The sequence below is a fragment of the Poecile atricapillus genome, chromosome 3, assembly GCF_030490865.1.
Source record: "Poecile atricapillus isolate bPoeAtr1 chromosome 3, bPoeAtr1.hap1, whole genome shotgun sequence".
In the NCBI taxonomy this organism is placed as follows: Eukaryota; Metazoa; Chordata; class Aves; order Passeriformes; family Paridae; genus Poecile; species Poecile atricapillus.
In genome coordinates, this window is record NC_081251.1 from 45,285,320 (window position 1) to 45,423,684 (window position 138,365).

Here is a 138,365-nt window from a genome sequence, read left to right on the forward strand (position 1 = left end):
CAAGAGACCAAGGCACAATGCTGAGAAATGTCACCATGTAACAGTAATCAAAGTCCAGAGTCCTGAAGGAGATACACTCAAAAGGGAGCATATGTGATTTCCTGTCGCAGGGTTGACAGCTATTTGTACTTCCCAGGCAGTACAAGGAGACAGTAAATTTCACTGCTGCATTAATATCTTCTGTATATGTAGGCCTGCTTAATAAACAAAATCTGTTTAACCCAACAGACAGCTAAACACCATACAGCTGTTCATTCACTGCCAGCACAGTGGGGTGAGGGAGAGAATCAAAATAAAAGGTAAAGCTTGTGGGCTGAGTTTAAGGCAGCTTTGAGGAGCAGAAAAGGAAGGGAAAGGATATACAGTGAAAGTGATGGACAATTGCTCACTACCGAGTGCTGCCCAGCCAATCCTCTCGCCATCTCCTCCCCAGCTTTTTGTTCAGCATGATGTCATATGATATGGGATATACCTATGGCCAGTTTGGGTCAGTTGTCCCAGCAGCACCCCCTCCCATCTTCTTGCATACCCCCAGCCTTCTGTCTGGCAGGGCAGTATGAGAAGCTGAAAAATCCTTGACTTAGTATAAGCACTGCTCAGCAACAACTACAACATCAGTGTGTTATCAACATTATTCTCACCCTAAATCCCAAACACAGCAGCATGCCAGCTACTATGAAGAAAATTAACTACTACTCCATCAAAAACCGGGACAATAATGTTAAATGGCAATAATGGTAATCATTGCAAATGCTAAATGTTAACTATAATTTCTCACCTTTTGGAAGCTGAAGTACTTTTCCACCAAATGACCCTGGAAATAGCTTTGATAGCACCGGCAGTGAAAAGCTGGAGGCAGGAGAGACCTCTTCCCTGTACTCTTGGAAGATGCACCCTGCCTTCACTTTCAGGGCTGAGAAATCTCTGTCCACCACAGAAACCACAGGAAAGGCTCTGAAGAGACAAGGGGCAAACCTCAGCCAGTACAGGTTTACAAAACAATTCCAGGCACAGCCTGGGGAACAGGGAAGGACGGATGGATTGCTCTCTCCATAGCAACTGCAGCCCCAGCCCTCATGCAGAGCCAGCTTTGGGTGTCTGGGTTATGATAGTGGAGTTTTGGGTGGAGAGGTGGGGTGTTTGAGACCGCCTTCTTTTTCTCTTGGCAGAGCCTGATGCTGTGCATGGGAGGGAAAGCCCTATCTTCACCCACAGCAGCCTCTCTCCCGTGCACCTGAAACCTGTGGACATGGTCTGATCAGCCTTCGCAGTGTTTTTGAGGTGGTTTGAGTTTCCAACACAAACAACTGTGGCTGCTATAAGGCCAGAGATCTGCCTCTCTAGAGCAGGGGATGCCCAGGGCCAGATTTGGGTCCCGCTGCCATTTAATCCTCTTTTTTTTGGCCTTCAGACCTTGCTAATGTAGCATCTCCTTCCCTGTTGCTTTCCAAGTTGCTCAAGGAGGTGAACTTTTCCCTGCCTCCCTGGAAGCAGATTTGGAGTGAATTTGTCTGCATTCCCTGATCCACCAGTTTCTTTGCTTTCTGAAATCTCCCTGAGCAACTTCCCAGTCCTCTGGGCAGTGTCCCTCAGTGTTAGGCAGGACCAGGCTTGTCCTGGTTCAAGGCTTCCTTCTGTGTTGTGGATGAACTGCTCTCGTGGGAAGCAAAGAGCAGAAAGCCACAGGGATTCCAGTGCTGCCCAGAGCCACGCAGCCCTGCCACACAGTTAAGCTATCAGCACAAGAGAAATCACCCATAATCTGAGATAGAGAGATACAAGGATGAAATATGAACTGCAGGAGGACGGGGACTCTGTTTGGGACTGGGCTGAACACCACATTCCCCCAGGACCACAACCAGCAGGGGTGAAGTCAGTTGTGGTGCATCAACACCTCAGACGAGTGCCAGGGACGAGAAAGCAGAGAGTGAGGGACAGTACCTGCCGCCCCTGCTCTCTGGTGCCCTTGCCCGCCCCAGCTTGCAGCAGAGACGGTCTTTCCTTCCCCCCCAGATGCGCACCTCTCACCATCCTTCGGCTGCTCTAGCAGCTCTCAGTTCCCAGCTGGAGCGGGGGAGCTCGGCAGCCTCTCGGTGAAACCGCAGCTGAGAAAGGGTCCCAGCTCTGGTGCCTCGCCGCCCCCCTGCCCCGCGGCTCTGGCAGCGCTCCTGGCACTCTCGGGGGTGGCGAGCTGCTGAGGGGCAGCGAGGGCGGCGGTGCACGGGGGTCGGAGCAGCTCCACCGGGCAAGGGCTGGCTCCTCGCACCGCCGCCGTGCAACAAGTCCCGGCGCCGGGGAGCGGGAGCACAGCCCGCCGTGCGCCTCCAGGAGCCGGCCTGCCCTGCTCCCCCCGAGCCAGCCTCCGGCTCCCCGGCTGGAGATGCCGGAGGCTCGGCCCGGCTCGGCCCGGCCCGGCTCGCAGCCCAGGCCCGCTCCCCGCCCGGCACCGCCGGCTGCCAGCACAGCCGCTGCCCGGGACGGGGCAAGGGCAAGGGCAGGGGTGAACCGCAGGCGGGCTTCACCTCAGCACGGGAAAATGCAAAAGAAACGGGATCTAGAACCGTTCTTTCTGTTTTCCTTTTGTCTTCTGTTTTTTTTTTCTTTTTTTCTTTTTTTTTTCTTTTTTTTTCTTCTTTTTTTTTTTTTTTTTTTATTTTGCGGGGGGGTGGTGGGAGCTGTCCCTTTTTATGACAGCGAGGGCACAAGGCGAGCGAGGAGGCGGAATCGTCTCGGCAGCCGCTGCATTTTGTGTGGAAGCCGCTCGGGGGTTCATTAATATCATTAGCATTTAACCCCCTCCCTGCCCCCTCCCCTTGGCAGCGCGGGCTGACGTCACGCGGCTGCAGGAGTTGGGGGGAAAGCGAGGGAAGCTCAGTGGGCAAGGGGCGTCCCTCTCCCCTCCCCGCCGCTGCCTGTCACTGCCTCTCTGCCGATATTATAGGGGCCGAAGCCTTGAGCTCAACGCGCGAAGTCAGCCAGTGTAATGAACTTCTGGAAACCTTTCCCTTTTTATACCATTCAGTTTCTGAGAGGCAGAGACTGCCTCCTCTGACGCCTTTTCCCCCCTTCCATTATTTTTCCAGGCTCTGATCTCCCTGCTTGCTGCACCGAGGCTCTCGGCGCAGAGCCCCGCTCCCTATCCTACCTTCTCCTTCGCTTCATTGTTGTCCTGGCTGCTGTGGCTCTCGCTTGCCTTCCAGGAGCGCGGTGGCGAGCACAGTCGCACCCCCAGAACCCTCCCAGGGTCCCGAGAGCATCTACTCGCAGAGGGGCAGCCGGCGGCCGCCGACTTTGGGTCACTTCGTTGTTTTTTATTCTTTTTCTTTGTTTTTTTTTTTTTTTTAAATTTTGCTCCACTTTTCTTTCTTTTTTTTTTTAATTTCCCCCCCCCCCGCCCCCCTTTCCTCGTCCCCGCAGCGTGTCCCCGTCCCTCGGGAGGACATCGCTGGGGGAGCGGGGCTGCGGCGAGGATGTGCCGGCCCCCGCGGCGGAGCCAGCAGTGAGCACCCAAGGGAGGCACCTGCCCCGCGGAGCAGGGGGGCCCCGGGGGGGCCGCACCGCCTCGCCCCGGAGCCGACACTTCGCCCCGAGTTTAACCACTCACGGGGGCTTCGAGCATGAGCAAGCCGGCGGGATCAACAAGTGGGTAATAACGCGGTGGAGGCTTCGAGCAGCCTTTCCGAGGCCGGCTGCAGCCTGGCCTGGGGGGCGGGAGGTGGAGGGGAGGGAGAGGAAGGGGAGGGGGGGTTGTGGCTTGGGTTTGCACCCCCCCACACCCCGCGCCCAATTGAAAAAGAAGTGTATATTTCCAACCGGAGTGGCAACGAATATATAGGCTCGGAGTTGCCCCGATGCAGTTTGGGCCTGGGGCTTACGGAAAGCCGCTTTCCAGCTGCGTGCCCCGGCTTTCCGCGCTGGGAACCGGGGCAGAAGCCCGTGGGCAGCGAGCTCCCGGGAAGGCGGCTCCGCCGGCGGCGGGGAGGGGGCTGGTCCCGCCGGGACGCCGTCGGCTGCTTGCGGGTCTCCGATGCTGGGGCGGAGGGGAGAAGGTTTGGTTTTAAAAGGCATTTCGGCGTTGAAACGTGCTGGTTTTCTCACGGACTTTATGCAATCTTCTGCGACATAATAATTTCTTTTTAAGAGTTTGAAACTCCGGTCGCTCAATTACACGGAATCGCGTAAGCAACTCAGTCGAAGGAGGATTTAAATGCAATACTTTGCACACCATTCCCAGTTACAACAAATAATCCTGCAACGAGGAAAGCAGAAACAACTTAAAAGTCACATTTTCCTTAATCCTAAATCCATGCACCTCATAACTGGGGAATTTAAAGCATGACTAACCGCTCTTACAGAATGGCTCAATTCGTATAATCCCAACGGGACTTTCGGAGTTTGTAATATGGACGGAGTCAGTAACAAAGGGGGAAAAAATACCCAATCCAATTTAATGTCTGACAAGTGATGGATAGGACAGCTATTTCCTCTGCGCTCCGACAGGCTCCCGGGGTTGCGGAGCGGCGGCCAAGGGAGGCAAAGCCGGGAGGGACCGCAGCGGTACCTGCCACCGGCCACCCCCCGCCAGCCCCGCGGCCTTCTCCTCGCCGCTGCCTTCCATTATTTTGACCCGAGTCCGCCCTTTGTCCGCGGGGGCCGGGAAGCCTGGGAGGAGGGAGGGAGGGCCGGGGGGCAGTCGGGGGCCGAGGCGCGGAGGGCACGCGTGGAGGAGGCGGGCGGCGCGGAGCCCCGGAGCTGCGGCCGAGCTGCGGCCGCCTCGGCGCCGCTGGTTTGTCCCCTTCCTCCGTGGGGCTGAGTGCGGCGTCTTTTTGCCCCGGCCCCGCGAGGGAGAAAATAAAAATGTAGTGGAGGTACTAAGGTAGTAACCGGCGAAGGGGATGGGGGCTAAAAAGCCAGCGGCGGCCGGGGCTGCTCCGGCCGGCTGTGCTCCCTAGGTTGCCCGGGAAGTGTGAGGCAGCCGGAGCGGGATCGGGCCCGTGGGCAGCTGCTCCGGGACGTTGTCGGGGCTCCTGGAAGGTTTCTGAGTGATCAGGAAAGGTCGGGAAGGACCGGGGAGTGTCGTCCCCAAAGGGCGGCGGAGCTTCTGCCGGAGACATTTCGCGGAGGTGAAAACCCGCCAGGCTGGATCGCGCCTCCGGCCCCAGGGCGCTGAGCGACCCCCGGCCACCGCCGCTGCTTTCACTGATGACCCCCTGACCCCTGGGGACCTCCCGAAAGGGACCCCCACGCCCGACTCAGTCAAACCCACGGGGATGGGGACAGGCTGGGTCTGCTCAGCGCCGGGGCCCGAGCCCAGCCGGCCTCTGCAGCGCATGCAAAAGCCCGACCAGCTGTCCCGGGCCCTGGGCGCTCGTCCCGGGGGTCCTGAGGGGCTCCCGGGCAAGGGGGCTGCGTCTTGGCTTTTCTGCCCGCCGGTGGGCGCCCGGCGATGTCAGCTGCCATGTCTGCCTGGGTGGTAACAAGACCCCATCCCGCCGTCCCCTGAGCCCAGACTAACTTCTTTCAACAGCCTCTGATGGTAATTACAGTAATCGGGGCTGCCATATATCCTTTAAGCAATTATGGCACACAAAAAAAGCCCCCAAGGACCCCCTGTCGTGGGATGTTCAAAACGGTTTCCCTGCTGAACAGAAATCCCATTTTCTTAGCGCTAAAACTTCTGAGACGAAGCGGTACCTCGGGGAACCGGAGCGCTTTTAAACAGAGTTAATCAGTTATCGCATGACCCCGTGTCAAGCTTACATTTTTCCCTTCCCACCCCCCGCCCTGCCTCTTACCCGTCTACTTATTTCATATTTTGTCCTGCACGAAAGTTTTCTCATAACAGCCCCCGCGGGGCAGGGCTGGGAGTTTGGGGGGATGGAGGGGGGTGGGCAGAGCGCGGCGGGACGGGGCGGCCCCGCAAAGGCGCGACGCGGGGGGCTCCAGCCGCTCCCTCCGCCGTGCCCCCATCCCGGTCCTCCGCCTCGCCGGGGGCCACGGAGCTGAGCAGAGCGGCCACGCTGCTCCGGCCACTGGAAACGTGGTTATGTGCGTTTGGTGAGGTGCTCCAGGTGCTCGCGATTTACAGCAGGAATACGGGGACGTGTAAGGAATATATGGGCCATATGTTTACATGCATGGTGTGGATATGTACATACATAGTCCATAGGATTTTTTTTTCTTTTTTTTTTTTTTTCTTTTTTTTTTTTAAAGCGGGTCCCAAGCTTAAAATCTGTGTGGGGAAAACTAGCACAAGTTTTTTCCGTCTCCACTGGCCGGCTTCAGCGCCGGCAGAGCAGAGCCGGCCGCCCCGCAGCTAAGGCCGGCCGGGGAAGCGGGGACCCGGTGGCTGCGGTGTCCCGGGAAGGTGGCGGTCACACTGCGGGCCCGGCTGCACCAGCGAAGGGAAGGGGAGCGGACGGGGCCTTTGGCGCCGGGAGCGGCGGTGGGACAGGGTGCGCGGGGGCAGCAGTGCCGGGCCCGGCACCGGGATGCACCACCGCTGCACGTACCGCTCCAGTGTCTCTCCCCCCACCCCCAGCCTGCCCCTCCTCCTCCTCCTCCTTTGTGTGCGTGTGTGTGGATCCTCTCTCTCCCCGTGGATGCTAAGGACTGGAGAGGGAAGTCGGGCGCTTTCCCCCGTTTGCATTGTGCGATATCCGAATTCCCATGCTACACTTTTTGACGGGTCACTGGTGCCCCAATAGGCAGGTGGCAAGGAGGGCTTGTAATTACACACTCCCAGAAACCGTGCCTTGGCCTCAGCCCTCCTCACGGGCGCCTACCTGCAGCTCCAAAGCCGAGGTTTGCTCGCAGGCAGTGGTGCGGGGGGGGCATACTTCAGCTGCGCTCCTTATTAATTGCGCAAAAGTTTTCTATTCTTTAACCTCTCTCCCCCCCTCCCACCTTCCCTCCCTCCGCCACCCCTCCCTCTCGCAGTCCCTAACCTAATCCCCGTCCCTCTCGCCGTGTTGTGTATAGCAGCTGTCGGGTTTCATTTAGGGGAGAAGCTGGCAGCTTGTGCTCATTGGAGGCAGTCAAACGAGTTTCAATGGGCAAAATCATTAAGTTAACACTTTATCTAATGTCCCTATTGTCTGCCAGCAGGCATTGTCTTAGAGCCTTAGCGCAGACATGTCTGAAAGTATCTCGGACTCCTAAATTCTCTAGGGAGCGAGAGGAGCCCCTGCGGCCTGTTTCCATTGCCCCCCTCCCGCCCCCCAGCACCGCTCCGCACGCCGCCGCTTTTCCCTCTCCAGCCTTCATCCTCACCCACCCGTAGCCGGGGCTCTCCCTGAACAACTTCTAAACAAATATAGTAGCCCCGAGAGCCCTCCATTAGAGTTTGGAGATCAAGGTTTGGTGAGAGGGACTGAATTTCTAACTTAAGTTATGGTAGGAGGGAATAAGGCTGCTTGAGGTAGAGGGAAAAAAAGAAGAGAGGAGAGGAGAGGAGAGGAGAGGAGAGGAGAGGAGAGGAGAGGAGAGGAGAGGAGAGGAGAGGAGAGGAGAGGAGAGGAGAGGAGAGGAGAGGAGAGGAGAGGAGAGGAGAGGAGAGGAGAGGAGAGGAGAGGAGAGGAGAGGAGAGGAGAGGAGAGGAGAGGAGAGGAGAGGAGAGGAGAGGAGAGGAGAGGAGAGGAGAGGAGAGGAGAGGAGAGGAGAGGAGAGGAGAGGAGAGGAGAGGAGAGGAGAGGAGAGGAGAAGAGAAGAGAAGAGAAGAGAAGAGAAGAGAAGAGAAGAGAAGAGAAGAGAAGAGAAGAGAAGAGAAGAGAAGAGAAGAGAAGAGAAGAGAAGAGAAGAGAAGAGAAGAGAAGAGAAGAGAAGAGAAGAGAAGAGAAGAGAAGAGAAGAGAAGAGAAGAGAAGAGAAGAGAAGAGAAGAGAAGAGAAGAGAAGAGAAGAGAAGAGAAGAGAAGAAAAAGAAAAACTAAGAGGAGAAAAAAAGAAAAAATAAAAAGAAAATAAGGAAAGGAAAGAAAATAAGAAAAAAACAAACAAGGAAAAGAAAAACTAAAAGAAAAAGAAAAGAAAAATAAAAGGAAAAAGAGAAAGTAAACAAAGAAAAGGAAGAGAAAAATGACAATAAGAAGAAAGTAAACTAAAAAAGGAAAAAGAAAAAGAAAAAGAAAAAGAAAAAGAAAAAGAAAAAGAAAAAGAAAAAGAAAAAGAAAAAGAAAAAGAAAAAGAAAAAGAAAAAGAAAAAGAAAAAGAAAAAGAAAAAGAAAAAAGGAAAAAAAGGAAAAAAAGGAAAAAACCGGAGAAAAGGCAGAAGCTGAGCGGGATTTTGGCGGGTTTCTTGAACCGGGCTGCAGTAGTCTGTGTACGAGTTTTTACATCTCCCTGAGAGCATTTGCAATTCTAGTCAAAGCCGGTGCGAAAGCAGCGCCCGGCGGAGCGGGGGCTGCGGGCGAGGCGGAGCGGAGCGGGACGGAGCAGCACTGCCCGCCCGCCAGGCTCACAGGTCCACTGACTCCTCCGTGTACAAAACGGAGACGGAAAGTTTTGCTGCAGGTTTTGGGGTGAAGAAAATAGCACGCCTTCTCTGCGGCGGAAATCAACCCCCTTTCGCAAGGGTAGCTAGTGGGGAGAGGAGGTTACTTAGCTTCCCAGTCATTTTATTTTGTTTTGGTTTGGTTTATTATGTGCATCGGTCTCCTGAATGCTCTCCTGCCCAGGGAAAGTGCTATCCTCTGTTTGCCGAGCGCCAGAAAGCGAGGGAAACACATATCCCCCCCTCACCAAACCCCCCGAATTCCCTCCCCTCCCCCCTCATCCTCACATCTAGCAGGCAAGACTGCCGCTCCCGCTGCTGTAATCTTCCCTTCCAAAATGGGTCTTGGCGATTATAGAAGATCCAAATAAACTTAGCGGGGCATGAATAATGCTCATTGTAGAAAACTGACACTTGCTCAAGGAAAAGAAAGTTGGCTATAAAATCACTTCATTATTTGCTTGTACTGCGGCTCTGGGGCTAATCCCTCCGGAGGTCAGATTGCTGAGCGCTCTCTCTCTCTCCCTCTTTCGCTTCTCTGCTTTCAGGTCGCATTTTAGACATCCCTTGCAAAGTGTGTGGGGACCGCAGCTCCGGGAAGCACTATGGGGTTTACGCCTGCGATGGGTGCTCGGGATTTTTCAAGCGGAGCATCAGGAGGAATAGGACCTATGTTTGCAAATCAGGAAATCAGGTACCAGCCGCAGCCTAGCCCCCTCGCCGCCTGCACTCCCTACCCTGCATTTCCCCAGGGGCCCGCATTGCCCTCTCCCCAGCATCAGAGACACCCGCAGCGAGATGCAGCAGCCACGCAGCCTCACCCTCCCTTTCCCAGGGGGTGCCGGCCCGAGGCCGGGCCCTGGGTGCCCCAGCCCGCCTCCCCCTGGCACTTCCCCCAGCCGCAGCCCACCGGAGAGAATGGGGGAGATGCGCAGGGAGAAGGAGGGATGCGGACGTGGGGAGGGCACAGCCAGCACACCGCCTGGCTATGGGAGGACAGAGAGGGGCGGCCTCCCGGGAAGCCTCAGCACAGCCAGGGGATGGACAACCGTGGGTTTACACGCCGGCGTGTCGTGCCCTCGCCCAGGCGGAGGCAGCCCCGCTTTTCCCCTTCCTGCTCCGGCCGCTCTCCTTCCCACTGCCGGAGCGTCCCCGCGGGGATGCGAGCCTGGGAACGCGGAGGGATGCGCGGTGTACCGGGGAGCCCCGAGGGGGCGGCGCCGCCGTCGCTGTCTCGGGTGCTGAAGGCGGCCCCGGCCCGCCCCGCCCGGCCCGCCCTGTCCCGGGGCCGAGCACCTGGCCCGGTCCGGCCCGGCCCGGCACACGCAGGGGCCGCCCCTCCGAGGGGCCAGAGGCCGGGGCCGGCGGGGTGGGCGCGCTGCTGCCCCCGGCCCGACGGCTGGCTGTGTTGCAGGGAGGTTGCCCGGTGGACAAGACGCACAGGAACCAGTGCCGAGCCTGCCGGCTGAAGAAGTGCTTGGAGGTCAACATGAACAAAGATGGTACCTGCTCCCCCCTCTCCCGGGGCTGGGGTGGCCGGGAGGCAGGAGGGAGCTGCTCTGAACCGAGGAGCGCAGTGTCACTCCGGTGTCTCCTTGGCTCGGCCACTAATGACCCTCCCATCCTGCGGCAGCCCTCAGACACTTCTCCCCAAACCTCTCGGGCGGGGTGGGGCACAGGGCTGGCCTCAGAAAATTGCAGCGAGGGAGGAAAGCCCGGTCGAGCAGTGCGGGACACCCAGTGCGGATGCCCGAGGTGACCCCCTCGCCTCTCTTTGATGCCCCGCAGCCGTGCAACACGAGCGGGGCCCCCGGACGTCGACGATACGGAAACAGGTGGCTCTCTATTTCCGCGGGCACAAGGAGGAGAGCGGCGGAGCCCCGCACTTTCCTGCTGCCGCCCTGCCGGCACCCGCCTTCTTCACCGCCGTCTCCCAGCTGGAGCCCCATGGCCTGGAGCTGGCCGCTGTCACCGGCACCCCGGAGAGACAGGCTCTGGTGGGCCTGGCACAGCCCACCCCTAAGGTCAGCCACTGCCCTGGCCCCCAGCGGGCTGCAAACCTTGCTGCTGAGGCGCCTGCAACCTGTCGGCTCCTTCCTTCCTCTGGGGTAGACATGGCAAACAGCAAGGTTTGAAACTTTGTGGGTTGTGGTGGGGACTTTTGTTACATCCCTAAAAGCTGTGAGGATACGAGGTGCAATGCCTTCTGGAGAAGGTGTGTGCAGCAGGACCAGAGGGTAACCTGCTCCATACAAACCCTGTCTCTCATACATTCTTATACCTTCATGGATGCAGAAATGGGATGGAGCCCATCCACAAGTCAGTTTTAAACCTTGTTTCACAAGGAATGCAGTCCCTGTGAATGAGTTTTCTTCAGAGAAATGCCAATCTCCACAGTGGTATAGTTCAGAAAGTACTTTATGTACTGACCAAAGCCTGCAGCTTGTCCCCACAGACACAAACCCCACACTTGGCTAAGCTGGCTCTCTGCACTTCTTGGTTGTGACATTTCCTAAGCAGCCCTGTGCAAGCACTGCTGTGGCCTCAACTGCACAGAATTAGCTGCAAGGCTGTGTTTTTCACTAGCCCATTTGCAAAACGTTGTTTAGCATTTATGATGGGTTCTGCCAAGCTACTTACGAGTTCTGAAAATGCAGAACTATTTAAGAAAGTGCTTAAATAGTTGTGCATTTTCAGAGTTGGCAGGTAGCTTGGCAGAACCCTTCGTAAACATGGTCACAACATACAGTTTTAAGTGGTAATTTTGAAAAATGTTGAATCAGAAATTATTTGACAAGAATATGTAGCACACGCATGAAAACAACTCCATTCAAACCCTACACAGCCTCTAGATAGTTATGCCTAGTTCTATGAATCTATTAACAACCTGTTGCAGTCAGGGAACAAGATGAAGGTTTAGGCTAAATTAATATTTACTGCTTTGCTGAGCAGTGCTGGAATGCCAAATCAGCTTCTGAAGAAAGGTTACAAACTACATGTTGTTAATCAAATTTTTATTCTTCTAACTCTGCTATCAAGCGGTGTGCTATTGTGTAACAGAGTAAAGCATGACACAAAATTTTGGTACACTTTTTCCCCCCTGATGTAATAATTTCATTCTCCTTTCAACTTCCTGCTCTGAACTAGTACAGTTCATCCACATGGATGAGCAGCAAGGAGCAGTCTGGAGTGAACCCACTGCAAGCAATGCCCTCTGCTTGCAGAACACGAGAGTGCACATTCTGTATTGGGCATGAGCAGGAACGCTGAATGTAGGGGGGAGGAAGACCAGGCTGCCTTGGTGACATGGCATGAAATGGCTTTATTTTCTCTTTGACATTAGTATCCACATGAAGTCAATGGTACCCCTATGTATCTCTACGAAGTGGCCACTGAATCCGTCTGTGAGTCAGCAGCCAGACTTCTGTTCATGAGCATCAAGTGGGCCAAAAGTGTCCCAGCCTTCTCCACCTTGTCATTACAAGACCAGGTAAGGCACTGGCAGCAGGAGTGGCATCGGCCTGGCCTGCCTGTTAAAGAAGGCTCAGACTTCACATTGGGTCCCGAACTTCCAGCCCTAGACCATGAAATCCGTAATGGACTTCAGCAGCCCTGAAGTTCAGTGCAGAGCTTCAGTCTGTCCCTGAAAACCAGGCAGTGATCTAGAAACAGCTTTCCTCCAACTTTTATCTCATGAAACAAGTGAAAATCAAGCCAGGAAAAAGAAATATAACATAAAACAAATTTATAGAAGGACAAGTGCTAGAGGAGAAATCACTACACTGCAGACCAAATGTAGCATGCCCAAACTGCTTTTCTACTTGTAGGACAATTTTTCCTTCCATAAAATGGGGAATACTATCTTATTTTGCTATTTTGGGATGAGAAATGCTTAGCTCAGTTTATGGTCTCAGGATATGACTGAGAAACTGTTGTTTCTGAAGACCAGTTCTCCTCCTTCTCATTCTTTACCAGTTCTTCCTCCTCCTCCTCCCAGTCCCCTCATTCTCCTCTTCCTTTCTCCTACTCCTCCTCTTCTTTTCTCCTCTCAACTGTTTAAACAGCCAACATTTTTCCTTATTCACCTTGGCTTACAATTACGTCAATATGGTGGAAGCAGTATTTGGCCACCCCCCAATATTTTTTACCATTAATTAAAATCTTCCCTAATATGTTTTGTTTTCCTCTATGATAATTTGCCTTTGCCTCAAGTCAATCATAGGTGAACCATACAAGATGAAACAATTTCTTAATGACTTGATTCTTGATGAGAACTCAGTGTGCTCTGTATAATGCACCAATTTTTAAAAAAGTAATCAGATAATTGTAAAATGGCAGGGTGGAAATCTACACGAAGCTCCAATCAAAAAAGACATCTAATACTTTGATATGATTGAGCTAATTTACCAAAATGGTAACTAGAAAAACTGTGCCATAGATAGATGTTACATAGCAGTTGTCAGAGAAACTAGTTCCTCTCCCCAGAAGCACATTACAAGTGTTACAGCTGATATGCAAATATGTATTTTGAACTAAAAGAAAAGAGCTTACTAGGAAACTAATAGTGATTTCAATCTAAAGGTAAATAATGATGGTCACAATATGTTATAAAGCTAAGGTATAAAATTGCTCATTTTCTAGCACCAAACCTATGTTTTGAAATCCTTGTTGTGAAATTAGACAAAGAGGAATGCTGCTCAGCTCCACCTGCAGTCCTGCTACACAGTGAGGGTGAGAGGAGTGATGGGACAGGGCCAGGAAGGTCACACATGCCAGTAGGAAGGCAACAATCCCAGTGTGGCATCCTGCTGCTCTCTAATCCTGTCTTCTGCTGCCACTAGTCCTGCAGAGCACTGGGTCTGTCACAGTGAGCAACCAAAGAAACAGGCTCAAGTGCCAGGGGCGAGAAGCAGGTGCGCTGCTCCAGCAGCAGCCCCAGCACACAGGAGGAGACTGAGTCCATCTCTAGACCAGTGATGTCCACAGGAGGCTCCCTAGGCAAAGGGTTTAGCTGACATAATAGGGAGGCATTTCCCACACCATCATCTCTGCTAGTGTGCGGAGGAGGAGGAGGCAGCCGGATGTGGGAGCAGGGGAAATCCCCATGGCATGTGACCAAGTATGCCTCAAACAGCAGGGCCTGTTTATCTACCATAGACACTACAGTGCTCCCATTAAATGACCCACTACCTCTTTCACTTTCATAGCAGGGACTAATCTTAGAGAATAACTTTAGGAACTCAGCCTTAATATCACTCTCACTTGCTGTACCTCATTGCAAGTCAGCTTCCTCAAAACTCAGAGCTGCTCAGCTCAAAAGCTTTGATTTGTGTCGTTCTGCATGATTCCTCTGTCATACTTAGGAGAGCTGGAGAAGAAATAATTCTGATTTTAATCACCTTATTTCATGAATAATCATACAGTTGATTTTTATAACATTGCTATTGCTTTATTTAATTTGACAATGGCCCAGCTGTAAATGTCTGCATTTCTCTTTTGGTATCCCTGACATCTGGCTGAGGAGAGACTAAAATCTCTTCCTGGATTTTGCTTTTTTTTTTGTGTTCTTCTGAAAAGGCAAGTGCACTGTAATTTCAGGACTCTGAGGCGGTTTTATCTTGAAGGCAGGGAAATAAATAGAAACCAATTTGCTGATAAAACACAAGTCTGAGCATTGCTGCACTGCGTACCTCTGGTAAAACAGAGGTTGTGTCCCTTCCCTACATTCATACAGATAAGTCCATCATAACCAGAAACCACACAACAAAAAATGTCATGCTTCTAGTTCTGCTGGCCTGCACCTGCCCACGTTATCTGTGAGACAGGTTGGCCCAATGCAGGTCACCAACAAAAGATCACACTAAGGATGGGGTTGGTTAAGAAGCAAAACCAGTTATTCAGAAAGCCTGGTGTTCGTTGATTCTTTGAAGAAGGAGGGCTGAGTATGACTTCAGCATGAATTATTTTAATTGGTGGTTTTACAGACTTATGCATAGGCATGAAGAAAGGGTTAGCTATTGGAATAGTCTCTTATTTCTAAAGTCTTCTAACTTTAAAGACTCAGTGGGAAAGAAAATATGAAATTTATATCTTCCAGGAACCAGCATTCATTACCATTGTATCTGCATGAATGAATGACAAAAAAAGTTTTACAAAAGCAAATGAAAGGCTGGCAAATCATTTCCTATGTCACACAGACACCTGTGCATCCATCAGGTGGGATTATCCAGAGGAGGGACTGGGTTTGCAGACTGCAGTGGTTAGGAAACTTAAGAGTAGATTCATCTGCTCTCAGAAGAAAGTTGAGATGGGCACCACACTCTAGACACAGCAACCCCTCCCCATCTCCATTTCAGGCAATAATCTGGGCAGGTTTTGGTACTGTAAAATCCAATGTAAATGTTCCAAACAGCAACTGCATGCAGAGACACGAGTACCTTCCTGTCACGATTTCCTTAGATTATGGAGAAATTCTGCAAAGCACACAGGGCAGAAAGGCATAAAATGGACATAACCCTGCAGTGAAAAGTTGAGAGCAGAGACTGAGAATTCTTCCTTCCATTCAGATTGGAACAGGGTGGTTTAAAACTTGCAATCATGGAATCACAGGAGGGGTCAGGTTGGAAGGGATTACATCTGGTCCGACCTCCCTGCTCAAGCAGGGTCATCCCAGAGCACATGGCACAGGACTATGTCCAGGCAGTTCTTGAATATCTCCAGTGAAGGAGACTCCACACAATCACTTTGGGTAACCTGTTCCAGTGCTTGGTGCACAGTAAAGTTTATCCTCATATTCAGGTGGAATTTCCTGTGCAGTTTCTGTCCATTGGTTCATGTCCCAGTGGCTGGCAACTGGTAGCACTGTCCTGAACAGCAATATTGTTAAGAGTTTGCACATAGATGAAGGATTTTCTTTTACTGATGCTTTCTGTAACACCTACCGTTTTCACATATCTGATTCCAAGGATATCATTATTAACTTCGTACAGCATCTTTTTTTACTTTGTTCTTCTTTACTGACTCTTTACATACTTAAAATACCCTCCTTCCTCTTTTCCTAAGAAGCTAAGCTGCTGATAGTTTCAGGGACCATAGCAATATTAATGATTGCAGGTTCTGGGGTTTGGTTTGGTGGCTTCATTTTTTTTTTGCTTGAGTTTTGGGCAATCTGCTTTTACTGCATGGAGCTGCAGCTGGAAGATACCTTCTGAGCCCACTACAGCTCTCACCCCTTCAAACCTCTCCCACCCTATTGTGTGACACAAGGTCCCAGCAACATGTACGCACCACCACATCCCTTTTGGCTATGAACTTCAGCTGAACCAGAGGTCCTCCAAACCTCTCTTCAGAGTTGGTCTGGGCTAACAATCTAGATGTATAGATGTCTGTTCTGGCTTTGACAGTCTGCATTTCCAGAAGCCTTGTCTCCTCTTCAGATGCACCACTGCCTCTTCAGGGAAATCACAAGCATTGCCTCAGAGAAAACAGAGAAAAACACATCCTCCATACAGCCATGCAATGTGCAAAAGCTGCAGAGAACTAGCAATGTTGTCAGTGTAGGTGCCTGGATATTTGCATCTCTGAAAGGAAACAGCTCTTAGTGCCTGGAATTTCTGTGTGATTTTAAGCAAAAAAGCAGAAAAACATGTATGTGACACTGAGAAATTGTTCGTGTGTCCAGATGCTGTGCTTGACATATCTAGAGACTGGCTTAGTAAGAAAGGGGTTATAAGATGTGTGCTCTAAAGCACTGCTCCCTACACCGATGCAGGATGTTATCCAGGCTTTTCTTCACAAAATTCTCCCTTCCTGATGGAAAGGAGTGTAATCCCCAGAGAGCAAGCAGAAAGCACTCATCCAACCTGTCCTAGAACAGCTGCATAAGTGCTGAGGGGGAGGAGAAGAGAACCCATACCATGCTGAGAAAGCAAGTGTGTTCATGTTGTGAGCAAATGCTCTGGGAAAAAGAGTTCTCACTCTCTTTCTCTTCCCTTTCGGTCCACAACACGGTGCACAGCGAGCCAACCCTCAGTGTTTTTCTACAATGCATAGACTTATTTCTAGACACCTTCTCAAAAGGCTAAGAGAAGAGTTAATGAATGCTGTGGGGGAAATACCATGACAGGCATTTAAAGTAGTTTTTAAAATAACAGAAATTTACATATTTAAATTGTTTATAAATCTATAAATTATACACTATGTTATATTGTACATCTATTGTATGACAGCTGATGCTTTTGGAAGATGCTTGGAGAGAACTGTTTGTTCTAGGAATAGCACAATGGGCCATTCCAGTTGATGCTAACACTCTACTGGCTGTATCTGGTAAGAATTGCACAATTTAATGACTTTGTTACAAAAATTACCATAAAAATACATTACTGAAAAAAGAACAACATGTAAAGAATAACAAATTCCTACTGAACAATAGAGCATACCTGTCATTTATAAATCTATATTTAAATGCAAATAATGTTGTTTTGTTGTATTCATGACTGCTTGAATTGTCATTTAAATGCAAATTACTGTGTTTGTTATCATCCAAGAGAAGATTTTATATTAACTTTCATACAATATAGTCAGTTTACATGGAACCAGATAGACAAGTGTGACAATAGAGAGGACATTGATACAGAGGATTTTGTCAGAAATCAATATAAAATAAAGCAAATGCCTTTAATATTATTTATTTCATCTGTTTCTGTTTCAGGCATGAACGGTGACAATACAGATTCTCAGAAGCTGAATAAAATTATTTCAGAAATACAGGCTTTACAGGAGGTTGTGGCTAGATTTAGACAACTTCGGCTAGATGCTACTGAATTTGCCTGTCTCAAATGCATTGTCACTTTTAAAGCTGGTAAGCAGAAAGGATCTCTCATTTGTCTGGGCTGATAACTATGAGGTTGCTGCTTTAAAGTGAAAATGATGTTTTAAACCAGGCATAGCTTTGTATCACTCAGTAGGTTTTCCAACATTGAATTCCAATAGTCATTGCTGCATTTTGAAAGGGCTGACAGTGGAGTGCTGGGGAACTAATAGGAACATTTAATTTCCATTGATAGCACTAGCTGAACTGTTTTGATCCACCCAAGAGTCAAGCTGAACTAGTAACTGATCTGCTTTCCAGTGCCCACACACAGTGGTTCTGAACTGAGGAGTTTCCGAAATGCTGCTGCCATAGCAGCCCTTCAAGACGAAGCCCAGCTCACCCTGAACAGCTACATTCATACCAGGTCAGTGGTGTCTCCTGTCAATGCTTCTGGCAGGTGTAGGGGTAACATCCTCCTCTCGTTGCACGGAAGGCGGCATTTGCACAGACTGAAGTGGGGACCAGGCTGCTATGGAGATTATAGATTGGCTGTCAGCCTGCTGGGATTTGGCATTTCCTGATGAAATAGAACCACAGAAAATGTTGGAAAGGATCCTCAAAATCATCCAGTTCACCCATTAACTCTGTCAAGTCCATCATTAAATCATGTTCCCAAGTGCTACATCTACATGTGTTTTAAATACATCCAGGGATACATCTACATGTGTTTTAAATACATCCACCACTTCCCTGTGCAGCTTGTTCCAATGCTTGACAACCTTTTTGGGAAAGATATTTTTCCTAATATTCAAACTAAATCTCCGTTGGTGCAACTTGAGGCCATTTCCTCTTGTCTTATTGCTTGTGACTGGGAGCAGCGACCAAAACCCACATCACTACGATTTCATTTCAGGTAGAGAGTGATAAAGCCTCCCCCTGCCCTCTTTTTCTTCAGATGGAATAACCCCAACTCCCTTAGCTGTTGCTCTAGACCCTTACCAGCTTTGTTGCTCCTCTTTGGGTGTGCTCCAGCACCTCAGTGTTTTTAAACAAATAGAAAAGTGTTAAAAGGAAAGGTCCTCCTCTGGGAAGTGATACCAGCTATGCAATACTTTTCAGCTCAGAGGCCTAAATTTTCCTCTACATTTTACTCAATCAAATACCACTAAAAGTGATGCTCAAAAAATTATGTCTCAGAGCAGTATGAGCGCCTTTCACCCACTATGGGAATCTCCAGTTCCCATATAATCTCCTCCATTTCGCAGATACAGAAATCAGGACATAAGGAACTTAAGTGGCTCTTCCAAGATGCTGCCTACAGTCTGTGCTCAAATGAATTTGTGAATCACATTGTGGTGCCAGAGCAAAGTCCTTTAGTTGCAGTGGAGGTCCATGAGACTAAAACAGAGATGGAGCAGTGGAAGAGGAACTTTTATACCATTTTTTTCCCTCTGAAGCTTTGATTGCCTGTCAGGCAGAAGTCCTATCAGTATCAGAGATTAGATGGCAGCAGTCTATGAAGCACTTCTATTAGTCTACAGGGAATAGCCAGCACTGGGGATGGAAGTAAAAATGCAAATTCCATCCAGTTATGGCTGCTTCAGAGCAAAAAGAGTAACTGCTGCATAGCAGTCTCTTCCTGTTCTTAAGGAAGGCCTTTTCCGTGAAGATTGCTCTCTGGAGTCCTTAAGTGAGATAGGGCCTGTTGCAGAGAGAAGCCAGGGAAGAATACATAGCCACAGCGTCCCTTCCAAGAGAACAACATTTCCACAGCATTTCTGTGTTGCTGGAAGTATTTAGATACTGTGCTAGCCGTTGTATACTGTAAACAATACCCTTTGTAAACAATTCCTTACAAAGGAAAAGTGCAGTCCACTGACTCAGACTCCATTGTGAGAGGGCTTTCAGCTTGTGTGTTTCATCCTTAGGCTTGAATTTACCCTCCTGCCAATGTCACTGCAGTATCAGCCCTTTGATCCCAGCGGAGTCACTCTCAACATGATGCAAGGGAGGGCAATCTGGAGAAGCAGCATGTTTCTCCAAACACTACACTTCTCTTTAGGGATAAAAGATTTAGGGAGAAAACTTCTGTAACCAGAAGTTTGAGAATCACTGTTATAAAGACAGCATAAACACAGTTAGAAATACACATCTTATGCTGTTCTGGCTCCGAAAGCTGGGAGAAAGGATGGAAAACATCCTATACACAAACACATTACCTGGGGAAAAACATAGTTCTTTAACAAAAACTTTCCTTACAAATGTCAATTGGTATTCAATATATCTGCTAATCAAAAGGGGGTAAAGTGATTACCATGACAATCCAGCTAGTCTTAAGGTGTACTTCAAAAAACAGGGTAGTTACTGCAAGTCAAGCTCTTCCCTGAACTGCACTGAGAACATTGCTGTGTGAGGGGCACATCAGAGCAGGTCCAGTTTTTGTATTGCTACTGCTGTAGGGGAATGAACAAAGGAGCTAAACAAAACTCAGAAACCTTGTCCTATATTCTGCTGACTGTCCCAGAGAGTTTTCCTTGGAGTCAACCTTCTTGCTCACACTAGTACAGAACACAGGGTTTTGGCACAGTGTCCTGGGGGGACACAAGTATCCAGATTCTGAGTCATTATAGACCTTGCAGACTGCACTTAGGTAGAGGTTATGGGGTTTCCTCTGAAATTTGTCTCAAACAGGGACACACAGGTAGCACCACCTGTGCAATTCAGTAAATATTGGTCTTTTTCTATAAAATAAAGTTCTTCCTTTGAAAAAATACTTTAAAATTTCAATGAAATTCTTTTTCTCTCTGTCTCCAGGTACCCCACGCAACCCTGTCGTTTTGGAAAACTTCTATTGCTTTTACCAGCTTTACGTTCAATTAGTCCATCTACAATAGAAGAAGTGTTTTTCAAAAAGACCATTGGGAATGTACCAATCACAAGACTGCTTTCAGATATGTACAAATCCAGTGACATATAAATTACCTTAAAATAAACAATCAGGATGGACAGTCTGAGAAGAACTTCTATCTATGGAGAATAAGCCTCAACTAACAAAATCTACAGGAAGCATAAGCCTGGGAATGTTTAGTCCTTAAACTCATTGACAAAAAAATACCCCAGTAGATATGATTCTGCTGCTCTGAACAGAGTGATTTAGATCATGGAGAGAATGCTTTGTTCTATAGAAAAAGTGAAAGTGGTTGGAATTTGGCTGCTATTCCTGTTACTACAGGATGGAGGCAATTCATATGCCAGTCATAGTTAACAAAGACTCTGCTATTCTCTCATTTAACTGGCAGATCTGAGACAAAATGTGAAAGAAGGTACTTTAGGTTGTTCAGTATTTGGAACCGGGTGACCAAACTTGGCTTCTGTTGTAACACAAGATGTGGTGGCCTTCAGAATTGTTTTAAAAGTAGCCTATGTTGGGAAAGTGTTTTTAATATGATAGGCAACATTTGAGATCAAGTTACCAAAACATTGCTTCTGCTATAATACATCATGAAGTGGCCTTCAGAACTGATTAAAAGGTAGCTTATGACGGCAGCTCCATTCTTCCTACAAAATGAACTGGTGATCTTTGACGCGGATGTCACCACAATTTGTTCAGTTAACATCTCAAAGACAGAAGAGCTTTATACATTTCCTCCCCGACCTTCCCTCCTTCTTCTTCCACACACACAGACATATATTCACACACACACACCTGAAAAGAGACAACACAAGAAAGGAAGACTAAAACAGCAAAACCAAATACAATGGAGATGACCGCTTCAGTGATCTGCTGGCTGTCCCGTTGGCACAGTGCTGAAACCAAAGGCAACGGTGGCCAAACTCTTTGTCGATTAAATGTGCAGAGAAATGAAATGACTATAAAAAAATCCATGGAAGAAATTTTATTTCAAAGAAATAAAGGCTGTTGACTGATACAATGCTAACTATTTCCAAAAGTCTCCAATGCCTTTTTAGAAATCTCCAGGTTCTAATTTTGAAGCCTTGTTCGCCTACACCCTCTCACACACAAGAACGTTATAAGCTGCTTATTTGATGTACGAAAAATGTAGAAAAAAAACCATTTAAAGATAGCTGCTGTACTTTTCAAAATTTGATTTGTTATTAGAAACTAGCACTGAGAAAGATCAGCACTTGAACTATCATAGAATGAGTAAAACTTTTCCTGTACAAAGTGGATTAACCGATTTGTGAAGTTAAAAAGTTGTACTCATTGTATTTACAAAGAATAAAAATATATTGAATTTAAATTACTTTCTACTGTTCTTTTAACCGTTGTCCTTAATCAGCTTCTTCCACTGTCCCCTACTTAACAGGGAATAGAAATATTCTTTACTAAAATGGATTGCCCTAGATCCTGTGGAGTTTCCATCACCAGAGGTTCTTAAAAACAGGTTAGACAAACATTAAAGGAGTAGCTTAGGTGATCCTGCCTTGTGAGATCCTGCATACAGCTATTTTCTGTAAGCCAAATAAATACCAGCTGCAAGGTTTCTTTCTCAAGAAGGCGACATGTAGCTTTTGCTAGGATGCAACACCAAGTGCATCAGAGGTCTACCCCAGTATGTGCCTTCTGTTGCATGCTATTACAATTTTTAATATCAGTGAACTGTGCAGCTAACAAAAGGTGATGAGCATAAAAGCACTGCTTCAATTAAAAAAGACTGAGGTTTTATTAATGTGTCTAACTGCATAATCACACCAAAGAAAGAGGGAAACAACTCCAAATCAACAGAACAACTTGGCAATAGTAGGAGGGAAATGTATTGCTCACATGGCAATGAGTAACTGAAGAACCATGCATGCTAAAATGACAGGTGGAAATATACTGTGTGTATTGGTGGCTCACTGGTTTGCAGTGTCAAGGAATACAGGCCACAAGTGAAATCCTAGCTCTGTTGACTTCCTAGCTCAAAAATCTCATATGTTTCAGAGGTCAACATTTTAACCCCAGCTCTCCTCCATTTGCAGTCTGCTGGGTCTCACATTCTATCTTTTCCAAGACAGACAGACCCTAAATACACAAGATGAGTCACAGGCTATGAGACCTCAAAGTATCTTCCATACAAACTAGCTTGGAGCACTTAAAAAGGCACTTACTACAGGGCACAGCACACTCCTAGAAAGAAAGCAACATTCTTCCTGCACCTGTAATAATTTTCTGCTCTTTACACTAAAAAGAGCCTGATAGGACAGAAAAATCAATTGTGGTTCTCCACTTCGTGGCAATTCAGTTTATGAGCTAGAGAAGTAGAACCCAGTGCTGCACAGAATCCATCACAGAACATTCATTTCAGTAAGATTCATGCTGCTGTCCCAGAGCAGCAATAAACACAAACTGCATCCACCCTGCTAGGCAACAGGGCAATCACACCCTGCAGTTTGCTGTAGTCCCAGTCCCTACATCACCCAGGCTAGAGGACAAAACAGAGCGTACTGGCAAAGCAGGCAGGGCAATGGGACAACACCCATACCTCATCCTGTTACCTGCAAGACCTGGCCCAGCTGCAGAGCACACTCACTGGGAACAGTGCCCAGATCCCTATGGTTTAGGCACAGCTAATCTCAGACTATGTCTTGCTCCCACTACTGCACATTGCACTGAAGCACAGCCAGGTACACCACACCAGAATTAGGGTCTCTAGCTAGCCTTGAAGGACTGAAGGCCAGGTGAGATCCCAGAGTGCTATACAAACACCCTGTCATTCTAAGAGACTAATGCTCCAAAGTCCTCACTTTGGAAACAGGAATACTTTGACATCAAGCATGCAGCTTTTCCCTCTTCAGCTTAAATATTTTGGTTTTTTTCATAGCAAATGATATTGATTGTGTCATCATCTTTCAAGTTTAAGATGTGGCATTTACTTTGATTTCTGAAAGAAGCTTCTCTCAGAAAATAACATTTGAAAAAAGAAAAATAACAACTTACTCTCTATGTAAACCTACATAATAAAACTTCAACACACTTAATCTTTCCCCCCTTTCAAGAATAACTCAACTTTTAGGGGTGATTCAACAAGGAGAGGGAAATCTGGAAATTATTTACATTATCAAAAAAATCTTGAAAAGTGAGAGCCCTGGGCTGCAAATGGACTGTCAGTTTTGGCCCTTGGTTTAGTGAATAGAATGGTTGGAGAGAATCAGCACGGTCTCAGTTAAGTATGAGCCTTCCACCTAAATTTAAATTATTCAGAGCAATTATTCAAACACTTACCTCTTCAGTGTAGCTAACCACTAGTACTATGTGTAATCCAGCCAGTCACCACTGCCTTGTCAGTTCAGTCTTTTACATTCAGATCTCCATAAATGAGGTTAATGGTCTTAATTAAAAGAAGCTACTAATTTTGTCAGCAACTTTGTAGGATGCTCTTTACAGAGGCATTGTAAGAAGGAAAAAAGCAACAGAGCTGAGTCTAAGCCAACACATAGCTACCAAATAGAAAGAACACTAGAGCAAGCTGCTACTAGAGTTCTGGAATCTGCTGTCAAGAGCATCTGGATAGGCAGTTTCCATGTCACATTTGGACGACTAAGGAAGCTTCTCTAGCTCACTTCCTTCTCATATATAAGACAACTTCAGCAGTACTGCCTGTGAACTACAGTTCAGCCATCCAGCCCCTGCATTGCACCAGTGGTCAAAACAGCACAATGTTACAGCTCACCCTTCCTTTAGTGTTCAAGGAAGTGGTCTATGATCACATCTTACAACAGACTTGTACTACTTCATGTTCCTAATTCTATCTGTAGAGCAGAGCTATTTTAATCTAGGAATGATGTTATAAGTTATGTAAATATTCCTTTCTCTATAGGATTTCATAGTTTTCACTAGCTAGTTGAAGCTAGATTGATGCTTCTTATGCCAGGTAGATAGGTATCCTTTTCCCAATTAAAGTCACAGACCTGTTGACTGCCTACCATGAGTGGTATTCCAACTTTGGCTCCACAAGACATAAACAGCCTTTAATAGCTTTATATGCTCTTTAACACTTGCAGAGTGTGAGGGTATCAAAGGGTACTTAGTGCTGGCTGTTAGTGATACACAACTACATTGTGGAAGAGCATCATAGTGAGGTTGTAACACCAGTTCACTTAGCATAGTCAAACCCCTCCTCCTCAGAAAGCATGAGACACTCCACACTCAAGGTCAAGAGTGACAAAACATTTGAAGTGAATTTTCACTTTTATTTCAAAACTTTAGACAAGTTACTTTAGTATATAAATTCAATTTTTTCCTCTTACAGAATATAAAGATAATTCCCTCATTACTTCAGTATAAAGTGTTTTACAAGCTTGAAGACAATTGCATAAGTGTTTCTCATACAGGATATCAGATATAAAGCAGTCTTTCTACAGACATTCAGACAGGTGACTACCTCAGAAACAGCATAGCAGTTTAGTCAAATACAAGTGAACACGTGACACTACAGTTGTGAAAGTTCAAGTAAGGCCAAGTCAGTAAACATTGTTAAGTCATTGCAAATAATAGTGGAAAGGTTTGTGAGACATTGCAAGGGGTGGATGGTTTCATAGTGTAATACTCTCAAATCAAGGATTCAGAGGGATTTAGCTAGAAGACAAGTGAGTTCTTAAATGCTATAAAGCATATGCAAAGACCAAGCAGTGTACTGGTATTAGTGGAGACTTCGTGCCTGTTCATCCTCAGCATGCTAAGACAAACTACAACCCCTTAAAACCAAGCATAAGAACCACTAATATGTGAGGAGATGCTGTTAAAATTCAAGTATGTCTTATTTTGGATGGTGTGTAGTTTTTATCTATTACTTCATCTTGTAAGAACATGTGAAGACAACGCTCATTCTGTGCCAGTGGGTGGCCTGCAACCCTGGAGAGAAAAAAAAAACCAAGCATTAGTGTGGACCAATTGAGCCTAAATGTAGCTATCCTGCAGGTCAAGATTTTGTACCAATAACCTATTGCTCTGCATAGATCCCACTTTCACTTCACTGCTGGCAACTAGAATGCTGTCTAGCATTCTAGCATGTCTAGCAGCAAGACTTATCACACTTCTTCAGGTGAAGTTAATCCATAGAAACCTTGAGCTACCTCTGATCCCTTGGAAGCATGTTAAATCATTTTTTACCTGCAACTGATGGGACTATTCATGTAAGTGCTCATTCTAGTATTAGGAAATCTAGAGCTAAGAAAGGAAAGAGGACCTTTTTTTTAAAAAAGATCTTAATGTATTTGCCATGGGGCACCCTTCTAAAGCCCATTTATCCCCTCAGTTGTGTCACTGAGCAGCAGCTCGTCTCAGCAGAGCTGAAGCCTGGCTCCAGCAGGGGGTGTGAAGGCTTTCTGAAGGCTCAGACACTGCTCCAGACACAGACTCCCTGGGGTCAGTGTCCTGGCTTGTATGGGCACCACTGCACACAGCCAAGGGGTACTGGCCCTTCTGCTCATTGCACACGTGGTAGCTTGCAAACACAGGAGATAGAGTTTGCCTGTTCTAGGGGACACCAGCATCTCTACTGTAGATTTAATTTAAGCTGAAAAACCATCCTTTTAACAGTAAAGGAGCTGAAATTGAATTAGGAGACACTCATAAACTTGGAAGAAAATCACAAAGTATTGCACTTGAACCTTTAAAATACCATGCATATTCCTGCATAGGTAAAAATCCAAAAGAATCAGATACCTGGAAGTTCATAATTTATGGACACTAATACCTAATGCAGTTTGATTTGAAAAAAACTACATCCAGTTTGGTCAATCAAGACAGACTTCATCCTTTAGGAGAGAAAGTCTCCCATTGTCCCAAGGCAGCTTGTGTAAGCCTTGTGGACTCTGTATCTGTCAGAACATTTCTACCCATAATGGAAGGCATCTGGTTGAACAGATGCAATACATATTCAACTCCAATGGCTCAGCACCACTGCCAAGCACTTCTGTGCATCTTCTCCAAATTTATCTATTAGTGTTTATTTCACCACAGAACATACTCACTTGTCACTACTGACATCATTGAGGGTGACCTCCACTGAGGAAGCTGAGCTCTCCTATTTAGTATTGATTGATTACTTCAAGTGCAGTTATAGAACACACCCATCTTGCCAGGTTCTAGTAAAAGGCCAGCAGTCTCAAGTACTAGTTCACAAGGATGACAGCCTACAGTAACTACTTTGAGTTTCTTACCCCATCAGAATGATGTTACTGGTGTTAACTTCAAGGAAAAGATAAACAGGAGGGAATGAGGAAGCAGCAAACTTCTTCCTTTCAGGAAGGCTTGAAAATTGGTGGCTGAATTGCAAGACTAGATCTGATCTGAGTCAGCTCTTGGTTTCACAGGGATACCTCACTCTGCATTGGCTTTCCCCCTATATTTTTCACCAAGGTGATCCTTACACATAGCAGCTGCTACTTCAAGAATTTTCATGTATCTCAAAGTCAGGTTGAAGCAGACAAGAATGTTGAGACCTAACACCCTTGTGAATGTCACTGTATGTAGTATTGATGGTGGTGCCAACAAACTGGCCCAAGACAGCTGACTCAAGCAGCACTGTGATTCAGATTTTACATCTAGAGGGACAAAGCTTCTCAACAACATCCATCTCACACTCACAAAATATTAAGAACTAGCATCAGTGCACCAAGATTTTTTTTTGTTCCAGTGGTATCAGTTATCCGAGGGACTCTTAAATTCCAGAAGCAAAGTTCAGCTTTGATTATGCAATAATGTGAATGTACTGTGCAAAGGACCTTCAGGTCTAAGTTCTCTAGTGCCCAGAGTACTTGGCAGAAGCTTTAAAGCTTCTACATGGTTCAAAACTTTAGTAATATTTACTTAATGAGTTGGTCATGTCATTAGAATTCACTGATGAATTAAATTGCTATGATTTGTGCCTGGAAAGCCTTATTCCAGATATACTCAACTCTGCCACTACATCAATATCTACATTAATCTCCTTTTATGTTTCAAAGGAGGAAAAATTAACCAAGTAGTTTAACACTTCCACAAAATCAATTTATTACTTTCAGTAGGACTTAAAAATGGGTACTGATAAATTTGCCATTCCATTTCTCTCAGCTATACGGAGTTTCTCAGAGAGTCAGGTGACTGTTTCACATCAGCTGTTTCAGAACACCAACAGCCCTCTTCCATGCATATTTCTAGACTCAGCAAACAAAACTTCGAGTAGGTGCACTTTTTCTCCATTTAAGATAGAGTTCAAAATGAGCATGGATAAAGCTTGGATGCCTTGGAAGTTTATTCCACTTGTCTTTGAACAGCAAAAAGAGCAGCCTGAAGCATTTAACCTGTTCAGAACCATCAGCAATACTTCTAAAATGAGTTAAGAAGCAACTATGTGAAGAAAAATTTTAAAGATTTCTTATGGTCACACTTACTTGTACAGGACAGACAGTTATAGTGAACTTGTCAATTGCAACTCCAAGACACATGTCTGAACTAACAGTAACTAACAAGTACATTTTCCTAAGTTCTGGCATAACTCACAGGCATCATCCTCTGTTCCTGTTAAACAGCATTACTATTGAACAAGATTAGAATGCCAGAGATACTAACAGGCTTGAACTCCCTGATGGAGCAGTCCCAAATCCAGTTGGTCTGAACAGCATTGACTCTAGGGACCAGAAGAGCTGGTTAACTGATAGCACTCCTTACCCACTGTTTGGATCCACACTGTTAAAGAGATTAAACCAGCTATTCAGGTCAGTCAGTGTACAGACAGTGGTTAGCAGTGTCAGATAGTGGAAAAAGAATCATAAGACTTTGTTACTATAATTTCTGTTCATCCTTTGAAAGGCAGGGACAAAATCCAAAGTGTCTATTTCAAATTGTGTGTGCATACCTCAAGTAGCACTTTTACTTCAGAATCTTCAGAAAGATTCTCAGGATGATTAGCGAAAATATGCATCACTACACAAACTGGTAATACCTCACATCTTCAATCAAAGTCAACTGCTGTAAGCTCTACTGTTCACCCAGTTAGAAGATACCTTTCCAGAAATAATAAAGTAGAATTATTTTCACCACTACCATTTTAGTAGCAATTTGCATAAATTAACAACACTAACAGTCATTTCAGCTGTTCAGGTAAGCACTAAAATATCCAAATTAAATATGGGATGAGTAATGTTAGTACATCCTACTGCAACATTACATGAAAGTTCTGAACCTACTGCAGTTACCATCCTTAGGAGGACTAATAGCTTCAACTCAATTTTCCAGGGCTGAGCTCCAGGTTTGCCTCTAAATAACCAGATACAACACTTACTTGTTTATGAATTGTTCAAGAGCCTGCTTCCTTTCCTCTATAAAGGAATCATCAAATATACCATCATCTCCTCGGAAGGGGAGCTGACGGAGAAGAGCTTTTCCTGGTAGAGGTGGTACCACAACCTGAAAGATTTACAGAAATGTCATTAAGTGCAGCCTGTAAGCGAGTTCATCTGCCTCTTCCTCCTAGAAGACCCAACTCACCAGTCACATTCCCAGTGAAGTAATAAAACATGAGGAGAGAAGAACAGTACCCGCCCAAACAGGTAAGCTGAAATCAAGTAGTTTATCTCTGAATTAACTCAAAACTATTAAAACAAAAAGCCTCTATCATTGCAGCACTGAGGCCTGATAAAGAGACTGACACACTGGTTTATTGCTGGGCATTTTCAACCACAGTATTTGCTTTATATGATACATGCTTTATAACATAATGAAAACATTTCAGCATCATGACTCTTTGTATATCTACGAAGACTTGTATTCACTTTTCACTTTACTCACCTTGCTTTCTCTTTCTAGTTCATTCCTTAGCCATTCAAAGTCACTATATCTTCTTCTGACTGTAGATTCTTTCAGTTTGAAGATAGGTAGATTTGTCTGAAAACAAGAACACAAGCTATTGATTAGACAGATTAGAAGTTTTGACAAGCAGAAGCAAGAACCAAGCTGTTAAGTTACACATTAGTTTCATTTAAGCAACAACAGCAGAACTGAGAACCACTCAAGGTAGAGAAATAGAGATAAGGCTCTAAGCCTTATCTACTACTTATCTACTCTTACATGAGTAAGCTGTGCCTCGAACTGCATAGCTATGAGCCTCATTTGTATGGTAACCCAATTATTGGTATTTTGTCATCGTATCACCAAGCAGAATATCTGATTTCCGGGCCACTTGAGATGTTTCTAAGGTTGCAGAAGCATTTGCTATTCTTACTGTCTCAGATGCCAGATTTCCAATATATACAAAATTGGAGGTGGGAAAGGAAGTGGGAAGAAAGTCTTATTCCACACAAGTTTCTCTTACTGCTTTCAAGGAATGTTTCAAGTATCAGCATAGGACATTAACTAAATTTCCTGTATTTTCCTACTCCCTGATACAACATGGCCTCCAACATCTTCAGAAGCAAAACCTATATGTCTTACAGTGAATCCATCCAGGACTAATGAAGATTTGACAGCACAAGCTGCCAAATCTTGGTAGCTCCAAAGAAGCCAACAAGGCTGAGATTCATTACAACATTCAGTGCTGAGGAGATCAGACTGTTTGACTACAGAGTTAAATCAAGCAGAGCATGATTATGGAGAGCTTTACTGAACAAGGCTAGGAGGCAGCAACCGAACTTAACACCCTTGAGAGGGCCATCACATGGCAGTAAGGTTATACTGCTGCACAAGACCATGCTAAATACACAGGCATCCTTCTACAAGTCCTTATACTAACTGTGTGACAGCCTGCATTACCTCTGTTCATTCTTGGGGTGCAGTGTTATCCCACTTTTGCAATCCAACTTGAACATTATTTTAAAAGCAGACGCTTAGAGAGTCCTCTCCTAATGACATCCTGGCTAGAGCATTACAAAATTGTTTCTAGGAGTTATGACATCCTAAAAGTAACAACATGAGCCTACTTTTTACCATATACAACCAGAAGTCACAGAATAATGCCTACTGCTGTCAGACTGCAAATTCACTAACAGTCTTTCTATACTTTTAAAGAAGACTCTCGAGAAGCACCCTAGGAAGCTGATGTTCACTTGGGACTACAGGTACCTTCAGCTCTCCTGATGGCAGATGCACAGTAGTCATTCTCAGCTACTGCCTTTTATTTTTTGTTTTGGTTTTTATCCTGTAGGCCACCTAACTCAGGATTTCGTCACTGTTTGAGTGGATACCCCTGTACAATATAATCTGTAGCACGTTATGCTTAAGTGCCACTAGGGAATACTTTTGGCTGCTCAAAACAAGTTTAATTGCAGAAATATTTTCCTGCACTAGGCAGGTCCATGACTATAGGTCATTGTACTGCTGCCAGCCAGTACTGGCTGTCACACAAAAGTACTTGATAAGTTAGTTGTGTACTTTCACATTATTCAAGTTAGTTCATAATTTACAAGAGATAAAATATAGAACAATATTTTTTGCTATGATATCTTATAGCTAAATGTTTAAAAGCATTCAAGTTCTCTTTCCCAGGTAAAATATTGTTGATTGTGCTAGCGACTGATAATAAAATTGCATTTAAGGCTTATGTCAGAAGTCAGGCTTTATAAATAAACACTCTTGTCTTGATGGTAAGAATACTCTACTCAAGAGTGAATATAGCCAGGTTCTCCTGAGTGCATGAAGGAGATTCCCAGAAGTTAAGCACTGGATTATTTTCCTCTGATTTCAGCTATTATTTTTTTAATCAAGTGCACCATTACACATTATAATGTCAACTCTTTGCCAGTGTCTCAGGTAGAAAGTCCTTAAAAGTATTTAACATAGGTTCTCACCTGCAGAAAATATTTATTTCTCCTCTCAGGTGACTAAAAGAGGGATTAGAACTGGATAAAAGCAGCTAAAAAAACATAAATTCCCAGGTCTTCAGGAACTCTTTTCATGCTTCTAGGCATGAAGTCTGTAAAGTTAATCTCTAAACAACGTATCAGGCTTACAAGTACAATGTGGGAGTAGAAGTGCCAATTGAGCTCACTTTACCTTCTACATTCCCTTTTGAACTTTTGACATCCTAGCCCAGCAAGCAAGTTGGAGAAAAGGACCGAGTTCTTTGCTCTCCTTGTGAGTTGAAAAACCTTCTCAAATTTTGATCATAAGTACTGTAAATATTCAAATTGAAAAGTATGCCAAAAGGCATTGACTAAATCAAGTGTCTTGCAAGTCACAACGTGACAACTATATTCTAAAACAAAGCACATGTTCACTGTCCTTTGGTCTGGATATGAGCTAGAGCTATCTACTGAGATCAATTTCTAAACCTCATGTTTCTTTAAACCCAGAAACTGCAGCAATTCTCCTTACTCTGTAAGTACTGATAGAACAGTGTTCCTAAGGTAAGCACCTGTTAGGAAGGATCCACTTAAAAATGCAATTTGAGAGTACCGTTTTATACTGCTTAACCTATTTACATCTCAGGTCCCTATTTTTAATTCAGGCTATATTCACATCTGAAGTTACTGTATGGGCCTTTGTCACTAAGGATTATTGCCCTGTTTAACCAGACCACCCTTTCCTTCAGTAGGATGTGCTTCTGCACGCCCTACTGCCTCCATCTCCCATGGACAGCCAGTTTTCATTAGGCAAGTCAGACACCTCCTGAAGCATGGGCTTTCATTGGACAAGAATTTGGTAGAATGAGACAATCCTGAAGAGTCAACAGAAACTTTTAATTTTCTATTAAATTGTCATTTATCAAATTCTATTAAATTTTCATTTCAAGACCATGCAGGCTATCAAAAATATTATTCAATATTATATAAAAAATATTATTCTCTCCTTGACATTTTATGTTGAGTTATCCTTGTTCAGTCACTAAGGTGCCACCAGTGCTGCCAGTGCTTTGGTTGTCTGCTAGAACAGAGATAAGAGTACAAAAGAGTACAAAACTTGAAGTCAGGCTAGTTTCATTTTTACAAGCATTTCTGCCCATGCTCATTCAGCATTATGATGTCAACTTTCTGGCCTGCTGAGTCTACTATCACAAAACTCATGACCCAGTTTGGAACAGCCCTTGGAGCACAGCTCATTCTTGTGATAATTTCAGCATAATTTCTGCAGCAAATCTTTCTTCAGCGGTGTAATAATTATACCATTTATTGGGAAAAAAAAATTCAACATCTTCCTAGTCCAAAATCATGCTGCTTAGCAGTTTGAATTCAAGCCCTCAGCCTGAAAGGATTATGCATCACCAAGACATTAGACAACTGAAAGTCACTAGTCAGAATTGCAGATAAAGCATTGTTGCAGAAGGACAAACAAACCAGTTCTGCAGAAGTCTCACACAGCTCAAAATCCTAAGCCATAGAAAGATACTAAGTCAAGACAGATTTTGTGTAGCGCTGTCTCTTTCTTAAACTGTATGTAGACACCATTAGGCTTTCTCTGACAACTATCAAACAGCCTGTATTCTGCTGGGGCAGTTAATGGCCAGCCAGTACACCAGAATAAATATTGCCAAAACTGATGCCAAGTTACATTACATAATTAAACAACAGGTGACAAACTCAGATCCTTAAGTCACTCCCGCATTTCTCCACTCAGATGCCAAACAAGTTTCTACAGTTATTTGGCTAGTGCTCAACAAACTAGAAACGGGAAGCAGTGGTTCCTTGCTAGCAGAATTTGTGCAAAATCTGTGTTCACAGTAAGCATTTTTCTTCAGCTTCATTTAAGTCACCACACCATATTCAACTTTGAGTTGGACTCTAATTTCAGGAGATTCCTGGTTCACCTCAGAAGCAAATGAGAGTCCTAAGACAGTAGCTTAGATAACCAGGTAACAGTCTTCCAGCTCTTAACACAGTCACTCCCCAAGCTACGCCCAGTTAGAAGCTGTAAAACTGTTTCTGTATGCAAGTGAAGAGAATTTCTCAAGCAGAATGCAAATAGTTTGAGTACTAGTCCATTCAGATTCAGATACAGTCATCCAATCCAGCCATTCCAGTAAACAAATTACCTTAAATGCAGGTGGGAAACTGCAGTAATTTATTAGTTTGTAACTAGTTTAAACAAATATAATAATTCTAAGTATTTTTAAGTCTTAGCTTTTAGACTAGCTTATCCACTGAGTGGAAAACGTCTTGCAAATAGTCAGACTTGCTTCTAAATATTTATTTCCAGACATAAATCAAATGCAAATAGCATTTGCGTTCCTTCAAAGAACATGCTGACACTCCACAAGATTGTACGACACTGCAGCCCAGTCCATCCCTACAATAGCAAACTCCCCAGATGTTGCTGTTCAGCATAGTTTGAGTTTGGATTTGTAAAATTTCTTCATCTGCCACCATAACACTCACCTGTGTCTCCCACTCCTAAAAGACTAAGAATAAAGCTGCACTGTTTCCACAGCACCTACTTTGATGTCATCTTTGCTAGTAGGTTATGGTAGCCTTGACAAAACTCTATTTCCATTAAAATAGAGTGCAAGAAAGCACACAGCTCCCTTTTGATAAAAGTTCGAGGCTTTGACTCTCAGAAGCTAAATACAACCATCTTGACTGTCTCATGCAAGGTGTAATCTTTGTCAAGAACCTACACCCTTCGACTGCATTTACAGTCAAAGGGAGCTCTGGGGCATCACAGTAAGTAGCATTCAGGGTAGATAAAAAATAGTATTATGATTTTCTTAACATAAGAGCCTGCTGTCCTTTAGTACAAGAAACTGGCTCCAGCAGTCTGCTGTTATTGCAGAAACCTTGCCAGTGGCTTGTTTCCTTCCCGACTCAACATACGCAGCTCCCTCTCAATTTCCTACAATTATAAAAAGAAAGAAAGAAAGAAAACATCCTTTAAGCTTCAGTTTCTAGAAGTTTAGATTTTTGCTGGATATATTACTGAAGGAAAGCTTCTTTCCCCACTTCAAAATGTCACACTAGAAATTGTTATTTTTCTAAATTTCAGTCCTTTTCATTAAAACAGGGTTCTATCTCTCCTTCCCACCACTTGGTGTTCAGATCTACTGAAGGTATGTCATATTAAAAAAAAATATAAAGTTAAGAGAACACTGAAGAATCTGACCATGAAAGTTTTAAACAGTGCTGACTTAAATTATACCAAGAACTTTTGAGTCCCACTCTGCAGTTCTGGAGCTATGGAGCCAGAATGTTTTCTACCTTAAAGACTAAGGTGAAATCTTAACAGAACTGAGACTATCATAACCTTTGCCAAATCCAGTGCTTTGAGTCCAGAGGTGCTCTCTGAAAAATGTGCACAGGGATGCCTGTATTTTTGCCAAAAAAGTATCTATCATCACCTGAACAAGTTCAGCAACATCATAAACAGCTGAATTATGGTGTGCCACGGTCAAAATACTCTACACGGGGTGAGTCAAGAAAAAGAGATTGTTTTGTGGCTCTTTATTCTTCAAGCTCCATGCTCAGAAGCAAAAGATAAAACTGGAGCCTGCTTTGAGGACACATTTGGACAAAGACTTTTACAACATCCAGACAGAACTAGTAACTAGATCAGGATTAGCAAGTCAAAGCCTCCTGTGAAATAACAAATATTCATTTGAAAGAGAAGGGACTGCTACTTTTACACAATTCAAGGTATAACAGTCATATGGCTCTGATTTGACCTACTGTAATGTTCTTACTCATTTCTCGTTAGGAATGACTGAAAAGGGATCACATTAAGTTAATGCTTTAGCACCATTACTGACATCCATCAGCTACAGTCAAATGGTGATAAAAAATTTCAGTGAATTGCTGCAGCTGCTAATTTTTTATCAAAAACTAAATTTTTGATATGCTTTGTGAGCTAGAGACTGCCTAGCATCCCTATACTTCAAATATGCAAGGAAAAAAGCAGTAAGTTAACTAGTTTAAAAGTGGGCCTACTAAGTAGCAAAAATTTCTCTTCATATTTCCAGTTTTACTGGAGCAGTAATGCAACACTCTTAAGTAGCCACTAAAAGCTATAGAAAGGCTTCCAACTCCTGTTCATTAATCTGCAGCATGTACTTATCACTTAGAGGGTACTACATCATAAGCCCATAGAAAAAATCTCTAAAGCTTTATTTCCAGGTTTAGAGGTGGCTTTATATAATTTAATATGTAGCTTAATTTTCTTCTGGCTCTTAGAGTAAAGCTTCTATACACTAGCTTATAGTTATTCTTTCAAATAGGCTTTGTGGCAAACACAAACTATGTTGTCATATGGGAGAACCTTCTGGGGCATAACACAGATTTTGATTTGGATTCTCAAGAAATAACTACAGAAGGAACATTTCATGAACCTGTGTTCAGCTGGTAAAACACCTGTTTTTATACCTTGACTAGAAGGTTAGGGCTTCTCTATCCTTTTTATGTTAGAAGTTACAGCAACAATAGCAACTTCAGACCCTTCATTCAGTGCTACAGCTTCACAGGGTGTTTGGATTATGTACTTGTTAAAACAGCCTCCAGTAGTGCAACTGGCATTGCCTTAACAAGTGAAAAAACTTTAAATAAAATACTTCCCTTACTGTTAGAAAACCTCTGCTGCATCATTTATTTCCCCAGATGAAAAGCAGCAGAGACTGAACTGCTCTAAAGTTCAAGCTGACACTTTTTCAGCAAGCCATCTAAAAATAAGCACATATCAAAACTCCCTGGCATCACATGCCTACCTGGATCACAGCCATCTGTCCTACAAAGATTAGTCATTGTTCCATTTGATTTGGTCTGTTTTGCACTGTAGAGTAGAGTGCAATCTTAAAACATGACAATCAAGGCCTGCACTGTATGCACTAAAATGAGTGCAAGTCACCAGTTAAACTAACATACTAGTAAGAAGCACTATTCAGAGACTTGATGCCTTTATTTACACAGTAATAAATATCAATGCCAAACTAGTTCAGTACCTTTGGACCAGCCTCCTGAACCTAGTTTAATTACAAACTTTTACAGAAAAAAACAGCTTCTCAAGAAAAAAAACGCTTTCCTTGCTTTGGAAGTTTCTTTCATCCAAGCCATTCTACTTCTCTGTCTCCATAGTCAGTGGCCTTGGAAATTCTTAGCCTTCCAGTTATCCTTTCCTGAATTACTGCTTGAAGGAACAGTTAATGTTTGTGAGGGTGCAGTACCCAGGCTGTAGAACAGAAAAATGGTCACCTGAATCATTGCATTTTTATTCTTTGCAGAGGGGTCTGAAAATACCTAACTGGTAGCAGTTAGTATGGTGTCTAGAATGGGTTTTAAAAGCATAATTTACTACAGTTAGAGCAGTTATTGCAGTGTTATGCAAGATTTGTAGTAGTAGAGAAATAGAGAATTACTGCTGATTATGCATTCATAAACACATCCCCACTGAGTCACTGTTTAGTCATGACTCCACCACTGCTTCAGCTTCAACTTCAACTTCAAGCTTCAACTATTAAACAGTACAATGCTGAAGTCAACTACAGGAAGGGTAGATTTGATTCTTTTTGTGGTGGGGGAAGAATCTGCAGCTTCAAACCCTGCCAGACATGAAGGACAGGACATTTGGAACTGTTCAAGGACAAAACATTTCAAAAACATGTTCAAGAGCACCACTTTCCAAAACATGGCACAAGACAAGTGCATTCTGAGGAAGTTTCACTTTCAGTTAATTTTCTGTCTGATCACAGCAGTCAGACTTCGATCAGTTAATCACAAGTCAGACCACTATAAACACACTGAAATGTAAATATTGTATCCAAACTAGGTTTGGAAAAAATTGGTTAAGGGGAGAACAGGAATTCCAAAAGCAACTCGAGTTCAGCAGTACTCAGATAAACTTCACCAATCCCTTGAAACCAACACTATTCTTAATACTGTAGGCACTTCACAGCCTGTGTATTCATTTCCTTCCCCTCACTGACCTACACAGTTGAGCACTTCTGCAGGTCTACAGAAATCTTTCTGCAGAAGATAAAGGAAACCTGACTGGTGCCCCAAAGAGCACTGGTACCACCAAACCATCACAATTCACAATGGAAGCACAGCAAGACATTCTCTTTCCACACTTCAAGACAAGTAACTGCACTATGGAATACCAAAAAGCTAAGGTATACCTTAGTGTCAAATTTAATAATACTGATTAGAGGCAAGAGGCCATTGAGCATTAAAGAGGAGTGCTAAGATGACAAAGGTTTTTAGTTTTGCTTTGGTTTGACAAAAACAGAATTCTTTAACTACTTGGACTAATAGCTCCGGTCACAGGTATTTTATTATACTTCTAACTGTCAGTCTGAGTATCAATGACTTCTCTGCAAGTTCTCACTAACCATAAACAGATGATTTAATCTTTCAGTCTAGGTGACAAGTCCAACCAAAACAGGTAGCACAGAAGTCACTTTTACTTCTACAGAAACAAAAAAAAAGATGAAATAGTGTTAACAGTTTATTTCCAGGTCACTGAATATTCTGATATTCAATGGATATCAAGGAATTCAGAGGGATCCACAAGGATCACAAAGTCCAACTGTTAAGTGAACAGCCCATACGGGGATCGAATCCACAAGCCTGGTGTTATTTAGCACCATGCTCTAACTGAGCTGTTCTCAGGGTTGCCAAAGGGATATTTCCCAAAATGTAGCAAGCTCCTGGATACCCATATGCTTTGTTGACAGTATTCTAACCAAAGTGCTTATCTCCTATGGCACTGCCTTTACAATGGGTGTATGGCTGTGACGTGTGACACTAGTCACTGGATCAGAGTCAGCTTGTAAAGCTTAAGTCTTGTCTCCTTAAAGGATTTAACAACTGAAGCTATTGCACAGTATCTGCTTGAGCAAAGACCTTCCTTTTGACCCACTTATCAAGAAAACTATGTCTCAACTACAGTAGAAGACAAATGATACCTGGAACTGGACTCAGAACTAAATTCATGCTGTAGGACGCTAATATGATAATTCTAATTTGTTCTGTTTGCTTCCTGGAATTCAGAGAGAGAACTGCCTTTTAGTCCATAAATAGTAACAGATATTCCCATGCTCTCATTCAAGAGTGTTGACTTGAACAAGCCCACCCTGAAAAGGTTTAACAATAAGAAGAGAAGAGCCAATAAAGATTTATGAGAAACAGCATGCAGGGGTATTTACACTGAGAACTTGACTTTTGGTTCACATTTTTCCTCAAGAGGTAAGGAATGCAACTAAGTAGTTTACTGTATTCCTTTAGCAGGCAGTCTAGTTGACTATGATAGTTTTAAATGCTGTACAATCACCATACTGTGATCATCTAGATACCTTCAGAAAAGATAAGTACTTTATCAAGTTTTATTTCACTAGATGAAGCACTTACAGCTTTATACCCTACTGCATTATTCCCAGTCTAGCTCACTCTAAGCCTTCACACACAAAGGACATCTCAGAATGGTACAAATACACTGCCTGATGCTGCTGATGGAAAGCAAATTCTCAAGTACCCTGTCAAAAACATGACCCACGCAAATTTGCTATTTTAGCACAGCAGGGTGGCATTTTCTATCACTTATTTTTGAATAAGTTATTTGACTTTCATTGCTAGGCTGCACTGTGGTGGCACACAGCCACATTGTGTGCCTTACAGTGGTTGCTACCAGTGGAAAGCTTTCTATCATCACCTTGTCCAGCTTGCCAAGAACAGACTCTTATTTAATGCACAGACTCAGGCTCAGAAAGTCAATACTTTGGCCGATGGTCCATCTGTGAGGTAAGCTGTCTGGCTAGAAGTGCTGCACAGGGTCTACTTGCAGCACTCCCCTCAAGACTCCTTAAATGCTTGTCAAAGCACCAACACACAGCCACCCTGCACAGAGACACTCGCTTTCCTTCCTAAACCTTCCTAAGTTCCAGAACACTATTGCCTTGCTTATACAGTAGTGTACTGCTGAGCAGCCTACCCAAAACTTTAGAGTTCCCCATCAGGCTTCCCGACTTCCACCAGAACTTGATGAGTACAGCATTACAAGAACTGAAGAATGAAGTTTTTCCACTTGCTGCTTTCCAGACAACAGATATGCTTCGACTGCAGTACCAGTAGAAAGCTTGCCAATAAAAGCTTTGGGTAAACTCTGCAGTATTTCAGACACATTTTTATTGGATATCAGTTCAAGAGTCTGCTAGCAAGCTCAGTTTTCCCAAAAAATCCCAAAAGTGAAGCTTTGAGATTCAGACAAAGATAGAATCACAGAGTCTGTAAACACCATGACAATGGTACAAGTGTAATTGTCTCAACACAAACTTGAATTTCAGCATCCTCTCTGATGTTTCTGGCTTAGAATGATCTCCAGCTGTAACATGAGGCTACTGTCCTTTAGCTTTCACCAGAATTTGGCAGCAGTTAAGCCATCCATTTCTGCACACTTAACATTTTACTGTTGGTGTTACTTGAAGACATGGCTCTCCAGATATGATACAGGTAACTCACACCATCTTCTCAGGTTTGCTCTGCCGCTACCACCAGCACTGCTGGGGGAAACTGCAATTTCAGCTGCTACTTTCTTATTTTCTGTGACCATAGGCAGTTGTCAAACCACAGAGGCCTGCTGGTGACCACTGTCAGCCACACTCCAACATGCAGCTTATGGGACTAGGCCTACCTTTCACGAATACAATACCACAGCAATTCATGCTTGAATTATTTCTCTGTGCTGAAATTTGTGTATTAGCAACATGGTCCGTGTTCTGCTGAGAAGCAGTTAATTGATACAAGTTTAGACAGTAAACATAATTCTGCATGACTTGTATTACCTGCTCTGTAACCTTCCAGCACACAGAGACATAAAACTCAGTTTTACAGTTGATGGTGTCTATGAACCATGTGTAGAGCAGTGCACAACTGGAAATGGAATGATCGAAGAGACAGTCCTGTATACCAGAATGTACAGATGCAAGCAAGGAGGGTGGAGGATGCAACGTTTACATAGTAGTCAGTCTGGGAGGAAGAACAGAGGAAGGTCACAGTACTATCACAGCATACATTTGTTCAAATCATTCTTGGTCTTCATTACAACAGGAATCCAAAATTTTCTACCCCAAACAGCAGGTGGGCTAAGACTAACCTGTCTCAAAACCTATTTTTCTGCTTCCCTTTCTGAAGAAGAACTTCAGCTGAGTATTTAAAAAAAGCGTTATTTTTTAATCACAGGAAATTTGACCTAATTCCCAAGGCCATATCATGGCCAAGTCCTTTTTGGATCATCTTCCCTGTATCCAGCCATTCCAAATGCTTAGTCTCATGGAAAGAAACGTCATCAGGAACTTAAGGTGCAAATACTTTCCAGCAAGGTAGAATTACATCTTTCTTCCTAAGTGGATTGCTAGGGTTCTGATAAGGGCAGTGCAATGCACCACAAATCTGCAAGTTCTAGTTTGACCTCACACAGATGCCAAACATGGGCTACGGGCATGTTGGCTTATTCTTCCTGCCCTACTGACACAACCTGAAACACAGAAATAGCTACCGAACACGATTTAGAAGCATTAGAAATAAAGAAGTATCTTCCCTAGTAGCTTTAGATTTCAGCTGATTTTGTTTTTTTAAGTAAGGTTACACTAAGCTGGGGACCTAGACCTTTAAAACCAGAAAATTCACACAAGGTTAAGTCTTGTTTAGTGAATTTTAGTGATCAAGGCAGCAGCCCTCAGCTGTATCCTTCCCTGCTGTGAAGAACTCATACTGCAGAAAATGCGTGCAGGGTGTCAGTGAAGCTTCACCCTTCATTACTGACTGTAACAACTGACCAGGTTCAATCAGCTGTAACAGAGTAAAGCTACACAAGGTAGCAGACTCAACTGCAAACTGTAGTACAAACCATCTGTAAGTATTCATCTTTCTCAACCCAGCCTCTTTTTTTCTGGCAATGGAGACCAAAAAGGGTTCCCTGCCCCAAGGCCATACCAGCCACAGGCAAGACACTGCATTTTTTGTCCTCTGGGCCCTGTTTATGAAACTAGAAAGGCCAGGGAACACAGTAGTGACTTCACATAGCTTTTCTCAAGCTCAAGACTACTAGCCTTTGGGGCAAGTGACTGAACACAACCCTTCCAGCTAGGAAGGATTCTAGTGTTACAAAGTATTTGACAGCAGCATATTGCGAGAAACAGCCCTATTTATTAGGCACTACAATTTTATCTCAGGTACAAAAGAAAACAGGAAGCCCCCCCCATACACACGCACCTCATCACTTCATCTGGCTCTGATCTAGCGAGTGTGCCCATTAGACTTACTTACACCTTCTCTACCTCACTTTTTGAGGATGCTGGAATCCTGACCTCCTGATCTCCCCCTCAGGGCAGATCCACCCGTATTACTCCATCTCAGAGAGCGGAGCGGAGAGTTTGCTCTCTATTTACCTGGAGACACACATGCAATTGTTCACAGTACAGCGACATTTCAGTCTGAGGACAAGCTGTACACCGCAGAGCCGAAAGAGCACTTGTCTGAACCGAGCTGCATCCCCTTAGCTACCAGGAGCCCGTCACACGGTTATCAACCCCAGGCCGAGGATGGAGAACCTTTTAAAACCACTGCGGCTCTGCCACCACCCCCCAGCGCCCCGCACCGCAGCAGCCGTGACACGGGTCCTGAAGGACACGGCGGCGGGAGCCCGTCACCGTCCCCCGGCCAGCCCCGGGCGACACGAGAGCCCGACACCGCCACCGCGGCTGCCGAGCCGGGCCGGCGCTGCCTCACCTTGACGCGGATCTCGTAGGTGGTGAAGCGGCCGCGGCCCACCCCCACTGTCTGCGGGTTGCCCACGTCGATCTCCAGGAAGTTGCTGGGCGGCCCGTAGGCGTCGTTGAGGTTCTGCGGCTTGCTGATCAGCCGCCGGGTGTCCGCGATCGTCTCGGCCATGGCGGAGCGGGCGCCTTCTCCCCTAAGCCAGCGACCGAGCCCCGAACGCCGCTGCCTTTACCACCCGCGCCTCCCGAGCGCCCGCTCCGCGCCCAGCTGACTGCCCGGCAACGCGCACCCGCGCCCGCCGCCCGCCCGCGCCTGCAAGGCACGCTGGGTAATGTAGTTATCGGGGGTCGCCCCGTTTGCTCACGTCTGGCGCGGCCGCCCGCCTCCTGAACTACAAATCCCGGCGGGCGCTGGGGGCGCGGCGCGCTGGCCAGAAGCGCTGGTTTGTCGGGCCCGCCCACCCCTTCGGGCGGGTGCGGGTGGTGGAGGCGGTGGAGTACAGGGGGTGGCTCGGCTCTTCTCGCGGATCCTCATCCTTCGGGGAATGAAAAGACTGGGTCGGAAATGCTGTATATACAAAGTGTTATGCAAAAGGAATCAGCCCCCTGCAGACGTAGGCTGGTGGAGATGCCCACCAAAAGCTTTGTGTTGAAAACAAAATCTTAAGTCACTGATCCAAGCTGCAATCGAGGTGACGATGTTTTTTGTAGTAGCCTTAAACCTTTTAAAACTTACTGCGATTTTAACAAATGATACACATTTAATAATAATATTACCAACGGGACCAGAGTCTATGTCCTCATAGCTTGCAGAGCTAAAGAATAGGAAAGGAAAATCGTGTTGATGGAGTAAGTTATTAAAATTACTTGAAAGAGCAAGAAGAGAATGAGAGAAAGGGAGAAGCAGAACTGACAGGATTGTCCCCTTCTAAGACATATGGTCTTTATTTCTCTTTTATCTGATTAAGTAGGTGGTGTGTAATGATAAAAGAAGTATTTCCCAAAGTAGTGCAATGTTTACCTAGAACATCAGTGAATTGAAATTATATCAATCTGCTATTATTTCTAATTTTTTCTATCATCTTGGAGGACTTCAGACTTTTAAAATATCTGTTAAAAGTACCCCTCCAATAATTAAATGCATATATAATTTCCCTTCCATCTTGTGAAAGAGTTCTAGTGATGTTCCCTTACTATCCAGGTTGAATGAGGCTGTATGAAAACTAGTGATATCTTTTCCAGAATTCTGTGTAGGCAGTAGGTAAAAGGGCAGGCTGCCCACGAATCACATCTGAGAGACACAAAGTTAACAAGTATCCAGCAAGTTTAGTTAGCTGTTGTCTGTGTTAATAAAAAGATAAACAGAAAACAGAGTTGATCCCAAAGTTAAAAAATAGTTCATCCCCATAATCAGTATACCATGGGCAATTTGCTTGGTAACTTTTCTGTGAATTTCCTTGTCATCATTCCTTAAATGTTACTTCTCCCACTTAGTAGTGCACCTCCCTTTCTTTCCACTAATAGCTGCCAACTATTCACTTTATAATTATAAACAGAAAAAAGGCTGACAGGAGTTTTACAAAGCAGGAATGAAGGGGAGCCTTACCTCACTTATACTAGTTATTAGACTGGTCATGCAGCAAGGCAAGAGAAAACTCAGTAATTCTACTGAGATTACATATGCATCTGGAAAAGCTTTTCTTTGTTATACTACCTATGCTGCCACATCTAACTGCAAATGTGAAAAAGAAACAGAGCACTGGTATTGTTACTTAACTATAATAAGTTGTCTGTCTCCTGCCTGAGCCTGGTTTAATTATTTGTTCAAAACAAAAAATGTGTCCAGTACTGTACATTTGGGAAATTCCTGAGTCTGTGATGAATAAAGAATTTGTTCTTATGCTGGGTAGACACTAAGAGTGAGGCTTAAGTTGAATGCTTTTCTCACAGCATACCATCTCAGCACTACTATTCTGTCTGCTTTTCCTATCAGGGATGACTGGTGATGGAGAGCCTTGTGAAAGCTACAGGGAATGATTGTTTTAGAGCCCACTTGTCAACAGCATGGGTATATAAAGGGGTTGAAGTGATTTGATGAGGTGTCCCGTCTCTGCTTTTCCCACTGAAGTCAAATACTACTCCTCTGACCTGGGAGACAAAGGGGAAGACACCCAGCTTCATGACTAGTGCCCCACTTACATCACGTGAAAGCATAAATGCCACACTGGCTGATGAGGCAAGAAGAAGAAATGAAGGTAGGGGGAAACTGGAGTCCTGCGACCCTCTTTGATTCTTTCCAATCCTCAGAAAATGCATTTGTTTACTTTGAACTGCGTTCCAGATTTTTTCTGTGATCATGAGACTAGAGTTAAGCTATATGTAGTTGTTTCTTCATACTAGAAAGGTTCTCTTCTCAGTATGAAGGTGAGCATAAACTCAGAAAATAAAGTTTTAATTCTGTTTCTGACATGAATTTTGGGCCAAATTCCAAATCTGGAGGGAGAGAGGTCAGCTGTGTTTGTAGGTTCAAAGATTAGATCAAACATTTAGAGTTGGACTCAATGCTCCTTCTGGGTCCCTTCCAAGTCAGCATATTCTGTGGTATCAGTGAGAATCCTAGTGAACCTAAATTCTTTAACAGTCAGATTCTCACTGTTTTGTTATTACACCTTATTTATTCAACTATAAACACAGAGATTTTCTGGCATAATTCAAGTGGCAAATGGATACCAGAGTCTCACAGCACGGACCCATACAAGCACTATTAATGGATGATTACTTCTGGAATTTTGTATAGTAATACTTCTCCAGTGTTTTTGTTTTTTTTTTTTTTTCCCTTTGTTTCTTTCTTTGTTTTTTAAAAGAAAGAGTCCCATTTAAGAGGAAAGGAAACCAAATCTCTCCATTATCCAGTTAGGACTCTGCAGCCTTTCTGACAAGCGTCCAGGTTAGCACATTTTAGACAGCACGGGCATATTTTGTCAGAACTTGTGGGGAATGCTGACTCAGGATAAGGCAGAACCCACAAGGCATTGAACTAATTGTGAAATGCCTTGTGTGGAAAAATTACTTCCTCATCCTTGCAGTAGCTGCCAGTGCTTTGAAACATGGTGTTTGAATGTCCTGCATTGTGCTCCTGCTTGCAAGATAATTAATATTAAGCTTCTAAACATAATTTGTAGTATCTACATTTATATATGCATTCATATACTGTGAACTCCTGAGAAATACTGTGTAGCTGAAATACTGCAGTAAATTTCTAACACATTGAGTTATTTGAGCTGACTGAGATGCAAAGTGTAAACAGAGAGTGAAAAGAGATGTAAGTCCATAATTTTGGGAACATTGTTTTGGTTTTGTTAACCTGAGGCTTTATAAGCAATGTAGACTTTTAACAGCACAGTTGACTGTCTCAAAATAGATGAGGTTAATATCAAGCCTACCCCAGAGTGTTTTGATATAATCCCAGGAAAATGACTTTTCATGGAAGCTGTGTTGATGAAAACTACCTGCAAAATCCATTTTCAAAGAGTAGGCTGAATGGTCAGTTCTATATCAAAAGTACCTTTGTGTTTGGGAACCAAAGGTGTTTCCCATGGTGGGAATATATTGGAGCCTTGCAGTCAGGTAAACCCAGCCCTCCTGCAGAAACTCAGAATGGTTCTGGCAGAGACCCAAAGACTCTTGGACTCATCCATCCCCAAAGGGTTCAGCACATCCAAATTTCTAAAAGCAATGCAGTTATACCACTAGAAGCCAGAGGAGACATCTGGAGTGGTTTGATTTTACCCTTCATTCTTAATCCTGTTTTATTCCTGTTAGAGGCCACTTTTGGCTAGCTGGCAGAGTAATAATGCAGCAGGGTTGAACAAGTGCCAATTTAATTTCTAAACAGTTTCAATGCCACATTTTTGAAGGTGGGCAAAGGCAGAGGTGCAGGAAATGAAGGGTACAAATGTACCACAGAATGGATCTGTACCTGTTACAGGACAGAAACCATGGTAACCTACAGAAATCTACTTGAAAGTTCTGTTTGTTTAGGTTAACACCAACACTTGCTTTTTTGAGGTGCTTACGGCCAAAGGACAGTGAGTTCCTGTGCATGTTGGCCTGTGTACAAAAGGTTCATAGCATTGCAGAGGGTTTATTAATTTAGGTAGAAGATGTCCAAATAGATCCAAATGAGAAGTTATTCTATGTTGCCTTGCATAGGAAGGTTAAGAAAAAAACAGTAACAATTTAAATAAATCAGATGTTTTTGCTGAAGATTATACTGTCATTTTCTCCAATTATTCTTGACATTTCACCCATTCATATTGTGATCTGAGTTAATAATGGAAGAAAACTCAGCTCTTGTTGCCTTGTTTATTCTTTGTTCTCAAGGAGATAAGCTGTTTATAAAGATAACTTATTTGTTATTTAAATCACTTTTACAGAATTTGTTTGTTTCCTTGTTTGAGTTTCTAAATATATTGCAACAATTGAGATGCATCTTTGAGATGTCTATTCAATTCACTATGATTTGTACTGGAATTCATTCTAAATGGGCACAGGTGTTGATAGCTATAATATGCTGGAATGAGTCAAAACCAATAAATGCCCAATAGAGGAAAGATGAAAGAAAATGCACTGAAAACAGCTCTTTTAGGATGTGATAAATAGGCACTTTAATTCAGTACTTAATTAGGTATATCGCGCTGAAGATGTGTCTGGAGCGACTACGTATTTTAAACAGCTGAACATGTTGGAGTGTAACTTCAATCACTGCTAATATTTTCAAGATAATAAACATTATTTTTATAATTAGCAATACTATTCAGGATATAATCAACTTTTGTTTGCAAGCTGTTCTATAGTTCTCTAAAGCAACATTTTCCAATACTTTTGTAAAAAAAGAGTTCATTGATAGTCTATGAAAACTACTTGCTCATTTTCTCATGTTGCTAAATGCTAATGCTAAAATGAGATATAGGAATTCTGATGTTGCAAAATCAAAAGTCAGTTTAAGCACTTCCTTCGTGCTTTACCAGGAACAGACCCTTTGTAAACGCTTTATTGTACAATGAACTCTGCAGGCAACATCTCCTGAAGCCCCATCCTGACATTTGGGTGCATTTCTGTCAGGAATGACAAGCCAGCCAATGAGCAAGTGTTATGATTAGTGATTCCTGAGTGCCAGTGCCCTTCCCTTGGAGTGCAGTCTTTTTGCATTGTGCCTTTCTGTCAAAAGAACTGTGTAGTTGCAATGGAGGTGCTTGGATAAGGCAGTAAGGTACCTATCAAAGGAGGAAGGAGGTCAGCATTCTCCCGAGGAGTCCTCAGAAATCCTGTGTGGGTATTTGAACTGATACCAAAGATAAGATTTACTATATGCTAAGCAGACACTGAGACTAAATTAGCCTCTAGGGTTTAAATTATCTCCAGAGAATTCTGCTTTTATGTTAACATATCTTGTTGTTGCATTTTAAATACATGTTCATAGGCATAAAAATGATACCGATAGACATAAAACTGATACTGCTGATGTGCAGATAGGTTGTAACTCTGGCCAGTGATATTTGTTCTTAATATTTTACGAATATCTATCCTTAGTATTTTACGGTCCATGTTTTTAGAGATAAAAGCAAATAGCACAAGATAGAAATGATCAACAAAGGCAAATTCAGTTGCCAAAACTCCCTGATGACAGCTGTGGCACCCAACACAGTCATGGTGTAGCGCAATACAAATTACAGACTCATAGAATAGTTAGGGTTGGATGGCACCTCTGGAGAACATCTAGTCCATGGCAAGGTCATCTAGAGCAGGTGACACAGGACACGTCCAGCTGGGTTTTGAATGTCTGCAGAGAGGGAGAGCCCATGACCTTGCTGGGGAGCCTGTTCCAATGCTCTGGCACCCTCAGCATAAAGAAGGTCTTGTGTTGAGGTGGATGAGGAAGTTGGAAACTGGAGTGCGTGGGTAGGGCAGTAAGGTGGTGTGTGCAGCTCCAGGTGGGTCTGGAAAGTGGATCTGTACTGAGTGGCTGAAGTGGCTGTGTAGGGAGTGCAGCCCTGGGACAGGTAGGTGGGCTCCTCAGGGGCTCCCTTGCTGCCTGCAGCACAGTTTGGGGGGAAAATAGAGGGGGAAGGAGCCAGGGATCAGCAAAGGATGTGGGAGTGCTGGTTGACAGTGGCTCAACATGAGCCAGCTGTGCCAGGTGGCCAAGAAGAACACTGCATCCTGGCCTGTATCAGCAACAGTGAGGCCAGCAGGACCAGGGCAGAGATTGTCTCCCTGTGCTCAGCACTGGTGATGCTGCACCTCAAATCCTGTGTTCAGCTCTGGGGTTCTCACCGTATGAAGGACAAGGGCTGGAATGAGTGCCGTGGTTTAATTGAGGTATTAGGGCATCGGTTGGACTCAATGATCTTGAAGGTCTCTTCCAACCTAGTGATTCTGTGATTCTGTGAGTCCAGAGAAGGACAATGAAGCTGGTGAAGGGCCTGGAGCACAAGTCCTGTGAGGAGCAGCTGAGTGATCTGGGGTTGTTTAGCCTGGAGAAAGGAGGCTCAGGGCTGCCCTTATTGCTCTCTGTAAGTGTCTGAATAGAGGTTTTGGCCAGGTGGGGGTTGGCCTCTTCTCCCATGCAGCCAGTTATAGGATGAGAAGACAGCCTCAAGCTGCACATGGAGAAGTTTAGGTTGGACTCGAAGAGGAATTTATCCACAGAAATGGTGATTAGATATTGAAATGTGCTGCCCAGGGAGGTTGTGGAGTCACTGTCCCTGGAGGTTTTTAAGAAAGACTGGATGTGGCACTTAGTGTCATGGTCTAGTCGACACTGTGGTTTTATGTCATAGGTTGGACTCGATGATCTCAGAGGGTTTTTCCAATCTAATCGATCCTGTGATTCCGTGACCCAGGCAAGAGCCGTTCTTCCAGCACCGGCCGCGCACGGTCTTCCCTACATCCCCGCGGGACTCCATTTCCCAGCGCGCCCCGCGCCCTCGCCGCTGCCGTGCCGGGAAGATGGCAGCCCTTGTGTCGCCCTTGGCTACTGCGCGCTGCCTGCTGCGGGCTCTGGGGTGCCGCGCCCGCCTGCTCCCGCCGCACAGAGGTCAGTGCCGCCGCCGCCGCGGCTCTCCGGGGCTCCCTAGGCCCGGGCGGGCGACAGGCTGCCTGGGCACCGCGCAGGAAGGGCACCGAGGAGCGGTCGCAGGAGCCGGTGCGTGCCTCCCCTCCCCGTCGTGCCGCGGGTCTGTCCCCGGCGGAGGGGAGCTGGGTGGCGATGCCGGGCGGGCCACGCCGCAGCCGCCGGGACACGCACAGGCCCCGCCGCTCTGCCATGACCGGCCGGTGTCCTCGCATTCCCCGGCCTGGGCTCGTCCCGGCCCCGGAGGGGACCCGCCTGCTGGGGTGGCACCAGGAGTCGGCCCCGGTCCCCGTGGGGACCCGCGAAGGGGGCCCGCGGCTTCCCGAGTCGGTGATGCCGCTTTTCCCCTGGGCAGTAGGGCCTCGGTACGCTCCCTGGTTAAAGCCTTGCGGTTGCAGCGGGCGCTCGGCGGGTGCGCCGGTGGCTGCCAGCGCTTCGGCCGCGCTTTGGCGTGTCTCAGGGACTGTTCTCCCTCAAGCACCCTCCGGTGTATAACGAAAGACACCTGTGCTGTCTTCACAGCCTTGTTTCGAAAGTCTCTTCAGTACAAAAATTTATGGGGTTTTGTTAACTTGAGGCTTAGGTTAGGAGCAGAGGTCTTTTTTCTTTGGTAAGGACTCTTCGCCCTCTGCCAGTCTGGTCAAAGTGTGATAAATCAGCTGGTGACTGGTGGGTCCCAGGTTTGATAAATGTTCACATCCACACATTATGTTGTGATTGTAGAATATTTATCCATCCTAAGAAAAATAGACAAGCGCTGCAGGTAGTACTGTAGTTGCATTTTATTTGATACTGGTCTAACACTTGGACTCTTACGTAGGTTGTTCTTTATAACCAGCATAGTGGCATTTAGAATAAGTTGTCAGACCAAATTCAGTGGCTTTAGGCAGTTTGTCACCTTCCATGTTAAAGGGAAGGTAGTCCTTACATATGTTGTTTGAGGACATCAGACTGCAGAGATGGGCTGCCATCATGGGATTGATTTGTAATCTTGGTTTTATGATCGTTGGTTTATAGTCTTTGCTTTCTTTTTGTGATTTGCTTTCCACAGTTTTGTACCTTTTCCTTATTTAAGGAAAGACATGACAAGTATTATCTGTGTAAAGTTCAGTTTCACTGATAACGCTTCTCTTGTCCTTCCCTACTTTCATCTACCAGTCAGGTTGTTAAACGGGGTGTTCATGGAAAAAATACAAGTAATCTTCTAGCAGAATAATGTATGAGGCATGTATGCAAAAAATAAAAAAAATAATAAAAAAGTAGAATTCTAGTTCCAACTCATGTTTCTCTAGAAGATCAAATACTATAGCCCAAATGAATGGCCTCCAGTTATTCATCTAAGGTCATATGAGACAAAAATGTGAATCCTTGTCCTTATGTCTTAGCTGCAAGCTGCTTCTGTTTGAGCTGCTAATATCAGCAAGTGTGGGGCTTTTATGAATTTTGCATTATATTGGCCTAAAATCTTCATGCAGACAACTTAGTGTGTGCATGCTCCCCCCCTCCTAATATGGTTGGTTGGATTTTGATTTTTTTTAAGCTTTCTGTTAAGCAATGGAAAGTAAATAATTTTTTTTCAGATCACCTCGTCTTGCATTTTTGTCATTAATCATAGTGCAATTTTGAAGGGAGCATCTGTTTATTAGACTATAAATGTATTTTTAGCTTTATGCCTAGCACATGTTCTCTTTCCCAGGAAGCTTACATGACAAGCCTTTGTTCTTCTGCAGGTTTATTCATATGCTTAGCTTTAATAAATGTGTTTAATTTATCCAAATCCTTGTACATCATGGGGCAAATTACCTGTTTGAAACTGATTCTGCAAAACTTGCATATATATCTAATAAAAGATGAGACAAGAGGACATTATTATTGTTTACAGGTACTAGCATGAAAAAAATAGTTTCTGATCTTTTGCTACCTTTGCTCATATTTTCATGCAGGAAAATAACCTTTGGAGCTACAAGACTGTACCATTGCCCTTCCTCCTCACTGTCGTGTCATCTAAGAAGGAAAGATTTTGCAGCAGTTCTGTTAGCAGATAATTTTGATTTTAGGAAGGTCTCTCATACTGCCATCTGCATGTTGATGGAAGTGCCCTCTGACTTCCAAGTCCTCTTTTTCTGTTGTGGCAGTTGTGTTTCATAGGCAGTTTTAACAGCTTTACACTGAAAGTCCCAAGGTTTGAAGCAGTTTGGATTCACTGTGACCCAAACTAATATTCTGAACTTCAGATTGGATTATTGAAAACATGACCGTTTTTAAAAGTTGGTTTCAATTGTTTTTTTTTCTTTTTCCTCTCTCCACACAAATTCCAGGGTTTGTGGAAAGCTCTCAAGGCAGATTGTGCTGACAGAGCAGTAATGAAACAGATGTGATCCTTGTACCTTGCATTAACACTGATTTAGTAGAAGCTATTCCAGCTTGTTGATCATGACTGTCAGCAAAGGTGGCACTTGGGTGATTTTGAGGTACTTAATTTTGGTGCAGTTGTAACCTACATGAGTTTGGTTTAGATGCAGTTCTCACACAACTATTGGTTGGAAATATTCTTTAAGACAAACAGTAATTAACCATTACAGCAAAGAAGGAAGGGGAAGGTGTTAATTCTCTACCTCATGCCTTGGTTACCCTTTTGTGCTCTCAACCTCTTGGCTGCTGTCAGGATCTGTTTTGGTATGGCACAACTCAGCTTCCATATCGGTTTATCTCCTTGCATGAATAATTCTAGTGCTTGCATCAGAAATGGCTGTTGCTTTCATAAGCTGTGTCTTTGAAACCCACATGCCTTTTCCTGTGTCATCTCAGACATCACTTCTAATTAGCAGTAGAAAAATTCAACAACACACTGATCCATTTTCCAATTTGCTGCTTTTTTTCCAGAGCAGAAAGTCCCTGGAGTTAAGAATACTTTTTTATTTTTATGTAGGCATAATTATCTTTGCACTAGTAAATTAATGTCAGTTTACCTAATGTGTCTTAAGTCCCCCACTTGAAAGAAATTTTTTTATAATTCCAGATTGGCATTTTTCAAAATAAGTTTTATTTGCCTTGGTGAGATTTTCCCCTCCAATTTCTTTCTTATTTTGGGGAGTATCACAGTAGGTCTTCACTGAAACTGTGTCAGTGATCCTTATATGTGTAAGAAGAAAGGCAAATGAAAAGACCTAATTATATAGTATGAAATTGAGATTATACTTACATATGTATGTTTTTGGAACAGGAGTTTAGGAAAAAAGTTGCACACTGGTGTCAAATCTAAAGAAGGGAATGTCAGGGTAATGTGGTAACATCCAGCACTGTCCTGCACCTTGAAGGTGGGAAAAGGTAGGTTATGGATAACCATATGTCTAGTTTTACACTCTTCTGTGTAAAGCTAAGTGAACAGTGAATTGATGTTGTACTTTTCTATAGTTGTGTCTAAAACACTACATAGGTGCGGAGGATGCTTTTTCTCTGTGTGTCACTTAAAGACTTTAGAAGGAAAGTAATAAAAATTGAGTTACAATTTCTGTAATACAAAGATTAGATAATGAAACAGTAGGGAATAAATTAAAACCCCTATTTTGCAGTGTGGAGAAGAGGGCTGTAGGACTACAGTTAGTGCACTGAATCACTGGTGATTCCTATAGTTGAGTGATAGAAATTGCAATCTGTTCCACAGAATGCAGATTAGAATGAAAAGTGCACATATTTTTCTGCCTCTTAGAAGATTTTATCACTTGGATAGCTACCTTCTGTTGACTTATCTCTAAAACCCCCACATGATGTTTGGTAGCATCTGCCTTTTCTTTGCAGCTGCAGGTGTGAGTTTATCATTTAACCAGTTACTGGGTGTCTCCTGGTAGTGTACTTTAGTGTACTCTTATCATATTTAAATCCCAGTGTTCAATATTATTTTAGGAGAACAGTGAGTGATTTGTGCCAGGATACCCCATGTGCCCATTTGAGCATAGTCTCCACGTTTGTCATGTGTTAATGACAGAGTATTTTCATCCTACTCACAGGATGGTTAGCTCTGAGTACATGTAATCTGAGACAAACCCCATGCTTCTGAGCAGTCCTACTGGTGTGCTTTGTCCCTGGCCAGGAAGGTCATGAGCCACAAACCCTTTCTTACCCCTAAATCAGTTTGGTTGTTTTTTTTTTTTTTTTTCCCTTTGATCCTGTTGTAAGCAGTAGGAAATCAAGAATTAATAGGTATAACAGGACACACTGGAGTGCTTGGGACCATCGACTTCTATGTATTGCAAAGGCATAGATAGTTCAGAGGTATGGATCACAGGACTGAGGTTGACTTTTTTTAGGAGTGGAATAGTGGAAAAAAAAATGAAAAAAATTTGAGAGATCATCTGTGCAATCTGTTCTAGTGGAAGTTGTCCCTGCCCATGGAAGGACTGTTGAATCTAGATGATACTTCATCTCCCTTCCAACCCATGTCATTCTATAATTGTGTGATCTTTGCCGTTTCCCCTTCCCTTCAGAGGGAGGTCAGGTTTTGCTGACCTGTTCCTGACAGATTTTCATCAAACTTATTTTTAAAATTCACCCCACATCGTCTTAAGTTTTACAGCTTGAAGACTATTAATCTATTTCACTACCTTAATTACAGTTATTATCTGTATAAATACCATTTCCTTTCATTTTCTTAGTACCCTGTATGTATCTGGAGACAGCTATGTGTTTTTCTTCTCTACAGGTTTTACTCACATTTTTGCAATAAAAGACTTTGAACTCAACTTTCTTTATATGATCTCTTTAGATAGGGATGAGCTAATTACTCTTAATTCAAAGCAGCAACTCAGTTCCTTCAGGAACAAGAGAATTTGCTTCAATTATTGGCTGCAGGTATAAACAGTGACTGCCTTTTTATGGAGAAACTGTTACTTGCAATAAGTAAATATAATTTGATAATTTTCTAATATTCTATCTTTCTTACACCTACTTAAAACTCTTTTTGTCACTTTTATGGCACCTTTGTGGGTTGTGACTAATATTTTAAAAAATAGTCCTTTGAATCTCCATTTACTCTCCTGTTTGGTTCATACTTCTCATAACATATGATGTGAAAAATGTCTTCCAGGGCAGACTATACCAGTTTTGAATAGAACAGGGCTTTTTTTCCCCTGTGTGTATTTGTATTGGAGTACTTGTGCTTATTTTATTTTAGTTGATTTTTTCCTCTGATAGTGTTATGATATTGTCTCACTTCACTTTGTGATCCATTGAGGCTGTTGGATCCTTTTCTGCAGAGGTACTCTTCAGCTGGTCATTCCCCATCTCCTGAGTTACTTATTTCCTCCTAGTAACATGCTTTCTTCCTGTTGAATTGCATCCTATTTGTATTAGATTATTTGTTCAGTTTGTCAGAATTCACTTGATTTCCAGAGTGTCTGCAGCCCTCTCCTGATTTTCTGTTATTTGCATTCCCAGCCCGTGTACTTTATTTTGCCATATATGGCATGGATGGAAATTCAGGTTTGCACCAAGATGAGATCATAAGCCCTCAATGAAACTCTACTGCAGATATACACCTAGTTTAACTGTAGTAATTATTTATTACCTATCCTTTTTCCAGGTCTTTTATACATGCTTAAAAGTACTTTCACTTGCAATTTTCTTACCTACTTCATAGATGGCAATGCTATGTGTCAAAAGAGTTACTGCAATTAACATGCTTTTCCTTTACCCATTAAGAAATCGTATTTTTATTATTATACTTAACCTGTTAAATGACACTGGAAGCAAAGAAGATATTTAACAGCTTTCTAGTATATGCTGTTGTTTCTGATATTAATAATTTGACAAGCCTTTTTTGTAATCTTGTGCATTCTTTCTTTTTCTAGTTATGTCTTGTTTTATGTCTAGCAATTCTGAATTTTATTTTTTTTTCTTTTTAATGTCTTGTTTCTGACAGTATTCGTACCCAGGCTTGTCCCTGTCTCTTCTAGGTAGAAGATAATGCCAGCAGATCAGGCTGTGTCATTGTAGGGCTTCAGAACTGCTGCCTTGCTTAGTGTGATGTTTGAGTCTTTCAACTCCCTTACAGAACTCCTGGTTCGGTCTCTTGTTTGTTGACTTTTAAGTATTTTCTGAAGTTTCACCTAAAGGATTATCTATTTAAAGAAATGCACTTTGGAATTTTTAAATGGTTGTACCCCAATTTGGATTAAAAAAAAAAAAGTCAAGAATTCCCTTGCAACAGCTCATCCAAATCTTACCAACTCTCTTGCTGGACTTAGAATGTGGGCTTGTTAATAAAATAAAGGAATGTTAAAACATACTGCTAGAGTAAAGTTAGAAATTGAGTTAATGAAAAGTGAAGAGGTAACCAGTGGTAATATAGGTAAGTCGTGTATATGTCTTTGTGTAAACTGTAGGAATATGTGTTGTTTATAAGGAGATGCTTTTAAAAACTTCTCTGTTAATTGGCTACTTTTATTTTTACAGCCTACACAGCTCAGGCAGATCAGAAGACAGGCCCTGGTACTCCTACAGATGCTCACGCCAGAGCCTTACTGGTTTGCAATGGACCTTTAGAACATTATGACTTTTTGATTAAGCAGGAAGAGCTGAAGAATGATGAGCAACAAAGGAGAGTTGTGGAGCGCCTGCAGAAATTGCATGAGAGCCTTAAAGGCTACAGCATTGATTCAAAAAATATTCTTTCAAAGGTGAGGTTTATAATGATAAAAATATTTTTTGCATTTATATTTGCTCATAAGAATGTGCTTAAAATGCATAAATTTCTGTCAAGAGAATCTTATTTTTGCAAATGCATCTTTCCAGATAGATAATTTTTCGTGTTTTAATCGCTCTTCTTTCTTTTTTTGGTTTGTAAAATCCAGTGCCACTGGATGTAACCAAATTAAATATTATTGAAATAATTCTGTAAGAAAATTTGGTATGGTTTTAGTTATGTCCACTGCCTACTTTTCCAAAAACTTCATTTGGCTATGGGAGAGAGGGGCATAAACAAGGTTTTAATTCTCAAGCACTGGTATTATACTCGTGTGTTTGGATTACATAAACTGAATACTGCTGTTTTATGTTCAAATGGATATTCCACAAATAGTTCAGCATTATAATATGTATCAGACATGACTTTTAAGAGCAATTCTTCTCTATGTTGCTGCTTTCCAGGTGAAGTAAGGAAAAAAGGCCTAGGTATAATCTGCACCCTTGTTGTGTTTTTGTGGGCATCACAGTTTCTTTTCAAAGGATTTACGAAAGTTTAGACATATCCCTGTTGCACATTGCCTTAACAGTCATAGTGCTGTTAGGCTGCTGTTGCATCTCTGTAACTTTTCCCTGAAGCTTTTGACACAATGTTTTCCAGACTGTATTTTCAGCATTTCTTGTTTTCATGCTGTTATTCTCAGATTGCTGCTCTGGTGGCCTTGCACCTGCAAATATTGATAGCACTGGTATGGCACATTCTCATGGGAAGCAACTAGAACTGGTGTGGGAATTCCCTCTTCAGCTTTCCTTGCCTCTTATTTTGTAGATCTGAGTTTATATCCCAGAAAACCAAATGTAGCACCCAGAAAAGCAAATACGACATTTAATTCCTTGCTAAATATGGACAGTCATAGATGTGCACAAAAGTTGAATGCCTGGTGAATGTGCTTCATTTGCACCTGATGAACATACGCCAGTCAGCACAGTTGTAAGCTGTGGTCAGAGGAAACAACAAGATGGGGGTGTTTGACTAAGTCTGATGATGAAAGTACAGTGCTGGGGAAAAAGCATGGCAAAATATACATTGCTGTCTCATCTACACTTTCCCTGCCTGTACAGTAGTGACCTCCCTGTCCCTGGGAGGAGGGAAACTGTCAGTGTTTTCCCCAGCTAGACTGAATGCTTTTCGCTTGTTTTTTCTCCTTCTCTTGCACCACTTTTGGGTTTTTTTTCATCAGAAGTAACCTTAACATTTATGGTCAATAAATGTCCTTTGCAGTCCTTGCTAACAAATCTCCATGTCAGCCTTTTTAAGCATTTATTACGCAACACTCCTCATCTCATGGGCATAAATCTAAATATGCTACTCTATTAGACTTGTTACCTGACCTTAACAGATTGTTCTCTTACCTGGCACAAATACTGACTTTTGTTTGCAGGGCAAGACTAAATGATGCAGCATGAAATAAGGGGAGCCAAAGCCTAGAGGCCTCAAGTGCCATTAAATGGCATGCTGTCCTCTGGCCTTCAGGCACCAAATAATAATAAGTGAACAATTCTAACTGTGGTGGGTATCAGCTTTAAGGTGTGATAAAGCAGAGAAGAGAACAAGTATTACACCTGTACATAGAGCTGTTTCAAATAGGCAAGAGTAGCAGGGTGCAGAGCATTGGGACACATACCTGTCTATTGATCTGCTTGCAACATCCCCTGAATGCCTTAAACACAGATGTAGAGCTGGAGATCATGTATTTGCTAGTCATGTGCTTGACTGGAAATGCCATAAATGTTCTCCTGATGGAAGGAAGCAGACTAAGCACCTAGGAAAGAGCTTTCCATTAAGAAGAAACATGAATGGGAAATAATTCCATGAAGTAAAAGTCTGGCACTCTGAAAGAAAACTCACAAATACACAAAGCAAAGTCCTAAGGCAAAAGTGTTCCTTAAAGACAATAAGTATGTCTTTGGAGGTTCTGTTCTGGAAGCAGTTGACCCCATCATCCTCATGGGTCCCTTTCAAGTCAGCTTTAAACAGGGTGTTTGGCCATGCGAGCCCCTGAAATCCCTGCCAATCCAAATCGTGCAATGATTCTAACTTTGATATGGAAATTGGAGACAAACAATGGTTTGGGGTATATTTTTGCCTTCTCTGGCAGTTGGATCAGGTCATCACATTACTTGCGTTTTTACTTTAGGGATTTCTTTTACTTAAAATTACTAAAAACGTACAAGCAGTGTAAAAATTATGAACAGCCTGAAAATATATATATTTTAAAACACTTACTCATGTTGTCTCTGCGTGTATGCCTGTGGATTGATGTTGTCTTGATGGTTTTGTAGGCTAACTCCTGAGTCTAAACCAATCTCCTGATTCAGTTTGTGCAAGTACCAAATGAAAAATAGAAACTTCCTATTTTCAAAATCTTTGTTTCTTGTCTTCGGTATCGAGAGCAGAGTGGCAGCATATGCTAGAACTAATTTGCATAGTATGATCTCATAGTTATTAGATAGTTTGTTTGCACTGCACTTGCGTCTCCCCATTTTGAGGGTCTTTGATGAAGGCTTCCAAGGTCTTCTTTGCATCTGAACTTTTCAACTTTGTCTTCGGAGCATGCGCAGTTACGGTGTTCCTTGATCTGACCGGTCTCAACCGGCCTAAATTCTATGTTTTGTGTGGCTAATTGGCTTAACACTTGCCAATTTTTCATTAGTACTATACTTACCTATCTTTAAAGCTATCCACCTGGCAAGTTTTTTCTTCTTTTTTTTTGTCTATTCAGCTTTAATCAACTAGTTAACCATATACTAGCCATTGCATTATATAAAAAGTTACTTATATCAGGCTATGTAAGTATAAAAAGTTCTGATTCAGGTTATATAGGTATCAGGTTATATAGATATATAAAAAGTCATGGTATAGGTTATATTGATACCAGCTTATATAGATATCTTATAACTCAAGCTATATAAGCACCTTTTAATTTCGATCTAAGTCATATAGGCATCAGACATTAATACCAGACTTCTATTAATTTTCAGATTTTAGAAAAAAGTGTTGTGATGAAGGCATTGGCCTTACTGTGAAACCTGAGAATCAGTAGGCTAGAGCATTTTGATCTTTTCTGGCAAGATGTTTTGGACATTTAGATATTAAGTTCTAAAAGCACTGCCCTGGAGAATAATTTTGAGAGCTGACTTGTGTTAGCTGGAGTGCCCCAAATCATTGTTAGTTGTTAGAGCAGGTGTCATGGCTTTGTAGATCAAGCGTTATGTGGGTTTGTTATTTACTGGTTCTTTGACTGGGAAGTGTGAATAGGGAAGAAAGCTTGTATTGCAGAGAACAAATACCAACCTTATTCTATTTAGGAAATACGATGTTGCTATGTACCTGTGTAGTGGAGTTAATTGCACTAAAGCCAGACTGATACTTTCTTACTTAAATGACATTTTTTAGTTGAGAATGTGTTTTTCACTACTTCCTTTAAAGCATTCCACTTCTTCATTTAACACTACTTTAATTTTCAATCAACTTTTTAAAAAATTGTTGTAAGGATCAGTGATGTAACTAATGAGTCAGTGAGGAGCAGCTGAAGAACTACTTGCTACAGAGGTAAGTGTTGTTGCAGTTTGAGGTTTTTCTTCTAGAGTTTGGTATTTCTGTGGAAATCTTAAGACTGGTAACCAGGTTGAGCACTACAGTGCCATGCCATACATCAAAACCCCAGAAAAGGAGGAGAGCAGTGACTTTTGCATAAATCTGTCAAAGTCTGCTAGCTTGTGTAATTAAATGAAATCATGACTCATGGAGAAGAAATCACAACAGCTTTGTTCCTCTTCTGCTATCTTTGAGGAAGCAATTTGCCAGTTCAAACAGAGCTCCATATGAGATAAAAAGAAGCCAAACAGATGATAGTTTAAATTCTAGTGCAGGCCAGGTTTTGCTTCAGCAAAGTTGTAATCAACATCCTAATGAATGTTTCGCCAGAATAAGTCACAAATGTGACTAGGTAGCTGCTAAAATCATATGCTTATCATATGTTTGCATCTGTTGAGGAGTTTCCTCAAAAATAAGCAAAAGTAAGCAAAATACTCTGTTTTCCATTATGGCCTTTCAGTGTAGTGATGCTGCTGCAGACTTGGTTCAGTTAGAACTAAGGTTTTTGATGCCAAGAAGAGCTGGTGCTGAGTACTACTGTCTGGAGTTGGCCTGGGTTGAATAGGATTTGTGCAGGTTTATGGGTGGAATTCGTTTGTATGACCAGTAGAAGGTTTCTCCAGGGAATATGAATGGTACAGGTAAATCCTGTGTTTGTGAACAGCTCGTTGTCGTTCTCCTCTCATGGAGGCCAGTTACTTTGTAACTTTGAATAATGTCATGTTTTTGTGATAAAACCATTGGATTTCCTCTCTGTTTTGTACTCAGTGAGTTTTAATAGATGTAAATGAAACAAATTGATGTATTTTAATTTAATTAAGGATATATTTTGAAAAAATAAAATACTTTTTCAGTTATGCTTAGTATTTTGTAGGTAGACTTCTCGCTTTTTCAGGAAGTTTCTAACAACTTGAATAGCCCACTTTTAGTATGAAATCTCCTGTATTGAGAAGAAATTAATCTACTGTCAGAAAATCTACTATTTTCAAAATAAAAAAAATAGTGATGCTTGGCATTTCAAGTGTGCTCATTTTTCCTGGCTCTGTCGTTGAAGGGAATGTGGTTGAGAGGTTGTGGTGAAGAAAAAGGGGTGGTAGAAGAGAGAAGCCTCTCTCTACCAGCCTCTTCTGTATTCTGATATTTATTCTTTTATTGCCTGTTTTTTTCTGTGATGGAATTGCAGAAGGCTCTTCCAAAATTGCAGAAACTATTCCAGAAATAGAAACTTCTTGCACTTCTGAACCATTACAAGAATGATCTGACTTGGTTTTAGCTTTGTTCTTCTTTTGTCACTTTTCTCTAAATAGTTTTATTCTCCAAAATATAGTAAAAGTAGGATTAGGGAGCAAATATTTATAACAGATACAATAGAGGCCTTTCAGTTTTTTTAAACTAGAACACTTGTGTTACCTCACAGGCCAAACCTTTCTGAAATGAGTAGTCTGGGACACACAGACACAGCAGACAGCAGTCCTTCTCTTCATAGTAATAAAACCCTGTTTTGTTATGATGTAGGTTTTTTGGGGCATCAGCTTAGAATGAATCTCAGGGGGGAAAACAATTAGTCTTGCTGCCAACCAAGCAGGCTTCTGTTTTTCAAAATTACTCCTCAAATTTGAACAAGGACTTCGATCTTCAACTTGGTGAAAGCATGGCCTTATGTGTTGAGATATTTTGAGATCCTCTGAATAGAAGTTCAAGGCTGTAAGAGTTTGCATAGACATTTCGGATCTCCGGCTTTTCAAAATAATACCAATTGGGACATCTTAAGAGTTGTTGAGTTGCTGTACTAATGACTTGAAATAAGCTCAATTATAAGTGAGGTCATGTTTTGAAAAGAGGTATGAACAATAGTAAACACCATTCAAGACCTTGAAAATGTCTTCAGCTACAACAGCAGCCAAAAAGGAGGCCTGAAAGAATGGGAGAAAGAAGCAGTTTTGTTAGCGTTTAAAATGAAATCCGCTGTTGGGAGACTTCTCTCATGAATTTTGCTTATTTTAATTAACCATCTTAGTACTGACATGCATTTGCACTTAAAAGTTTTTCCAATCAGGATGTAAATACCCCCAGGAAATGAGTTGCTTGCTTCTGGTGTCTGAGCATGGGAAGATGTTGCATGTTACTAAAGATATTCTCTCCTTCAAACTCAAATTTTGTGTATGACTTAGTATCTTTGGGTTAGTACCTTTTAAATACTATCTTTAGGATCCTTAAATCTTACCATTCTTTCCAGTGAAAACATTGTCACCAAATTTAATATTAATATCCTAAGACCCCAATTGTATCTCAGGATAATATGGAAATGAGCAGGGAGAAGTAATTAATTTAGTTTGTCTTCCTACATTTCCTACTTTTCTGCCTTTCATGCCTGAAATAAAGTAGACTGTCCTTATTTTAGGGTGACTGGAGGATCTTCTACATTAGATCTCCTTCCTTCTTGCAGAGTGTGTTTACATGGGACCAAGATCAGTCTTCTGCTTTCATTGTCCCCACACATTGACTGACCGCTTGCTGTGATTTAAATTGAATCAAGAGTGTTGATGGGATTTTATCAGCAATCCTAGTGGAAGTTTCCCTTTTTCTTAGACAAGTTCCAGAATTCAGAAGATGCATTAGAATAATTTTAAGAAAAAAAAAAAATCCATTTTGTGATCCTGCTAAATAGCTTGAGACTGGAAGGATGTCTGAGTTTTCAGTATTAAAAAATCTACTGATAAAGTTTTACTTTTTTGAAATAAAATGTATATTAAGAAAAAATAAAGTATATCTTAAGGAAAAAACAAAACAAAAACAACCAAAGAATATAGAAACAAATTCTTAGAGTTATACAATATCTGACAGGAGTGAGGAAGTTATCCTAAAGCTGTCAATAGTGTGATCTTTAGAAGTATATGTAAAATATTTCCTAAAATTTCTTTAATTGCTGAAAGAGGACAAGAGGTTTTCTGACATTTGATTTGTTTTTAGAGGTGATCAGCTTCAGCAAATCTGTTTGGATCTGCCACAGTGTCCATAATTTTTAGCAGTCAGATATTGTTCAAAAATTGCTGTCTTCAAAGGGAAACTAATTACATTTTTTAAATCAACTTTTATGGAACCCAAGCTGTTATATATATTTCCTTTAATAATAAAAAAAAAAGTTCCTTTTTCTGTAACATGTTAGTTATCTGGAAATAAGTATGCCTAAAAAGACAAATATTAAGATAGTTAAATGTAATTATTAAAAGCTTTAGAATGAAAGTACTGGTATAAAAATGTAGGCATTATTTTTTGTTCTGGTTGTATAACCTTTGCAAAAAGAGGTATAGCTGTACTCTACACATTGATTTGTTTTTCTAACTTTGTGTCACTTCCTGTGAAACTGCAGATCACGTTAATACAGCCTTCCTGTATTATAAATTGAATGTGATAGTCTTTTATAGTGTCAAAATGATTGCTGGTAATCTAAAACTAAACCCAAAGAAATTATTTTGAAAATGTCTCATTTGGACTTTTGTCTGTTTCTCCTTTTCTCTTGTAACTTTGAGCATCAGTAGTTTTATTGAGCACAAGCTCTTAAAAAGTACACACTGAAAAATATTCAACAATTAAATTGTCTTACAATGCTTTCAAAGCACTAGCAAATAGTTACAGCCTTGTCAATTAATGGAATAGTTTCCAAACATCTGAAACCCTTTCCAGCCACAGATTGATGATACAAATTTTTGATTACCCTATTAATAGAGATCTGAATTAAATCTAAAAGGGGCTCTTGTGTAAGAGCCATGCTTGCATATTTTCTGAGTGAGCTGGTACTACAGACCCGAGATATTACCCTTCTACTTTTTGGTCATTCATTTTCTTTCATATTTAATTAGCGTTTTGTACCGACTCCTCTATTTCTTTAGCATTGCACTGTATTTTGAAAAAGTGCTTTAGATTCAAGTTGTTTAGCAATTACCCAGCTCCAAATGAGACCACAGGGTTGCAATTTTAATTTTCCTCTGTGTGCTGAGCCCATAGAGCTCTGAAAGTGGAGCACTTTAAAATAAGTGAATATTCTTCTGCAGTGTTTTTTGTGGATGTCAATTCAGTTTCATGGATTTGATTGAATTTTGTGAAGATCTCCAGTTTTTTAGAAATTATTTCTTTATTGAATTATATTTGGAAGTGGCTGTGCAGATTACTGGGGGAAAGGGAAAGAGGACTATTTCAAATTGAACATCTTGGCAGTACTGGAAGTTTTATCATAAAATATATACTTGAGTAAAATAGATATCAGGTGTCATAATATATGTCCTCAATAATATTAAGAAATTTAAAATTTTTAAGCAGTGTTCATTCCTGATGGAAGTAACTCACTTGAAAAAATGGTTAATAAAAGGCATACTTAGAAAGTATATTTTTTATATGTGTATATATTTATACATATACAGACACATGCATGTGTATATAAAGATATATTTTTACTGTGGCTCCATTGATTTTAATAATGTTTAAACCAGAGATGACTTTGTGATTAATATCCAAAGCTGAGAGAAATAGGATGTACAATGTTCATGGGCTTTGCAGTACTGATTTTCTGTAAGTCCAAATAGTGTATCTCTTTAGCAGATCTGCTCTAATAGGTATTTAATGCATATATCTATGAATAGTATAATATTGTGTAACTTTATATCCTTTTTTCCTAGGACTGTTTGATTAAATGGCTTAATGAGGGAAAAGATTTGTTTTGATGATAGTGGATTTAGAAACATTGAATCATTTTGTGTGTTCTGATAAGAAGGTACATGTGCTAGGGATGGGGATGGGGATATTTTCACAATGATCTAAAAAAACCCCAAAACCCAAGCCCTGCATGTGTGTTTTACTTCTTATACATAATTTTCACGATTATAACATTACTCTATGAATCCCCAGCTAATGATTTAGTCGAGGTTACACTTTGCTACGTAGTGCTACTGTTGTGGTTAAGTGTAGCTACTTTCTTACTTTATCACAGCCATTTGCTTGCTTTTGTTTTATCCCATACCTATATTTACTTTTTTTCTCTTGACTTGCAGGTCTTTGCCAAAACCAAACCCCCAAAAGGTCTTTATGTCTATGGAGATGTTGGTAAGTTTTGTTTGCATCCAATGGATTTTTTTCAAAATTCACATCTATTCAAATTCTGAAATGTTTAAAAGCTTTGTGTTTATGTAACTTTATTGGTTTAATGAATCAAACATTGGTTTAATGTTACAGGATGTAACATTATGACATTGTTTAATATAATTACACTCTGGATCTAGTGTACATGTTCACAATGCTGGAAGCTGATTGGATCACATTACTGTGTTTAGTGGTTTCCAGCGTTACCCATTCACTAGAATTTAAGAATACAATGTAAGAATTTTGGAAGTAATTGTGGGAGTGAATTCATGTATTCTAATTGCAACAGTGCAGCATGAAAACATACTTGCTTTCCAGATGAAATACTAACATGTTTTATGGATATATGGCAAGTAATCTGTGCAACTTTTGGGCCATCTCTGTGTTTTGAAACAGAAAAATAAAAATGTAGTTGTTCCAAGTTTTTGAACAGAAAACATAACTGTTCCTCACAGTATTCTGGTCTTGTACTTACCCTGTGGAAAATGGTGGTTTCATTAGGGCCAAATTAACAGTCATTACTGTAATCAGTACATACTTCTCTTAAATTAACTATCTGTTGAGTGTTTTTTATTGTTCTTATTTGAAGGCACAGGAAAGACAATGGTGATGGACATGTTCTATTCTCACTTAGAAGTAGAAAGGAAAAAGAGAGTCCATTTTCATGGCTTCATGTTGGATGTACACCAGAGTAAGTGCAGACACAGGTATTGACAAGAATTTTGTAAAATACAGTATCTATTAAAAAGTCTGTCTCATATTCATATTAATCACTGTAATTTTATTTAAATATTTAAGCATAAAGAAAAATTTAAAAAATTAGGAGAAAAGTTAACACATTTTAGCATTGTTTATTATACCAGCATAGATATTAATTGTACATTATTTCTCAAGTATCTTTTCTGAAAGAAAAATATACGTACCTCATTGTATATATAGCTCAAGTGTATTGGTTGGAATAAAATCCTTAACTAAATGTTTTCCAGGTACCAATTAGCTTACCTGAAATTGAAGAAGGAGATTGCTAAAACTGAAAATATGAAGGTTAAACTCAATCTGTATTTTGAATAAGCAGTAACTAAATTAGCTATAAATGCCAAGGGGAATGCTAACTATTCTGGATGACTAACTCAGTAAAACTGTCAGCAATTTAAAGGAAAAAAAGTTATAGAAAGAAGGGCATCCTAAGTTTCAGAAAATTTTCTGGTCGGCTGAATAAGGCGCTTTGTTTTTACAGGAATGCTGTTCTAGATATTTTAAAATTTGCTTCTGTTTCTAAATTCTGTGACCTTATAATACTGTCAAATTGTTAAATACTGCTGCATTTTACAAGTGTTGTGACAGCTGGATTTTTCTTGGGAAGCTTTCACTGGTGTAGATAACTTGAGCCACTTTTTAGTGCCTACTTTTCTTCATTGCTGGGTCACTTGAGATTTTCTGTTTCCATTTCTTGTCATTTGTGCTTAATCTTAACAAATATAGCTTCCTTCTGCAGGATCTTTTTTTTCTGAATCTTTGCTTATAGTCAGATGCAATACAATCCATGAGACAGTAAAGTACGGATTTAATAATTTTTCTTTGTGCCATTATCATCGTCTTCACATATTGAAGTGTAACTGTGCTGCTACGTCTGCCTTCTTTTAGCCAATTGCATTCTAAGAATGTCTTCAGAGCAAGATAAAACAGCAATTTGCATCAGTTTATAGAATATAAAGTATAGGTGAATAGCATTCAAGATGTTTTTGACATTTGTTTTATGTCTTTCTAAACAAAATAAGAATCACAAAATCTGTGGGCTTTCAACTGTTGTGTGGATGTGGTTGAAAAGTGTTTTACCCTCTTGAAGCTGGTTTAAGTTCGAAGCTTTCTTATTTTTACTGGACCAGTTTACTTTTTATTTGTTAGCTAAATAATTTTGTTCTTCCTATCTTAGACAAAGAAATAAGAAATATTTGTCCTCTTCTGTTTTATGATCTAAGGAATACATCGCCTTAAGCAGAACCTACCAAAGAGAAAAGCAGGATTTATGGCCAAATCATATGACCCAATTGCACCTGTGGCAGAGGAAATAAGCAAAGAGGCTGCACTCCTGTGTTTTGATGAGTTTCAGGTAAGAGGTCATAAATTACTCCTTCACACTTCTTTTTAAGATCAAAAGTAATTTTATGACATTTCACTTCAAGGGAAGCTTCATAAAATTACTTTTGATCTTAAAATAGGATACTTGTTACTGCTAGTATAGTATTTGAATCACTGGCCAGTAGAAGTTAAAGACTAAAAGTCACCTCACAGTTTTGAAGATGGTGGGGTTTGGGGTTTTTTTTCCCACAACAGACAAGAAGCAGGTTAACAGTGTAAGTCCCCTTACAGTGCTTTTGTTTACCAGTCTGGGCACTGATCATTCAAGGAGGTATTAGAATTTGTCTGGAGGCTCATGAATACTTCAGGGCAGGGGCCACCATCCTGTACTGAGTCTGTACAGCACCACCTGATGCTTGCTTGCCACTGATCTTTGCTTTTGTAGTTCATATAATGTAACAAACACTCTAAATGTGATTAAGGATTTGAAGAAACTTCTATTGAATTTAATGTAAAAATTAAAAATAAGTATGTAAAATGATCTTTGCCCAAGCTAACTTGATTATTTCATCTGTTTTACATAGTTTGTGGATATTAAGGGCATGTCACAAACTTGAATGTAAAATTCTTTATAACAATGTTTAATAAAAAAACTAGAGATATTTGGCAGCTTTAACCAGCTGAGATTTTTTTTCAGTTCTGAGAGAAAATGCAGAGCAACAGATCTGTGTTAGTTCTCAAATCACCAACAGTAAAATAATCTATTAACTGTAAATTGTCTGTTATGGTGTTAAATTAATACATTTCTGAAATGGTTGGAGCAGTTTATATCTCCCAGCTTTTATTTTGCAAATCTGCACACTTGAGGAAATAATTGTTCTATGGTCAGCTCCCATGCAAGGAATTTTGGTCTAGTAACCGTTGTTCTTGTTTTAAGTTTCTCTTGCATTTTTCAAGCAGGGGTGGTCCTTTGACCCGTGGTTTTAGAATGTGTAGGGTCGTTGCAATTGCTGCTGTTTGATCATTTAATTTGTGCTCTGTCAGTGAATACGATTATGCTGGGCTTCCAAAACCTGAGCGTAAAGTCTAAATACAGAGACAATTGCACTTACACTGTGAAGAAATGGGAAAGTTTGGAGAGGGAAGTGTTAACTATCACAGCATTAAATGCTCAAATGGTAGAAAATGGCTGTACCATGTATCAGTGTAAATACCTGTTTTTCTGTATAAATGCTCACTGCTTTCATGTTGCAGTATTGCAGTGTTTACAGACTGTCTGTCATGTTTCCACATTTTGAAGGGAGAGACAATGGTATTTTTTGTTCCCAAGCTGATTACCTGCTCCCCCTGCTGACTTGCTTGAGGTACGCCAGTGACTTCAGTTATAAAAATCACCTGTTCTGTTGAACTGTTGCAATTGGGAAATTAATACAAGAACTATACTTTAAAATATGTTTCCAAGACTTTGCATTGATAAGTGAATTTTTAAAATCTACTCTGTTTGGGTATATTCATTTTCAAAATTCACAGATTTCTGAATGGCTGGATTTCTTGCCTGATTTTCTGTAATGTGAAACTCTACACAGGTTTTGCCTGTTTAAAAGAAGTTCTAGCTTTCTGAAATTTTGCAGAAGGCACTGAATTTGGGATAAGAAACCCTCTGCTGAAATAATCATAAAGTAGTGCAGTGACTGAAAGAGGAGTTCACGTGGTGATACAATTAATATTAATAATAAGGAGCCATATTTAATTTGGGATGTTTGCAGCTCATTTCTGTAGTGGAGATCATGGCTTTATTTACCTGCAGTTTGATTTACTCATATTTAAAGAATTGCTAGATTAAACTGGAACTGCAAAGAGTTGCAGGCTAAGAACATACACTGCTCTGACTTGTGGACAAAGAAACTCTGTTTTGACAGATGAAAAGTGAGGTTGCTTTGGCAAAATAATTGTGTGCGGAGACAACATCAGAAAACTGTTGGGACTTCCTTTAAACACTTCAAGTTGCTTTCAGATGCCTGCTGAACAAGAAAAGGAGAATGAGTTGAAATTAGTAATTTACTTATCTTAAGAACAGAAGTGAATGTGTGATATTTTAAACAGGGACAGCAAAACATATTGCTAATGCTCCTTTTGGAGAGGAAACCAAATGCAGAACTTCAGGAGACAAAAGCATTGCTGAGGTTGCATTTTCCTCATTGACAATGGGCTAAAGCAAAACAGAAGTATTCCAAAGTGAATCTTCCTGCAAAGCCCAGAGAATTATTAAGCAAGTGGAGAATTGACTAATTGATCTAGAAAAATATTTCACTACTTCTTTTAAAAGTAATTTTCTGTGTTCCAGAGTATTGTTGTATTCAAAAAGAAAATTATGTTTTAATGTTTCTTTGTGCAAATACTGTGTGATGGTAAGGACCTCAATGATGGCACTATGCTTCTGTGTTTGTCCATTTTGAAGCAGGATTTTGTCAGCAATCCCGAGCTCAGGCTGTCAGGTTATTAAGGCATTGCTGTGTCTTCCTGATCTTTGTCATACAGTTAACTGGAAATATTAAAGTATTCTTTTAATCACAAAAGTCTTAAGCCATTCTAAAAATGTCTTCATTTTGAAGAAAAACCCTAAAATTAAGCCATTTATAATTATGATATTTCAGAACACAGAGTGGCTAGCAGTGACCAAATAACTATACACAGAAGCTCTAATTTTGGCAGGGGACTGTAACCTATGTTAGTATTGATAAAGAAACCAGAGTCCCTCCTTCTTGGGAAGCTGAGTGACCATGCAGTATTAGCCTTAAGGTACCAGTGGTACTATTTGAACTACAAAAGTGAACAATTTAGAGAGTTTTTACTAACCTGCATTCTATTAAAAGCCTCTAATAAAAATTAGGCTCTTATTTTTGTGCTAATACTAATTGCTGATAATACATGCTTATGTTTGTCATTCATTACGTGGAACTGTACCAATCAGTGGCTGACTGAGTCTCAGGCACTTACACATGTAAATTAACTATTAGTCTAATGTCTTCTCTTTTTTTTTCCTTTTTTTTTTTTTCTCTTAAATGCTAATGAAGTGTCTCCATTCTCTCCCCTAGCAGGCCCTCCTTATTGGTAATTCGTAGACTTTGCTTTTATTATCAGTTGCAATAAATGCTGGATACAGTAAAAACATCAGAACTTAGAATCCTTTAGTTACTGTCTTCTGCCTGCTTTACAGTGTTGAAATTTATTGTCCTTCCTAACTTGTATTAGATAAAAAGAGGGTTTTTTGTTGGGTCTTTTTGTGTTATTGTTTTGTTTTGTGTTTTTCTTTTCCTTATTTTTGTAATGGAGCTCAGAATTCTGTATCAAATAACAATTCTGATTAATAAGAGAATGTTATTTTTTTGTTTTATGTGAGCATTAATACTCTTTCATTCCCTGTTTGCTAAAGATAGCATGCTTTGTAGTACTATTAAACAAAAAGGTTTGTTACAAAATTATACCTATTATAGAATTTTAAAACTTGGCTTTTAGATGTGCTTTGTGGTACAAGAAATTCAGTTAGCCCTAGGATGCACATCTAGAGTGATTCCTTGTGTGTCTTCTTTTTTTAGGAATGGGACAAGTTCCTAAATTTTAGTATCCAGAAGAAATAAATTATTGATAAGTGAAACATAAGCAAGTGTATTAAACATATGGTACGATAGTGAATTATGATTTTTTTAAATTTCAGATGTTTTCAGATTTAGGGAGCAGAGATAGGCAAATCCAAGCCATGTGTTACAGACTGTGTAAAAGTTAGATTTTAAAAGGGAAGAAAAAAAATCCCTATTAAGGCATTCATAGAACAAAATTGAAAAAATCTTTGGAAGAAGGAAACTAGTGTTTATGTATTGTTTATTAAGAATAACAATTATTGCTTCAAAACCAGCTGCCAGAAATTTAACGTAAGTCTTTTGCTTAAGTCTCTAGTGTAGAATTATCTTTTTTTTTTTTCTGCCCAGAAAAGTCATTTAGGAGTGGGAGAATTATGGGGGATGGAGGGGTGTGGAGTAGAAGAAAATGTTATGCTGGGTAAAATCTTTCTTCACATGTTTTGCCATCACAGCATACATGTCTAAAGTGGTGAAAGCACAGCAATCTGTCAACCTCTTGTGTAATGGGAGTGTATAATTCTCAGCATGCCACCACTGGTTTATTTCCTCAGAACTGGGGTCTATTTTGGCAAGCCAAAATGCAACAAGTGTCTTTATAATAACCATAGGGACTTCAGGAAAATCAGGTGTAATGATCATAAAGGTGGTTTACGTATTAAGATATGGTAAACTCCTGTAAAATATGAATTGCTATTTTTTCAGAAAAACTTTATATTTTTTTTACAGCATTGTTCCTGTATCTTTTTATTTCTTGTTACTATAAAGCAAATTTGTTAAATTTTTAAAGTTAAGGTACTTAAAGAAATTTTACTTAATGGCTTATCTTGTAGTAATTTTTTCTTCCTTACCCCTCCCCAGTATCACTTGTCCTACCCATTTTTATATTTCATTCGTGTTTTGTGCCTGAAGGTTAGAAGAGGCTGACTGTGCTGGAAGTGACTGCCTGCCTTTTGATTATTCATGGACAGTAATAGAAGGCACTTAAAAAGAACAATGAAATTGCTTATTTTTGTGATGGGCCATCTGTTGAATTGTTTTTTGCAACAATCACACAATAGTATCTATGTCATATCATTCTATTTTCAACAGCAGCTGATTATGTATAGTTGGCTACTTGTCTTTATTTCTGAAGTCTCATGACCATTGTAAATTCACCTCTGCAAACCTTTGCCTCAAAGGTAATAGAAATGTAAAACAGCCGGTGTGTATTTCTTTCTATCTTCTGGTTTTTTTTTCATGTTGTTCGTAATTAAGTAGGCTCTTAAATGTTTAGGTCTGTTTTCTGCGTCTCCCACCTGTAGTTTTATAATAGAAGTTAACACGGAATAATTTAGCAATTGGTAAAGAAATGGTGGAGTTCCGCAATAAAGAGTGGGCAAGTTTTGAAAGACTATGGTACATTCACTGCTTATTAATTATCCCTTTTATTTTTTTCTCACCAAGCAATAATTAGAATCTTTTTCCATGGCTTTCACTAACAAGCATTTTCCTAGCTACAAAGCCACTTGCAGATCTATTGCAGCAGAAACTGAAAGCAAGATAAAACAAATCTGTTGTCTTCTCAGGTCACTGACATTGCTGATGCCATGATTCTGAAGCAGCTTTTTGAAAATCTCTTCCAAAATGGGGTTGTCGTTGTGGCAACATCTAACAGGCCGCCAGAAGGTAAAAACAAACATTCTACCAGTATTACCCAAATCCAATGAATCTCAGTATCTTACAAACAATTGCATTTATGTCATACAGTACTTAATACTAGTGAACTCTCCAGAGTGTAAAAACCAGGGATATTCCAGCTTGTCCCCTGCTTTTTCTTGGTCTTAAAGAAGAAAGGTTTTTCACTTAATCTTTCCCCTTCTTTATCTCAAACTCAGAGTGTTCCTTCCTCCACCATTCTCAAAACCGTCTGTGTTTTCTGATCTCCTCTACTCTATCCAAACCAGTGAGAGTGTGTTTGGGCACAGGGCAGTTGAGGAGGGTAAAATATCACCTATTTTGAATGTGTTTAAGGATAGGGAAAGATCAGATCCTTCAAAAGAAAGGAAATGAGATTGCATTCTTTCCCAGTTCCTAACTCAGAAATTTGCAGATGTAGTCTGCCAGCCTGAAGGAGAGCCGGTTACCAAGATGCCATTCTTACATTCTTATTAACTGGTTTGAGGGAATTAAGTGGAGAGTTGTTTCCATTTCTACCTCTTTTTTTATAGTGACTAGTCACTTATAGTGGCTAGCTAAGTAGATTCTTCTATGAAGTCACCAAATCTTTATGTGTTTTAACCATGCAGTAACAAATTTTTTGTAGAGGAGAAAAATTTTGTGTTGTATTGTGTTAGCAGTTAACATAATGCATAAACTTTTATGACATTTCAGATTGATCAATTTCAAATACTGAGGAGTTACCTTAATTTCTAATTGTAGCAACCATTAATTTTCCTACCCAAATTAATTGAGTAAAAGACAGTCATTAATGATAGGCAATTCTACAATGAGCTTTATCTTAACAAAAAAAAAACAAAACCAAAAAACCAAAAAAACCCCGCCCAAATGTTTTCATTAAGGAAGAAAATATTTCCCATTGGCTTATTTTCCTTTTTTGCACAAACAAGATGAATTTGTACCTACTGTAGTTGCGTCGACTTCAGATAGACTGAATGCTGGTGCTTTACTCGCTTGAGAGCCATCATTTTTGAAGCACTTCACTTTAAAGTTGAGGAGATTTTTTTTATCATGATGTGAGAATTGTAGTTAATGTTTTAAATCAGGAAGTAATTTTGTGACCTCTGTTGTTGTCCAGATGTTTTTCATATATATTAAGTCACTGTATCAACCTGAAATCCATCCACCTGTATTAACTACCCCAGAGGATGTCAAGAACAGCATTTCCAGAGCTGAGTTGTGTTACAGTCCAGGTGTTAGCTGATGCCTTTCTCTTCTTTGGTCACTATTGTTTGCTCATGGTGTATCTGGCATCCCCCTGTAGGAAAGGGAGTTGGGTTGGTGTAATATGCCACACCAAAGTCTAAGACTGAAGTAGAGATTTGTTTCTTGTGGATGCAAAGGGGAAAAGTGGCTTTTTCATTCGAGAGCAAATGTGCCCAGCTGCTGACAATTATTGATGCACGTAACTGTGTTGAACTCCTGCCCCAAGAGAATGTGAGGGGAAATACTGAGATTGTATTTGAGGAGTCATGGCTTCATGTCTCCACTAAAATGACTGTTTATTTTTCTGATACTCATGAAACAGAGACCTGATACAAAGCTCACAGCCCTATTAGCTGGAAGAACTGATGGGAGTAGCTGTCTTACACTACTGTTACATTTTCACTGATTTTTGCAAATAAATACACAATTGATTGCTATATATTTTAACAAATGTATGACCGTCCTGATTGGCTGAGTTGGGAATGATCATGATACGTGGCTTCCTAGAACTTTGTTAGTAATTAGGGTAATGGAATTGCCTTTGCTGATCATTTTCTAAATGTTCCACATACATATCCAATTTTGTGAAAACCATTCAGTAGGTGCCCTGGTGGTGTCTCATGGGTGCAGCATCTTCTGTCCACTGTGAGGTGTTGGTAAAGCATAAAAGCTTTAGTATAGCTGTAGCCTTCAGGCCTTATGGGGAATGTGAAGGATAATCATAACCTGGCATGTGCTTTGTGTGAAATTTTGGTGATATCTCTGCCAGCTGTCTGTATTCTCCTATTCATTCCTTCTGTCAGTTATAGGTGTTAAGCTGCCTTTTTATAAGGCTTGCAAATATTAATGAAACAGAGCAGATCGTCGTACAGTTTTAAGTGATTGTCTTTTCAAAGAAGTCATTCTGTTATGAACTTGTTGGGCAGATGGATAATTTTCAGAGAAGGAAGTTTATGTTGTATAAATATATAGAGAAAAGTAAGATGAAAATGCTGCTTTGCAGTTTTTTTTAATTTGTATTTTGTTTGATGATGCAGATCTGCATTTTGTTACATAACATACTATTTTTTTTTTACTTTATTCAGTAGTATTTTTAACAACTTTGCCTAAGTTTACATACTAATTTAATTTTCAGTTTTTTGGCCTTAGGGGTGATCCTTTTTCTTGCTTGTGAAGAGGGGGTGTACCTGGCAGAATTGCTAGAAGATAAAATGTACCACAGTGCACTGAGCAAGAATGATGTTGCCTTTGTAAAGACAAAAGTGTATTTTTAGTTTATGTGAGTTTTTTGCACTCTGACAAATATTTGGATTTAGGAGTTGCGTAGTTTAGCCTTACAATCTATACCAATGTATACCCAACCCAGCGTTACAAATATTTTTATACCCTCACTTTAAAACAGATGCTGTTGTAATTTCTTCTGCTAGAAATAGTTATATGTCATTAGAGATCTAAGTAATTTTTTTCTCCCTGCCATTTTCACACTTCCTCAGGATACTCCTTTCTTTCTTGAGGTTGTATTGAATTTGCATACAGTGAAAGAAAAGAAATGGATTTTAGCTCTCCTTTACTGCCTTTTGTTCCTCCTCCTGTCTTTAGCAACACTGAGTTTTATTTGCTAGACTAGAAGACAAGCCAATGTTATTGACTAGGTAGCAAAATGGTACTGATTTCCTTTCTTTCAGATCTCTATAAAAATGGTCTTCAGAGGGCTAATTTTGTACCATTCATTGCTGTGCTGAAGGTAAGGAGAGCCACTTGTTCAATGCTTTTCAGTTTTTCCTGCTTTATTAATGAATTTGTAGAAGATTTGTAGAGGATTGTTTTGATGCAAATTTCCAGATTATATATATCTGCTTTAACTATTTCAAGCAAAACTAATTGAAGCTAAGGCAAGAAGGGACTTTTTCCTTCTGGAATTGACATGTTTTTAAAGCTGGACTTTCTTAGCATGACAAAAAGTTATCTTTTTGACAGAGCAGCAGAAAGTGTTTGTTTGGATAAGACTTCCTGCCAGTGCATGTGTGCTGTGAAACATAGTGTCCCTCTAACATTTATACTGTTTATTTGTACTTGTGGATATCTTACATTTATAATGCTAGAACAGTTTGCTGTTACTTTGATGTAAGGAAAGTAGGGTTTGTTTTGTATCCCTCAATTACCTTGTTTCTGGGTCTTTCTTGTGTGTAAATAGTTTTTTTTCAATGGCTGTTTGTGAGGCTTCACATAATGTTCAACAAGCAGCGGCTCTCAAGCAAGCTTCCTTCAGTCTGCGTGTTGTGTTGTGGGAGGTCAAAAACTCCAATAGCTTCATTTAAATTTAAAAATGGAGGCCCCTTCCTCTGTGAATAACACAATTGGTGTTTATTTTGCTGTTAAAAAGAACATAAGCTGAAATGACACTTTAAAGTTCTGGACAAGTTGCAGATATTTTTTATTCTCCAGCTACAATTGTATTGTTATGGTATTGAAGGCTAACATACAGTTCTTGTATCCTGCTCTGCCTGGATTGACATGACATGTAAAATGGAAATAACAATGTTTCCCTACCTCACAGAAGTTTTGCTAGAATAAATTCATAAATAATGTTAACTATAATGCTATCTAGGATAAAATAATTGTAAGGTAGAGTTTAGGTAGGTTTGGCTGTGTGATAGGAGATTTGGAATTGCTGAATTGATGCATTGACTGGATGTTTCTGCTCAGGTGGTAAGCAGTGAAGCATCTGACAGTGCCTTGCATTTTCAATGGGCCTTTTCAGAATCATAAGATTGCTTAATTGCCTAAGAACCTTTGAAAATACCATCTAATGTTGACATTTGTACAATTACCAGGTTTAAAAGTTAATATGCCATTGACTTGACTGTGGCACTCTTGTGCATCTCAGAATGGCTGTGTATAAAGTCAGGGAGGTTACCAGTGAGAGTGGTTCTTACCTGGATGGCTTAAAAAAAGTAAGGAACATAAAAATAAATGACCAACCGCTTCCGTTTCAGATTCTTGAAAAGGGTTTATTTTGTAGCTGGCTGCATTGGATGAGAATTCCCAATCATAAAGTATTTTCAAGCATAGAAGTTACATTTGCATTCGCTTTTTGAAATGCAGCAACTGTGGCAAATAATTCTTTTCTATATGTCTTTCTTTACTGACTCCTAGTTTTCTCCCTGATAAACATAAGGCTCTTTCATTTCACTGATCATCAGGCTTTAAGAATACCTATCATGTATGCTTATTTATAGTTTCCTTTTTTCTCTTTTTAGCTAGCTGAATTAAAAAAATGTGAAATGTAGTTTATGCATCAGAACACCTCATCAGGACTGGGAAGGTAATCAAAAATTTTTTAGTATGGAACAGACGGAATGCTGAGAGAAGTAGTAAAGGTGGCTTAGTCTAGAGAATGGAGTACTGCAAAAACAAACAAGTAGCACAACCTAGACTAGAGGCAGATTAATATTGTCATCATAATGAATGAAGGGAGAAGCAAATGTTAACATAATTCACAAGGGCCTTTCTAAAATATGGATTTCCTGTCATCATTCTTTTTCCCAGCACCTTTGTGTTTTAACACTGCTCTAAATACATGTGCCTTAAAAGTCACTTCAATAAGTATTACCAATGTAATATTATTTTTTCCCTAAGACATAACAACCAAAAGATGGATCAGAGAAAGCTTATTCACAAAATGCTTCTCTGGCCTGGGTTGGAAAGTGGAAGGATAAGGGCACGGTATTAAAATTATTAATCAAAAAATATCAAAATCTACATTTTTAATTCAATACAGCAGAAGTCAGCATTTAAAAATCACATTGGAATGTATTCTAGATTAAGATTTTACTGTGGACCTTTATGTTACAAAGGTGTGGATAGAAGTACATTGATACTCTGGCTTTGGCGGTTTGAGAAATGCAGATTTAGGCCTTGCCCATGTGTGATGGCTTTGGTGTAAATGGATAAAGTAGCTTCTGCCTCACCTGTGCATAATTCTGTAACTAGAAGATGTAAATACGATTTCTTCTAGGATTTTCGTGAAAATGTGAAGGAAAATACTGCATTGTTTGCTTGCAAATGTTTGATTTTCTGTCTTCTTTACCTTTCCCTCATTCCAAGCTGTGTGTGCCTGTGGTAATGTCGGTCTCATCTGACCTGTCCCCTGGTACTGGCTTTGACAGCTGGGACTGAGCTGGGCTCAGAGCCTCCCAGAGGGCTTTTATTTGGGGTTTAGCAGGAATGAATAGGTGGGTTGGTTTTGTTTGTTTTTTTTAGTAAGGAACTTTTATGATCATAAGTTTTAAAATAAGACTTGAGCGCTAAAAGTAGTTCAAGTTCAACACAGGAGTTTCAAATTGCTTTAAATGTTCTTGGGAAGGTGGAATGAATGGAAAGTATTGGCAGTATATTTCTGTGAAGAGATGCTTCATGTGAAATAGGTTTCAAGCTCTTTTCATTCCTCATCAGTGGAACACATAGTTTCTAGATACCTGGGTAACTGTTACACAAATATCTTTTCTTGTCTTCAAATGATCAAAAGTAATGGTTTCTTCCCTAGATCTAGAGTTACCCATGTTCATCCTCAATTTTGTTTTTATTTTCTTCTGTCTGTGGAATTCCAGTATCTGTGTTGAGTTCCTATTTCTTACAAAGATAACTGCAAAACAGCTTCTGTGGAATAAGCAAAAGAGTGAAATAGTACTCTAGGGAAGATACAGTTATCTTCCAAAGTTTGTCCATATTGTCTTTCTAGGTGGTAGATTACTGGGGCAAGTGACTGTTGTGTGGGGTTGCCACTGAAAAGTTCCAATTTTTAGAGCTACATGAAAGCTAGAGATCCTACAGCTGGTGGCCACATAAAAGCCCCAGGTTTGTGCTGTTGGGCAGGTCAGTAACACCACTGGCAGCTTTTTCTGTCCTCTGTGTGGTCCCTGTTCAATTCTGATCTTATCCCAGTGTTTTATTTTGAAATATTAAATAGTTTGAGATGTATTTTTTCAGTGATTCCTTAATCCTGTAACTCCAGGTTTTTATAAACAGAGGAAAACTCTGAGTTGATCAGTTCATCATTGTGACTATAATTCTTTGGGACCCGGTGTTCCTTATGAAAGGGTTTAGTTTCTTCAACAGATAAGAGTACTTCTTCAATCCATGAAATTTTACAAAGATAGAGTTTTACAGAGATAAGAAGCATTAGGAAGAAAAATCTTTTAATTCTATAATTGTAATTTGATTCAGTCTCTTCTGATTGAGCTTTTAATCTCACAGGATCTCTTGCTGAGTATTTTAAAGTGTGTGGAATTCCTATGTGATTTTTTTTTTTTTAAAAGACAGTTCTTGAGAAAAACATTCATTGCTCACAGTTAACTTTGTTCAAATACAGAGAGCAGAAGTCCTCCAAAAATTGTTACTCTTAACCTGAAAGAAATATACAAAGTTTCTAAATGTTTTGAAGCTGATTTACAAATAAAGCCATGTATCTTGGAATCACAGAATTGTTAGGATTGGAAAAGACCTTGAAGACTGTGGAGTTCAACTGTTAACCCATCACTGCCACGTCCACCACTAAACCATGTCCCCTTGTGTCACATCTGCATGTCTTTCCTCTGGGGATGGTATCTCACTTCCTTGGGCAGTCTGTTCAATGCTTGGCAAACCCTATTGGTGAAGAAATTTTAATCCCAGGTCCTTTTTTTCTGTGAAGCTTTCCAGCCATTCTGTCCCCAGCCTGTAGCGCCTGCAAGCGGTTGTTGGGAGCCAAGTCCAGGACACAGCACTTGGTCTCGTTGAACCTCATACAACCAGCCTTGGCCCATGGATCCAGCCTGTCCAGATCCCTCTGCAGAGCCTTCCTGCCCCTCAGCAGAGCTTTAACAACTTGATGTAAGATATGTGAGGCTCCTGGGGGGAAAAAGAGAGAGAAAGCATGCTTTAGTTTACTGTTTTGGTGGTCATTTTGGCAATATTTAATGAAGACATTTGCATCAACCCTTAACTGTTCTGAAATCCTAACTCTAATTCAATGGCTAGTTCAATGTTTCATTCTCTGGAAAATCAGGAAGGAAAGTTCCTCAAATAATTTGTTGTGTAGAGTTTGTAATATGAGTGAGCAGTTCTTGTGATTCCAAAGGTTTCCTGGAAGTGTAGCATGAAGCTTCAAAATGTCAAGCTGTGTTGAAATACCAGGTATGTCACTCCTGTGTTTTGTCAGGTTTTCTTCATGCAGTAGATTTGCACTGCACTAATTTTTAATTGAAAGTCAAAATATTTGAAGGCCCTTCATAGTCTGAGTATAACCTTAAAAGATCCAATTTTAGAAAAAAATGTTTGGCTTTGGCTACCTGCATTTTGCTTTGAGTAAATGGGAAGAATCAGCCAGAAATCTGTTGTCAGTAGGACATGAAATTACTTCAGTGTCTTTTTTTTCCACTTTTTTTTTTTTCCTTCTGCTATTAGGGACCAAATAATTATTTATTTTATAACTGTTTGGTTAAAACGACTTTTAACTGTAAGTAAGCATTGTACACCACTCTCAAATAGAAATCAATGCATTATTTATATGCTGTATTTCCCTGTCTTTCTTGAAATCATTAATGATTATTTATTTAGAATGTTGCTGGCTGTGGTTTAATTAAAAGTATACCCTTTCATACAAAGCAGGAAACTGGGGAATTTAAAAGTATTTTCAGTTTTCAATAGCTTAGTATGAGAATGTGAAAAAGACTTGTTTAAAAAACATTTAGAGCTGCCCCTAAGGAAATTGTGGGAGTTAGTTTTGTACAAAGGCATTTGGTAGATATAAAATGTCTTTGATGGTGCAGTCAGCTTTTGTCCAACCACCTGTGTGAGAAATGCAGGGATTTGTTGAGTGGCGGATCTGCCTCTCTTTTCCCCCTCTCCCAAAAAAGTCATCTCCTTGATGAAATTGATTTGTCAGTTTGTTCCAGTCTAATGGTGTGATAGCCCAGCAGCTTTCAGTATGTTGAATAGTTAAAACCTGCTTTTGAGGTCAGTGTCAGCCACTCTGACCCCTGTGAACTGTCACCTGAGTCAGAATTGCAGGGATTAGGCCTTTGATATTGTGATGGCTTCGCCTATCAATTGACTTTTTCATTACTGAAGATGTTGGGCCTTTTGTTTCCCTTCTTAGTATGTAACCAAGCAAACTCCTAAGTAGAAGGAGCATTTGTTCTTGTTCTCTCTCTGTGCAAGTAATAGAAGTGCTCATCTTTTGTGAAGTGTACCTAATTAAACACAGAAAAAATAAAAATAGGAAATACAGCATGATTGCAAGTATTTTGTACTGCAAGTATTTTTGAACCTCAGAATAATTTCTGGGAAATCTTAGTTTGATAAATTTGCGAGACTATCAAGTAATAAAGTGTTGTACAGAGAAAGCAAGGTGTCAGATTAGAAGCTACCAATCCCTTCTGCATTCAGCCTTCTAAGCTTCTGTGTGTTTGTGTGTGTGTTAAACACAAGGGTTATTTGAATTCTGTAGTTCAGAGCATGTAACTGTTACACTATTTTATTATGTACCTATTGCTTTATTGTGTTCTCAGGGGATGAACTGTTCAGTTTGTTTACCTTTTATATCTCTCTTAGATACTTTCTTCTAGACAGTTTATTTAGATGCAGATCAAAACTTTATTTTAGGATGAAATAGTTGCTACTGTAGCTCTGTGCCAGACTTCCTGCCTTCTTCCTTTCTTTGATTGTTTGGATTTCTTGAGCTCTTGCTTGGTTTGTTTGCTCCTTGATTAAAATGAGTAAATGAAAGCATATCATAGATATGGAATAGTTGGTTCCTGCTGTATCAGGATAAATTAGTCTAATTGCACGTGGCAGTTCTGTTTGCTTGTGATGTAATGTGAAATGAGGTCCTGCCTCCCCCTAAAAAGCCCGAGCCAATTAATAAAGCTTTTAAGCTCTTTGTCACAGGCCACCGTGGAGGTCTGCAGAGAAGAACTTTAATCCAATAAACATTTCATTTAGATCATGAAAAGAAAGCATGAGGAGAAGCTCCTACAAGAGAGGGTGTTACCAGCAATTCTAGTTGTGAAGAGATGTGAGGAATTTGCCAAATTAACCAGGAGGCCTTCATATTTAACACATAAATGTGTCAAAACTAATAATAGAATAATTTAATTTGAGTTGAACCTTATATTGTTAAGATTCTAAGAAGCCACAACTGTTTTCTTCAAAGACTTTGCTGTTGAGTTGGATGGACAGGGCAAGGGGAGGTTGTGAGAAACCCAGATAGCAAATAACACTGGCCGAAGCTGGTGGAAAGGGGAAAAAAAAAGGAATAGATAATTAGGTGTAATTAGCGTGTATGAATTGTTGTCTCCCTGCCCTTGGCTTGAATAAATTTCAGAGAAAAAAAACCCTAGTGGCAAAACCCCTTTGATGTAAGAAGAGTCATTGTGGTTTGGCAGCATAAAGGCAGTGTTTTATACTTCTTACATAATGGTTGTGATACAGAAAGAGTGAATGGACCCTGCACCCCCCAGCCTGCTTTACAGCAAGGACTTTTGGATTCCCTTGAAACAAAATGCATCAGAAGTTTTCAGTTGTGGGTAATGAGGTAGTGGACCTCATCAGAGCTAAGCGTAAGCCATCTTTAGCCTTTGTTTAGAACTTAATCGCTTTTTTTTTATTATTATTATTCTGGGAAATTCAGTTTCGTAAATCATGACTACTTTTTTTTCTTTCCTTTTTTTTTTTTTTTTCCTGCCTGCCAACAGTTCTGGCAGGAGCAAAGGCTAATACTGGGGAAAAGAAATACAAATCAAATGTTAAAAAGAAAAACAACAGTATAAAAGAAATCTAGACAAATAACTTCGTCCAGGGTATAATTCCAGTGAAGTACATGTATTGGGATGAATTTGACCCTTAGCTTACGAAACATCATGTTATAAATTCAGTGTGAACTCTTGGCGTTTGTTTTTCACAGAATGCCACAGCTTGCTTATTAGGAGATTGAAAGTTACAGTCATTACTGGTACTTTAGCAAAACTGGGTGTTAGGCAGTGATTTGTGGATTGCAGGTGGGTTTTTTATCTTTTGTATTTATTCTTATTCTGCAAGGAAGATTTTTTCCGAAGTGATGTGAAATGAGGAGCACTGTTCAGTGTAATTCTTAGTGCATGGAAGTTTACTCTGCCATTCTTCTGTTCCCTGACTGGAAAAAGGAGAGGCTACTTGTCTCCGAGCCGGCACAGCCACATCTGTACCTCCTGAATTCTTTCACTTTTGTCTGAATATCTGAAATACTATTCACAGAACAGTACATTTTAAGAGTCTCTCTTTTTATTCATGCACCATTATTTTACAAGTTAATTGTCTATTTTTCCTCTTCTTAGGGGGTAGCTGATTTGTAGCTAGACATTAAAATAAGTTATTGAAAAGTTGTACAATAGATCGTATGTTCCTTGTGGTAGCAAGAATAGTGGGGTTTCTTAGTTGTTAAAGTTTTGAAGGCTGTAATGTAAACTTGTGCAACTTTCACTGAATGAATGTTGCCTCTCAATTTATCTCTGCTAAACTCTTCAGTTTAAAGTTTAAATGTTCTTGTCACAAGTGTAAGAAAAAGATTGATTGAAAAAGTTATATTTGGCAATATTTCTTTTCCCAGATCTTCATGCTCTAAGTCCAATGAAAAATAATTCACAAGCAAAATGTTTGTTATCCCAAATCAACTGAAGAGTGATTACTTTCCCTGATATTGTACGGGATTCTTGGATGACAGTTAGAGTGTTTTCCTCAAAATTTGTTCATGTGATTCTTTGGTGTTTGGTTTTTTTGTGGCTTTTTTTTTTTTTTTTTTTTAAGTTTTGTTACAGTGTTTGCAATTGGAATAAGCATGAAGTATTTGAGGCTATTGTAGCGATTTTCTGTATTTCCTTATTGTAGAAGAATATAGGAGAAAAGACAGTAAAAAAATCCTTAGTTAACCCTGTAAAGCATTGCACTGTTTTGTAGAGCAAATAGCCTTTTCTGCTTGAAGTTAATTTGGTCTATGAAAGGCAATACCTGAATATCATGCCAGATAAGTAATTATTCCTGATTGTAATGTTGGGGTTTCTTTTCAGGTATAGGTCACAGGAAATTCAGTTAGGGTAGAGTATGTACAAAGCTAAGAAATATGCAGATTTTCTGTTGTAAGATTGTGTAAAAATTATTTACAGTTAATACTTGCACAAAGGTTAGAAAGGTTGATGAAGTGATATTTAGTTTTGCTTTACTATTCACTGCATGTCAGAATGTAATTATGACTGATTCATGAAACTGTCTTAGCAATGAACCATCTTTATTAAAATGCTGATCAAGAAGAGAGCTGACAGTAATAAAGAATAGAACACTTTAGTCTTGTTGCTTTTGAATGATTGCTAATTATCCCAGAGGTCATGTATAGTGCTTATGAGGATTCATTGACATTTTCTTTAAAGTCTACTGTTTCAACAACATCTGAACAAGGAGACAAAAACTATATGTACATCCAACAATGCTTGGACCAAGTTTTTTTCTACAACCAAATACCTGGTGATTCCCTTTCTCCTTCCTCCTCTTCCTGAGTACATCTCACTCCCATGGATTAGTGGAGAAGAAAGTTAGGAGTGCTACAAAGTTAATTAATTTCCATTTTTTTGTTTATGCTTTTTTTGTTTTCAAGTAAGGCAAAAGGATTAAAGGAGCAGCCTTTTGAAGGTCCCTCACCTGTACCATGCATGCTCGTGACTAACAGTCTAGTTGATCTTGTAGAGCTGCACCAGAGAGGAAACTGCGCTTACCCTTATACACTTCTCTCAGCAGGCTGTGGACAGATCTGTCCAGCTCATGAGTCCCAGATGGACCAGAGTGGCATTCTGAAATTTCACATTCTAGTGACTGTCACATGTTGGTGACACTTTCAGAGTATTATTCATATATATATATACTGAATTAAAAACCTGTGGGTATGCTTTGTGTATCAGCAATCATTTTTTCATTAATACTACACTTTTTTTTAAGGTGATACTTTTTCTACCATAGTTATGGAAAATGCCAGTTGTAATGGTATCCTTTGGATGGAGAGAGCTTTTAATGAAATTGCTTAAGGAAGAATTTTAAGAAGGAAGAAATAATATTCTAGTTGATAATCTAATACTATATGGAGTCAAATAATGAAAAATAAAAATGGTTAAGCCGGGTGAGATTTGTTTACCTGAGGAAGTCTTTCTCTGTTAGCTGGTGACTCTCATCACATGTCTACATGGTGTGTGATGTGGGAGAACATCTTAGGCTGAATGTAAATGTATGAGAAAAGTGACTGCAAATGAACAATCTAATTATTTTCCCATTTGCTGGAAGAAAGGAGTATTAGTGATCCTGTGTATTGTTAATAGAGACCAAATCAGAGGATGCATTTGAAAAGGAGGATGAGACCTATGTGAAAATTGTGATTCCTTTTCCTCAGAAAGAGTGTCTGGAAGTTGCACTTCTTAAATAGGCATGGTTACTAACAGTAGGTGTTCTAATGTGCTTGTTCAGAGGCCAAGAGTATTGATGCAGCTTTGCGTGCTTGGGGATAGAGCTGTACTCTTCTTTGCTCATATGGAAAATGAACATTTGATACTGCAGATGTAGTGCTGCCGCTGCATTTTCCAGGTGTCTGGTTTGACCCAGATGAGAAAGGGTGGAAACCCAGCAGGTGTGGGAATTAAGGTGATGATCCTCCTAAACTTAAGCACTCTTGTATCTCTGTTCCCCTGTACCTTCTCTGGAGGTCCTCAGATAGGTGGGCTTGACAGGTAAGTGCTAATCTAAATACTCCAGTTAGTTCTTTGGCTGTTGATTAGGATTGGTGGTGATTAGTTTGTCTGTTGTTGTGGTCTAATATGTGGTCTGATTTATATGTTGGGTTTTTTTTCGTTTTTTTGCTTTAATATCATTAAAATTCAGAGCAGAGAATGGTAATTGGATTGACTTACAGTGATCTTCAAGGTTAAGAAATATCTACTCACCTGCATTATCAAGTGTTAGCAGCTGGTCACTAAATGTGAGCTCAGAGGGCGCATGACACTTAGTACGGTGTTTATTGTGGGCCACAAGGCCATCTCTACCATTTCAGGGCTTTTTGTGACACGGGGAGACACGTGTGACACACGTCTTGAGAACTTGCAGGTTATCTATCTAACTTGGACTACCTTTTGGAATTTTCTGAACTTACTTTCTTCATAATAATCTATCCTGATCTGTTGTGTGCTTTAATTTCTTGGGCAGTTAAACATTTTAATAGCTACTCTCTTTAATTGCAGGAATAAAGGAATATCAGAGGCGCTTACTGGAAAAAATGTATTTGTTAGTCTGTATTTAGTAACTTTTCTAGAGTGTGTCTGTTGACAGCCTGATTTTTTCTATTCTGTCTAAAGATGGTTGTCTTAAGTGTTGTATCTTGAGTTGAGACATGAAACTTTACTTTTTTTTTCCTTCTGGAATAGTTTTTGTGACACTCAGTGGAAATGACTGCATGCTTACACTGCATTTTTAACTTACTAATTGCATTTTCAATTCTGTAATTGTATTTGCTCTTTGTATACATAAATACATAAATGACTTCAAAATAAATTGTATAACTAATTAATTTTATGCATTTGAATTGAATAGGGTAAGTCAGACTTTAAATATCTCAATAGAACAAAGAATCTGTTGGAAGCTGCGGATGGTTTCACTAGACTGACTGTAGCTTTGTTATTAAGTATTTATTTCAAAAGAATTTTAGCCCAAAATGAAATTTGAAAATTTAAAATTCCATCTTAAGAAATGGAAACGAATTGTTGCAGTTATGGGTTTGACAATTAAGTGCTAACAACCTGAGCACTCCAATTAGTTCCTTGACTGTTGATTAGGATTCCATGGTGATTAGTGAGTGTGAGAATGCAATCACATCCGTAGGGTTTAATCAGTCCCGTGCTGGATGAGGAAGTCCAAAGATGGAGAAAGTAGAACTTCTGTATATGATCTTCTTATGCTATAAGAAGCTGAAGGGTAAAAAGTAGAGAAGCCTATCTCTTCACCCCTCTCCAAGCGTCTAGGATTTTTAAATTATAGTGCAGATTTTTTAGTACCTTAATGGAGGAGAATAATGTTGCTGATACCTGTGAAAGGGCAGTCAAGATGCATTGTGATACTCACATACATAGTATTTTAAGTGTTTATCTTGGACATTTACATTATTACATTATTATATTATTATTATATTATTATTATATATTGCTATATATATTATTATATTTTTATTATAATATAACTATATTGTTATATTATTTTGGTGTGCTTTATTTTCTTTCGTTATATATTCTGATTATATGCTGTCTTTTTAACATTTAAAGCATGTATCTCAAAAAAAAAAGAATATGAATATTATTCCTTCTGCCTTCCTGTGAAACAGATAAGTGAATGATTATGTGTGCAGAAACAAAGAACAGTGGTGGGTACCCTTGTTGGTAAAGGAAACCCCGAAAGGAACTTGGATCTTTACTCAGCACATAACTTCTCTGTGACCCTCTGTGACCTTTCTGACTGAGTAAAGGTGACCATGTGTGCACCTCCCTTTAGAACTATCTCCAGGGGTACATTCGGAGAAGAGATGGTGTTATTGTCTGGCAGTGAAAACAATCCTCCTACTACTGCCCTTCGGTTCGCTGCTGCTGCCTTTTCTCTCCTCTACTGTGCAGAACTCAGTTTGTGTAAATAACATTTCCCACCTCTGTTTGGTGGTTTGGGGGTTGATTTGCTATTATTTTTCATTAACAGCTATGGATCTGTACTCATCATATATACACATAAGGAAAAGTTGTTCCTACCCTGCAAATCTTATAGTCTACCTGCAGGAATCATGTCTTAAAGGGCTGTTTTCTGAGAGCATGTTGTGATTCAGATTACGATGTTTGAGTTTAATGGGAGGAGCCATTCATTTTATGTATATTCATAGATTGTCTTAACACAATAGTTGTGTTAATAGTTTGAAGAGTCTCAGTGAAAATAATTAGGAATGAGCATGGATAGACACCTGAACCTGTAGAAGGGTAAGGAAATTCCTGTGGCTGTTCTATTTGTATTTCGAATATCACCTCTAAATGGCCAGAGTACCTTCCTGAACTGTCCATCAGTCTGGAGAGGCCAAACATGTCAATTAATTAGAAACTTCCAAGGAGTAAAATGCCAAATATTTTTGAAAGTACTAAGTATTTCTCAGCTCTTGTTAGCTGTCCCCTGCTTTTATGCTTGCACTGTGTATTACAGAAAACTGCTATACATCACAATTCTGTTTTTCATTTTGTTTATATTTGGTTCAGTTGACTTTTGCCTCCTAAGGAAGCAAAAGATCACTAGGACTATATTAACGGTATTTTATAGATCTCTGAACAGGATTCTGCTATTGCATTTTTGGCTGAAAGGCCTTACATCTAACAGGTTTTTTTAATTAAACTGTATCATGTTGTATGGTATTAGAAAGCAAAAATAGTACATCATTGCAGACACACAAGCAAAACTTACAGGGAAGGAAATATTTCTGTTAGGCAATGTTTGTAGCTGAAAAGGGGTGAAAACCAAATAATTTTTTGAACACACTAGTTCTTTTTAACTTAGAGTCACTAATGATAGTGGTTTTTCCTGAAGAGTAATACTATTCAAAGACAGAAAAGAGAAAGAAGACAAAAAAAGGGGCATCTTCTCTTTAGCTGTATTCATAGTATTTACATCTTCAGTTCCATGGTTCTTACCACCAAAATGCAGTGTAATGTTAAATCATGGAGTCATAAAAGTTCTTGGTGCACGTAAGGAGTGACAAGTTTGTAAGTGGAACACAAGTGGACTAAAACAATGGGCACCCATTTCTGTTTCATCAAGCTGCACTGACCTGGATAGTATAGCTCACTACAGGTCTGTATCTGAGTGTGAAGGAGACCTGCTGGTCATTAGCAGCTGAGCCTGCAGCACCATTTTAAATATCAGGGAACAAATTTACACCAGCTACAGTGTTCAGGTGTGCTTTTTTTCTTTCAGCCCTACCATAACTGTGGAATACTCTCAAGTGTATGTGCATCTGTGTGCACTTTTCACTATGTGCAACACAACACCCTGAGGGAGCAGTAGAGTTTATAAATCTAAGTTGAAGGCCTAAGAGATGAGGCTGAATTCATGTAAAATTCCCATCTTTTGTTTCCAGGAAAAAACAAACCATAATGATTAACGACATTATTAAATGTGCAAGTATCTAAAGTTAATCTAAGTAATTTCATAATCCTCAAAGCTGTAGTAGTATTCTGTGGGGTTTTCCCCCTACTAACATAAAGAAAAAAGTACTTAAGTTAATCTACTCCTTTGGAAAAATAAGGTGGAATTCAGTGGAATGATGCTGGCAAATAAAAGCTAAGTGAACTAGCTTTGCTGTGAAATTTCAGTAATCTTCCTTGTGGCCTTGGCTGCCAGACTGATGCTGAAGAAAAGCTTAAACATCCTCCCTCCCCTGTGCATATTATTACATGCCTGTGAACTTTTTTCTTCTGCTCTGTTATTCTCTTTCTTTGTGAGCTCCCACGAAAAGAAAGGGAATAGATTATAATAATATTGTAGCACCCATGCTATTGTGTTTGCAGTAGCCTTAGTCCAAGATAATGATTTGATTAGCCTGGCTTTTTCACTTACTGGAATTAAGGATACATGGATTTTCCTGCGATTCTGTGCTTTCAGGATGATTTTTTTTTTTCCTTCTTTCTTCAGCTGTATCTCTTTGCAGAGAAGTTGGAGGTTTAAAGTAGGTATAGAGCCTTCACTGATAGCTAAGGGCAAAAAATTAGTGCAGTGAGTCATCTCAGTAATTCCTGCAGATATTTGTGATCTGTGTCCTATGCAATGCATTTGTTCAAAAGGGCTATTGTTCCTTAAATCACTGATGATAGTTCTTCCAAATGTTTTCCCTGCAATGTAGTTGCTATGAATGAGGTTTGACATTTCCAATTTTGTTATTTGAAAGGCCTCAAGGAGGCTTTGAAAAATTCTAACATGCAGTATATGAAACGCTTAACAAGAATATTAAACCAATAGTTTGCAACCAGTGGTGCAGCAAAGAAGCAGACTGATTTAGTGGATTCTAGCAAATGGAAGAATTTTACTGGTGTTCAATTACATTAAAAGAAAAAAGAAGTTTGATTACTTTAATTAAATTGTTAATAGAGCTATATTTTCTAAAGTACTAAAACTTTTTCTCTCTTTCTTCGATAGCTTCTTTTGCGTCTTGCTATATATAACACCCACAAGTTGTGTGTGTTGGAAGTAGTCATGACAGATAAGCAGAGCTATTCCCTTTGTGGGGATGGGGGGGGTGTAAAATCTTGATCTTATTGATACTAGTGAGAATTTTGCTCTCAGCTTCAGGCCTTGAATCAAAAAAGCACCCTCTAAGTATTTTAATAGAAACAATTATTGTAACTAGTCAGGGACATCTGTATCACACTTAGAATCTTACAGGTTGTTTAAAGATGAGCAAAAAAGATCCTTTTCTGAGTTAATTCAGACACTGCAAAAATGAAATAAAATCTTTTAGCTACAGAGCTTTGTTTATTCATTCTTTTTCCATTTACAGCAAAATTTGGTGTGGTTCATATATTTGATCCTTGTGTTATAAAATATTTACTCTATTTAGTAGAAGGAAAAGATAAAATTAATTTTAGCTTATAAAATAGTAGTATTTTCATTTGTTGCTAGAATTTGTGATCCGTTAAACTTTTAGTGCTTCTAATTTTGTATTTCAAAATGTATATATTTTAATGTGAAAATAATTATTTTTGCAACTAAGCAGTGACTAGAGAGAAGGAGTAATACCCACCCTCATTTCATCCCATGTGAATATTAATCTATATTCATTTTTTAGTTGATGGACTTGCAATAGACCTTTTTGTTTTACATGTGAGTGACTTTCAGCTTATTTCATTGCTTCAAAAATTGCAACTGAGACTTCCGCTTTTAGTTCTTAAATTTTAGTTTTGCATATGACATTCATGCTGATGGTTTATCACAGACAATAGTAAATACAGCTTAGACTCAAGGAAAGCTAATTTTTTTTTCTTTTTCTTTTTTTTTTTTTTCTTCTTTGTTTTGGTCTCTGTAGAAATACTGCAGCACAGTCCAGCTTGATTCTGGAATAGACTACAGGAAACGAGTGCTTCCAGCTGCTGGAAAACTTTACTACCTGTAAGTTTGTCTATGATACTGTATTTGCTCTTTTTTTCCTTCTTATTAGCCAATAATTTTCTATTCAATGGGAAATGAAAAATGTATAGTAGAATTAGCAGGGTGTGACTTTTCCTTTCTTTGCCTTCTGGTCCATTTTGTTCAGCAAACCGCCTTCCATTATGCTTTGATATTAACTTCATTAAACTACATTTTTGGTATCCACACTAGCATCATTTATAATGTGTGACTGAATAAAAACTAATTAGATTTTTTGGGGAGGTGTGGTGTTTGGAGAACTGAAGTGACAGATGGTTAGAAAGTAATGAATATCCTCTTGTAAGAGATTGCACAATTCTCTTATAATAGAAGAACATCCTTATTGTATTTAAGTAATTAAGTATTTATAGAAATCCAATGACAAGGATTCATTTAATTTTGGGTGTTTCCAATGCTGTGGATTAAAAAAAACAGCACCCTTCTGTTTTGACAGATTGTTTCTGTTTATCATGACAAAATTTCTTTAGCACTTTATATTTGCAAATAAATATATTTTAAAATATATTCAGAGTTGTGTTTCTGGTTGCAGCAGAAAACTGCCTAATAGGAACATCCTCTTTAATACTTTGAAACCTTTGCAGTGCAAACACTTTTCTGTCTTGTATTTTCTCTTGTAATATTATTTAATCAGTGACAACCTGAACAAAGCAGACTACAATAGCTTTTTTATTAGATTTATAATGATTGTACCTTTAAAATACTGATTTAAAAAAACATGTTTCCATTAAGAAAGGTGGGGTATTTTCATAGGTGTGATGGGTGTTTGAAACCAAGTATGTTCATGCTACTTTTTAAGGAAGTTAGATGTTGTAGTTGTTTGTCTGGAAGGAGGAATACTGCTTGGTAGAACTACAACTGGTAATTCTTCCTGCTTTTGAAAGGAAGTGATGGAATTTCATATATGGAAAACAGGTCCAATGCATGTTCTGTATTCTTCAACTGTGGTTTTATAAACTTGAGAAAAGTAGCTCTTGTTCTATATTCTTGCCTGGCTTCACTTGCTCTGTGCTTTGTCATGTCTGCTCAGAAGTACTTTTTGAAGCCACCACTGACACCTGAGTGTTGCTGATCATGGTTCTCATTCTGAGTGCTGCTGTTCCTACCTGTGGTGCTGCTTCCTGTGCCTGCTGCACTCTGTGATTTTCTGTTGGACACTTGTGGAGAGCACCTGCCACATTCTTTTCTCACTCTTCATACTCTGAAGAAAGGAAAAGGATGTTTGTGGTTTCTAGCAGGTAATAAGCCAAACATGGTGCCTGTGGCATCAGCTCTCAGAGGATATGCAATACAAACAAGTTCCAGGAGTAGTGCCCAGCCAAAATATTTCATTGTGTTCTTCTTTAAAACTTGTGATCAAGTGAATGGCAGAGATTGGCAAAAATTCTCATATATTCTCTTACTGGAAAGATATTGGTTGCCTTCAGAACTTGATGTGTGAATCATCAGAAAGCAGTGAGGGGAAAAAATATTAAAAAACCTCCATAGCTGCCAATTAGGAATTAGGTACTTATTTCTTTGTTCTTTCTTCTTCTGAGGGAATCTCATTCATTCTTCTATGCAAACTGGCTCATTGGAACTTTCAACCCTGTAGAACTAGCTTAGTATGTGCGGATTCCTTTTGTTTGTTTTGTTTTAAAATTAGGTACTGTAAAGCATTTTGCTGCAGATTTCTGAAATTTAATCAGCAGTTCTTGTCCACAAAGAAAGTGTTCTTGTTCAGCATGTATATGTTCTTCTATTAATGGCAATAGTATCATTGCCATCAATTTTTAAGAATCCTCTTGATGCTTCATATGTTGTGTAGTCCTGCCTTGGTTTAAAATATGTAACTGAGGGTTACATAAAGCTGTTTTATACTCATCTGAGAGCAATCAATGTAACACGATTGCTTGATCAAAGCAACTTCATTAATCTCAGTCTCAGGTGTCTATTTTCAAAACAAACTTTCTTGGCAATTAGGTACAAGTATCCACGTTAGCATCATATTCACCTGTTTCTTCTGGTAGCCTTTCAGTTGAAATTCCTGTTACTGATATGCATGCACAGGCACATACTGTCTGAGATAGAAACAGAGATGTAGATAGATATGTATTTGTACTCACATGCACACACTCTTTACCCCCTTTTATGTTTTTTTTTCTTGCGTTGTCTGTTCTTTTTCATTTATAATTTTGTCAGAGGAATGCATCACACCAATATCCATGTTCAGAGAAATTTCTAGGATTTTATGTAACCTCCTAGTCAGAAAAGATGTTTAAAGTCTTCAAAATGGCACTTTTATAAGTTAGTGGATTTTCAGATTTTTTTCCCAAATTCTTTGTATCTACAAGGTTGTCATCATTAAGCTTTAGCTAAAAAGTAGTTACTTCAGTTCTGCTGTTAACATTTTTAAGGTGCTTAAGCCCTAATGAGCTGGAGAGTATTTGTTTAACAAGCTGATATTCATTTGTCAGTTAAGAGGATATCTAGAACTGTGTGAAGCAGTGTGACTTCAGTGCATCAAGATCTATAAAATAAGACTTCACACCAAAAGAGTTTACACAAACTTCAGTGAAACATTATATATCCTAGTTCTAGTTGTCTTCCATAACATTAATTTACTATTCTCAGCTAGAAATTTTATCTATCTGTCTGTCTGTCTGTCTATCTATCTATCTATTCATCTTTAAGAATACAACATGGAAAGGTTGGATCTCTAACCTATTCAGTGATTAAAAAAAAATTCTCTTATTGGACTGATCTTTTGATTCTTGTGGCCCAGAAGATGAATGAAAACTTTACTTCAGGTATCAGCACAGATATTTTGCATTTCACCATCTGTGGTTGATCTTTTCCCAAGCAGTATTAGTATTAGAGGTTGGGAAACTGCTAATACTGTTAATACAGAGATCATAGTGGTATTTTTAATTTCACAGTTTAATTTTGCAAATTGTTTGGTCAATACAATCATTTGACTTGACACAGCACCCCCCTCCTCCCCCCCCCCCCAAAAAAAGATTTGCTTCAACATTTAATTTTACAAAGTCCCTTCTCAAAAATTTCAAAGGATACTTCTTTAGGTGCTTGACTGCCTTGCCTTGCCTTGTCTATTTGCTCTTATTTTGCATGCAAGATAGAGCCAGAAGCCTTTTTTCTCATTGTGTACACATAGTGTTAATGGATCTGCTCTGCCTGTATTGCCTCATTACTGGAAACAGCTCAAAACACAGAAGTCTTTCAGTATATGCAAATAAGGCAGAATCATCTACCTGAGAGTTAATATTCTCTACTTTTAAGTGTATTCTAAATGTAATGTTTGTATTTAGAGCATAACATCCTGTTCTCTTTTTTTTTACGGGCAAAAAGCTAAGCAGGCTCAGGCAGCTGTTTGATGTTGGCTTCAAGTGTTATTAATTTCATATTCTATTATTCTTTTCACTGTAGCACAAGTGAAGCTGATGTGGAGGCTGTCATGGATAAGTTGTTTGATGAGCTGGCTCAGAAACAAAATGATTGTACGTAAGTTAATTTCTCTTGAAAGAGAATACATTTAGAACACAATGCCCAATCTCCACTGACCAATTAATAAGTTCCATTGCTGTATATGGGTTGATGCCACACTCAAGTGGCAGTCATTGTATCAGCATTTTGTCTAATTTATGTGTTGAATCATGTGCTATTATTCATGAAGCTATGCATTTCCTATCTGTAAGAGATGAATTTTATAGTAATTATCCAGAGAAGATTGAGTCTTTGTTCATGTTCCCATAGTAACTAGACCAAGGATTCTAAAAGTGCAAGGCAGAGAGCTGAGGCTGAATAAAGCATGTGGAACCATTGCAGACTTCACGTTTGAAGAGCTGTGCGACAGAGTGAGTACCCAGTCCAGTCTAGATCAGTTAATGCTCAGACTTTTCATAGTTTAAAAAAAATTCAAACCACACAAACTTGATATTTTCCCAAGCTACACTAAATTAAAAAGGCTTTTTTAAAAAACTTGATTAACAGAAATGTTTTTAATTTAACAGGAAATAAACCCCTTTCCCCAAAAGAACCATACTAATTTTCTTTTTAATGATATAGTAAATTCACTTTTAGGTGTATCACAGATTATCTTCAAAAATCCTACTAGAATATATGCCTGGCCTAACATCACTGCTGGTATATGAGTGGTGGTACATCTTAATATGTAAATAGCAACCAAATGCTGTTTTTATAACCTGGGGTTTTAGTTTGACACTCAAGCAAAGGAGTAGTGATTCTGGCACCACTAGAGTAACACTGCTGTTTCACACTTTGGTTTCAACTGCATGTACAAGGAATGTTTAATCCCAGGCCTTCTCAAAATATGCCAGGTTTTGCTAAACACTGCCACATTCTCTGCTTAAACATGTGAGATACCTTGAAAAGTTCTCCTTGTATTTGTATTATCCAGTGGGTTAGAAGACAATTCCCCAGGAGTTGCACTGTACTTCAGTAATCTCTGTACTGATGTCTGAAGCTGCTGTTAAATGATCACAACCCTAAACAAGGCCAGTGGTACTTTTGATGGTGACCAGTCTTTTGGCAATAACATTATGCTTTCACTTCCTTGCAGCTACAGAACTGATAACTATTTGGACAGAAATTTCACTGGCTGTGTTTCACACTGTAGGTTTTAGATTGTTGGTTTTCAGTTTTAGACAAAACCAATAAGCCGTTTTTAAGAGTGGAGGTGTGTCATGGGTAGAATATCTTGCTTTATTTTCATTAAAGGTTTTGAGACTTTTTCTGCCTTGTGTCTCTTAAAGTGTGGGGAAGCTATGCTGTCAGCAAACAACTAGTACAATTCTTTACTCCAGTAAATGCCTTATGCACAGTACTTAAATGGGACAGTAAGTTGCTTCTAAGTAGAAGTGCTCTGATTAGCTCACGTGTCAGTGGTTCTCATCCTGTTCAGGAATTATTTGGGGTTCCGATCATCTTGGCATAACAGAGCTTGAGGGTCTTGGTTTGCACTCAGAGCAAGTAAAGAGAACCCTTGTGTAATGTTAATCATTGTTTAACAGTATTGTTCTTACATGGATCACCCAGGACTTAGGAAGTCTTGGTGTCTCAATTCAGATGCCTTCTGCAGATGTGTTATGTTAGTCTCTTATAGCAAAATCACATGCTTAAAACTAAAACAACATGGCAGACAGTAAATGGTTTTCTTTTGACAACTTCCTCAGTCATCGCTGATCTTTCTTTTCAGATCACTGATGTATCTTCATAAATATTACATTAGTATGTTGATAAGGGATATCAGTATGTTCCCTTCATAGGCATAAAAGTATAGTCATGAACTTCAGAACTGTCTAATAAATTTAGATAAACGGCCAAAGTTGCCTCCAGTGTGAGTTTTTTCTTTTTTTCATTACTGTAAACTTTTGCTGTGATTCATGGCAATGGTAGAAAATTTCCCTCAGTATAAGCTGCATTTAGGACCTTGCCTGTCCCATTGCTCTGTCTAACCTGCTGCCATTAAAATCTGCTAAAAGGAAAAATTCAAAAAAGGAAAAGCCACAAAACCCTCTTCCTTTTTTTCATGAATTCTTTTAAATTCTTTTAAATTTTGATGGAAAATCTTAAACATGCAGTGTCTTTTTAAACGGAGTGGGAAATTGCTCCTGCTCATGTCACAGAAGATGTAGGGAGGATCCAGAAGAGTGCACTGGTGGTTTATAGCAAAAAATAACCCAAAATGAGGAGATGTTCAACATGACTGGAAGTATAAAGTAATTTATATATATTCCAGTAAGCCTGCTAACAGTGGGAGTGATTTGTGGAGGGATAAAGCAGAAATCTGTGGGGGACATAACAACAAGCTATTTGCTACTTCTTGTGAAGCCAAATGGTAGGTAAATTGACAAGGATCATAAGTGCTACTATTGAAAAAAGAAAAGTAGCTAGAAAAGGTGTAATGAAAAGCATGATTGACAAGAAAATACTGGAGGGGAATTTTTTGGATTTGCATGGAGCAAATCTGCAGATTTTTTTGTGCAGGACATGGGAACAAAATCCCATGGGAAGGAGAAGGCAGATTGTCTGAAGGGACATGGGTCAGGAAGCCTTCCTCCTGGAGCCTCTTGCAATTGGGGTGAAGCTTAATTGACAGCTCAAACAGAGCCACCAGGTAGATACATGAAATCTAAAGTTGGTGTTGTAGGAGCTCATTAAACTTGTAACAGAATTGAAAACAAGATTTGCAGTTGGTTTTGTAACAGTTCTAAGATGTGGTGACAAGCATGATAAATGGCAAATTCTCATTAATGGGGGAAAATGAGAGATAATTGCTATTATTGAAACCTTCTGGGACAATTCATAAAATAATAATACAGAATGGTTGCTTACAGCCTCCTTAAAGACAGCGTGGCTAAAAGAGGTGGAAAACAGTGTGCAACACTGAAGGTACTGGTACCTGCATTAAAGTTAATTAATACAAGGTTCTTGAGTACATATCAGCCTACTAATTAACAAACGCAGAAGGAAAGTACTCATAGGGATCTGTTGCAAATGGAGCATGAGGCGGATTGCTCCTTGAGCACTTGGCTATAAAAAGCATATAAAGAAAATACACTGTTGTATGTTACACTGTAGATGAAACTCAGGAAAAGATGAAATGTAATTAGCCAGAAAATTGCAAATGATAATTTTCTAGCATAAAATGTACTACGTCCAGTACAAGGTCATTTGATTGGAGCTTACAGTGATGAATTAATCTAGAAATTTCTGTTGTGTAGGAACAGTATTCATTTTCTAACATTTAATGGAGCCAAAAGATATTCCAAACAGTGAAGTTGCATATTTGAGTGTTCAGGAAGAGCAATTTTCAAAAGCAAAAGGGAAGTGTGACTAACTGGAAAGGGAAGTGTAAACAACTACAATAACAAAAAGAGCAACACAAAGCCAAGAAGGACTTTCTGTGGAGGAAGGTAATAAAAGTATTTCCTGTGTTACTGTTGAGACAGAATCAAATAATATGGAATGAATGGCAACTAGTTATGAAGTACAGGATAATTCTAAAATAAAGGTCATGAGCAAATATGTCCATTCAGATAAAATACTTACTTAAAATTAGAGTTTTGATGTTTTATATTATCTGAATGTTACTGGCTTACTCTTAGCTGGAGATGGATGAACTTTTAATAACAATGTAAAAAAAGGAAAAGGTTTGGAATAAATAAGTGTTCTAGGTAAAGCAGAGTGAAATATTAATTTTACTAAAGGACAGTGAAATAATTTTCAGTCTGCAAATAGTTAACATATGTTAAAAATAGCTTGCAAATATATTTTGTATCATTGGAGTTCTGAAAACTAGGCTGAGATCTCTGACTAGCTTTTTATTTTTGATAAATGTTGAAGTGCAAGAGAAATTCCACATCACTAGAAGAATGCTGTCTATGTTGGTATTGAGAAACAAACTTACTTGTTTCGCACATGCTTATGATGATGGGTGGAACTGCAGGCTATTGGTGAGATTTTAGTCCAAGAAGGGTAATGGAGAAGCTGATTCTGGATGCATACAGTGGATGACTAAAGAATGGAAATGAAATTAATTCTCCAATCTCCCTGACTTTATAGGAATGGTTGAAGATGCTCTTCGTATTGGAAAGTGGCAGTCTCAAGAAAGTATTTGTTAAATGGATTGCTAAGTTAGTTAACTAACCTACAAAAAGAAATTGCTTAAGGCTTGTTGTTTGTAGCATTTCTAGTGAGCACATTTTTATACTAAGCCCAGTATATATAAAGTTTTTTTCCCCAGAAGTTTTGAATATAACATAAATGCTAATACAAACTTGCTGTTAATACAGAATACTGGTTGTATGGGGGGCAGAGCAATGAAGACAAGAATGCGGTGTGCAGTTTATTTCTTATCAGAACTGGTATTTTGGGGAAAGGGCTGGGATTCTTGGTTTTGGTTTGGTGGGGGTTTTTTTGTGTGTGTGTATTTTTGGTGTGGTTTTTTTTTCTGAGAGTTTGTTTAGTTTTGATTTTATTTTACATCTAAACAGACACAGCCTCCTTTTACTTTGTATTGGGTCAAAACTGGGTGCCATTTTAGGAGGGGCATTTGAGCTAGGTACTAGTTTTTAGGCTTAGCCATCTCTAAAATGCAGGAACTTGACATACCCCATGATCTTTCCTGGTTTTGAAGTACCTGAAAGTAGGGATGTGAGGGGGTCAGGGTCACCACTGCCTTTTGGCAGCTCTCACTGCCCCTGTAGTGAACAAGTTCAGCAGCCGGATGGGAATATGCCCATCTTGAGGGAATAACCAGCTCTTCCCCCGTTCATACTTCTGGGTGTAGGCAATACTTAGTCTACGACCAATCTGTCCAGTCAGTTCAAACTGAGTTCTTCCAAGCCTTGTAAATCCTAGGATTTGAAGGGGTTTTCACAGGAAGTGTATAGGATATTTCCCTCATACCAAGCAATCTTTCTTCCAAATTTGACATACCTGGTCTGCATAATGGAAGTGCTTACAACTTACAATATTATCTTGGAATTTCCTGAAACTTTTGTATACCGCTGCTCATGTGGGCGTCAGTAATCATTGCAGCATGAGTGGACAACATTGTACTCAAAACTTGGTTAATTGATTGCTTTGGCTATCCATTACCTTTAAGGGTTCCAGGTTTTGCAGGAGTCAACATGTGAAAGAATAGATGCTTTTGTTGTGTTGGCAAAATAGCTTATCACTCAAGTGACTCTGTTTTCATTTCATTGCTGCAATCTGTCTCCTAGTCTGGTCTTGGGTAACTGTTACAGTGATATTCCAAGGGATAAATACCCAGACCTAAAAATCTACATTTGCTGGTGTAGGATTAAGGAGATGTGTTTGAAATTTCTCAGGTAATTATTTAAGGATTTCTGTAATACAATATATCATATGAACAGCCTGTAAAACCTCCTTAATTTCACTGAAGTTTCCTTTGAAATAAAATCAAAATTGTGTTTTAAGGGGAAATAATGAAACATTTTCCACTTTGATATCATGCAATTTCATGAAATGTCAGCTAATACATAATAGATGAAAATAGCAAATCAGCAATTGGTAACCTGATACTATTTGTAACATTTTCTAGCTTAAGTAGAATTTTCATAATAGCTGCTTTTTAATTAGTATCTGGAGACCTTGGGAGTTAGAGTTGGTACCTTTCTGGTATTACAATATTTCATTCTTGTTTCACATGTTAGCATCAAACTTTTTCATATCAAGAGTATAAAAAGTTTTTTCTGTCTAAAATAATGCATCAGATACTGGTAATTACTGGTTGTCCATTAATGTTTATAAAAATAAAATTCAGATAATATGTTGTATGCAATGCTGATATAACATGTAGTTAACTTGCTAAGTTGTGTGCATCAATTTGTAAATCCTGGTTTCCCAGTTGAGGATAATCCCAAGTTTTAGCTAATTTAGTTAATATCAAATTCATACACAATGCTTTTTTTTCTTTACTAGCTATGTGAACATGTGGACAACCAACAAAAAACTGGATGAGAGGATACTGATCTATTTTGGTTGCTTAAAGCAAGGGAGAAGCAGTTTTTCAGACCTGACACACCAGGGTTTATGTGGCACGTGGTGATCTTTGTCATGGGCATGAAGCAGTTACCCAGTACTAGAACAGAGCCCTGTGAAGGTGCTTCTCCTGTGTAATCAGCCAGGAGGTCTCTGCTTGGTTTTCATCAAATTAAAATGTATCCACAGGAGGCTGGGATAGGCACCAGGCAGAATAAGAACATACAGTTCCCAAATTTTAATGCTAGCATTGGCTTCTCCCACTCTTGGGGCCTTTAATTTCTTTCTCACAGTTTCTCCTTCTATACAAGGAGGGAAACACTAGCCGTGGTGTTAGATTCTTGCAAAACATAATTTGTTAGATTGTTGAGTTAAATGTGTGAATGAAAGATGACCTTTAAAAATAAAATATATGTATTAACTTGGTTTTAAAATCCAAATATATTTATATATACAATTGCCCAAATGTCTTATCCTATTTTAGTGTGTTCATACATGAAGAGCAGTGTTCATTACACCTTAGAAGAAATCATTCTCTGCCAGTTCCCTTTCTTCACTTGCCTTCAAAATTTTCCTTGAAAACTGGTTATCGTGACAGTTTGATCTGGTATAAATAACGCAGCCAACAGCTCACCTTCTGTGTAATCTTCATGGAGCTAAGGGAGTTTGGAGATGCAGAGCTGCTCTCGGTGCTCCCCGGCTTGTGCGCAGCAGCTGCTGCCCTCTGCCGGGAGCGCTGGCTGCAGATGCTCCTACAGGGGCTCAGCTGCTTTGGTTCATGGATCCTGCAGGCTTTCCATTAGGTAATCCAATATATCCTTTCATCCAACTGCCCACTGCCAATGAATGTAGTGTCTTAACCATTAGCAAACATACAATAGCGTTAAAACTCTGAAAATAAATTTAATGTCGGTATTTATGTTGTAAAAGGTTATCCTATTGTGATGTTTTTTTCCTTGTAATTATTCAATGTTTCTGAAATTGGCAAAATAGAATTTTTGTGTAGATTAACACAACAAATAAGTGGTGAACAGTTTCTGTTAGGTTGTTGTTCCATTGCAATAGGCATGCTGTACGCATCAGGAGGAAGATGTAGTTCTTAACTTGAATAGCTTGCACTTCAAAGGAAAACATGTAACTGAGCTTTAAAAAAAAAAAAGAAAATAAAAACCTCAACATTTTCAAATGCATCAAGTGATTTAGAAATGCAAGTGTCTCTTTTTGAGTCAGGTGAATGTCTGCCCTATGTGATGACATAACTGCATTTGTGGTTTAATGGCTCTGAGTAATTTTTGAGGGAACTATCTTCATTTAGAGAAGCTGAATGTATCCACAGTATAATTTGATGTCATCTTTAGGATTGTAGGATTGTCAGATACAGGTGCCAATAAACAGGTAAGCACTATTTCCAGTAACATTTTAGAATCATAGTTTTCCTTAGTTTGTGATCTTAGTTTTATTCCTAAGAGATTAGCATTTGCAGCTTAAGCTCTATATTGACAGTCTATCTTTTATTAGCTATATTTGCTTTAAGGATTTAATCAGCCCCAAAAATTCGCCTTATCTTATTCATGAGCATTTTTTATAAAATAAACTCAAGAAACTTATTTCAGGTGGAAATATTGTAATACAGTTGTATTGTTAGTCAAGCCACCTTTCTGTTTTATATTTTACGTGTATCAGAGTTTTATTTTTAGAGAGCACTTCTTTCAGTGAAAGCTGCATAAACCTTGAGGGTTTAGATCCTATACTTTATAGACCAGGTAATACAAGATTTTTGAAGCTGAATGGAGTTTTAAGGGTTTGCTTTTTTAATTTAATTTTTTTGTTTCTTAAATTCTTGAATGTACTTCTCTTTTTTCAAAGCTTTTTTGATCATGGTTTTGATGTCTTAACAGTAAGTGTAAGTATTTAAAAAGACCTATAAATTTTTTTGGAGACCATTTCATTGATAACACTATACTTTGGAGTTAGAACTGGAAATTTAGCAGTGAGGACTTTTAGAACAGAAACATGGCTTTTCCATGCTTCCAGTATTCAGCCAACTTCAAGCATATTGTTCAAATAAATACATAAATAAATATAAGAACAGAAAATTGCAATCATCTTCTTAAGCAGAAGAGCGAAGATCTGAAACAACTTTTCTCTATGAGAAATGTGACTGAAAAACTTCTTCTGTAAGAACAAGCAAAATTACTTCTTAACAGGATTCTCTGGTGAGATAACCTGAGATAGCAAGGGGCTGTGCTTGACACAGAAAACATCTTTCACTCCAGGGTTTACAGATCTTAGATTCCTGCTCTCCTGGTTAGAACTAGATGATGGTTAAGGGATCCTCCAGCCCAAACTATTCTATGGTTCTATGATTTGCACTGCTATCAGTAGCTCTAGATTTTTTACCAAGTTAGTCATGCCCAACCTCTTCCCATTTTTATTTAACTTTAGCATGCTGTGGCATCATATATCATGCCTTGGGTTTTTCGGTTCCTTTCTTGGAATTATGATCTTGGCACATCATCTCAGTGCTCTGCTTTATGAGCCTCACTAGCGATAGTGTGTTTTTAATTTGGAAACAACAGAGCTCTATATTTTTTTATTTATACTTAATGATTAAGTTGTAAATATTATCCGGTCTTAAACTGGGTGTTGTCTGTAGGAAGTTTTGGAGTGTTAAGAGTGTCTGCACAAAATTATAGTTGCTGTCAATCATGAGTCTTTGGGATTGGCTGGAACTGGCCCTAGAATATCTTGCAACATCAACAAAAAAATACATATTTTTATGAGATGACATATCCTTTTCTATCATATGTAAAACATTCTGTATTCTTCAGACAATCTCTGAAAGGTGATATACAGGGCCACTGATGAGTCAACAAAGAAAAAAAGATGCCTTATAGTATAATTAAATGGACTCTATAATAGAAAGAGGAGACAGCTAACTCTGAAACAGCCCATAGAGAGCTCCAAATAATAAACATCCTACTTGAACTGAGATGATGATAGCTGAAAATGCATTAAGTAGACAGAGAAACAAAAACAAATGAAGGTGAGAACTCAGTCAAGCAGGTTGAAGTGGAGTAAACACTTTGTCAGGAGCGTAGCCCATATCAGTGCTAATGCGTTTTGCATTAGCCTGTAAAATACTGACTCTTGGCATCAGAGCTGATGACAAAAATCCACAACAGTTTTACAGTATATACACATGCAGGAACAATGATACCATAAGAAAGATTCTTATCTGTTAATGTTTTGAGTTTTTTAAATACTATTATAGCATGTGATAAAACTGGTAACAGATGGTGACAGTCATTACATAAATGTCTTACTGTTCTGCAGCTGAGTTTTGATCAATAATCAATGAAACAAGGTCAGACAGTACCAGAAACACACACCAAATGAAGTTGTTTTTACAGTGTTATTCATAGGATGAGATTAATCAGGCTAAACTTTTGGTAAGAGGATTACATATAAATGTATCAATATTAGGAGGATTTGTGGCTTCATTAGCAACTGCAGAGGAAGAAATACCTTCATGTACACTGCTAGCAGAAATACTCTCTGAGATTGGTTGAGATTCCCAAAATAAATTTCAGCCCTGAAGGGTTATACAGAGGACAGTGCTATGTGTCTAAAGTCATGTGCCTCTAGTCTTGTTACCTAGTCTGAGCTGGTGTTGCTGGCAGTTGGGAAACAGCCAGTGCTCACTGCAAGGTGAGGGGAAAAGGGCCTGAAGGCAGTAAGGCAGTGCTGTGAGGCTGAGGAGAGGGCTGTGGGCTGCTGGAACAGCAGAAATCTGCTCCTCAGTGGAATTTCTGTGTATGGACTGTACAGGCAGAGCCTCTAGCAATCTGGCCTTAAACTCATTTCCCCATCTCTGTTTCTATGTGGCAGAGGTGGTACGTGGGTGCTTGTGCCAGCCTCATGCCAGGTTTGGGGGGCAGCAGGACAGTGAGAATGTGAGTTGAGAAGTTGTCAGGGTGCCCCTGCATGGTGTCTTGCATTTGGAGCATTTTGAGTTAGCTGGTGGGTTAGACCAGCTCTGAAGCAATTACGGGGAACATGGAAAGTGGGCCAATAGCAAGGTCAGAGGCATACAAAAAGGGGCTTTAATCTGTCACCAGAGCATTTGCAAGTTTGCTGGTGGTCCCACTTTTTATACTGAGTAAGACAGAAGGAAATTAGAGGACTTCCCAAGATGAGAGTAAGTCATGTTAGAAACAAGATTAAAAACTTTGTCTTTCATCTCTAAGCTCCAAAAGCAGGGAGTTTTGAGAACTCCTCTATGTAAGGGACTACAGCTCCTATTGACTGAACCATATGTAACAGCAGAATGGCTGACTTGGCATTTCAGTTATGTCTCACTAGATTTGAATCTTGTCAGGGAGTTACTAAATATACTCAAAGTGCTCATATGCTGCTAGACTCAGATCTTTCTTAGTGTAAGGTTTTGGACTATCCAAAGGTATGTTTCTGCCAACATTAACAGAATATTATCACTTGGTGTTGGTGTAGATGTTTCAGAAGTTCTTGTTAAAGCTTGAAATTATCTGCCTTTTATGCACTTAATTAGAGGAATTCTTGAATTGCTTGCTTGTTGCACTGCTGAAGTAGATTGAATTCCTGTTTGACTGATAAAGATGCATATTGTAACCTTCTATGAACCATGGTTTTATGTGTGTATGAAAAGCAGTATAAGTATTACATCTTCCATTCTTCACATTTGAAATGCATTAGACTTACTTTTATCTTCCACCTGTTTCTTCCTTCTGACTACCCAGGTTTTTTATTCTCCTGTTTGGATATCCACCAAACAAGGTATTCACCGAGTTCTTAGCTATATAGCTCATTAGTTGGGCACTTCAGTTTGCATACTTTGCGAAAGTTTGGATACTTTAACTTTTAGTTATGTCTTTATTTATTTTAGGAATCAGCTTTTAATACCTGATCCTTTGAGAAGAGGAGGGTTTATTGGTATGGTTTGTGTGAGAAAGTGTGTCACACTGGGGTAGGGCAGAATAATTCCTCAGGGTTTTGGGTTTTGGCAGAAGACTGCTTGGGCTCTTCATGTGATAAAAGAATGAATCAGCATAGCAGTGATGTCTGTAATTTCTTATCTAAGAGGAGACATGAGAAATTCTCACCTTTCTCATGTACAATGAGATCATCACTGTTCTCCCTCGCAGGTACTCATCACACAAGCACACTTGATCTCTGTGTTTAACAGTACTCCAGTCCTAAGTATGGAATAAAATTACCCTTACCTAAACTATTTGCTTATCACTAATCTTAAAATCTCCAGCAGCATTCTGGTTGTGTTGCTTTTAGTGCTCCCATTGTTTTCCTTTGTACTTGATACTCTGGCAGTCCAGATCACTTGTATCGGGTGGCAAGGTGTCCAGTGGGTTAGCTTGGTGTTGTTTCCAGCCATCAGTTCCTTTTGCTTTCTTGAACCTTTTCCTGTTTTATTTCATCAAAACATCTTGAGTTCAGCTACTCTGGTTTATCCAGATAGGAGTTTGGTTTTTTACAGAGGTGTTGCATGAACCTTTGCTGGTAGCCCAATGGACTAAGTCCATAGTAGTAACTAGGAGACTGAAATGGAGGAAGAAAATAAGCATTAAATATAATTCTAAGGGGAGAATATAGCATGTACTACTCTTTAACACTGCTCCAAAGAATTGAAAGTTTTTGTAGTAATTCTTTGCCATAGATGCTGCAGGGAAGTTGTGTGCATGGGAATGGGAAAGCAGGGTGATTCATGAGACTGCAAGTGGGAGAGCTGATGGAGAGTGACAGGCTCTAATACCCACCTAGAAGGTTAGCTTATTCCCATTAATTTTCAGAAGAATAGTTGGAATGCCATCAGGGCTTCTCTCTCCTATGCTTATGTAGAGACCATTTCTACAAGTTTTTTTATTCTAGCATCTAAAAAACCCCAAAGTCCTCTTTATGGGCAGCTATTAATAACTGTTTAAAATAACTTCTTGCAGAAGGGTTCTAGTTAAGTTATGTGTGGCTTACAACAAATTAGTCTCGCAATTTCAGTTAGAGAAAATATTTTGTATTTACAAATTTTTTAAAATAATTTAATTTGTATTACAAATTTTGTATTTAGGTTTTAAGATAATAGCAGTATTGCAGTGCTTTATAACAGTGTTATGCTTTGTTCAGCACATGGTACATATCATTAACTGGGAAGGGAGTTGTGACCACACAAAGTGCTGCTGAACTTGTTCTCTGCAGTAGCTGCAGACAAGATTCTGAAGTATTTGCACAAGTAAACTGATGGAACAAGTACAGGAGTACAAATTTCGATAGCTCATGATAAAATACTGCCTGTGGTACTGATAGGATAGATCTTGCAGGAAAAAATACCTTCCTTGTAATGAAAAAGTAATTTTAGTGGAATGTACTTGAATGAGCTACTACTATTTGTGTATATTTTCTGTTGATGGTTTAGATACAGAAAGTGACACTAATAAGTTTGTGAAGATTTTTATTTCATCATTACAGGAGAAACCATGAACAAAGGAATTGCTGCAAAACTGTATTTTTTGTCTGTTTCCTCTTGTTTTCCATACTTAAAACGTAACATATTCAGTCTGGGTTAGTCCTGGGTGATTTAAATGCAGGTCTACTTAGGATTTAATTACTAGCCTATGAATTGGCATTTAAAAATCTTGCTGCTGGAAAGCATCGTAATAGCTATTCAAATTATTTATGCTTTAGGTTGAAATCACATGTCTTATATGGATTATGGGTTTATGGTGATTATTTTATTTGAGGTTATCAGAGAGAGATCATAATGCCTGGGTGCAGAAGAGCCACATTTTAACTCTCACTGTTCATGTAAAGTTAACAGTATAGGTACCCACATGTACCTATGTCCCTAAGGGCAATCGAGCATTCCTCAAGCGAAATACAAAGGAATAAAAATAATAATATGATCAGGACTTTACAGCTCTCTTCTGTTACTGTAGTATGTCAAGATACAGTGTTTATGTGTCATTCTATCATGGGTTTCCATTGCTTATGGTTTGTTTTGTTTCAGCCTCTTGGAGCCAGCGACTATTTGGAAATATCAAAGCATTTTGACACAGTGTTTGTTCGTGACATACCACTTCTTACGATAGCACAAAGGACACAAACTCGTCGTTTCATTACTCTTATTGATACCTTTTATGAGCATAAGGTGAGAACCAAGCCTTTCCTATATGCATAGGAACAATATTGGGAGTCCTAAAACTGACTGTTGCTATTGGTTTGAAATAAGGCTTTCTGCAGTAAGGGTTTTGAAAATACAAGCAGAATGAACTAATACTACAAAGAAGCATCATTCCAGCTTCACAAAAAAAAAAAAAAAAAATTAAAAAATGGTCCCATTGCAATAAAGGCAAATAAACAGATGGGTTTTTTTGTTTCTGTGAGTATTAAGTATAAGCATAAATATAAGCCTGAGCTCAATTGCCTTTCTTGAATGGGGATGTTCTTTCCTAACCCAGTAAAACAACAGAAGCCATGTCATTATTTCAATAATGAAAGACTGTGCTGCCAACTGTGCTGGAGTGAAATGGAGATTTTTAGATTTTAATCTGTAGGGGCAGTTGGTCAGGAATCAGTGCTTTTTTGATCAGGAAGGAGGAGTTAATAGCACAATTGCATCATAAAGTTTAAAGAAAACAGTCACTGTAGGCTTTACATTAGATTGCAGAATTGCTCATGGAATAATAATGATAAATGCAGCACTTCATGTGGATTTGCAGAGATTTCAAGCATGGAAGCAAAATCAGCATAACTAAAAGTGAAGTTCCTGTCTAAGGTGATTGTTTTTTAAAGTGATGCAAGGTTTGAAACACTATCTTATATGTGATTATATTTGCACACACTTAAACATTTATGCAGTTGGGAAGTGTCAGTTGAGGTTGGTTCTTTTCAAGAATGTTCTGGCATGGGTTGTTGATCAGAAAGGCCCCAACTCAGTGAGGTATTGAAGTAACTCACTATATGAGTAGTTGCATTCAAATCAGCCATATTCAAATCAGTGTAATTCAAATTAGCCAGATTCTTTATGCTTTATGGTTTGGAAGTGGACATTTGCTAAGACAAATATATGCTAACATTAATATGCTAATATTAAACTAATGTGTTAGAAATAGGAGGATGATCTGCTCTGTGTTTGTGCCATCATTAAGAATTGTAAGCAGTCACTTTCTATTACTTCCTCCATAGGAAAAACACAAGTGTTAAACTCCCATCAAAAGTAGTTGGGAAAAACACCTGAGCATATTTGTGGATGTCTGTCCACAATGCAAACATCTTGCCTGCATGGTCTCAACAAGACTCTCCTTCTGTAGTATGATTTCAGTCTGTCTTCATTGCAGCCGTATCTCTCACCGCACAGTGTATCTCCTGCCAGCAGACATGAAAACAGCATCTTTATTTTTACTAGCAAATAACTTACTGGAGTAGCACAGATGAAGGCAAGAAAGGCTTCACTCAGCCTTCTGGGATATTTGGAATTTAAGTATTCTTTAAATAGTGTAGTGCATCTACCCATTAAGAGGACTCTCAGGGTGAAAAGTAAGCATTGCTTACTATACAGCTGTTATTTTAGAAATTAGACATTTTGGTGAACTCACTGCCTGTAGCAGATATTCTGAGCATTTGATAGCACAGTTCTGTTCTCTGAGTAGAAGTTACATAAGTTGTTACTAAGAAAAAGACCCTGTAAGGATAATAGTCCATCTGACTAAGGTAAATTTATAACAGCAGCGCTAATAAGAGAAAGGAAGAACACTGGGGTAAAATCACTGACGTTTTAAGTTGAAGTTTGCTGTGCATAGGTCATGTGTTTGATCCTGTAAAGCCCAAGTGATGATGTTGCCTGTTCTCCTCGTTTCAGGTGCGCATTATCTGTTCTGCGGCAGCTCCTCTCCAAAGCTTGTTCCTGGTGGAACATGGCAGCGGTGAACTGCAGGACAACAGAGTGTTGATGGATGATTTGGACTTGAGCCAGGTATATGATTTTAATATCATCTCCCTTTTGTAACAAAATTTGGTTTAGTGTCATAATTGCAGCAGCATTTTAGGAGGGGGAATCAAGAAAACATTTAACTAATGATTTGCTGCCTTTTTTGCAGTGTCCATGTTACTCTGATAATTACATGTTGTGCTACTTATTCATAGTCAAAGAAAATGGCACTATATGTAGAACCATTTTATGTAAGTTTTAGGGTAATTTTGAATATTAATCATTGTATCTGTTCAGTCATATGAAAATGCTGATTTAAGTTTAGCACCTACATTTAAAATACAGAAATAAAAGATGGTTTGTTCTACCTCTTCCTAGACTACAGAACAGCCTTACAAGTCCTCACAAACAGTACTACTTTGCATGTTGCTTATTCTGTTTTTCTTTTTCCCTGTAGCTCAGTTATTGCTAATGACTTTTAAAATAATTTGTTTAAATTAATATACAATTAGTCAATAAAAAACGGAAAATAGATGGTTAACCTGTTACTGTGTTGTTTTAAAACCAAATTATTCCTTTTCCTATATTCCTTTAGAGGAATATAGCAAATATATTTGCTGTATTTTCCCTTCAGGGGAATATAGCTGAAATAGGTGCTTTTCTTTAATTTTTGGGCATTAGTTTTAGTTTTTTGGTGCCATGCTGCTGACTTGTTTTGTCAAAGCCTGTAAAGCACTGAGCTTTAGGAGTTATCAGTATGCACTTCAGTACAGCCATGAGTCTCACAGGTGTGTGATGCTGTTTTTGTGTACTGATGTAGGATTCTGCCAAAGGACTCTCCATGTTTACAGGAGAAGAGGAAGTCTTTGCCTTTCAGCGTACTCTTTCACGGCTCACAGAAATGCAAACTGAACAGTACTGGAATGATGGGGACAGAAGCAAAAAAACATAATGAAAAGTTGAATGAAATCACCAAGAAGTACAATTACAGCATGAAATCACCCAGAAGAAAAATTGGAAAAGCTTCGGAAAAGAACTGGAAAGCTTTTTAGCACAACTTGAATAATAATTGCACTTTATCATCTGGACCATGTTTTCTTTCATTAATAGTTTTTTGAGCTTAAGACATGAGGTCTCATCAGTTAATTTTCTGTACCACCAGTGTGTGGATATGTGAAATTTTGCCTTCATTTGTTCTTACCTGTCTGGATGTCCGGGTCCATATGGTGGTGGTGAATGGAATTGCATCTAGCTGGTGGCTGGTCACCAGTGGGGTTCCCTAGGGCTCAATGTACTGGGGCCAGCCCTCTTCAATATCTTTATCCATGGTATGGACAAGGAGATCAAAGTGCACATTCAGTAAGTTCACAGATGACGCCGAGTTGGGTGGGAGTGTTGATCTGCAGGAGGGTGGGAAGGCTCTGCAGAGGGATCTGGACAGGCTGGATCAATGGGCTGAGGCCAATTGTGTGAGGTTCTACAACGCCAAATGCCAGGTCCTGTACTTGGGTCACAATAACCCCAGGCAGCCCTACAGGCTGCAGCAGAGTGGCTGGAAAGCTGCTCAGGGGAAAAGGACCTGGAGGTGCTGGTCAACAGAACATGAGCCAGCTGTGCCCAGGTGGCCAAGAAGGCCAATGGCATCCTGGCCTGTATCAGCACCAGGGCAGGGATTGTCCCCCAGTACCTGCACTGGTGAGGCCATGCCTCGAATCCTGTGTTCAGTCCGGGCCCTACACTACAAGAAGGACTTTGAGGGGCTGGAATGAGTCCAGAGAAGGACAATGAAGCTGGTGAAGGTTCTGGTGAACAAATCTTTTGAGGAGTGGCTGAGGGAGCTGGGGGTGTTTAGCCTGGAGAAAGGAGGCTCGGGGGGTCCTTACTGCTCTCTTCAACTCCCTGAATTGAGGCTGTAATGAGGTGAGGGTTGGACTCTTCTTCCAGGGACCCCATGACAGGATGAGAGGACACAGCCTCAAGCTGCTCCAGGGGAGATTCAGGTTGGACATGAGGAAGAATTTCTTCATTGAAAGTGTTGTCCAGTATTGGAACAGGCTGCCCAGGGAGGTGGTGGAGTCACCATCCCTGGAAGTGCTAAAGAAATTGCTGGACATGGCACTTAGTGCTGTGGTTTATTTGATAGGGTGATGTTTGGACAAAAGTTGGACTCAATCTTGGAGTTTTTTCCCAACATTAATGATTCTCTAAAATATAACTTTGAGGTTCAGGAAATTTAATGGGTTTAGAATTTTTCTGGAGGATTGGTGTACAGAAAACGTTGATGGGCTATGCAGAGGTGTTTTATGATGTCACATGAAGTCAGCATTTCATTGTTTATACACTTCTTCTGTCAGGTACAATGCTGCTTGCACAAAAGAAAAATCAAATGCTTTCTTTAAGAAACTCCTGATATTGTCCATGTCAGACTCTTGGAATTCTTCTGTAGTGTGTTCTGTTTTGCTTTTTTTAAATTTTTCTCTGATTCTAGCTATGTGTTGACATTCAGGCTCTAGGAGTTTTTTTTAATCAGACTGTTGCTCAGTCTGGTGCATTGAAAGCTAATGGTTTTAACCAAGAGAGAACCCTGAGGAGGAGCTTTAAGGTACTTGAAGCTGCACAGGATTAAGATCTAAGTAATGGATGGGAAAAGAAACCTTGATAAGACAGGCTATGCTGTAACAAATAAGTGCAAGTTCATATTCTTCCTAAATTTAGTGGTTCTTACAAGCCTGAATACACTGCCTTTACACCAATGATGTCTCTACCCTGAATTTTCTTAGGCTTCTACACCAAACCTTCCACTGCTGTTAACACACCTGCCCTGATCTGGGGCAGTACTCAGTATTACTCAGGCAGTTCATCCTGTTACCATAGGAATGTGTTTTATGGAAAAGATAGGATAGTAATTGATACCTCAAGACACATCACCCATCCTCATCTTTGTAGTTGAGTTAAACTCTACTTTAGTTAAAAGATGCAGTGGCGTCATTCTTGATTTTAATCTTAACTGAAACAAAACATGGTATTGTGTGTATTGGCTTATCATGTATTTTTATAAAGCAATCCTAAGAGCATATTTAGAAACTTGGAGTAGGAAAAAAACATGTAGATGGACTGAAGACTGCCCTCATTTCCGAGGGAGGAGATATATAACACACTGTGCCCAACTTTGAGAGGTTGTCTTGGATTTTGCAGTATGATCTTTTTCTGTCTGTTACCAAATTGTCTCCCATCACAATTACACAAAGCTTCTAAAAGGGCCTTCTGGGCAGAAGGGAGGGCTGGAGAGGTCCCGTGCTCTTACTTTTGTTAGGGAGCCACGTGCTCAAGTCTGGTTTTCTGTTCTGATCCCTTCTGTTTGTCCTGGAAGTTACTTACACTGGTTATACCTGCTCTTCACAGAATTTTTAAAGCCTATATTTATAGTTTGCAGCTCATGGAGCTATAATATTATTCCCACAAGGGTGACTACCATGGAGAATTTTAATGCATATTTATGAAAACTCCAATCAATTGCTTCTACTGGAGAATATCCAAATAATTGATGTCTGTTTTCAGAGATTCGGATTAGGTTTCTCAACCTAGGGACTATTGACATTCATGCATGTGTGTCTGTATATACAAACACATATGGATATTTAATTTATACATATATATATAAATCTAGATAAAACTAATATATATCATTTGTGTGTGTTTCTGTATTTATATGTGGCACTCTATACCTATCAGCCTGGGACTGTGCTGATAACTCTGCTGAAGCTTCAGCCTTGACTTCTTTTGAGTAGCATTCAAGTGCTTCCTGCCTTGAACCAGAATGTATTGTCCAAAAATGGGAGATGGTGGTAGATAGCCTAAGGCACTTTGCATAAAGATATATATTTACATTCTTTTAAAAACTCTTTATATGTTTAGCCTGTATGTCCTTCTCTGTCAGGTGGTACAGGTGTGTAATCCTGCAAAACACAGATTACATGTGTGGGACATGGGGGAGAGGAGGTCCTGGCAGGTTCTTCATTCCTACAGGGACAGGCCAGGGAAGTGAGGGGTTTCTCTACCATGTGGGTGATGATGAAGCTCCTTTAACCACAGGGTCCCTGTTTGTGTTCAAACTGCTGCTGCTTTGCCATTGGTGTTAGAGGCTTTTCTGAAGTCTGAATGCACAAACCCCAATTCAGATACCCCAGGTCTTTGGAAGTGCCAGTGGGACTGATGTACCATTGAAAGCCTCTAAGGATATAGATGAGATCTGTGAAAACACAGGAGGGAAGTTCCCAAAAGCTTCCAGAGCCAGCATTGCTTCCAGAACACATTGCTAAATAAAACCATAGTGCTTGTCTTTCCTTGGCCAGCATGGAATTTGTCTGTTGGGAGTCCCTGGTAGATACCAGCACTAATCAAGGAAAATAAATGGGGAAGATTCCAGAAGTGTTTTGAGGCTGAAAACAGGAAAAGTTGCCTAAATCACTGTGCTGTATTTGTGATTGTGCTGCAGAGGGAGGTTTGCCACTTTTGGGTCAGGTCCTCAGGGAGAAATTTATTGGACCAGTTTCTCAGCCAGCCCAGATACCAGGGCAGAGGGTGCCTCAGTAGCCACAGAAGCAGCACATTTATGTACCTCCCTGAAGAAAGTGAGGCCCTATTTCCTTATTTTACAATGCTGTAGCATGTATAAAGCCTTTTTCCAGTGCTGAGTTGGGGGTGCTGCTTCTGGGGTCAAACACCTTCCAGGAAACTGGTGCCAGCCAGAATCTCACTGGACACCATGGACAAGAGTGGTTGTGTTGTGCCCCAGGATGCTGGGCCACTTGTGCTCCCAGCTGTCCTGTCCTCTGCTGCCTGGCCTGCTCCTGCTGCTGTGAGACAACAACAGCCCATGACTTTATTCCCACATGAAGATGTTTTATTTGCCAAAACGTAAAGAGTGAGATGCCTATGACTGAATTATGCACGCTCCATAATAGCCTTAAAAATTGCTGGATGCTGGATGCTTGTGCTGGATGCTTCTACCCAGAGTTTAAGTCCTGGCTTTTTAGGGTTTTCTTAATTTGTGAATTCATGTCATCTCAGATCTGCATCAAGTTTTTATTTCCTTTAGTCGTTTAGCAAACATTATTGACAAGTTATTTTTAAAGGTCAAGTAACCTTTATTGATGTGGTATAATATTTTGCTGTGATAGGAAGTAAAATCCTGGGGATTATGGACCATGTGAAACACTTCATGTTTTCTAAAGTTCACATCCTGGTTGAGAATCTCACAACTAACTTCTTTCAAATACTTAATTGACCAAAGAACATTCACAATACCCAAAAATTTAACTTTTTTTTTTTTTAATAATAAATAGGGAAAATCTGTCTTTCAGAGTTACCATTTTCAATATTTGTTTCTGTGCTGATTGAGGGAACAATTGCAGTATTTTGGGTAGAACAAGACAGCCTTCCAGAGGCTTTAGAGGGATTGAAGATGCACTTTTTGCTGTTGCTGGTTTTCAGTCTGAAGAGGAAAACCATTAATGGCTTTTCTTTTAGTAAAGGTGTTTGTGATGACACCACGATAGATGGCACCTATTTTGCAGCAATCTAAGCATGAAAAAAAGCAACTGACCAAGTTTCAAACAATGCCCAGCACGATCACCAGCCATGTAAGAAGGAGGAAGAACAGTCTCTCCGTCAAGATGCAGCTAACAGAATTAAGATTAGGATTTTTCTTTCTGCAATTGCCTGAATACACCTGGTGCCTCAGTTTCCCTGTTGAAAAAATGGGGATGATGTTACTTTCTTACTTGTGAACTCTGGCATGCTGCCAGGCTTCTCTCATTAATATTCTAAAATGCTTGCTGAGACTCCGGGATGAAAATACTTCAGTAAAGTATGTAAATACTGCAAAAAATTAATTTAGCTACTCAGAGTGGGTTAGTCTTCTTGTTTGGGTTACAGAATTAATGTCACCCACTGAACACCACGTGCCTTGTGGTAGTGATTTTGTTTTAAATAATGCATCTATTTTAAGAATTTATTTAAAGAAAAAAAAAGAGATTTGAGATTAAAATTGTAAACCATTTGTGTAGTTTTTATTTTACTTGTAATAACAAATTTCCTATAAGATTTATAACAATCTCAGATCCTCTAGATGTGAAATACAGTGGCTTTGTAAATTCTGTTGGGATTTTCCTTGTATACAGAAAATATTTTTTAAAATATGTCATTTTGAATCTAATATATTACAGACTGAACACTGTCAAATCTATCTGTCATTTGTGAAGAATTTATCTTGTAATAAAAAGTAATAAATCCAGATTTTATAAACTTGTCACTTATTCACGCTATTTTTAGATATGTGTTCTGGATAGACAGACCCACTGTTACTTAGTAATAGACTGTTAAGGGTTGGAATGGACCTTTAAGATCATCTAATCCCAACCTCCCCTGCCACGGGCAGGGACACCTCCCACTAGACCAGGTTACTTAAGGCCTTATCCAGCCTGTCTGGGAACACTGCCAGGGATGGGGCATCCACAGCTGCTCTGGGAAACCTGTTTCAGCACCTCACCACCCTCACAGTAAAGAATTTATTCCTAATAGCCACTCTAAGCCCTCCCTCTTTGCAGTTAAAAGCCCTTTGTCCTGTTACTACATACCCTTGTAAAAAGTCCCTCTCCAGGTCTCTTGCAATGCCCTTTAGGTACTGGAAGGTGCTGTAAGGTCTCCCTGGAGCCTTCTCCAGGCTGAACAACCTCACCTCTCTCAGCCTCCATAGGAGAGGTGCTCCAGCTCTTTGATCTTCATGACTTAGCTGCTTGTTTTTCTCTTGAATCTCTGTTTCCAGGGGGCAAACCTGGACTGGCAGCACTGCCAATTTCTGGGCATGTGGTTGCCTGTACAAGCTGTAGCCATTGCCCTACACATGGTTCAGCTTTTGGGTTGGAATATCCAGGGCTTGTCAGAGAGGTCTTCATTCAGAAGTAGTTTAGACTTGTCTGCCTCTGTTACTGCTGCCAGCAGCCCTAATTTTTGGGTTTGGAACCCTTTTTTCAACCTCTTTGACTCTTTCCTCCAACAACTTGAGGGTGAGACAAAATAGCTGTATGCAAACCACAATTAAAGTGCTTCCCCGCCCCCCCCCCCCCCCCCCCCCGCGCTGTAGTTTGGAATTCTTACTGTTCAAGATGGGCTTTTGCTGTCAGCCAATTATTTCCATGGTTAGTTGTTACAGGTTTTTCCCAGCTTGGAAAATTGCCTGGGGAAGCAGTTAGTTAACATGTAGGCTGGCAGAGAACCCCCACACTGGGGGCGTCTGAGGATCACTGCAGCTCCCCAGTGCAAGTGCCCTGAAGGAGCACCTCTGAGTGCTGAGAATGGGAGAGCGCTGCTGCAGCACGGCACTTCTCCATGGGTGCCAGTGGCAGTTCTGGCTGGCAGATGGCAAGCAGTGTTTCACAGTTCGGACTTGAGAAGCCAGGAGTGTAAAATTTTTAGGCAGGGTTAAACTTTGAGCCTATTTCTATATCTTTTACTGCAAACATTATATTTTCCCATTTCTTTAAGAGGGATATTGTAATTGGAAGTCAAGCAACAAACTTGCTCCAGTATCTTGCTTGCAGCATTGTGGTATCCAGTGTTTGAGAAGAGCATTGAGAATGGGATGTCTTACTCTCCCATTACAGATTCACACAGGTTTGTGAATCTGTACCATCAACAATGGTTGCATGCCTTGTCACTCATGGAAACATTGGACCCTTCTCCAGATAAATTTAAGATCCTGGTTTTTCCTTTAAACATCCTGCAGCAGTAAGCTGGTAGGGCTTAATAAGAAATTTTTCTAAAAAAAAAAAGTCCCTTCGCTTTTCTGCCTCTTCTGAAATTCTTCAAGAACAGGTTTTGCCAATCTGCCTTTGCTGCTTCTCTTGTGTCGCACTGATCCATTTCCTCTCAGAGATGAGCAATCCCCAACATGTCCATCTCTTGTCAGTGGATTGCTCCTCATCATGGGATACTTAATATTCTCTTGTTCTGTAACCTCATTTCTGATGGAGAAGCACAGGTTTTTGTGTCTCAGCTTCCCCAAGACCCCTGGGCTTAGAGTTTCCAGCTGCTTGGCTTTGGGACTCAGGAGCTCTGGCATATAGGAAATACAGGGTGTGGGGTCTGGGGGTACACCCACGCACCTGCAGAAAGGGAGACATTTCTGACCCTTGGCTTTGGGGCACTGCCTGCTTTTGCCTCTGTCTGCCCAGAAGGGGGACTTGCAGTAGCAGTTCCTAGTGTGAGAGGAGAGAGAGGATAGAGCAGATGGAGGATGCAGGCCACTTGCTCCCTCTCCAGCCTTCTGCATGTTCCACATATTTGTAAAACAACTTTTGTTTTAAATTGAATTGATTTCTAAGAGAGCCATTAAAATACAGAAATGCTTCTCACTGACCTAGTACTCTGCATTCATGTTGGTAAAATTTTGGATGTGTTTCTATAGTCCTCCCGCCAGTTCTTTGTCAGGGTGAAGGGTTTAGTTGGCTCTGTTAATCCACTCTCTAGCTGAAATTGTTCATTTAAATCGTTATAAAAATCCACTCTTTTCCAATGTGAATCCTATATTTCCAGATTTGAGTACTGCTGCCAGTGCAAAGACTTCAAATTCTCTGAGTGCAACCACACTCTGCCAGTCCAAAGCCAAATTGCAAACACTTATCCACAATTCCCCTTACTCAGCTTTAAGCTAATTTTTCCAGCAGGCAACAATAGCCGTAAAAGTATAGGGGAAGATTATTACAAGAGCTTAAGAAATGGTTAACTGATTTCTTCACAAGCGGTGGGATAATTCTACCACATTTTCTTATTGAAAGAAGTTACTTAATGTATTTTTAGCACATGGTTCTTCAGTGTCACAGTAATTAAGAGCAATCACAACCACTGAAAAATGAAGCATGGAACAAAAGATCAAGTGATTGTTTAAGCTGAAGTCAACCGAACCAGGAAAAGTAAGCTCATTGACATGAAGAAAAAAGCTTTGAGTGCTCTGGTTTTTTACAATTAGCAAAGGCAAACACACTTGTGTAAATTTTTCTACATGCAGCGATGGATAATGTTCAGGTCACAAATGATGTGCTGGGTGGTGAGGTTTGTTCCTACAGGCCTGTTAAGAGCATCACTCATGTCAGGTCTTTCCTGTAGCTGAGGTATGATGTGCCCAGCAACACTTCCTTGCTAATCGAAGTTCACACACTGTAAACAGCTAACAAAGTTCCTCACGGGGGCAGGGGGAGCACAGTTGGTTGGAAACACAGGCAGAGGACCAGTGTCCTCCAGTTGCAGTTGATGTCTCCCAAAAAGTAACATTTCAGGGGCCAGTGGAGAGAGAAGCAATCACTGTCCAGCAAAATTACAATCTGAATGGGCTGCCATTTCCAGAGCTTCACTAGGATGGCTGTGATTGCTATAGAAACTTCTGAAAGTGAGACAGAGAGGTTTTCCAGCACTGGAAATTGCAAATGGAGAAGGTTAGACTGGGTGCAAAGCCCATTCAGTCAGGCAGCTGCCAATCGAGCCTCTTTGCCAAGTAGATTGTAGGAAATGCTGATTAAAATGTCCATGGAATGCACCAGGCAAATTAAATTTCAGTAACAGCCGCCTGGGCAGTTTCAGTGGGCAGACAGCTCCAGCCTGTGGTGCACCTGGGCTTGCTCTCCCCCTGTGACCTCTCCCAGGGCCACCTGCCCCTCGTACACAGGTACTGCAGTGACGCTGCAGCAGTGATGCTGCGGCCACGGCAGCCTAAGGAATACAAGTGAGATGAGGTTTGTTGGGAAAGGTGGTAGTGACTGGTCTAGTGAAGGATGTCGGGAGGGGGAAAAAAATGCCAGACATCATTCCAGGTAAGGGAGCAGTGTCCCTCCCCGCTCCAGCTTTGACATTTCTCCCAGGGCACAAGCTCAGGAGATGAGGGCTGCTGCTACGTTCACTACTCTGTGACTGGGCTGGCATCCCCTGCCTGTCTCACCCACCCTACTCCCAGTGTTGGCATTTAACCAGGACTGCTGTCTTTGAACATTGCCTGCCAATCCCTTCCCCTCCAAACAGCCTGCAGTGGACAGCTGAAACTCTCCCTTTGGGGCAGAATAGCTGGCAGTACAGCCAAAAACCTGCCACAAACCAGGAGACAAGCCTAAGCCTGAGGGAGGTGTTGGTGCTTGGGACCTCCCCTTTTTCACCTTTTCAGCAGCTTAAACAAGCTCCTGAAATCCCCTGCTGGGACACCCAGGTGCAGCTGCAAGTCCAGTAATGTTTCTTCTTAAGAAGCTGCTCTGAGCTCCTTTCCATACCCCCAGTCCCCAGCCCTTTCATCTGTGCTGGGGGAGGTTTTAATATCTTTTTAATATCCTTTTGTATTCATTGCTGGCCTTGGTAAAACAGCTTGTCACCCTTCTGGCAGCAGGCAGGCAGCATTTATTCCAGTGCCTCGCTCCCCACCAATCCCCCTGAAGGAATGTTGGTATTAGTAGGCTTTATCACCATCATAGTTTCATTTCCTTCTCTTTCCTGTGTCTCCCCAGCCTCCTTTGGTTTAAGGCAGTCAGTCAGAATAGTTTCAGGCAGGTAAGTGCAGACACAGGTAATGCTGTGATGCAGTCACACGGCCATTTCCCTTCTCCTGCACAAGCTGGACGCAGCCGGTGTGCCAGGCTCAGGCAGCTTCAGTGCTGAGCCTCCCCTCCACCGCATCCCTTCACTTAGGATAGCTGCTTTTCCAGTCGTGCTTGGCTTTGAGGCAAAACAATAAAACCGCTTTGTGAAGCAAAGGAATTTCTTACCTACCTGTATTGCAGTTTCCAAAGGTTATTCTTAGGCTGGGCTTGGAAAAAAATGTTTGCATTTAGGTACACATAATTATATGGCCTGCATAAATAAAAGCAATGAGATTTGTCTTGCAGCATAAGAGTGAACAATGTAAAATGTCACACTTATCAAATCCATTAAATATTTGCGGTATGGATTTTTTTTTTTCCCCAGAAAAAAGAAAAAAAGTCCTTTTGGTAGTGAATATAATGGGTATTTTGGTTTGGTTGTTATTCTGTTAATTTACAATTCCTCAATACACAGTTCTTTAAAAGTGAGAGTGACTTCATCCTGTGCTCTCAGAGCACCTGAGGACAAACATCAAGACACCTGCTCAAGCTGGTGCCTGCCACTGCCTGCCCAGCGTTTTTACATACATTGGTTATTTGTTTTACCAACACCAAGCCGCTGCAATACTGTCTATGTATATGTATTACATGTGCTCAAGGAGTTATGAATGTGTTCTGCAGTCCTTGTGGCCTGTAACTGTTCCCATAGCCATGAGTTAAGACTTGATTAATGGATGCTAATCTGTCAATTCCTGAACAATTCAGGAAATTAGTTATTGACATAATGGAGAAATTATCTGAGTATATCACAGCAATCCATACTTGAGGACACCTCTGTCTGCTAGGGTTGACCTTAATAATTAACAGCTTTACCCAGTGCCCCAGAGGTGCTTTACAAGGCAAGAGGCTGAAGGTTAAATAGCTTCTGTGCATCAGATGTGCTCATTACATCAGTATGTCTATAATGGCTTTTCTGAAGCCACAGCAGCTTGTTAATTGATTGTTCTCATTTCAAGGTCTTTCCAGGGGTCCCCTGTACCATTACAAAACTGCACCCTTGTCCATGCCAGATTCCCTTTTCCTCTTCATACTACCTAGTGTTCCCCCTCTGAACAGAGACTGCCTTTCATCCCTTTGCTTGCCCCTGATGGGCTGCATGGTGCTGCTTGGGCACCCTCCATCCCACCCCTCAACCTCAGCTCTTCCTTTTGTCACACTCATAGGTTTGACAGCTGGCTTCCTGCTATTTAACCTCCACAGCATAGCATCCAGGCAGCCCTGCAGTTCTTGGTTTGGTCCAGCATTTATTTCAGTTTTCCAAAATGACGTGGCGATGATGAATCAGAAGCAAAGTGTTGTAAGTGACTTGGTGTGGAAGAGGAACAAGGTTTGCAAGGAGAGCACGATCAGCTGGGAAACTGGAAACCGCCATTCATCGGTCACAGCCAGTATGGCTTCCTGAGGGGAAGGTCTTGCTTGTCAAACTTCATTTTACAACATGGGAACCCACCTAGCTGGTCAAGGGAAGCCAGTTGATGTAATCTTTTTGAATTTCAGTAAAGCATTCAATACTCTGACAGTATCCTTCTGGACAAAAGGTCAGGCACACAGCTGGATAAACACATCATGCCATGGGTGAGCCACTGGCTCACCACTCAGGCACAAAGGGTTGTAGGGAATGGGTGACATCGGACTGGTGACCTGTCACCAGTGGAGTTCCACAGGGCTCCATCTTCAGCCCTGTGCTCTTCAACATCTTCATGAATGACTTGAATGCAGAATCTGAAGGGATCCTGGATAAATTTGCCAATGATACTAAACTGGGAGAAGCTGTTGAAGCCCTCAAAGGCAGGGAGGCACAGCAGAGACCTTGACAAATCAGAGGACTGAGCAGTCACCAACCATATGAAGATCAATGAGGGAAAGTGCTGGATTCTGCATCTGGGATGGGATGGATTCTGCATCCTGGATGCATGGACAGACGGGGAATGAGAGGCTGGAAAGCAGCGCTGTGGAAAGGGGAAGAGGAGGGGCAGATACTGATCTCTTCTCTGTGATGACCAGCAACAGGACCTGGACAGGGAATGACCTCACACTGGGCCAGGGGAGGGTTGGGTTGGGTATTAGGAAAAGGTTCTTCACCCAGAGGGTAGTTGGGCACAGGGTCCCCAGGGAAGTGATTACAGCAGCAAGACAGAGAATTCAAGCAGCATTTGCACAATGCTATCAGATGCAAGGTGTGCTTCTTGGGGTGGTGCTGTGCAGGGCAAGGAGTTGGACTTAGATGATCCTGCAGGATCCTTCCAACTCAGCATATTCTATGATTCTGTGATCCTATGACCTGCTTCTCTGATCAACTGCAACATCTGGAAATAGAAAAAAAAATCTGGGCTGAGAACACCTTTGCCAGCTCATTTAGAGCTGAAGCCATTGAACCATTAATGCCACAATGCCTATTTTAATTAATGCCTATGTCCCAAACAAGCAATGAGCTTCAGAAGTCTCAGCCTTTGGGTCAAAATCCTCCAATGTATTTAGGTACATGACTAGGGTGGAAAATGGGTCCCTACAAAAGAGAAGCTGGACTCTAGTACCTCCTGTCTTTCAAACAGAAAGATGACTGAATACTTTTTGCATATTAACAGGATAAGCCAGATGGTAAAAGTAGGGCAAAACGAGTTTCAGCAGAGCTTTCCATTTCTTGGCTTAAAACAGACACAAACTCCCATCTTCCTATTACCTTCACTCCACAGATATCCTGTGGAAGGGGGAATGCCCCTCTTGCATGTGGGCAGGTGTACAAAGCCTGTCATACTACAGGTTCTAGGGAGATTTTACTGTTTCACTTGGGCTGAGATGCTCCTGGTGAAAGGAAATGTTTGGGAAGCTGTTAGGATCTGTGGGTCCCTCTCCTCTAACTTTGGTGCATCTACCATCAGTGACAAGAGACAAGTTCAGTGCCATATTTTAAGTGAATTGATGCACCACTGTTCCATTATCCAGGCAAAACAGAGAGTCTGGGCTAAGGCAGGATAAACAGTAAATTATGAAAGACTGACTGAGAAGGGAAAACTAGCCCCTAGTTCTATAGGAATACTTTTGTATTTGGGTACATCATACGCCATCATCTAGCTCCACTGTGTGTTGGAATCTCTTTTCTTGCCTCAGGGGAGGAAAAATTCTGTTCCTCAGCCTTTCCTAAAGAAGTGTGCACGCACTTGCCTCGCTCTCTCTTCAGCAGGCTGTTGTAGTAGTGCCAAGCAGGCAATTTCTCATCAAACACCCTCATTGTTTATTGCAATTTCAGTGGTGCTTCCAGTCAAAAGGCATTCCCTGTTCTTTGCTTGTCTTCTCCAGAATCTGCACACCCTGGCCTCTCTGACGGTAAAAAAAGAGCAGGCTGGGGCTATTAAATCCTAGACTGGCAAGGAATTGTGGGGATACCTCTCCTTAGGATAACAAGAGTCATCCAAATAGCCCGGGTTCCCCACCTTCTGGGGCTCTGGAAACACACCCACTCCCTCTGCAATCAGCCATTTCCCAGTGGTAAAAGTAATACCTGCCTTAGGACACTGTTTTCGGCTTTCTCCTACTCTTGTTTGCAAAATCACAGAACAGCTTGGGATAGAAGGGACCTTAAAGTTCCCACCTCCCTGCCATGGGCCGGGACACCTTCCACTAGACCAGGTTGTTTAGAACCCCACTCGACCTCGCCTTGAACACTTACAGGGACATCCGCAACTTTTTTTTGGAAACCTGTTCCAGTGCCAGCTATCCTCCATATTCTAAATCTGCTCTGGAGATGCCGCTGAAGCCCCGAGCGCCGCAGGGTTGGGCTGAGGGCGGCCTGCAAGGCGGGCAGAGCCCACAAGATGGCGGGCGCGCTCCGCGGCCGGGTGGCAGCGGCACGGGCCCGCGGCCTGGCGAGGAGAGGGTGAAAATACACCCCAGACTGTCACCGCCAGGCCGAGAACAAAGTCAGGCAAACACGCTGTACTAGCCTGGGATGAGAGCCCTTTCAGAAAGTTTAGTTTGGAGTAGAGAAGACTGAGAAGGGATCCCATCAATGCATCTACATCTGTCTCAACGGCAGGAGCCAGGAGGATGGTGCCAGACTACTTTTGGTGCTGCCCAGTGACAGGTTGAGGAGCAATGGTTATGAACTAAAACACAGTAAGTTCCATCTCAACATGAGGTAGAATTTCACTATGTTACTGGAATAGACTGCCCGTGGAGACTGTGGAGTGTCCTTCTCTGGAGAGACTCCAAATCCACCTGGACACATTCCTGTGTCACCTGCTCTAAGTGACCCTGCTTTGGCAGAGGGATCAGTCAGGAAAATCTTCAGAAGCTCCCCTCCATTCTGTGAAGTGCTGAAAAAAAAAGAAAAAAAAAAGGAAAACAAAAAGGGAGACATCAAACACCCAGCATGGGATACAGCTCTGTGTCCCATGTCAGGGAGGATAGACACAAAAATGGGGGGCAGAGGAGTCGTGAGGGGCTGCAGGGTAGCTGCTGGACAGGGAAGTGTGAGGCAGGTGGGCAAGCAGAGCCTTCCATGGGACAGGGATGACACAACCTTCACCATGATTTATGTTTTTAAATAGATTTATATTTTTTATACACAACCAGTCAATTATAACTTGGTTTTGGGAAGCAAGGGCTTCCTTGAAATTTGAGCTGCCTTATATCACAGAACATGCTGAGCTGGAAGGGACCCATAGGGATCATCGAGTCCAGCTCCTGGCCCTGCACAGGACCATCCCCAAGAGTCCGACCACGTGCCTGAGAGTACTGTCCAAATTTCTTGAACTCTCCTGGTGCTATGACCCCTTTCATGTTGCTTCATCCTATCCCAGCCTTCTTCCCACAGCCAGATACTATGACTCAGGCTGAATTGTCCCAGTCACAGCACCAACAGGATCCTTTGGTGCAGGGTACAGGGAATGCATGCTCCTGAGCAAAGCCACAGGCAGACCCCTAAAAAGCCTTTTGAAAGCTTCTGCTTGGCTACCTTGTGACAGGGATCCACCCAGATCCTGTCTCAAATCCATCATTTGCCCAACCCATATTTGGCAGCGTGTTGCCTGGGTGATGGAAGACTATCTCCACTCTGGGGTGCAGAAATTCTCATTGGGGGTCATTGCTGCCCCTGCATGTGGGGACTTTTTGCCAAGTGGAGCTGGTAGTGCCACCTATTTCTGGGATTGAAGTAATTGTGGAATGCTCCTTGCACAAACAGGTGTTCTTACAAGAAACAGTGACTCACACAACTTCAGGTGCTGCAGTGAATTCCCCACATTGAAGGGCAGCTGTGTCGATGAGTTGCTCTCTGTATCTCAGTGAAGAAATCTCTCTATTGTGGTTGTCTTCTGCTGGGATTCTGTTCTCAAAAAATCACAATATCCAGAACAGACTTACAGGATTCTGGCTTTTGAACAAGCCTGAAATCTGGAGCACTTGTAGGATTTGGCTTATGACAGGCTCCTCAAAAATACCCCCATGACTATGCCTTTATAAAAAAAAGATGGCTCTTGCTTGGGCTTACTATGGTTAAGAGCTTCAAGAAGCTCCTAATCCTGTTCTGCCACCCCTTCATCATCAATGTCTCCACTTCTCCTCCTCCTCCTCCTCTCACAGGGTCTAGGTTGCAGAAATCCTATCCACTGACAAATCCTAGGAGAATGTATGGACTGTATCGTCTCCAAAAACATGAGCAAAGAAACTAGAAGGTACTAGAGAGGATGGGTCAACCTCTGTTTGACATTTCATGGGTTGTTGTTCAGTTTGGGTTTTTTCTAAATTATTTTGTTGTTTGTTTTTATCATGAGAGCAGCTCTTGTCTGCTTGGTCTTCCCCATGTGATTTCCCCTTCCAGTCTTATACCTCTGTTGATTGGTGCAAGCAGCTCCTTGTGCATTCAGGTTCTGTTCTTCTGAGGCACCAAACTTTCCCCTCATAAAGTGCAAGCACTCCACATAGCACTCAGGGAGTCAGGCGTTTCAATGTTCAGGGTTCTTGCATACTTAAGTACCTTTTAGGCTATATTTCTTAATCCTCAAGCATTAAAATTGCTAAATTCAAGTGGAAAATATAGATGAACTTGTTTAAACATTGGTCCCTTTGTGGCTTGCCTAAAGGAAGAAATTATATTGAGATTTTTTCCAAGTTAAACTATTGCACAAACACATTGAAGGGAGGTACATAAGAAGAGACCTTTCCTGGAAAACTTCGCCCCTATAGAGAATCTACTGGAACAGAAGTCTGATGATATGCAGAAAAACTACCTCAGTGTTTCAAGATTATTGGTCCATGTAGAGTGAAGAAGAAACAAGGAAAAAAATCAGCTCAAATTAAGCATTTGGTTATGCTAGAGCATAACCCTCTCTGCAGATCTCTTCTCATAACCGTCCAAGCCCATGAAAGAACTGGCATCAATAGATGCTGAAGCCTACTGAAGGCCTTTAATGTAGCAAGTCAATGAACTTTGATGGAGCTGACTTTTCTGGAAAGTCAGCTGGATTGCCAGGGTAACCACATCACAAAAGGATGCAGGATGGAAGGATACAGACATTTGCTGAAAAGTTCTATGGGCATGACAAAATTAAATGAAACTGGATGTCCTAGAAAACAGTTTTCACATTCATCATGTCTCTTGGCTAGATTCCATAGCATTACAGAAACATTTCTACAAGAATTGATTAATTTTCACATTCTGGGCCCTGGAGAGCTTCCCATGCTGCTCAGAATAGGTAGGTTTTTTTGAGTACAGGCTTAGAGGTGAGATCTAAGCCAGCTGGAGAGGGACAACATCCTTCAGTTACACATTACCATGCATATGACCAAATCCTGCATCAATAAGCTGAAAGGAAAGAGAGTAAAAGGACTATCTGCCTATTTTATCCACATTTAGCAGCAGGGTATGCATATAAAAGCAGATGAACTGTGGGGACAACAGTAAGCTAATCTCAGACAGAGAGCAAAGGTAAATCTTTTCTCTGAGACAAAGAATAACCTTCATCTGGCCAATGACTAAACAAATAGATCCAAGCTATAGCTTGGTAAGGTTAAAAGCAACATTAGTCCAGAGTTTAAAGAAGGTTTAGACTCATGGGTTCAGTTCAGACTAAAACACGGGTCAAGTTCTAAAACTAAATGTTTCTTAAAGTCTAGGTGAGTTCCTGCCTAGGTCTGTTTGCAACTGCAGTCTTTGCAGAAAAGCCTACCAGTGGCTGCAGGTCTTCACCAATTCCATCCCTCCAGCCAAAGCCATATTCTTCTTACATCCTCTGTACTTTCCTGTGCTGGAAATCTTCGCTCATGCAGATACTTCTATTGCATTCCAGAGGTATGAGGGCTTCAGGAAAACAGGTTGGAAAACTTCTTGTGTGTTTTCCAAAAAACCCTCAAATCTAAACCAAACATGACCCCCCCCCCTCCCACCCCCCAAAATTTCCTATTCTTCAAAGGGTTTTTATTCCCCCACATAAAATTAGGTTCAGGACTCTCACTATTTAGAGATCTCAGTTCAAAATTCTGCTCTACCTCTAACTTCTCTGTTTTAGAGAGTCTATGAGCCAGGTTAATGGTTTGTAGGTATTGACAACAACTGCATGACAACTGGATGACAATACCACCCCTTCATTTCATATAATCATAGAATGGTTTGGATTGGGAGGGACCTTAAAGATCATCTAGTTCCCAACCCCTGCCAGGGGAAGAGACACCTTCCACTAGATCAGGTTTCTTCAAGCTCCATCCAGTCTGACCTCGAACACTTCCAGGGATGGGGCATTCTCAGCTTCTCTGGGCAACTTGTACCAGTGTCTCACCATCCTCACAGTAAAGAATTTCTCCCTAACCTTTAATATAGACCTATCCTCTTTAAGCTTAAAACTGTTCCCCCTTGTCTTATTGCTACATGTAAAAAGCCTCTCTCCCTCATTTTTATAAGCCACTTTAAGTACTGGAAGGCTGCAATGGAGTTTTCCTGTAGCCTTCTCTTCTTCATCAAGAGAAGAGCATTCCCAGCTCACTCAGCCTGTCTGGGCTGGTGAGGCACTCCATCCCTCTGATCATCTTTATGGCTTCCTCTGGACTCACTCCAACAGGTTCACATCTTTCTGGTGCTGGGAACCCCAGAGCTGGATGCAGCACTCCAGGTGGGGACTCAATGAGCAGAGTAAAAGGGCAGAATCACCTCCCTTGGCCTGCTGGCCACACCTCTTGATGCGGCCCAGGATGTGTTTGGCTTTCTGGGCTGCAAGTGTACCCTGTTGGCTCCTGTCCAGCTTTTCATCCACGAGAACCCAAAAGTCCTTCTCCACAGGGCTGATCTCCATGAGTTCTTCTTCCAGTCTGTACTGTCTGGGATTGCCCTGACCCAGCTGCAGTACCTTGCACTTGCTGAACCCCATGAGGTTCTAGTGGGTCCAGTTCTCCAGTTTGTCCAGGTTCCTCTGGATGGCATCCCTTCCCTCTGTTGTGCCAACAGCAGTGCTCAGCTTTTTGTCATCTGCAAATTTGCTGAGGGTGCACTTGGTCCTGCTGTCATTAATAAAGATACTAAAAAGACAGAGCCTCAAGGGACACCACTCGGCACCAGCCTCTAGAGATTTGACCACAACTCTCTGGCTGCATCCATCCAGTCAATGCCTTATCCATCAAACAGTCCACCTTTTAAATCCTTGTCTCTCCAATTTGAAGAGAGGGATGCTGTGTGAAATTACTTGTTTCAGCTCTGACTTTGTACATAACTGCCCTTTAGAACAAGGAGAAGTGAGCAAACTTGTTTTAGGGATTGAGAGAATAAAATACTTGCATCATCCCTGGCAGATGGGGAATAAACAGGACCCCAGAAAAAGGCAACAGGAGATAAGAAATTCCTGATCTCCATCACCAACTGGTTTTCTGGAAAAGGAGCCTTGTTTTTAAAATTAGAGCACCTCTCTAGATACAGACTGCAGGTATTTTGCAAAGATACCTTAGTGTGTTTCTGTCAATAGCTACAGCAGCTACAAATTTGTACTTCTGGATGAAAGGTACTTTATCAAAAAGTTCCTGACAAGCTCTTATCTACACAGCACATCACTGACATACCCATCCCATGTGAAATCTCTGCAAGAAAGACAGGTTTTATTTTGTCAAATTATAGGTAGGAAGCATCCTCCAAGACATCCTGCACCACAGATTATCAATGCAGGAAAATACTCTGAGCCTGGTGGCAAAGGCAATACAAGGAAATGGATACAAGGGAAACTAGAAGGTGTGAAGAAGAGGCAAGTCCAAAGCTTAAGAAGATGGAGTTAGAAAAAAAAACAAACTGAAAAAGGAAACTACTTATCCTAGCTACCACTGAGCTGCTGAGCATTACAAATTTTTACTCACACTCTCCTACAATTAAAGGTGCTGATGCCAATCTGTACAGAGAGCTTGTGGACTGGAGAAAGGTTGTTCTTGTGTTGGGAGTAGAGCAAACATTAGTAAAGCCCCAAACAGGTGAAAGACACAGTCCTTCTAGAAATAGAGGTCACAGGAACGTGCCATCGATGAGGCTGTCATTCTGATTCTTCCCTCTCACTGTCTGCTAAGTGCTGTTTTTCTCAGCCTCTCAGAGGTTAAGGACACATGGGAACCATTAGATCTTCACAGCTCCATTGGGAGCTGTTAGTCAAGCCTGTCACACATCAGGGTCCTTCAAACCTCACCTGTTTACCTTGCCTGAGACTTGACTGCAGTGTCCCTCACACTTATAACTGTGGTTAGTGCACACCCTTCAGAAACCGGCCTGTCTTGGCTTGGACACATCTGGAAAATGTTCCAACTACCCCGACAGCTCGTTATGGTGATTAACCACCTTCATTTCAATAAATTTGTGCCCATTTTTTCATATGAATGTATTTGATTTCAGCTTGCTGAAACACATTCCCATAATTTACTAGATTAAAGAGCCTTTCAGTACCTGATATTTTTCTTCCAAGGAAGTTCCTTCACCATCATAATCAATTCTCTGCTCGGCCTTTTTTGATAAACTAAAGAGACAAAGTGCTTCATGTCTCCCATTGTGAAGCATTTTCTTCAGGCTCTGAATCATTTTATGTGGCTCTAATGTTCCACCATCCATTTTTCAACATCAATTTATAACATGCAAGCCATCCCAGTGCTAGTCTCACAAATACAGTACGTGCTTATATCCATTTGTTTGTCCCTTAGGACTCTTAAAAAAAAAAAGAAAAAGAAATCTATTCAGAGTCTGAGGCAGATGCAAGCCAGCTTCCTTCTGTCTGGCATTTGGAGCAACCAAAAAAAGAGCCATCAGTCACCTCTGCTAGTGCTGCCATCTCAGCAGGTAAAGGGAAAGCATGACAAGGCTGTCTCCCTTCTTCCCCATGACATAATGCAACACTGGAGGGCAAGGCTGCCCCTGAGCAGGGTTCTGCTCTGAGCACAAATCACCCCAGGCACACCCAGACCACATCCATAGGGAAAAAAATTTATCCAGTGGGCACAGACTAGCTGTGTACAGGCTGTTAAACCCTCTTACCCATCAACGTTTAGTGGCATATGGGCTTTTTATGCCCATACCTGGGAATTGTTTGGGAAAATGCGAATATCCTGGGTCCTCCTGTGCCAGAGACCAGTCTCTTTATGGACCCAGCTGAGCTCCACTATCTGGGAGTGCTCCCTGCCACTGCCACCTCCTTTTTCAAGAGAAGTAAATGTGACCTTAACACAGAACCAGCCTCCAAGGAGGGAGAAAGATGAAATGGCTCCCTCATTTTCTCCTTCCAAACAGGTCAGCAGCGTTTCTAAGACCGGGGAGGCAGCAACAGGCTGGGACATCCAGCAGTTGCATCAAACCTCTCAATGCAACCTCATTCATCTCAGCAGGGGAAAGGGCACAGGACAAAAATGCAAGAAGGAAAAAAAGGCAGTAACGGCACTTTTGCATAAGCTCAGAGAGGAGAGCTTGTGTCTAGGGCTTGCAACACCATGCAGCTGGGATCAAACCCAGTCTGGTAACCTCAGCCAAGCTGATGCTTTAGCCCTGAGGGGTCCCTGACCTGCCTGTCCTGCACCAAACATCCACGGGGCGCCAGCACCCTGGAGCTTCCTCATCACAGGCCTGTCCTGCAGTTGCTTGTCATAGCTGAAACAGCAGTCACCCAGGAATCCAATGCCAACAAAGCTGGAGGCACTTCACACAGATTATATATAGAAAAGGTGCCCAGGCTGTGCCTAAATAAAACTTTGTCTTCTATTCCAGTGTTCTCAGATCAGGAGGTTGAGGGGAGAGCAATTTTGGGAAAATATAATCTCAACCCCAGCTCATCATAAGGGAACAAAAATACCTGATGGCTAAAATTTTATTAGGTTTTGATTAGAACAATAGGGACTTTCTCATTTGTTACGGACTTTTCCCCTTTCTTGTATATCTCAGTGGCAAAAAATGCTGAATCACAAACCTGGAGCTTTAAAAAAAAAAAAAAAAAAGTATTTCATATGCAGAAGAAACATATCTTACATAATTTCATGCTTCCTGCTCTGCTGTCTGGTGCCACGTTCCTCATTTTCAGGCTGTTTTAAAGGTCAGCTTCACAGAAAAAATCCTGACCTCAGACATGGGAAATATGCTGCCTCATCACTCCAGGATCTTTTTTCACATGATTAGTCCCAACATTCCTGCAAGTAGAACAGTCCCCATTGCCAGTGCTGCAGACATTAAAAAAAACCCAACAAAACAAAACAAAACAAAACAAAAACCAGAAAAGTAAAAGGCAAGATATTTTTTCTCTCCATTCTCAAAGTTAATGCTCACCAACATCAGCCTTATTTCACAGGCTGGGGGCCACTTCAGCACTGTAATGCTATTGCCATCTACAGACAAGCAATAGTCCTAACAAATATACATACAAGTTAAAATAGGAATACCTGCCTAAACTGACAAAAAGCTTGAAAGAACTTTAAAGAGGATTTCATTTAAGATGGCTAAAATATAGGATCTGGGTGCAATTTAACTGAAGACAGCAATTAGTCCACATGGTATTGGTTTTAATACTGATTATGTATTCAATCAACTGGCTCATTTTTTCCTGAAGATTTTTGTTTTGATACTATAATTTGAGCAGACAGGAGAGGTCACATTAAGGGGCTGATCCAGAAGACATATGCATACTCTGTTTATTTTTAACAAAATATCTGAACTTATTTGAAATTACTACTATCAATTACCAAAAAATGATGGAAGGCACAGCCATGATGAACAAGCTCCAGTCCTACAGGAAAGATGAAGATTAATCTACTTGCTTAATAAAGCTGCTGAAAGTGTAAGCTTTCAAAATTAATAAAAGAGCCAGTCAATTATTCTACTGGTTATAAATGACAAATATATACTGAAAAATATTTTGATTGAAGTATTATAGTTACTGTAAACTCTTTTTAGTGTGCTTTGGCCTCTAAGAAGGAATATGGCTCTTGTTCAGTAACCTGGTGGACTAGTTTTTGTCAGGATCTGTAAGAAATACAAAGAAAAACTGAAGCTCCCACTCACTGAGAGACTCTACAGATGACATTTAAAAGAAAGCATACCACCACAGTGAGATGAAAAATGGGGTTTCTGTTAAATTATAACTAGCCAGATGGTTATACTGCTCTCAGGTTCATGATAAAAGTAGAAAGGTTGCCTCCCATGCCTGCAGAGTTCATTGCCAGGTGTCTCAAACCATGCATGGTTTACTCGTCAGACTTGGCCTCTTCTTGCTGAACCAGTGAAAGGGAAATGCCCAGGCCCTGAGACCAAAGATTGCCCCACAGCTTGTCATTCTGGAGGGGGAAAAAGAAGGCAAAAGGAAAAAAAAAGCAGCAAAGGCATCAGACCCATGTCAGTCCCTTGCCAGAGGAAAGGCTGAAGACTGTAAGACTGAACAAGTCATATGAAAAAAACCAAAGCACAAAGTCCTCTAACGAAGTCAGAACAAAAACGTTTGGATAGGATTTCTGGAAGAAGGAGCCAGAGGTGTTTGTGAATAAGCACAAGAATAGGCACTTCCACTGACCACAGAACTACAAACAAAAGCACTTTTGTGCACTCCTGGATTATTTGCTCTTATTTTCTCTTACAGTCACATGCTTATGTAGGCCTGTACTGTTTGAAAACATGATTTATTAAGACGCCTTAAATTGCAACCAAGTATTGTACTGTTAATACTGACTTTGTTTTAACTTTCCTGTTACTTAATATAAATTTACATAATTTTAATCTCTTATGGAGCCAAATCCCCACTGAATCCTTTGAAAGTTTTTGTTGATATGTGCACTATATTTCCAAAGTGTTTCAGATTTATGGGCTTCCCCCCCTTTCCCCATCGTTTCATTGGTTTGGGAACAGCCCCTTCTTTTCAGCAGATTGAAACATCCAGTAATGTGAAACAGATCTGGTGACCCTATAGCATTAAATCATGCATTGTGGTGCTTTATTCCTGCTCCAAAAGACTGTGCATTAGCAAGTACATAAAATTGCACCAGAGACTGAATACATATTGAAAAGCAATAAATGATTCCATATGATCTTAATTTTTCAAAGCAGTGCACCACTGTTTTAAAGCAATAGTGTTTAACTTTCCAATTAAAGGAAGTTTTTAAAATAGCCCTTCTAACCCAGAGATATGGGAACACTCTCACTTTGGATATTCTCTCCAGCTGAGAGATTTGGGTACACCAACAATTTTCACAGTCAAATGGTGTCCTTGGTTAGCAAGCTAGCAAGGGTGCAATTAGCCACGGCAGTTAATTTCTTCCTTTTATTCAAAAAAGCTTGTGTCATCATTACTGCGAAGACACAGGTCACAAAGGCTCTGTGAGCAAACTGAATAGCACACGTTCCTCTTTAAGCTTCACATACTGGAACATCTGTCAGACCTCAGACCTTGTTCCTCCCCAGTTTTCCCTGTTTACTTCCAAGTAAAAAAGACTATTATGATTAAATGACGATTTTAATACCTCTGTCTTAAACTAGACATGTCAATTATGAAGAGTACTCCAGTGTTTAGAAGCAGCAAGCTGTTTAGCAGATCAGCATGTACTCAATTAGATGGGCTCACCGAAATGGTACCCCCAAAAAATAAATTAAAAAACCAATAAAATCAGTTCTCACTCGAGCTGTCATTGTCTCTCCATAGGTAAACTGGCATTGAATGACTTCACTTGAAGTTTTGGTTTGCTAAACTGAAGGAAATGATTTTGCAAGGCAGGCAAGAGTGTGTGCAAATGGAAGAATTCAACTTTTCAGATTCCAGGAGGAGTTTGCAGGGCAGTTGCTATAACTGCATGCCCTAAGCGTGTTTGAGTGACATTCACATGAGCTGCAAGGAACGTAAGGTCTTTAATACCAGAACAGGACCGGGGCAGAACCGAGGCATTAAAGTTCAGAACTGCCCCCCTAAAATCCCCTGCTCAACTGATGCCTAATCCTGGAGGCAGTGAAGTCCTATTTTTAGGTTGTCCGCATCTCAAGATACAGGATATTCTGCCCTTCACATACCCACAACCACCCCGTGTTGGGCAGCTCTGTGCCTGTCTTCCCCCTGGAGCCAGTGCTGGAATTCGTAGCTCGGACACGTTTCCATGCAAGACGAGACCCACGGCCCCGGCTGCGTAGCCTGCTCAGAGCACATCCAGCACATACCAGCAGGCTCTGGCTTCCTAGAGCACGCCGCTGTGATGGCTCTTCCAAGACGGGACAGGAGGTGCCCGGCGCTATCCCATCGCTCTGCGGCGTGTACAGGCACTCAGGAAACATGACCCCCTTCCCATTCCTCCGACTTGATGCAGCTCCTGAGTCAGCAGTTACCCAGTTCCTCCGAGGTAGGAGAGAGAGAGAGAACCAGCTGCAAATGCTTATAATCGACTTCCCCACCATGTGCTAAGCCGCTGACTGCTTTTGCTTAACACTTCACCAACGCCTTTGAACCCTTCCTCAACTCCCCAGGGGAGATTTCCTTCCCCCTGTGTGCCTTGCAGTGCCCCTCGCACCAGGAGACACGAGGTCATTTTCTCCTTCTTCTGCCCGCCGGGGTTCAGATGCCTCGCCGAAGAGTATCGTACCAGGGAGGCAGGCTAGCCTAACAAGCGCTCCATTTCCAAGCAGCCTGTTGAACCCGTACTGCTGCTTGGAGGAACAGGGTGGGGCTTCGGGATTCACGGGAGCAATCAAGGAGAGGCCATGACCTAGCAGTAATAACATTGCCATGGGGAAGGGAGGGGAGCAGCCTTGGATTTCAGTCCCCTTTTGAAAGTGTGCTCTATGTACTTTACATCAAACATCTGTCAGAGAAGAAAACACAAAGTTCTGGGAAAAGGACCAGGAGCCACATCTTCAGCTCCTGAACAAGTCCTCTGATCACTGGAAATACAGGATGACAGCATGAGGGAGGTGCTTAGACTTCTTCCTCCAGGGGCCACGTACAGGAGAAAATAATTAATTTTTTGGAGGAAGTGAAATAGGCCGTATTGGGCACCTGCTGTCAAAAAGAGAGGCCAGGCTGCGAGCCTGAGAAAAGATAAATCCTTCCCTGCAGCCCTCATTCCCGTCACCTGGTCCCCGGTTAAATCCCCTGCTGTACAAGCGCGCCTTCTGTTTGCAGGTAGAGGGAAGCAGGGTTGTGAGAGCTATTTTAGGGCTGTGCTGTGTAAGCACCACCACAACGAAGTAAGGATTGAGGATGAATCTCTCTGCACAGCACCATGCTGAGAGGACAGTCACCTCGGGGACGATTTTCGTCCCGTAAAGACAACCGACACGGTTTCAGAGGTGTGGCTTCCAGGTGTCCCCGTCGCTGCCCTGCCTCTAGGCATTTGGCACACTGGATCGGCACACCTGGCTGCCAGACACGTACCCAGCCCGTCCCTTCCCCTCCCACCATACACAGATCTCCACTGCCTCGAACCTCGTATCTGGAGGGCAGCTGCAGCCTGGCACAACTTAGCTCTGAGACAAGAGGATCGGGGAAAGCCGAGAGATGGCTTTACTTGGTCTTCAGTGCAGCAGTAGCTTCTGGCTGAAGGCAATTTTCGTGCGAGCGGCACGGCGCCTTCAGGAAAGGCTTTTCCGGCGGCAGGGCTGCGGGCGAGGGGCAGCTCCAGGGGAGGGGGCGCGGCCGCCGCGCCGCATTTTACTCGATTGTTTATTATTTTCCGAGGGGCGGCGGCGGGGCGGAGGCGCCGGCCAATAAGAGGTGTCGCTGGCCTGACGGGCGACGGGCGCCGGCCAATAGGAGGTGAGGGCGGGCCCCGGCGGTCACGCGCGGCCCCGGAGCATGACATCATTCAGTTCGCACGGCGCAGCCTAGCTTGGTGGGGGCGGGGCTGGAGCGGGGGCGGGGGCGGGGCGGGGGCGGGGCCGCCGCGGGGGCGGGGCGGGGGCGGGGCCAGTGCCGCCTCGCCCCCTCCAGCGCTGTGTGGGCGCAGGAAGGTGTTAAGTTATAATGATGGAGTAATTAAACGATAAGTGGGTATAATTAACCCGACGTGGGGTAACCGAGACGGGCTTAGGTGGACACGGCCGCGTTGCACAACGAGTCAGTGGCGGGGCAGAACGGTGTTTGGTCACTCGGACCAGCCCAAGCTAAGGGGGAGAGCTGTCTATGTTCACAAGTCAAAATTCTTTCATATTATCCAATATGAATAATAATAAAAAAGTGGAGTTTCTTGCTGTATCTCAGCAATTTGACTGCACCCTAATAGTATAAACTCAAGAACTGCATGTACCACCAAGAATTTAAAAATTACGAAGCCAGATTTTGAGCAGCGTCAGCCTAAAGAGCAGGTTTTTTAAAAGGGTTTAAAATACGCAATTAGTTTTTGCTTTTCCCCACCTCTTACCTTTCTTCCTGGCCCTCAAAGTATATTTGGGTCACATCTATGCTGCATCAAGAACTTGGCTATTGATTTAAAATAGAAGCTGAGATGCTCCTTCAATGGGACATTAAAAGAGGGATTCCAGGGAAATACCAGTATTGCAGGCTCATAAATAATGCTGGAAGAGTCTAACTTGAAGCGATCTTTAAGTTTCTGTTCATCACTTCAGGGAAAATTTTATAGTTAAAGATCTGTGTCTGTCTTTGGCAAACCCATCAAGTTTCCATGGCACAGTTTGGACCCTTGCTCTGTGTCTGCCAGTCAGCCAGTCTTTCCATAACAACTGTGAAACTCATTTGCCAGTTTTAGCCAAACTGGGCCAGAAAGTTAAAGTTTGATTATTGGGGTTTGATTTTGGCTGGTTTATAAATGACATTTCTTTCTAATCATCAGTGTCCAGGTGGCTCTGAATCAGACACAAAGGCTATTGCCTGTTGCCCAGTCTGTGTTTAAAGGACACAGTAGGGAACTGTGGGAAGAACAAAAACACACTAAGGGAGCCACTCTCTCACAGGGTGAATGGGAGGGGTACACAGGGTTATTGCAGGGAACACAAACTGCTCAGAGACCAGGCTGCAGGTGCCTTACAAAACTACCCATGAAATGCTTGTTTGTGTGAGGTCCATGTAGACAGTGCAGCCATTGTTTAACTTAAGTGCAATATAACATTCATTTATTGAGCGGCAGTACACTTTACAGGAGATGTCCATAATGCTGAACTGATAAGAAATTCCAGGTCTCCCACCCCCCATGAGACTTTAGCTCCAACCCTGCTTCTGCAGGTAAGATATTTGTGTGAGAGGTGAAGCCAGAAATGTCACCTGCACTTCTCTAGCTGCCATGTGACAGTGGGCCTGCCAGATCCATATAATCCAGATACTGTGATAGGCACACACATTCCCCACATCAGCTTGAGCAGCCATAGTAGATAAAAGGAGATGCAGAGGAAGACACAGCCCTGCCCTAAAACACTTGCAGTCTAAGTAGGCAAAGTAAGTGAGCTGGCTTTCAAATGGCCTGAGGGCTGGCCTAACTTTATTCCTGTTGAAGTCAGTGATAAAACTCCCATAAATGGAGCCTTTTGGAAAATCCCACCCTTGGGGCATGAAAGTACTTAAAGGAAGAGACTGAAAATTGTGCAAGCTTTAGATTCAATTTTGATCAGTTTTTATGTGTATTTCAGTGGGCCCAGCCATGAAACGACAATAAGCAGAGCTCCTGTGTCTTTCTGTTTTGCTTATGCACTTTTCATAAGCAAAATGTGTAGGAACAATTATGCTGTGGTTTTAATTACGCCCCTAAACTGCATTATCATGGGCACACATGGTGAACGGAGCTGGGAAGAACTGGCACCATGACGTGTGATAAAGGTCGTGCGACTGATATACCAGTGAATTCTGAAGAGGACAGATAATTTTGCTGAAGGCTGGCACTCAGGTGATCCAGTTTTATTTCTCAGCTCTGGCATGGGCTTCCTGTATGACCTCAGTACAGTCATGTAATTGTTCAGTGCCTCAGTCCATCATCTTTTTAATAGGGTTACTACTAACTTATTTCCTTTCTCCCGCCCTCTCCTGCCTCACTTAGACTGCAATTCTGCCAGGGAGTGGAGCATTTCTTAACCACGTGCAGCGCCTTCATCCAGTACAATGAGACCTAATAGCAGTGCCTGTAGAGTAATGCAATGCCAATTAAATAAATAAATGAAGATGATAATATCATTTAGGACTAGATTTGCTGCTTGTAACCCAGCCCAAGGTCAAAGTGCTATGCCTCCCTGGAACCTCAGGATGCACTCCATGTGGAGGTTTCTGCAGTGGTCAAAATCAGCCCCAAGCAGTAGCTAGTTTTGGGAAAGGGTTGAGCACCAGTCACAGTTTTGCAGCCGGCCTTCTCTGGCTAACTGCTGAAAGCCACAAGGAAAG

General features: G+C 41.0%; 3 protein-coding genes across 4 annotated transcripts; 2 read left to right on the forward strand and 1 right to left on the reverse strand.

The window, feature by feature from the left end:
* Positions 1–3,617: 3,617 nt before the first annotated feature.
* On the forward strand, positions 3,618–24,341 carry NR2E1 (nuclear receptor subfamily 2 group E member 1). Its single transcript, XM_058835136.1, has 9 exons — positions 3,618–3,642; positions 9,038–9,183; positions 9,904–9,991; positions 10,278–10,513; positions 11,833–11,979; positions 16,718–16,814; positions 17,200–17,349; positions 17,620–17,725; positions 20,116–24,341. Exons 1-9 carry the CDS (start codon positions 3,618–3,620, stop codon positions 20,276–20,278), a joined length of 1,158 nt encoding a protein of 385 aa, XP_058691119.1. The 3' UTR covers positions 20,279–24,341.
* Positions 24,342–24,474: 133 nt separating this feature from the next.
* SNX3 (sorting nexin 3) lies at positions 24,475–42,208 on the reverse strand. The gene is made up of 4 exons (XM_058835137.1): positions 41,917–42,208; positions 29,075–29,170; positions 28,569–28,693; positions 24,475–25,156 (listed from the first exon to the last, which is right to left on the reverse strand). The coding sequence occupies exons 1-4, from the start codon at positions 42,076–42,078 to the stop codon at positions 25,051–25,053; spliced, it is 489 nt and encodes a 162-aa protein (XP_058691120.1). The 5' UTR covers positions 42,079–42,208; the 3' UTR covers positions 24,475–25,050.
* A 6,674-nt stretch (positions 42,209–48,882) lies between these two features.
* AFG1L (AFG1 like ATPase) lies at positions 48,883–115,205 on the forward strand. Of its 2 annotated transcripts, XM_058835559.1 has the most exons (13): positions 48,883–49,005; positions 55,492–55,715; positions 64,423–64,474; positions 65,100–65,201; positions 66,490–66,620; positions 71,793–71,892; positions 74,835–74,893; positions 90,293–90,375; positions 93,838–93,908; positions 94,165–94,265; positions 106,991–107,131; positions 108,842–108,955; positions 109,731–115,205. In XM_058835559.1, the coding sequence occupies exons 1-13, from the start codon at positions 48,918–48,920 to the stop codon at positions 109,860–109,862; spliced, it is 1,398 nt and encodes a 465-aa protein (XP_058691542.1). In that variant the 5' UTR covers positions 48,883–48,917; the 3' UTR covers positions 109,863–115,205. The 2 variants fall into 2 exon arrangements, with proteins under 2 accessions (XP_058691542.1, XP_058691543.1); XM_058835560.1 differs by lacking the exon at positions 106,991–107,131.
* Positions 115,206–138,365: the final 23,160 nt, after the last annotated feature.

Bases quoted from the DNA above. Each gene is read 5' to 3' on its own strand.
- NR2E1 (XM_058835136.1), top strand. From the start codon at position 3,618: ATGAGCAAGCCGGCGGGATCAACAA. The intron at 10,514-11,832 runs GTCAGCCACTGC...CTTTGACATTAG, and splicing joins TGGCACAGCCCACCCCTAAG to TATCCACATGAAGTCAATGG. The intron at 11,980-16,717 runs GTAAGGCACTGG...ATTGTATGACAG, and splicing joins CCTTGTCATTACAAGACCAG to CTGATGCTTTTGGAAGATGC.
- SNX3 (XM_058835137.1), bottom strand. From the start codon at position 42,078: ATGGCCGAGACGATCGCGGACACCCGGCGGCTGATCAGCAAGCCGCAG. The intron at 28,694-29,074 runs GTGAGTAAAGTG...TAAATCTTTCAG, and splicing joins AACTAGAAAGAGAAAGCAAG to GTTGTGGTACCACCTCTACC. The intron at 25,157-28,568 runs GTAAGTGTTGTA...TTTTCTCTCCAG, and splicing joins CTTGAACAATTCATAAACAA to GGTTGCAGGCCACCCACTGG.
- AFG1L (XM_058835559.1), top strand. From the start codon at position 48,918: ATGGCAGCCCTTGTGTCGCCCTTGGCTACTGCGCGCTGCCTGCTGCGG. The intron at 74,894-90,292 runs GTAAGGAGAGCC...TGGTCTCTGTAG, and splicing joins CATTCATTGCTGTGCTGAAG to AAATACTGCAGCACAGTCCA. The intron at 93,909-94,164 runs GTACGTAAGTTA...ATGTTCCCATAG, and splicing joins GGCTCAGAAACAAAATGATT to TAACTAGACCAAGGATTCTA.